The sequence below is a fragment of the Taurulus bubalis genome, assembly GCF_910589615.1.
Source record: "Taurulus bubalis genome assembly, chromosome: 21".
NCBI classification, from domain to species: Eukaryota; Metazoa; Chordata; class Actinopteri; order Perciformes; family Cottidae; genus Taurulus; species Taurulus bubalis.
In genome coordinates, this window is record NC_136609.1 from 2795109 (window position 1) to 2938105 (window position 142997).

Genomic DNA, 142997 nt, shown 5'->3' on the forward strand with positions numbered 1-142997 from the left:
CACACACACACACACACACACACACACACACACACACACACACACACACACACACACACACACACACACACACACGTGACCTCTTGACCTCAGGAGATATTTGGGAGGATAAATTGTTCCGCTTCTGGATTTGTTTTAAACCGGAGGATCTTCCTCAAGCAGAAAGCTGATGAGGATGCTCACACTTTGTTGGATAATGGTTCCTGGGTGTCAAGGGTAGATTGTGTGAGAAGTTGATAGGCAGACCATAATCACTGGCGGAGAGCCAGCGCAGAGCTTTGCTAGAGCCGGAGTGAGGACAGGTCATTACACATTCTTTCACATTGTTATTGAATAATAGAATCTCACAAAAAGGGCATTCATTTATAGCAAAAACTAAATACAATAAAATAAACTACAGAACTGAATTTAAAGGTGAAAAGGTGAAGTTTATTTCCATGCAGCAATAAGGTGCCACTGATTTGAGTTTACACAACAATAACTGATTGCAACAATACCTCTTCATAAAACTATATTTATGTTTTGATATAGCAATACTACGATACCCATAAGCCTCAGCTGCCATTGTTATGAAGATCAAGACATGTCAAATCCAGAATGCTTTGCTCGAGCGCTCGAGCTGCCAGTCTCTTTATTTGTTCTCTGCAGAAAATTAACCAGAATGCCTGAAATACCTCCCTGGCCATCACAAGTCTCCTGGAGCCGGTGATTTATTTAATAGCGAGCTGTGACTGTGACATACAGCTTCCCAATGACGTGAGAGGATGACAGTATATAATCATGGAAATCTGCTGCTTTTAAGAAATACGTATCCACCCTTTGCTGTTGCCTATTCTTCTTCTCACACAAAGCAAATTAAAATGAAAGTAAATGAAGAGGCAAAACCACTGTGCATCAGTCCATTTACCTCCAATACCGGTCCAACGGACTGAGCTCACCCCTGAACGCCCCTGCGTTGGCTGGGCATCAACGTTGGAGTGGGTCCATGCCATCACTCAGCAATGCTGTAAGCTACTTACAGACAACCTTCTCTATAATGCAAAAGACTGATGTCAAAGCAATGAGGGAGACGAAGTGCATGTCAAAAAGTGTGATGACATCCGCGGCCTTTTTTTCTTCTTCCTGCGAGTGCCGAGCAATTCCGAGCAGAGCGAGCAATGCAATGTCAGATAGTCTCTGCAGCGGGGGAAGCGTTATCAAATGTAACGAAGAGGTCAATATATACTGTAGGGCAGCGCAGTGCTGCTCAGTCTCCTCACAATGTCACCCGTAACGAAGCAGGCTCGGCACAGAGGAAGTCTGCTGTTAAATAAAATAGGCCTCAAGAATTATGACGGTCCATAATGCTTATCCGACAAAGGTTCCCTAAGTTGGCTCAGCTCCATCATGCTGGGGAGGAGCAGGGATTTATCCAAAGGGTCAGGAAGTCTGCCAGGAGTCCGACAAAGATCAGTGAGGTTGTTAAACAAATGGCTTGGCAAGTCTCAAGCTTCTTAAACATCGGAGGGTATGAAGCAGCTCAGGGACAGGAACAGGTTTCCCAGCGTGCTTTGGGATTCTAGACGCTGTCACAATAGAGCGCGTACGCTGAAACGCTTCAGCAGTCAATGCAATCAATGATTCTGCCTTTCAGCAGAAAGGACGGGGCTGAACTCTGCACCTTTAATCATGCGGGTGCTTTGCAGAGCGCCGGCTGCATTCAGGCGACCTTTGTGTCACTGCGATACAGCTGGGAGAACCTTCAACAGCACTACCTTCCTCCATCAGGCAGGACAATTGTAATCAATGCTGAGGAAGAATGAGAGGAGGGGTGCATGAGGAGGCGGGGCTTGGTCACCAAAATGGGGTTATAGTAAACAAGCTTTAATGCCACTTGTATTAGGGTCTGACCGACTGACGTAGAACCCTATTGATATTGTTAGGATTCTTTTTATTTTTGTACATTGGCCGCAATTTTGGGGTATTTGCCATACTCAAAAGCTCACCAAATTTGGCATACTTGTCAGGCTTGGTGAAAATACCCATCTGATATAGGTGTCATATTTGTGTTTTAATTAATGGCTCTCTAGCGCCCCCTAGAAGTTGGACCGGCGACGCCCTTCACCCAGAATGTCCGATTGACTTGAACATATTCCCACATGTCCGTTTTTTGCTCTACAAAAAAGCCTTTCACACCCCAAAGCTCCGCCTACTTCCGCCATTTTGAATTTTGTGAAAAACCCATTCTTGCGAACTAGCCCTACACGCTGGGTTCGATTCATACCAAACTTGCTGTGGTTCATTATTGGAGCTCTATCATCAAAGGTTATCGAAAGCTTTTTGATATCTCATTGCGTTTAGGAGATAACGACCAATTCATTTGATTTTAATTACTGATCACTGATAACAGCCTTCATTCTAAACGTCTGTTTTGTACCTCAATTACATGACATTATAGTGACTGCTGCATCTTTGTGCCTGCATGAACTACATGCAGGCACAAAGAGGTTATTTGCAACATGTTGCCTTTTTAATGTTCATTTGTGTGCACATTTAAATGCAATGTGCAAAGCAGGCAGAGGAGACCTCAAAACATAAAGACGAGGTTTAGATGTCATTCAGAAGCTGCAAGTGAGCATGAAATGTGGGTTTTGCAAATAGGTGACAGGGAACACTGCACAATAGGGCGGCAACAAATATTCATTTTCTATCCAATACGTTTTTCATTTAGTCCAGTGAACGCCAGAAATGATGCTCAGTGTTCAGAAGTTACTAAGGTTTTCTCACAAGTTTAATGTCAGCACAAGAAATATTTCATAGTTTTACTATATATTTCTGATATGGACAAAGTTTGTAAATCTTTTACTTCTGCTTATTTATGTTCTGGTGTAGAATTAGATTAGTTAGCTTAGCATAAAACCTGAAACAGGGGGGAACTGCTAGCCTAGCTCTGTTTTAAAAGTTTTAATTTGACCGTTTATTCCTTCAGCAGGATTTCTGGATATGATGAGGTGGTGGAAACTACTCAAGTGATGCACTTCACTATGATTTTGAGTACTTGTACTTCACTTGAGTATTTAAATTGTCTGCTACTTTAAACTTGAGGCAAATATTATCCCTTTTTCTCTGCAGAATCAGATCGTTTAATTACTAATCGATGTATTACAGGTTTAATTAAACTGTCAGTCCACCTTTACCAGCTGCAATTTTAAAGTTTATTAATGAATGCATTAATAAATATATCAATATAATATGATACTGATTCTACATGATGCATTTTTTTACTTTTGGTATTTAAAAGGGTATTTTGGTTCTCATACTTTCATATTTAAGTAACATTTCTGAAAGCAGGAGTTTTATTTCTGAGTACTTATGCACTGCAGTACTTTTTTCCGGTAATATTGACTTGTGACTAACAGACTGGATGAGGAAACGATGAAGTTTGAGTCCCTGTTCGTGAGGCGCAGGTTCACATCCCGCTTAACGGAGTGAGAGGAGGACGAAACGGGAGCGGGCGCTGCGCCTCTGCGCATACCCACACGCACGCACACACACACACACGCACACACCGAAGGACACGCGGCTGCTGCTGCAAACCTGCACTGACACGAGGTTGCAAACTGCCTTCAAACAGTTGGGTCCGGACTCCTGAACTGGCTGCAATCTGTGGGACTAGAGCCGCAAACCTTTGCAAAGGATGATTTTGCGGGTTTATTTGATTATTCCTGGATATTTAAAGATAAGAAGCCCCGTGAATGCACGGAGAGGAGCAGCGGACAGAGTGGAGCCATCAGGTAGGTGTCGATTAAAATAACAGTATGAAATCACTTTTTATTGCTGCTGAAGACTTTAATCTATCAAGTTAATTGTCTTCATCAGTGAGACAGGAAACAGCCCAAATTAGCAAATTGTTCCAGCGCTGGTTGTTCATTTTAAGATGATTTGTCACCAACTGGGCGTCATAATTTATACCGTTATTGATTTAAAATAAAATAAAATGCTGTCTCAGATCTTTTAATATTCTTAAGTGAACATTAAGAGATTGACTGCAACTATTTATATTCATTTTCGATTAATCATCATTTTCGATTAATCAATTAGTTCCTAGATTGATTAATCAGTCCGGTCCATGACATTTTAGGTTAATCAGAGTCCAGAGTGACATCTTCAAATGTCCACAACACACACACACACACACACACACACACACACACACACACACACACACACACACACACACACACACACACACACACAAATATTAATATAATTAACATAAAGGATACATCTAATATTGTTATAGTTTCATGCTGCCTGGATCTTGATTTTCTGTATTTTGCACCTCAAAATATATTTCTGTAGTATTCCTTTGTCTTTTACAGCAACATTTAGCTTATTATTATTATTATTTTATGACTCCTGGAGAAATCAGAAACTATTTCTGAGCGACTGACATTCATCATCAAACAGCTTATCAGATGCACTTTGTGTCGTTATCTTCCATTGTCATAGTAATTTGGATTCTGACCTTTACTACTCCGACATGCTTCTCTATTAATCTCAAAGAGTACAGACAGTTTTTATTTAATTACAAATCACTGTTTGAAAGTTCATCTGCTGCATATTGATGAACCCCCAGCTTGTTTAAGGGCATCTTCCGCTACTATAGAAACATGCTATTATTATGATAATGCTGAACTTTGCTCACTTTTCCTCAGAGGAGGAAGGTGACTGAAAAGGGGAGAGGGTGTAGAAAGCTCACTGAATATGATACGGCCAGAAAATAAACATGAAAACTATCAAAAGCATATTTGAAGATAAGAGTTGTCTGCATGCATTTTGACCTTTTAAGACTTGACTGGTAGCTAAACATACAAAACAAATTGATTCCTGACAAGCTTTGACATTTTCTCACCCTTTGTCTCCCCATCTTTTCATCTCCCTCTCTTTCCATCACAGGTTTCTTCCAATCAGCCAGGAACACAGGCCCCTCCCACCCACCTCTGACATCTCATGCAGCTATTATGCAAACCTTTGGACATCTGCTGCTTTTTGACTTGCACCAGGGTTGCTTTCCCATAGCTGTTGGGATAAACAATGAGCGATAATGTCAGAGTGAATGTCGGAAAGACCAGAGGATGCAACTTGAGCCATCGATGCCGAGACGAAGGCCGTGTTTGGACCGACTTGACCTCTGCGTGAAGAACCGTTGAGCCCGGTGCCGCGATGCCAGCGCAGAGGCCTCCAGCTCAAAACCACAGGGTCGTCTGGCAGGAGAGTTGCAACGCGTCATAAACCACTTTAAAGCCAACTGGACTTTCCTGGATAGTATTTCATGTCTCGCCGGTACCCAAAGCATCGCACCCGGCCAACCTGTGTCGTTGTAGCGCGGGGCTGATTGCAGTCCGCTCATGGGGGCCTCTCACAGGGGCCGGTCATCTATAAAACCTCCTCGTTCGCTCGTGGGAACACTGTGGCTTCTGTCTGCGATCATGACGGCGTACGCCTGCCCAAGCAACTGCCACTGCACGGACAGGAACGGCGTGGTGGTGCAGTGCACCTCGCGCAACCTGGAGCGCGTTCCTCCCAACTTGCCCAAGGACACGGTCGTCCTCCTGCTCTCGTCCAACCGGATCAGAAGCATCCCGAAAGAGACCTTCGCCGACCTCCACCGCCTCAGAGAACTGGACTTATCGCACAACGCCATCGAGAGCGTGGAGGTCGGCGCCTTTCAAGGAATTTCCGAGAGCCTGCGGACTTTGGATCTTTCAAACAACCACCTCAGCGGCCTCCCCAAGGACACCTTCGCCAAGCTCTCGGCCCGCGTCCGGTTGGCCCACAACCCCTGGCACTGCGAGTGCGCTTTGCAGGAGGTGCTGAGGGAGCTGAGGCTCGACCCCGAGACGGCCAACGACGTCAGCTGCTCCACGTCGGTGCAGGAGGAGTACGTGGGCCAAGCGGTGATCCAGGTCCTGGACTCGGGGATCAACTTTTGCAATTTCCACCACAAGACGACAGACGTGGCCATGTTCGTGGCCATGTTCTGCTGGTTCTCCATGGTGACGGCTTACATCATTTACTACATCAATCACAACCAGGAGGACGCCAGGAGGCACATGGAGTACCTCAAGTCGCTGCCCGGGACCTCCCACGTGAGCAAGGACTACGACACGGCCAGCAGTGTGTTCTAGTGATGAAGACGTGCTGGAAATATTTTAATGTACTTCAGCCACTAAAAAAGGCAAAAACATCAAGTTATCATAATGATCAATTTACTACCTTTACTGTAAAACTGTTACACTGACTATGATTTACAGTATAACTGCTGTATGTGGTTTACAGTACGATACTGTTAGTTAGAAGATTTTGGAGTAAGACACTAATTGTGTTTTATAGTACAATACTGTAAACTTCTATATATTAAATATTGTCTACTATAAACTATTCACTGATAAGTATTAGTGCAAATTCAAACACTGGTTTACTGTATTTATTAGAAGAATATTTGACTATGAACAATAAAACAGTTCTTGTCAACAAATGTGTTCAAATAATGACAAAACTCATTTAAGACGTGTGCCAACATGAGCGCATCATTTAAGTGACAGCCATGAACTATAGGAAACACCTGTGCAGGTGGACACAACAAATCACCCAGTGAGGTATGTTTTCTGTCCTTTGAAAGAGAAAATGTACTGGTTCTATGTAAGATACCATCTTGTAAGGGTACTCGTGAATTAAAATGGGCAGAGGTTGAACAAATCACAAGCCGCTGGTGTCCATGTTCAAGAAACCTCCCCGAGGAAACACTGAAGCCACAACCCCACAAGTAGAATGTAAAACTCAAGCCACGGAAATAATTTGGGTGCAACTTAAAAGTCACAGATGATGAAGTACTGAGGCGGCAGTACATTACATCAAGAGCCGACCACCGGTGAGAGAGAAATACATGGAGACAATAGGCAAAGAAACACAGAGGGAAGGATGCAGGGTTAAAGGATGCAAGGGGGAAAGGATGAAGGGTTAAAGGATGCAAGGGGGAAAGGATGCATGAAAGGATGCATGGAGAAAGGATGCAGGGAGTACAGGTGAGGTGACTGTGTGAGAGCGCAGGGTCGTGGTCAGCGGTGGACAAAGATGATGGCGGTGGGAAACCACACAACATGGAAGAGACACAACGTGCACTCACATCCGTCACTCTGGGTCCAACTGAGCGTCAGGCAGTGAAGTGAAGAGCATGCAAACTGCACAAAAAGGATAATAAAACGTCCAGCCAGATATGAGGATTAACTGAAAAGCACTGAAAAAACACTGTATGCAGCTGTGTTCAGGATGTATAGTCCTCCTGTTTCTCAGGTTTTACTGAGACTTTCTGAAAAAAAAGATAATAGGGACAGAAAAATAAACTGTAAGTGGAGTTGATCGTTTGTTCTTGTTTATTCTAAAGTCCCCATGATGTGTATCTAGATGCATACGTGTATATTATACACATATATTTAATAGAAGGCGGATGTAATAATATCGTGGATAATTAAACATGCAAACACCCCATCAGCTGTTAAAGAAAGAAGACGGGAGAGTAGAAACGGTGAAATGTTGAAATGATGCATCTGTGTTAGCGTGATGGAGAAATACATTTCTGATTTTTTGTATTTCTTATAACGAATGAGCCGCACAACTGTTAAACCTTCATCAGCACAATGGGATCCTATCATTTATCCCTCACTATGAAAAATAGCCACAGCTCCAAATATGGAAGCCGTTCATCTTCATCTGCATAGATCTGGACGAGGCAGAATATTAATGGGTGTCTCGAAACCCAAAAATAGTTTTATTCCACTAACAGTTCAAATCCATATATCTGATGAGCATTTATGGAAGCATGTCTGGGGGCGGCTCCCTCAGGATGTCACCATTTATATCAGATGTCCAACCTGTTTTTAAAGGGGGAGGGGAGGCTTTTGGATTGAACAGGTCACTGCAAAACAGCTCTAAACTAAAGTTAAACACACACACATATATATATATATATATATATATATATATATATATATATATATATATATATATATATATATATATATATATATATATAAGGCACATGCATGGAGTAGCCACATAAATGCATTATTGAAGGGGCCTCCCAGGCAGAGGGGTCAAAGGGATACGTACCAACCAGGGGACTCAAAATGACCACAAAAAAAACACAAAAACTAGCAGAAAGAGACACGAAAAGACAACAAATATATTCAAAACAGCTGTAAAGAGACTCAGAAACCTGCAATGATTATAAAAAGTGGCAAAACAACTACAAAGATACAGCTGTTATCTTTGCAAACAAAAATAAAGCAGTATTCATATCTTGAAATGGGGTTGTTGTATTTTAAACCCATCGAGGTCATCATGGGTGCAGGATCAGTTTAAGTCTAAGTTCATAGAACATCTGCTCAATAAGTGGAGTCAAACAAGCTCAGCATTTTCTTTGCAAACTTGAGCATTTCTGGGAAAGCGCCTTCATCCCGCTGGTAAAAAGTTCACAAGCGAGCTGCTGATGTCGGCGGCAACGACCCGCGCTGCAGCTCAATGAGCTCCAGCTGCACGATGCTGGACATCAGCGGGGTCAGCGGGAGGATGAACGCACATCCTGTTGGTTTACTGAGTGAATACTGTTGGAAACCGCTCATGACTTCATGCACCCGGAGGGGAAAACACCAGAGCAACCCGGAAGCAAACCCAGAAGCTAGGTGAGCCATGTCTTGTATATTATAGGCATATAATTCAGTTTTAGAGCGCTGTTGGGCCATAAATTATGCTTGATTTATATATGTCATGGATATGAATGTGAGGCCCGTCTTCTAGTTTCTTCTACCTTCCACTTAATATATTTTTTCTCAACATCTAATGGCGACCTTTAAGCTTCGACCACCATCTCTCCTGTCAAACGGTCACATTTTAATTACAGTCCAGATGGCTTTGTTTCTACGAGTCCCGAGGGCACATCCTAATCAACCCAATGATATGAATTAGCTGAGGTCACGGCGTCTCTCTGCGTTCAAGCTCAGAGGAACGAGTGGCACTCCATTAGCGGTGCAGAAAATGGCTCGCGTCTATGTTCTTCATCGTATTTTAAGATTGGGGAAGTAAAACGTAGCGATCCGACTGTTATTCCATTCCAACAGAGCCGCATAGAGCCTCTAACTTTAGCATGCAGACAGTGGCATCCAGGACCAGCTCCCTGTGGGAAAACACTGCACTGAAACATTGTTTTTTTTTTAAAAGTTAAGTCCTCGCTCCCCTATAGTGCTCCTCTATTCTCTGCTTGCTTTTAAAGACTAAAAAAAACAACCTCTCCATGTTTTCTCTGCGCTCCAGTTGTTTACGGGTGAATTATCCCTCAGTCTTATACTTCATGGTGATGCAGAGTAAAAAGCTCCTTAAATTGACCACAGATTATATTCCCCCAGGGCGGTTGAACAATCAGGTGGCTTTATTGCTGACGGAGCAAAAACCCAGAATAAGAACAAAAAGTGCACTCATAATAGTTTGCTGTGAAGCCACAATAACAAGAATCCTCCCTTCTTCTTCTGTATCCCTGCAAGTCAGCCGAGTGTTTTATTAATGTCGGATTCTTCAGGGTATTAACTCAAACCCTACGCAGTGTCATTGATTTACGGTCGGAGACCTTTATGGAGATTTCGCCCAATGTTTGCAGATTATCTGAAGGCCATCCTGCGTCTCCACACATTAAACAAGGACCTTGAGTAGAAAACACCAAGAGGCAAATGAGGAGAGTAGTTCGGTGTCTGACGAGCTCCTTTCAAGGTCCAGTCATTATTTAGTGTGTAATAGCTCACGGCACTTCTGAATTGTAAAAGTCAAATTGTGTGAGACAAAGAGGCCAAACGGACAAATGTCTGACTTCATGTTTCTATGTAATTATTATTATTATTATCATCTATTGATCTTTTGCACAAGTATAGCTATGACATCCCAGCTCAATCGGTTTAACGAAGGACGCAAAGGACAGCGAGAGCCAACAACTTCATGGAAAGTTCCCTCCGGGGCCATTTGGACATCTGAAGCAGCGGTCACTTCCTCCCAACTTCATTTTCAGGAGCACAGACGTCACCGTGAAGTCGAGGGTGACTTTAATACATTAACACACTCAAAAGTACGAGTTTTTTGATTTCTATTCGTTTGAAAAATCTTCCCCCCGGCATCCAGTTTGTAGAAAACACAAAAGTGTCTCACACACACACACACACACACACACACACACACACACACAGGTCAGAGCTGATGCGTGACGCAGCACCTTCACGGATCACTGTTCAAGGGTCAACCGTCTGCAGAGGAGACAGCGAGGATATTATACCGAGGTGCCCTCCGTCCTGACCGCCTGTCTCCTCCTTTCAGCGCTGTTTCATTTAGGGAGAAATTGCTGTTGAGTTTGTATTTAATCTATTAGTCTAGATTGGTAAACAGCACGACATAAAAGGATAAAAAGTGTACGCTTTGAATGTTAATTTCCCCCAATTCCTCGATGACCGGAAAAATAGAAAACAAACTCACCATCAACAGCAAGTTTCAAACTTCAATCAGTTTTCATTTCTGTCTTTAAATTAAAGTGTCAAAGCCAACAATTCATGCAGAAATCACAACATGTTCTCTGGTGTTTCTCAAGGTCTTGGTGTCTTAATGAGGATGGACGTTTAACATTTTCATCAATTCTTGAGTGACATAAAATGGTTACATTTAAATCAACAGACGAATCGCTGCAACAACTTAAGAGACAAGCGGATGTGCGCTTCTATAATAATGCAAACAGCTTTTCTAATAAGCTCAAATGAAACTTCAGGTTGTTCACAGCTGTCAGAAGATGTCCCCCCTCCCTCCCCCCCCATAAGGGTCTCTGGGGGCAAATCCACCACTTTCATTTGGCTTTCAATCCATTTTTCTTTTGCATTTTATGTGTCTTCTTACAAAGATTGAAAAAGAAAAGTTGGGAGGTTGGGACCTACTTTTCTTTCAAACATTTGACAATCTCGTCACACACACACACTCATTTTAACTGGAATTGTTTTTGAAGACGGGCTGAACACGCGCGTCACACAAGTGGAGGAAACGCACCATGCGATGAATACAAGCTCCCGCTGTAAAGATATTCATAAGGAGCACATGGAGCCTCTTGCTGCACAGGGAGCGCACGCTAATGAGACCCAGGAAGCGTCCTCCAAGACGTCGGTGTCGCCTGCCGTCACGTTTCCTCTCCGTGTATCTTTCCTTTCTCGTTTCAGTGTTTCTACCACGAGGAAGAAAAGACAATGGAGGTGCAGAAAGAGACAGAAACCAAGTCGAGCCGTCACACTGCGACACAGAGAGGTGGGCGAGGGTCACGAGGGTCAAGATGAATTCTCAAAAAGATATGAAAGCATTTGAAGTGTGTGTTGTTTGTGTGAGAGCTGAGGCGGAGCCGGTTAAAAAAGAAAATAATGTCTTTTGGTTTTGTGAGGAGGAAACGAGAATGATGGGAGACCAATATTTGATTTATCAACAAGACATAAAGTTAATTTGGCAATCATCCACTATGGCTAATGGATTAGCCACTGGCCTCCTAGGGGGTTGTGGGTTAAAGTCCCATCTGGGCTGATTAACAGTGACATAGTTACGTTAATCATTTATCAACAGATAGTGTTCAATCCCCTCCATCTTTGCTTCGGTGCTCAAGGTTGAAAATCATTAAACTGGAGCATGAGTAGTTTTTGTTTATTCTTGTAAAAAGCAGTACAATTTGCACCAAAACATTTGTTTGTTCGGTTCCTAGTGTTCACGTGAAATACACAATTTCTAGCAAACCTTTAAACCCAGTTTTGTTTCTTTATATATATATATATATATATATATATATATATATATATATATATATATATATATATATATATATATATATATATATATAAATACTTTGTTTCCTCCTGTTTTGGTTTTTGAAGCGAGGCTCCGTTAACATTTATCTTTAAGAAGATGCAGCGGCAGAGAGATGGGAGCAGTCAGCGCCCTCAGCAGCCCATTAAAACCAGTAAGGATGGGGAGGTCGTTTATCAGCTGCTGCAACACAACAAAGAGCTCCTTTATATCTGTGAAAGTTAAAAACAATGTTATCAGTGCTGAAAGTAAAATATCTCATCCCTCTGGGCTTTTGCAAATACACTTAATCTCTCCTTGCTTTGCAAAATCGGCGAAAAAAAATCTCCAGTCAGGGGGTTGGAGCTCCCTGCAGTGTGTCATGTGTGCAGATGTTTAAATGAAGTGACATCACTGTGCCACGGAGCCTTTTCCCAGTCTATAAATCAGGAGATGCAGCCCTCCTGCGGCGCACTTCAAGAAGAGACTTCTTATCACGTGTGTCCTCAGGAAAAGCACTCCTGCCTCGAGTGCATGTAATTGGACGTCCTGAGCGCTCCGATGGATGGAAGCTCGACTCGACCCTCTTGGACTCGTCTGGCTGTCGAAGGATTTGCATCCTCGCGCTGTCAAGGACACGGACCGCCACGCTTCTGACAAATGTGTGTTTCCTCCCTCTCTTCGATGTGCTCACAACCAAATAAATAAATAAATGAGGCCAACACCTTTCTCGTCGTCTTGTCAGAGGGCGTTTTTTTCCTCCCGAATGTCTGCTGACCATCGGACTGTGTCCGGGGCTCAATTACAGATGCACAGCTGAGCCAGCGAAGGGTCTCCCCAGGGTGCTGTGCCCCCATGTAACACGGCTGTAAAACACATTTTGACACCCTATTAAGCTCAAGTCGTGTTTGCACGGATACACACAAGACAGAGAGATAGACGACTGCAATCAATGCTCTCTGCAGATTAGATTAAAGGTTCACCGGCAGTGGAATCTGTCCCTTCAGAATAACATACATTGTGGAGGAAAATCCACATGAATCGAATAAAACAAAAAGCAGAAACAGAGCAACAGATTTTCAGTGGATTTCTACAAGTGCTAAATCAGGGACAGGATTTGCTGGAGCAAAACAATATCTAGTCCCCGACCCCACATCGCCGTAAAGCTCTTAAACTTGTCAAAGGTTTTGTGGAAACAGCAACAAGAAGCAGAAAAAAACACCACAGAAGAAAAGAACAGATATTCAATCTGTGACTCTGCATTCCTGCGTTTCTTCAAACCTAGAAACACAGAACTATATATATATAGACATATATATAGACAGAGTACAACACAAAAGGGCTACAGGCGCCATCGGTACGGTTCAAACAAAGTGCTTTCAGATCTCAAACCCCCGTCTTCTTCTGAAACTGACAATCATGTCCACTCCAGCGCTTTCCTCTGAGGTGTGAAGGTAGGACTGATTTTAACTTCTCCCTTTAATCTCTCTCTCTTTTTGACGCACAAAGGAGTGCAACTCCGTGAAAGGTCCTCTGAGGACTCGGCGCCACTATCCCCCGCCATCTGAACGATTATCACATCTCGTGAGGCTCGAGCAGCCGGGCCTTTATCGACCGTGTGATGAGCAGTTTGACACCCGTTCACACCTGTACGCTCGTGGGAGAGAAACCCTACGAGAGGTCAAGCGCCCTGGATTCCCCTCCAGTCAGCCGGAGTCTCTAATGCGTTTCTAATGTCTACAGTCAGTATCACAGGGGAGTTATGAGCGGACATTTTGGCCGGGCTCTGCAGGTATAATTAATAACGTTAACACATTACTGTTATTAATCGCCGCTTTTCGCATGTCTATAAAGGTCTTTTATATGAGCTGGGAGCAAGACAGAAGTCATATTTTTATCCGTAAAACCTATATATCTATTGTGAAACCGTTCTTTCCGGTGCATGAATCATTTGATTAATCCACTCCATTAATTATCCGTGGCCCAGCTCAAAATACATTGGCGACAAATGTCCAGAAAGTCTGCCCTCCACTCCTTCTTCTTCTTCACTTCTATGAATAACAGCAGCACATGTATGGCTTTTAAGAATAAGAATGTAAAAACACAGCAACATGAGGGAATATTTTTACAATTAAAGCACAGAATCCGAGCGTGTGTCTCAGTCCTTCTTCCCTTTACAACACATTGAGGTCATCCCGGATGGAGTAGCGGTCCCGGCCCTGGACGCAGTTAACCGACGGCACCTGGACGGGCGGGACGGCGCCGCTTTGGCCCGGCTGCTCCCGGGCCCCGGAGGGGAGGGCGGGGCCGCGGCGCTGGGCGTCCAGACCCGGGTGCGTGCTGACCTGCGATGACCGGAGGCTCCTCATGTGGCCCAGCGCTCGCACCTCATACACCTCCACCGAGGTCTTCTTGTACCTGGGACGCAAAATATGGGTAATTCTACTATTCATAACAGGTAATGACGTATGTCCACAAACAGCACACTATCCATTCTCCTTCTGCTAACTCTCAGGTTCACAGGAACTCACATTTTCAGCATTAGAGACGACAGAACCACGGAGACGGACGAGGCAGCCATCGCGGCCGAGCCCATCCAGGGTTGGAGCACCAGGCCAATGGGCATGAACACACCTGCAGACAACAGAGAGGGCGGAGAGTTGCTTGGAATCAGATTTGGCTTTAAAAAAACCACAAGATGGCAGTATTACACTTTTTTTTTAATGTCTGTGAAATCATTGTCCTGCTTTTTAACTTTAAACTGGTTATGAAACAGTCTTAGTTTAATCCCAACGGCTCTATATGACCATCATAAGTGAACGAGACCATCAGCGTCATCTGGTCTGATTCCCTGATCAGAAACAGACTTTTTTTTGCAGTAAAATGAGAGGTTTTCTGAAGGGAGACTGGCGCTCGGGGAACACTTCCCCTTTTTTCCACAGGGGGCGCCAAAGGGAACACAAAATGAAAGTAACTTTAACTCTTGAAAAAATGAATCCTTCTTTGTGTTGTATTCGTGTGGTTGCGCTTATGAAATTTGGATGAATGTCCTCAGCCTGACCACCTTTTGCGTTTTATGTCCTTGCCATATCAATATTGTTTTTCTGCTTTTTGATTCTTCCTTATTATTATTATAGTGAGGATGCTGAGTCATATTTGCATCCTCCGTGCTCACCTGCAGCGATGGGTATTCCCACGAGGTTGTAGACGAGGGCGAAGACAAAGTTGGTCCTTATCCTGCGCACCGTCTTCTTGGACAGCTCGATGCTGGCCACCACGTCCAGCAGGTTGTTCTGCAGAGAGCGGGGAAAAGAAAAACCTTCAGTTGAAAACATCTCCTCCCAGACCGCCGGTCCGCGGCGCGGCGGCTTACTCGAATGAGGACGATGTCGGCCGCCTCGATGGCCACGTCGGTGCCGGTGCCGATGGCGATGCCGACGTCGGCCAGGGCGAGGGCCGGCGAGTCGTTGACGCCGTCCCCGACCATGGCCACCCGCCGGCCTTGGTCCTGCAGCTCCTGCACCTTCGCCACCTTGTGGGAAGGCAGCACCTCCGCGTACACCTTCCTGATCCCCACCTGTGATCAGACAGAACCTTTGAGTTCATATTTTACACTCTTATTTTAATCCTCAATGAGTTTCACCTGAGCAGCGATGGCCTTCCCAGTGCGCCTGTTGTCTCCCGTTATCATCACCACCTCGATGCCCATGCTGCTGAGCGTGTGCACCGCCAACGCTGACTCCGCCTTCACCGTGTCTGCGATGGCTAACATGGCACACAGCACGCCTACGGAGAACACACACACACACACACAGACACACACACATACATACATACAACGCATCAGGAGGTGCAAGATAAGAGATGAGAGTGAATGTCAGGGTTGTTTTTGTGGTTTTTATCCTCACCATCGATAGCGACCAGGATGGCGGTCTGTCCTTTGGTCTCGTGGCTCGACATGGCGGCGTCCACGTCCGCTCCGATGTGGTGGCCGTTCCTCCTCATCCACTCTCTGTTCCCGATCAGGACGGAGTAAGACGGAGGCTCTTCTGGAAGCAGAGGCGGGACAAGTCGGCGAGTTAACGGGGGAAATCGAAGCAAAGGAGACACAAAGTGTTTTTATGTGTCAAATAGCTCATTTAGTTCCTTTAAAGTTATGGTAGAGATGTTTATACCAAAAGCATCATTCGTTTATAAGCATGATTTATAGGTTTAACATCTAGTGATATTGGAGATGAAATTAAAGTATAATAATGTACGGTTAAGTGGATAATAATGGATTATTGTTAAGGTATTTTAACAGATTATCAGGAAGGTTTAAAACATTTCAGTTACGGTGTAAATTCAGAAATGATTTTCATGCTATTTGCTAAATCTAAGGAGGTTTAAATACTTAAAACACCCAAATCTAGGGTAACCCTATTAAATACATGAATACTGAATAATAATATCTTCAAATATCATTTATTTGTTAAGTGAAAGTATGTCAAAGCCTTGAAACCAAAACCTCCACCGTAGAAACGCCTTCAACGTTACACTATGTGTCCATTTTCTAAAATTAGTCTGAACTTTAAGGCTCAAAACACAAAGCACTTAAGATGCAATTAATTTGGGGATTATTTAGGCACAAATCCCTCCTACATGGGAATGCTCAGAACCGGCTGGTACCCGTGAACCCATGACGTTTGCATCATTAACACCTCGCTCTGAAGGGATTTATACTTGAATAACTTCAACTTAAAGGCCTTGCATGTATTGGTTTTTGCAAGCGGCACCAGTTTAAGCGTGCACCCAAGGTGAAGTCAGAGTGTGACCCTCAGACCCTGAACGCCACCGGACCTGTGGGCTCGGCCTCGGCAGCAGCCAGCAGGCTGCTCTCGTCGGTGGTGGCTCCCGGCAGCAGGAAGCTCTCCTCCGTCGGCGGCTGCAGCAGATGCTCCACGCTGGAGACCCGGCAGCTGATCCCACAGCCGGGCACGGCCTGGAAGTCCTGGCAGTAGCCCAGCAAGTCACTGGCCAGCTCCTGGTGCGAGCACACGGACCGATTACCGACCGCCAGACCGGTTATTAAAACACACAACACAAATACAAGCGTCCGTCACCTCTTTGCAGTGCTTGGTGACGGCCATGCCCAGCGGGTGCTCGCTGCTGGCCTCCGCCGTGCCGACCACCGCCAGGATCTTCCTCAGGGGCATGCGGGCCATTTCCCACAACACCAGCACACGGGTCACCCGAGGCACGCCGTTTGTTATCGTCCCGGTTTTGTCGAACATCACCACGTTGATCTGAGGGAGCAGCAAAGACACAGTCACGTAACTCCACTTATTCAGTCGTCATCCATCAGTTTACAAGTATGAAAATGTTCATGATAAAACCAGGATGTAGAGAGCATTGCCTTGTGGGCCATCTCCAGCGGCTCGCCTCCTTTGATGAGGATCCCGTTCTGGGCGCCGACCCCAGTGCCCACCATGACGGCTGTCGGGGTCGCCAGCCCCAGAGAGCAGGGGCAGGCGATGGACAGAACGGTGATGGAGGCCTGGAAGGCGAAGCGGACGATGACTTCCGCCTTGGAGATGTTCTGGTTGTAACCCTGTGAAGGGGAAGAATGCGTTATTGGAGCGATGCCACTTCTTTTGAATGAAAGCAGCCATTGTTTGCGTTGCGAAAACAAACAAGAGCGCACCTACCGGGAAGTTGTCCCTCACGATGTCGAAGTTGACAAACCCGATTGCCAGCCAGGCGAGCAGCGTCAGCAGGGAGACGATGACGATGAAGGGCACGAAGTAGCCGCTGAGCCGGTCTGCGAACTGCTGGATGGGCGCCTGAAAGAAACACCAGTACAGATCAAGATGTTTATGAGACGTTAAGGTTTTTAAAACAGCAGAAATATGAGGGTGAAGTTCCTCACCTTCGAGGTTTGGGCATCTTCCACCAGTTTCACGATCTGACACAGAGTTGTGTCGGCGCCGACGTGCGTGGCCTCCACCAGGAGAGCGCCGTGGGCGTTGATGGAGCCGGCGATCACCAAGCTGCCCACCTTCTTACTGACGGGCATCGGCTCCCCTTACCGCCACAGGAGAAGAGACGCATAAAGAGACATATAAATCAAAAAAGGAAGCGGTCTGGAGTCCCGTCCTCCTACCTGTGATCAAGGACTCGTCCGCCATGGAGCTTCCCTCGATCACTCGCCCGTCGACGGGGAACTTTCCTCCCGGAGCGACTTTTACGACGTCGCCCCGCTGGACCAGCTCCACCACCACCTGCTCCTCACTGAAGCGTCAACGCACCGGCGGTTAGAGATCTCGCATCTGCTGTTTTAACTTCTCAAAGCGATAAAGTTCATGTGCTCAGGTCTCACTCACCTGAGGATGGAGTGGTTTTGTCCCAAAGTGACCACGGTGGCATCAGTGGCTTGAAGTGACATTAATTTGGCCAACGCCTCGGAGGTTTTACTCTGAAACAAACATTTAAAAAAAAAAAAAACTGGATTATGGATTTTTTTAAAGGTGCAGGATGTAGTATTTCGGCATATTATAATAATAATAATAATAAATTAGGAATATTTTAAATCAGTGTAAACATAGGTACATAGGTAAACATAGCGGTTCTTCAGGGACAGAGCAAGGGTTTATGGGAAATGTGGTCCAATAAAACCAACAACTATCTTGTCCACAAACTAACAGGGTTATTCCAAGGTGTCATAAAAATATTGATATATTCAAAATAAAAGACCTTGCTTTCGATAAACCACACGAGCCAGCAGTTTTATCAATATGCATTTCAAAAATATTCTCACTTTTTGTTATTCTAATGACAAAAAGAAAGCACAACATTCATAAATTATTCTCGGTGCATATGCTCTTTTACTTTTGCAACGTGCTCCAGCCAGCGACCGAGCGCGATGAACACAAACAGCATGGGCGGAGTGTCGAAGAAGGTGACGGGGCTCTGGGCGGCGCGCTCGGTCATGGCGACGACGAGGACCACGCAGGAGTAGAGGTAGGCGATGGAGGTGGCGAGCACGATGAGCACGTCCATGTTGGCCGTGCGGTGTTTCAGCGCGCGGTACGCCTGGATGTAGAAGTATCGGCCTCCAAAGAACTGCAGGGAAGAAACGCACGTTTAAACGTTTCGGATTCAAGAGAACAAACATCGAGACGAACTCGAGCAAAGAAGGAATACAAGCTACGTTCATTCATGAGAAAACACTCCGAACACCTTTAGAAAACCACCGTATTTTAGGCATGTCATCCCCAAACTAAAAAGGGTGTATCTCTGCAACCACTAGGGCTATTTTGAATAATGTTGGTGTTATAATAAAAGGTACACTTGTGAGATGTTGTTCAGATGTGTAAATATCAGTCTATATGTTACTGGTTAAGACAGGGGTCAGAAACCTTTCCTATCCAAAGAGCCATTTTGCCCGATTTACCAAATAAAAATCGTCTGGAGCCACAAAAGCTATTTGATATCATAGCTTATAAAGTTTTATAAATAGTCATAATATATATATATAAAAACTATTGTTTGCTGTTTCAGAAAATGCTGTGTGCTTGTTCTAGAATCTTTCAACATCAAATATTTTGTTGTTTACTAATTTCTCGCCACATATCAAGCAGACAGGTCAGCAGCATCGTTGGCAGTGAAAGCAAATGAATACGTCCGCGCAGAATTAAACTCTGTATTTTTAGCCGTGACTTTTCTTTTTTTTTTATTATCTGTTGACAGTTTACTTAGGGTGGGGCTCTGCATATCACGAGTAGCCACCTGCAGGGAAAGACACACTTTTAGTTAAAAACTAAAGTGTCACAGTATCACCCCAAACTCCAAGATAAGAGGTGTTCCCTTTGGAAGATTGTCCACAGGGCAAAAAAATCTTTTTTTTTTTTTTTTTGTCAAAGCCTCAGGGAGCCGCACCAGAGGGGCTAAAGAGCCGCATGCGGCTGCGGCGCCGCGGGTTGCCGACCCCTGGGTTAAGAGTAAATGAAGATGACACACAGAAAAAAATGAAAAGGTTTCAGGTCCACCTATAAAAAAAAATCACTTTCAGGATGATTATTTCTTTGAAATGATGCAGCTGTAAGGTCCAACTCTAACCCAAATCATAGCTCAATATGTGAACATTCTCTAACCCAAATCATAGCTCAATATGTGAACATTCTCTAACCCAAATCATAGCTTAATATGTGAACATTCTCTAACCCAAATCATAGCTCAATATGTGAACATTCTCTAACCCAAATCATAGCTTAATATGTGAACATTCTCTATTTTCTCATGTACCAAACCATATATTTCACTTGTATATTACTTATGGTGTTCAATACATCCAAATACAGCAGTTTGGGGCTTTTTTTCATAAAACAAGCTATGATCTACAGTTTCATACAACAATCGCTCAGTTTGGTTTTGAATGTTAAGCTCTTAAAGGGTCCCGGGCCCAGACTCTCACCTGCACAGGTGTGCAGAGCAGGAAGAAGGCCAGGTTGAGGAGGGAGAGGCCGGGCAGCAGGTTCTGCTCCTCCGGCATCGAGCCCCCGTGCTCCGGGTGCTGACTGTCCATCACCATCATGTAGACCATGAGGCCCATGACGGGCAGGCCGAAAACCAGGCACAGCAGGAAGGAGTTCTTCCACCTGGAGGAAAACATTGTGGGTTTGAGTCCCATGAGAGGGGATTGGCAGCATTGTGTTATATGACTTCTATAGTTCTGGGTTTATATAATCTGCTTCATGTGGGACACTTTCAGTTTCAGTATAATATAGGTTTAAGTAACATTTAAAACACCCTTTTTGTGCCTGAAGGCCATAAACATGATATTTTAAGAGCGTACTTGTTTTTTTTCTAAAAATAAAGACATATTTAAACCAGATACTTGCTGTCGTATTTCTTCGGTGTGATCCAGGTTGTTTTTGAAGCTCGCCTTCAGCAGACTGGCCTCGAACCCAAGACTCTGGATAACGACACGAATAAACCGGGTCACACTGTGAGGTCACAGCTTCACGGGGGAGGAGGTGTAAAAAAGAAAAAGCAACGTGATCATCACCTGAATGATCTTGACGATATCTCGGCCTCCCAGCACCTCCGGGTCAAACTGGATCTGGGCTTTCTTGGTGGCCAGAGCGACGGCGGCCCCGAGGATCCCTTTGGTGGAGGTGAGCTTGGACTCGATGCTGTGCACGCAGGACGCGCACGTCATGCCCGCGATCTACGAGGGAGGAACGCTACTTTTAAGAAGATGACATGTGACAGAAGAACCAGCAAAGCGTGTTTCATTCGTCCCGGCCGACCCACAGTGAGCTCCAGCTTCCCGTGCGTGACGGCGTTGTCCTCCATCAGCGTGGCCCCGAAGCCCAAGTCTTCTATGAGCCGCGTCACGGCGGCGGCGTCCAGCACCTCCGGGTCGTACTTCACCTCCGCCTTCCCGGCCATGAGGGACACCAACACCGCCACGATTCCTGGAAAGTCAGAGCGGGGGAAACATCAGGCGCCTGAAGCGAAACGCACGCTTTACCGTACGCAGCGACCCCCCGAGCTCGCTCACCTCGGCGTTTCAGCAGGTTCCTCTCGATGTTGGCCACGCAGGAGGCGCAGGTCATCCCCGTCACGCGGACGAAGCATTTCTGAGCTTTAACCCGGCTCTCGGAGGTCGCCTGCGAGCCGCTGCCGTTGCTGACCGACGCCTTACAGGGCGGTCGCGAGTCGGAGAGGGCGGACGGCTTCGGGCCGACGGGCCCGGGGGGGTCACGAGGCCGGATGGTATTTGCAGACCCAGGTTCTGCAGGAGGGTCAGAGGCAGAGGGTCAGCATCCCGAAACATAACGGCAAACTGCAGTCGCTCACATTTCAATGGAGGAACGTAATGCACATTTACTCAAGTACAACTTTGAGGAACTTTTCATTTTGCGATGCTTTATATTTTTACTACGAAATTTCAGAGGAATACATAGTTCTTTTTTAACTTCTTTCCATGTACTAGTGGGGTAAGAAAACTAACCTCTTGAATAGTTTTACGTCCACCTTACAATACAACCTTTTTAACTCAGAGTTTATGCATATATTAGTGTTCTTTTTCTTAAAAATAGAATAAAGAAATCACAATATATCTCCTTGCCCTCACATTTATTCAACAGCTGTAGTTACTTTTCTGATAAAGATTGTGCATTAAAAAGCAATGAAATAATAATTTTCTGAGACTCTTTTACCTTGAAAAGTGTGAAATGTTCTAAATGTTAAGATCTTCAAGCTATCAGGACTTAACATCAATGCTCTTGGACATAACATTTATATATAGAGCTGGAACATGCAACCGGAACATGAAAGAATCGGCTCTCCGGCTGCTTTCTGAGCTGATTCCACGTCTTGGCAAGCTGTTTTGGTCCTTAAATCCAGCAATAAAGCGCTGGCCTCCGTGAGGGCCCTTCATGTCGCTCTCCAGCATACTTTGTCTGGTTGCCCGGGGAACCAGAGGAAACCGAGTGGAGGCGAGCAAAGAATTTAATCAAAAGGCTTTCTGCTCATAACGTACAGGGGTCAGCCAGGATTATAAGAATGACGTAGATTTCCTGCATGCACCTGAACACATCGTGCACAAGAGTTCCACACCGTTCGGCTTCTTCTCTAATTTAAGAGCCTGTCGGGTTATTACACAGCATATTAACGGCCTCATGGCTGCAGCTTCATATTTAACTGTGGCTTCAATCTTCTCATCTTACCGTCTGCAGAGAGCATTTACCGAAACGTCCAACTATTCCTTTACACACACACACAGGTGTTCCTTTTAAATAGCATGCACTTAATCCAACGGTGACACTGTGGAGATTTGATATCGGACCTGGGCCTCGAATGAGAGTAAGACCAACTATTTGATCATGTGTTATTAGTTTGAGCGCTTTTTTTAAAGAGAAACTCAAATAAATTGAACATTTCCAGCGTCTGAAATATTAAACAACGCTTGTTTTTGTCCTCTGCACTATTTCCTGTTTGATTTGGATGAATTCACAACGTAAAACAGGTCTGCCAACCTTCGAGCGACGCGTCGAAGCCCATGTCCTCGATCGCCGCCCTGAGCTGCTCCGGCTCCGTCAGACTGGGGTCAAAGGTCACCGTTCCCTTCGCCTCCTCCAGCGACACGGCGATGGACTGCACTCCGGCCGCCTGAGCGATCCTCCCCTCTATGGACCGCACGCAGGAGCTGCACGTCATGCCTCCGATCCACACGGTGACGTCGGCGGTCGGCGCGTCCCGCCGCCAGCAGCTGGCGCCCCACCCGGACGACTCATCGGCCGATAACGAGGCGGCGAACCCCATCTCCTCGATGCCGTCTCTCAGCTCCTGCTGGCTCACGAGGAGCGGCTGGTACACGACCAGCGCCGCGGCGTCCTGGAGAGACACCCGGATGCGCGACACCCCGGGCAGAGGCCCGATCCGTCCCTCGATGGCCTGCACACAGGACTGGCAGCGCATCCCGTCCACCGCGATCCGCGTCGCCGACTCCACGCCGAACCCCGACCCCTGGAGCTCCAGGGCGATCTCTCTGGCCGTGACCACCGAGGCGTCGTAGTCCACTTTGGCCAAGCCGCTGTGTAGCGACATGCTGGCGGCGAGAACTCCACTCAGGCGGCAGATCCTGCTCTCCACGGCCTGGGGCTGGTGCTCGGGGGTCAGGCCCAGGAGCCTAAAGGTGGCTCCGGAGGCCGTTTGGGGCCGAGGGCCGAGCTCCGTCTGACTCCCGTACTCGTAGGCCAAGTTGTCGAGGCCTCGCTTCTCCACGTCAAGGCCATTCTCCTGGAAAGACGAGAGCAATAAAGTCAGTTTCACTACTGTGCATTTTTTTTCTGTGTGAATGTCATATTTCTGTGTGTTTGCACAATATGATCTCCATCTTTGATTAAAAAGAATCAACGCAGCATCATACGTGTCAGCCTCCTTCCCATCGATGCTTTTTTAACGTGTGTCTACGACATGATATTAAGCTTCGTGGGTAAAACATCCGTTTGCCACATGAGGAGTTTTAACCTCCCTGAGAATAAACACAGTTTCTACAGAAAGAACTGCAGAAGTTTTACTGGGAAAGGATTAGGTGGTAAATTCAATTTAAATGGTTGAAATACCACTTGACGCCTGACAGCTGAAATGGGGGTCTAACAGAGGAAAACCAGTTCGCTGGCTTGGGGTCACATGACTGCCTTCACGTAATCCCCAACGTGACTCTGCTTAAAGAACTGAAGGATGGAGTCAAATACACGAAGAGCTCCACAAAAACATGAGAAATGCTTCTTTATCACATGTGTAAAAGACCCTTTAGAAGTTAATTCTTGATATTTTAGTGACATAGATAAGTCATTTAAAAGTTTAATTTAAAAATGCATTTTAAGAGCTAAAAAACGCAGTGACCCACATTCAAAACCTGGAAGTTGGAACTTAATCACGAGTAGATTCTCTCGTAGAGGATGTCTGCAGCGGGATGCGCACTCATGCTGCACCCCAGATGAGACTCAAACCCACAACCCCCCCGAGGAGGCCGGTGTCCTACGGGAGCTCAGAAGGACAAATCACTTTAATCTTCAATCTCAAAACATGAGGAACACCAGCAGCGGGGCTCCAATGACTCAGACAAACACTGACGTCTGGGCTCAGGAGGGCTTTCACCTGTTCAAAGTTCAATACGCACGCACACGCACACACACGCACACACACACGCACACGCACACACGCACACACGCACACGCACACGCACACACGCACACACACACACACGCACACACACACACACACACACACACACACACGCGCACACACGCGCACACGCACGTGGGATCCTGAACAAACATTTCCCAGAAACATCCTCCTGTATTGTTTTGTTTATCTTGTAGCCATGAGGGGAAATGGGACCTCATGAAGCTACCGGTCTCAGCGAGGCCCAACCTCAGGTTCGGGGGCCGTCAGGGGCCCTTGAAGGTGACCCAGGAGGTCCAACTCTTCCTGCAGCCTGCCGTTGGTTTGGTCGGTACTGCAATCATACGGCTCATAAAATATGATTAAAAAGGCAATTAAGGGACTGGGATCAAATTGCATTATTTCGTGTGTAAATAATCATAATTGTATTTAATAAACATGCATTTATTATTATTAATAATAGCAATAATAACGTTTAAATCAATAAAAGGTCACTCTTACACTTAAAACTCCTATTTAATGTTCCACACATCCCTTCAGTTTATCATACTTTTCAATATATATCTATAATATAATATATAATATCAAATATGTTCGCACATGTTTTTAATGAGGAAGAAAACAACCCCAGTTTATTAATGATTGGACAGCTGCTGCACCAATCAAATCCATCCACTGTAATAACCAACACTCAGCGCTATTTATATAAACCATCTTTAAATTCTGGAGGAGGAAGACAGGAAAACACTTCTAATATGATTGAAGTGACTTCCCATTGATTATAATAGACCTCATGTCCTTTATTAAGTTATATTTAATGATTATTGTGATGTATTTAGAGACATTTATGTATTGTTTATTTCACATTACATAATCTTGAGAGGATTCACCACCGTTTTGTTTCGTTCTTGGTCATAAAACAAATCCTAATTTGGACTAAAAGAAGGCAGTTGGTGTAAAAGTGGACTGAGTCTAAATAAAGTCATTTTCTTTTCTTCACCCACTCGTGTCGTCGTCTTCACGAGGTGGTGACACACAACTTGGATATTTGTGTCATTCACGCGACACTTTCCTTCTAAACCGGTCTGAGATTCAATGACTTGCCGGAGGCGCCTGGCCTCGCTCCAAAGCACAGACAATACGAGCATTGAACCTGCAGCCACACGAGCTGCAGTACAGGCGACACGCGAGGACATCACACACTTCCTTCACCTGCTGACAAGGAAACGTTTGTCTGCTGCAACACAAACCAAGTGATGCGACACATGCAGGAGTTCACAATAAGCAGACAAAACACAAAGCAATTATAGGAAATATGAGTTTGGTGAGTTAGTATTAGTAGTTTTTACAGTCGTGGCAAACAGACTTCCTCAAGAACTGAAATACAATGTGCAGGTACTTCACCTGAGTATTTACACTTTACACTACAAAATATTGTCCCTTTTGTTTCAAAAATTAACTTGCACTCAAAAGTAAAAGAAAAGGCTTGCACTCAAAATGTGCCAACACATATTGGCAAAATATACCATAAGTATCATAAGCACTAATGCATCATCAAGCAGGACTTGGTCCATGTGAGTATTGCACTAATGCTGCATTACTGGATTATTATTGATGCATTTAACTTGTTCAATCTACACAAAAATGCATTTTATAAATGAATGAAGCTTTTTTTCCCCAAGTAAAAACAACATTTTCAAAGTAGTTTCTAGCCAAAGCTGTGGGATACATATTTCCCTCTGATTGTACAGGAGTAAAAGCATAAATGTGCTTCTTTCCTCCACCTCTAATCCTGTTGCATGTATTCAGCTCCTCAGTGGAGCTGCTCTCTCCATTGGTGCCAAAGTGAGAGCGAACCCAAAACAGCCACAGGTGGATCTCCACCAACAACCAACACAGCCCAGCGGCTCCCCGGAGGCCTACCTTGATCTCGGGCGCGCAGGGTGTCCTGCCGCCGGCCGTGTGGACGCTGCAGGTGCAGTCCGGCCCGCAGCCGCACTCCTCCATGAGGATCTGCTCCCCTGCGCCGCGCGAGGACTTGGAGACATACTTGGACGGGTTTTTAGGCGACTTTGGTGAAAACATGCTCGCGCTGCTCCGACGCCGTCTGGCTTATCGTCACCTGTGAGAGTCGGAGGGCAAAAGTCCGCAGTGGGTAAGCGCTGCGTGCTGTTCCTGGAGGGAGAGGAGCGCAGCGCAGCGCCCGTGCGCACTCCGGGAACACGGATTTTATTTTTTAAGTTCAGCTTTAGAGTTGGATTTTTTTTTTTTATGGTTTATGACAAAGCCTCTCATCACATGACTTCTGCAGAAGGTGCAGGAAAGACTCCAAAACAACGCTTATCTGCACCGTTTTCGAGGATTATCTGCATTAAACTACAATTTGCGAGGACTTTTGTAGTTCTTAGAGGAAAGTTGGGTACGGAAATAAACCAAGGTATCTGTAGAAACATTATTTTATTCAAGTCCAAATTAATTTAAGTACAAGCTCTGCATAAAGGCAAAATAACCCCCGATTTATTATTGTAGCAGGATTAGGTTGTATTTTCAAATAAAATACATTTTATTGAGTGTCAAGGTGTGTCTGTGGGAGGAGGAGGAGGAGGAGGAGGGGTCATGAAGCAAACAAAGGAACAGAGGGGAAAAGGACACAACTCTTCATTTATTTTGTGTGAACTCAGGAATATAAAATGTGGCCCACTGCAAAGAAAACCCATCTTTGGTCACTTCATCTTAAAAGCTTATTTTCCCTAAAACAAATCTGCCGGTTGCTGGAGATGATTCCACTTGTCTCGGTGTTATCGATTCACTTTCAAAGGATGAGAGGCTGCATAGAGATCTAGAAGGCACGCGGGGCAAGAACCTCTGCTGGAGTGGACTATCCCACCAACAGGCTGTTACAGTTCCTGGACATTTAAACACATTTAAAATACTCTTCTGTGATTTGGAACAACGTCCATCTTTTTTTTGTTCTTTAGTGTTGTGGCTCAAAAATGATCACGTAAAAGGAATCAACTCCCAGATCACCACTGATGGTTCTTAAACGTCCTGCAACAAAACGAATGAAAACAAAAGGAATCACCTCATCTTGCATTGGCACCTTTTTCTCACTTTTTTTTTTAAGGAAATGCTGGATTGTTAGACCCCATGTAAGATTAAATGTTCAAACAGACATTTCTTGCAGCGTAAATCTGAACAACGGGGCGACGGGACCGAAAGGTCTTCGCGGTCGTCTCGGGGGCGGAGCCACTCAGCGCTGCCGGTCCCAGCGCCAGATGGAAGCGTCGTCACACACGGCGATCAGGATGCTGCTGTCGCGGCTGAAGCTGGTTTGCCGGATGGCCGACGTGCATTTGGGGAGCGTCAGCGTGGTGCACCTGCAGGCCAGAGGGAGACCGGGTCAGACCAAACGGCACGTGTGATGCTGATTTGGTGAAACTCAGGATGATGATTTGTAGTGTTTTTAAATCATTACAAGCATTTTATCGACGATGCAAAACACAAAATTAACAACATGCAACTATTTTTAAATACAGATTAATCAAAACATCCTCTGGTTCAAGCTTCAAACTATTTGCTGCTTTTCTCATTTTATATCATAAATCGATTATTTTTGGATTGTTGATCAGACTAAGGGAGAATAATTAGTCAAGAAAATGGATGGCAGGTTAATTGAAAATGGAAAAAACTATTGTTGCAGCCTGAAAACAGTCAGTTTACAACGCTGTAAAAGAGACATTGGAGAGATTTGAGGTGTGAAAGTATTCATGAATGCGTTTGTGACTTTTATTTAGACATTATTATGCAATTAATGTCTGTGCAAAGTGATGCAATGTGACGAGAATGTAGGAAAAGTTGAACATAAAGCGACTTCATAAAACTACTAACTTAACTTATCCTCATCTGACTGTGTCAATAAAAACTAAACATTACAAGCTTCAGCCGTCATTCCAGGTGCTTTACTTTGGCCGAGCTCCTGACATCGACTGAGGTGTCTTGTTATTTTTATCCCAGTGTCTCAAAACCAGTCTGGTATGACACATGAACGTCACATTCAGAGTTTTGGGGAGCGACTGAAGGCGTGTTCTGGCTGGTGTTCCAGCGAGGATTAAAACCATCTTCTATCCGTTATAAAAATGCTCACACTTACTTTGCTTTGTGCGGGTCTTCCACTTCAAGATCCCACACATAAAGCTTCCCCACCTGGTTCCCCAAAGCCAGCATCTGTAGAATCAGCATCACAGGAGACACAAGATGAGCGACAGCGCACCGACATCTAAGCTGATTGTGAAAATACTCCACTGGTGTAACGACTTTAGGGTCAAATCATGAATATCAAAAGGTCAAATACAAAGAAAAGACTTCACCTTCTGCCAGAAGTCCATGGAGAAGCGCATGTACCAGATGTCACACTGGCTGTAATCGAAGCGACCCAGAATCGTCACATTTGTTGACTCATTTGGTTTCATGTGATCGATGTCTTCCTCCATCTTTCCTGGTTTCCAGCACACAATGGCATTTTCACAGGACTGCAGTGAGACAGAAGGCAGGTAAGGAAAGTTGAATTTTACCAGAACAATATTCAAGATATTCACAGGACTTCTTGAATGCTGTATTGTGCAATATTCAATTTGAAACTGTTGCATTTTACACAATAACTTTTAACATCAAAGAACGATTTCAGTGCCATTTGTTGCCACCCAAAAAAAGTGTATTTAATCTATTAGAAGTCTTTTAAATATCTTTCCACTCTGTAATAACTTGCCTTGGAAAGAATAAGATCTCCGAGCCACCGCACACAGTCCACGTAGTTTCTATGGATGTCTCGTGTCGAGAAGTCGGGGAAGTGAATTTTCTGTGAGACGAAAGGCCTGAAGAAAACACACAAAACCAGAGAAGTGAAGATTTGATCGCGTCCACCGGTAAAAGCAGACGTGGCGGCGTCGTGTTCAGTTTACCGGTTGGTCTTCGAGGGATTGTACTCATAAGACCCGCGGATGGCTTTCTGCATTCTCTCTGAATTGATTCTCCAAAGCTTTAAGGAGTGGTCCATCCCACACGACATAATCTTTTCACCAAGAAGATCAAAATCCTGCAGCGGGATAATACAAATAAATAATAAATCCAGGTATATTTGAGGTTTGTTGTTATTCTGATTGAACTAAACACTCACAGCACTCAGGACTTCATCTCGATGACCTTCCACGCCGCCAAATATTGCCACTAAAGTGTCCGTATGTATGTTCCATAGACGAAGAGCGTGATCTGAGGAAACAAATCCATTAAAATCAATGCAATGAACACAGTATTTATCCAAAAGATCTGTTGATGCAGGTTTATAACCAGCTTCTTCATTTAGAAGTCAAATTATTCCCCCAAACTTTAATAACACATTAACCTGGATCACATGTGTAATTAGTGCCGTTACATAACGTCATCAAAAGTGAACTGTTCTGGCTCTTTCCATTTAATTTTTTTTTTACCTATTTGCACTTTATTAGTATTATCTATAATCACTTTATGTTGGACAGGAGTGGAACATATTTTCAAATCTTCTGTATGTTTGTACATGTGGAAGAATTGACATTAAAGCTGACTTTTAATGCATGACTTTTAACTTTTAAATGCATCCCTGTGAAACGCCTCATTTACACTGACCATCACGATGCCCTCTAAAACGTCGTGGGAACCTCTGTGGTGTGAATTTAACAACTTAAAAAAAGCAGGCTGAAGTGGAAAGTCATGAAATGTGCCCAGTCAACATCCACCTGATTAAATAAAAGATTAAACCTCACATGACCCTCATCCAGTCGGCCCCGCTGTCTGCTTTTAGAGGCTCGGATTAGAGGATCGCCTGACAGTCGCATGGTAATAAAAATAAAGAACTATCCCGCATAAATAAACTTTATGGACGTGTTTGTGACATGAAGAAGGTAACAAATCACGGCCGAGAGTCAATAAAGTCATAAAGCTGACATTGATTAAAAAAACGTTCTGTTTTCACATGACACACTGTCCTCTTGCGAGTTAAAGTACATTCATATAAATATTGTGGGTTTCTTACCTTTGCTGACAGACAGAAGGAGATTTGGATCCCTTGGATGAAACTTGAGCTCATTGATGGCGTTTCCATGACCTACGTAATGCTGGATTGAACAACAAAGAAGGTTTTAAGTGAAAAAACACTTCAAGGTGCCTACAAACTAAGTGTACTGGCTCTGAGAAGACATGATCTTTACCTTGATACATTGCATTGAGATGTGGTTGATCACCCGAATGATGCCACGGGATCCGGCGACCGCCAACAGAGGATGGCTCGTGTTGGTGTCGTAGGTCCAAGCACACGTGTAGAAGTTCTCCTCTGCCTTTACACACACCGAGTCAAGGAATATGAAACCAAAAAACTAAACTACAATTTACCTCCACGGTTTTGGATCGACACCAGTGAGTCTGCAGAGATGCACTCATTAAATCTGTGATAGAATCTCACATCAAAGGTTTGATTTAAAGCATTTTGGGATGAAACTAAAGCGTCTGTGCTCCTCTATAAACACTTCAATACTGGTTGGTCTGTGTGTAAATTTCCCATTTTATCTGCAGATAACTGTTTTTATCTTGTTCTTAGCACAGCTGACATGGAATTAAATATGTCTAGGTTAAATAATAGCTGCTCCAAACAAAACTAACTGCACCCGAAACTGTCAGAACGACTACGAGGAAGTTAGAAAAGCATCTCAAACAAGTGAAAGGATACGTCTGCATCGACATAAGACTGCAAGAGCCTGACTTCTCCCTGAGAGTGACATTCATACAGAGTTACCTGGTGAAGAAAAGACAAATTATTATTATTACAACAAATTATAATCAAAAGGATGACATCACATGGTGTCTACAATCATTTAAATCTACATACAAGCTAAAATATAAGTCCTACCAACCAATCAATGGTGTAGCCCAGGGGTCAGAAACCTTTCATATCCAAAGAGCCATTTTGCCCTATTTTCCACCAAATAAAAATCACCTGGAGTCACAAAAGCTATTTGATATCATAGCTTATAAAGTTTTATATATAGTCATAATATATATACAAAAACTATTGTTTGTTGTATTTATGAAATTATAGAACAAGAATAAAGACAATTCTTGACATTGTATTACTATTTTACCTGTTATAACTATCAAGAGGAAAGAAAAAAATAGTTGAAATGTCCTTTAGCAAGACACTGAACCCGCACTTGCTCCCCGTGACAGTTTACTTAGGGTGGGGCTCTGCATATCATGAGTAGCCACCTGCAGGGAAAGACGCTTGACAGCGACGTGACAGGATGTGCCGCACTTTTAGTTAAAAACTAAATCGAAACTCTTTTTTTTTCAGCGTCACAGTATCACCCCAAACTCCAAGATAAGAGGTGTTCCCTTTGGAAGATTGTCCACAGTGCAAAAAAAAAAAAAAGATATCTTTTGTCAAAGTCTCAGTGAGCCACACCAGAGGGGATAAAGAGCCGCATTCGGCTCCAGAGCCGCGGGTTGCCGACCCCTGGTGTAGCCCAACAGCAGAAGTTAGGAACATTGCATGTATCCCTCATTATCACTTACCCTGTTACTCCCGACTGTGGCAAACACCAGAGGGTCTCCCTCCTTGCTGTGCCAGTTAAACTGGACGCCAAACAGCGGCTGGCCGTGGTCCTCCTGTGGAAACCATTGCGTCCATATTAACCAAATTCACTCATGGAGCTGGATGCAAAAAGTTTAAACGCATGTTTGTGATGCAACCTGGGCTCAACAAACCGTTCACGTGGCATCTGTACTCACCCTCAGACTGTTGACACATTTAAAAGAATATTTGCACTTCTTGGACTTCCACTTGCCCTTGCCCCAGCTCTTTCTGCCCGGGGCGTTGGCGGTGTTGGTGGGTGTGTCTGGGCGCTCTGTGTTGGTGCCACTCTCAACACTGACAGCATCATCCTGCAGATGCAAACAAGACACAGGTTTTGTGTTGGCAAATTACAAATAACCAACATGTATCCTCCATTCTCTACTGGCTAACTATAACACTGTACTGACGCTGTTTTCACACTATTGTAGTGACATTAATAACAAGTGACAAGCAACAGTGCATGCTATGTTATAAATTACAGTGCACAATAATCTGCATTACACCCTTTTCAGCATATTGTTACTGTTCTAAGCTGCAAAGGAAGCAATTACATGAACATAAACACATTATGTTGTAGCTTAAATCTGATGACAGCAGCTAAATCATGATTGCAAGAGACCAATAAGGCTCTGATACTACCTGCCATCCACTCCTCGTGAAGTTAAGTGACTTTATATCCTCGTGCAGCCTTCAAATGAATGGCTATCTCGCGTCACATCGCACGTTTCAATCGCTCCTCTACCTGATTAACTAGTAGATGCTAGGTGCTAACGTTGGGTTGCACGTGAATGCCCGCAGCCTGAGGGTAAAAACAACATGTTCAAGTACACAGTAATGAAGATGACTGTGTATTCAGTCGTCTGGACAGTTTTAAACGGCCACCAGCTGACGTCATAAGAGCTTAATTGCATGTAGCCGGTACCGATGAACAAAGATGCTAGCTAACCACTTTAGCCGGTTACTTTAGCACGATGCTAAAAGTCGCCATTTGTCGCCGAATAAACATATTTTAACTTCTTACATTCTCGTCTCCTGATAAATCTGGGTTACTGTTCTCGTCACTGCTTAGTTTTTGTTTTTTCGCCGGTATTTCTTTTCCCGCTTGAGAAGGGGACTCGGACATGTTCTTATTTTCCCTCATTTTGACTCAAACGCCGCCTTTTCCGCTCTGTTGGCGCAAGGGCTGCTGGGTAATGTAGTTTGACTCGGGCTCGGATTGTAGTCTGTGCGAAAAACTACGCCCTCTTTAATTAAATTTAAGAATTAGAAATGGGAGATGAAATCAAAGTAAATAACTAAAGGTTTATGAAATAAGTCTCCTGAAATAATGAACATGCATGAACAAATAAATATGTGAAATAAAACTCTGCATAAATAAATAAATATTAAATTAAGTCTTCTAAATAAATACTTTGGAATTATGAAATAAAAATCCCCTGAAATAAATAAATATGCCAGTAAGAAATACAAGTATCTTGAAATAATTAAATGTGAAATAAAAGACTGCATAAATAAATAAATAAAATAAAAATAAAAAAAGTAATTATGAAATCAAGTTTTCTTAAATAAATGTGTGAGCAGGACATTTCACCAAACTAAATGCAGGCCAAAGAAAAACATAAAATCATGTCATGTATATATATCATGTATTTAATAAAAAAAAACAGTTTAAGACAGAAATTTGATTGCAATTGAAGTAATTCATTATTGTCCTCTATTTGCAGTGATATATGCCATGTTGTTGGAATAAGGAGGGTTGGCTTCAGGCCTACAGTATTAAGTCTGCATCCTCCAAAGAGGCCACGCTCATCTCTTCTGACATCTCTTCATCTTCCTCCTCTTCTTCAACGGCCTCCTCGGCTTCTCTCTTTACGCCCCTCTGCTTCGACAGTGCCGTTGCATAGCGAATGTTATACATATTAAAGTCACACCTGTGCAAAGAAAATACTCTGGTTTCAGGGTTCACTGGTACTATAACATGAAGTATAATATTAATAATCATATGTTGAGACTTACAGTTTGGACAGATTGTCAAAGTGTCTCTGGATGCTCTTCTGCAGAGCCTGGATCGTGGGCAGAATGGCGGCCGACCTGCACACCAGAGGAATATAATCAGTCACTCACAAGTATATGGAGACAGTAGTGTAACTAAACAATTAAATTAATATATAAAAGGGAACGGGAGCCGACCTGTTCTTGAGTTTCTGTCCGTGCAGCATGAGCAGGCTCTGGGCCCAGGTCATGTAGAACTGCAGGTGCCCAGACTTCTCCAAACTCGCCGCCACGAAGCCCAGAAGCTTCTCAACGTAAATGTCAGGAAGCGACCCGCAGACTACCGGGACTGGAACACAAAAACAATCCAAACCATTCGGATACCGTCAGCTTTCGAGGGAGTAAATCCACAGCCGACCATTTAAAAAAAAAAAAAACACGGGACGGTTTCACTCACTCTGCACGTGGGGAATCGTTTCCAGCACTTCCTGCTTGAGGGCTTTTTCGTTCAGTCTGAACGCCAGGACGATGGCCGACGCCCACTCCTGAAGACGCAGCTGCTTGCGTACGCTGGCCGGCGTCACGTCCAGGTCGAGGTCGTAGGGGTCAAACACCAGAGACCCATCAAGGGAGTAGACCAGCAGGCCCTCGGTGGTGGTGGCCGCCCAGCTACGACCTGAGAACAGAAGGAACCGTCTTATGAGTTGCATCTTTAAGTACGATAACAGACTGAAAGACCACAACATAAGCAACGCTTTAATCTCTTTTGTTAGACTCCGAAAAATTGGATAAAGCCGACCTACCGGTAGGGGAGAACCGCAGAGCGCTCACTCTGATCTCCGGCTTGAAGTGTCGAGAACTCATATCACCTGCAAAGACGCACACAAATATTTAGATATGTGGAAATTAAAGTGAAAACGGCACGCAAAAACACGAGGGAATACATGAGCAGACAGAACGTCATCAAGCAACAACATGAAGTGACTTCAGAGGAACGAGGAACATTTATTTAATGAAAACGTCTTCATGTCCTGGAGGTGAGTCGTCTCTGCACCAGCGGGAACCCGTTCTCCAGGTTAACAGCCGGTCTGAGGGATGAAGCGATGAAGTGAGCGTCCTACCTCTCCGCACTCCGGGGAGGCTGATGCTGACTCCGTCCCCGTCTCCGGCTCCCTCGTCCACCAGAGCCAGGCTGCCGAACTCCGTCATCTTCCGCCGGTCCAGGAACTCCTGAAGGACGACGACACAGAGTGAAGCCCAGGGACCAAGTGAGCCCGTTTGTATTGAGCCAGTACACACATTAAGGTTAAGTTACAGTACCTCCATGGCATCGAAGGACAGGTTGCAGGAGATCTCAAACTTCTTCATGAGCATCTGCTCCTTGATGTTGTAGATGCAGACGAACTTGGACTGACCTCCCGCCAGGACCGACTCCCCGTCCGCCGAGTAGCACAGCGTCGTGAAGGACCTGAGCGCACAAGGAGCAGGAAGCACAGCTTGAACCGTAGAATCCACAAAAAGAAACCATCAAATGTGACTTTTCCGCTGTGGTTTTGGAAAATAACTAAGTTTTCACTCACTTGCCCTTCGCGGACTGCTTGGCCGTGATTTTATCCGTCTCTTTGCGGCCCGTCTCCAGGTCGTGGCGCCCGACCACCGAGCCGGTTTGCGTGGCTGTTTCTGGGTCCCAGAAAGAGATCTCCCCGTTCAGAGTGGCCACAGCCAGCTCCTGGCCGTCAGGGCGGTAAGCCACTGACAAACCTGAGGGGGGAAAGTTAGTTACTCCAAATTGTTCGTGACTTAAAGCACAGTTCACACACATTCTGACCAATGGATTTCCATGACTTGACTCGCAAGGACCCTGATTCCCACTGTGGCTGTGTTTACCGTCGGAGGTGAGGGGAAGCGTCTCTTTGACCTGCCAGCTGTCCAACATGTCCCACAGCCGGATGGTGCGATCCCACGAGGCGCTGGCCAGGATGGAGCGGACCGGACTGAAGCACAGGCAGCTGACCGGACCCTCGTGGCCCCCGAGGACCTGGTGAGTCACAGGGAGGAGGAAGAGGGAGGTGAGGAAGAGCATCTTCACACATCAGCCACATTTATATTGATGGGTGTTGCTACGCGCTCACCTCCAGCAGTCTGCCCGTCTGCATGGACCACAGGAAGATCTCAAAGGAATCCTGGGCTCCTGCGCTCACCAGCTCTCCGCTGACATCTACTGCGAGGGAGGAGAACTGCGCCGGCCGAGGCGACGTGAACGTCCTGAAGTTTCGGTACCTGGAACCCACACACACACACACACACGTTGAATTAAAAAGTAATTTCTCTTCAGATACAAAGACCCAGTCGCCCGTCAAATGCTGGAAGTCAACCAGCTTCCCCTGAAAGTCACCTGTGCAGGTCGAACGCTCGGACCGTCCCGTCCAGAGAAGCGCTGACGATGACGAAGCCGCTGGAGGTGAAGGTGACTTTGGTGACGCTGCTGGTGTGCTCCGTGAAGGTGACGAAGCAAAGGCCGCTGTTGGTGTTCCACACTTTGACCTGCGGAGAAGGAAACCACGGTCTCTCACACACGATTCTGCCGGAAATTGTTTTATTATTTTTGTCTACACGCGATGGAGTCGCTGACTTTGCCGTCGTCGCCTCCCGTGACGACGTACTGTCCGTCTGGAGAGTACGCCAGCGACGCCATGTTGTTGAAGTGTCCCTGCTGCTTGAAGACGTACGACTCGCTCTGCCACTCCCACACCAGCAGCTGACCCATCCCTGACACATGTACATTTAAAACAAATATAAATCAGGTACTTATTGAGTAAAGAAAATATAAGCAAGACTCAACAAAAGAGGAAAAGACTTCTTACCCGAGCACCCGAAGCTGATCCAGTCTCCAGAACTGTTTATAGCCACTGAAGAGATTCTCTGGTCGGAAATACTGGAAGAAACAGCATTATATGTATTGAGTAATTCAAAACAAATGCAAATGTAAACGACCCAGTCAGAAAGTCCTGTCTTTTTTTTTTACTTTTGTGCAATGTACAAAAAACATGCAACATATATTCCAGTCCCCTTTTTAGATTTCTCTCCTGAATTCCCAAACCTTTCTCTCACCTGAGGGAGTGAATGAGGTTAAACTCCGGCAGCTCGTGCAGGTGGAAGATTCCCGAGGCGAAGCCGGTGACCAGGATGTGAGTCTGCTTGTGGTAGGCGGCGGCTGTCAGGTTGTTAAAATCCCCCTGCTTGTTGAAGAAGTGTCTTAAAGAGCAGAGGCAAGAAGAACAGAAAGACATGTTTTAATCATCTGATATTCATCCTCCCTTTGTTCCTGCGGCTTTAAATCGGAAAAAAAATAAATGACGACAAGACGTGGATGCAAAGCTTTATTGTGACAAATGCTGATACTTCTATGAGCGTTTTGAAGCAGCCATACCTGCACTATGTGACGAGCCAGAAGCATAACAGAGAGCGGGATAATTGCCACTCAAAGTATGAACACGAGAGCAACTGTTGTGACTGAAAAAATGTTTTTTGAGAAGTGTCTTACTTGCTCTTCTGCTTGTATCGAACGTTTTTGGTCTCGCCTTTGTATTTGGGAGCGTCGGCTTTCCCTCGGATGACCTCTCCCTCCGCTTTGTCCTCCTCCTCTTCCTCCTCCTCCTCCTCGTCGTCGTCGCCCCCCTTCCTCGGGGGCTTGGGTTTCTGGCTCTTCCTCAGGACGAGGCCGTCCAGCTCGGTGTCGCTCTCCCACACGCACAGCGCCCCGTCCTGGCTCACCGTGTACAGCTGACGACAACATGGTGGAAACACCATTTTCAAACACTGATGTTCTCTTCTTATTCTCATGCAAAGCCACACATTAGTCCTTTTTTCAGACTCACATCCAGGCTGTTCTTCTCGAAGAAACAGCCCACGATGAGGTCCTTGTGTCCGCCCAGCGAGTAGTAGATGAGGTTGGCCCAGCGCTCCGCACCGAACACCCACGTCGACATGTCTTTGCTGCCCACCGCAAAACACCTGAAGGGGGAAAAAAACATCAAAAACGGGTCTTTTTTTGTGCGCTTCGATGTCGAGTAAACTTGGACTCACTTGGAGTCGTCCGTCCAGTCGATGCAGGTGGTCTCGTCGTAGGGGCCGTAGTAGCTCTTGTCCAACACGAAGGCGTTGTACTCGCGCTGCTTTCCAGGAGCGTGGTACATCAGAGCCACGCTCTCCTTCGTCACAACAAACTTCCTGAGAGGGAACAAGCACATCAACGCTCAGCAACAACGTTGTTTCGCTGCAGTAAAGCGACAAAGAATTGTACGTTTTAGGTAATTTAGGAACTTTATAGTCTGTCATTAAAGAACTGGTAATTGTGTTGACAATAAGAAATGAGATATCTTGAAATATCTTTTGGTTTTAACTGATGGTCGGACAGAATAAGTTAAATGAAGATATCACCTTCGGGTTGTCGGAAATACATTTGTTTAATAATCCAGTCCATCAGACGTCCTTACCTGCCATCAGGGGAGAAGCGGATGCTGCTGACGGGCTTGTGGAAGTGGAAGTGATGAAGGACGGCTCGGGTGATGAGACTGACCAACACCGCTGCGCCGTCTGTGCGACGCAAACGCAAAGACGCATTTGGATTATTGTCTTATTATTCGTATAAGTTAATACATAAGAAAGAGACACAACGTTTTATCTTACCTTCGTCCACCACGACGGCTAAGTTCCCGTCAGGAGAGAGACCCACACATGTTATGTTTTTGGTGGTGGAGACGGGTAACGTCTCAGATGTGTTGCTGCAGGACAGAGGAGGAAAAACATTCAGTCTTACAATGACCAAGAATGTGATTATTTTGTCTTTTTCCTGCATAGTTTACTTTTGTTTTGCAGGCAGGGCTTCTGCACAACCTCCAGGTGTCATACACCTTAAATATGCGTGAACAATTCCCCATATTCTCTATGCATTTCATCACGACTTACTTTTTCAGGTCGAAGACAGAGACTCGGTTTCCAACCGGACTGATAACAGCGTTGCCATCTTTAGAGAAACTCAAATTCCCCTGCCGATAGACGGCTCCGAGCAGATTGGAGAACTGCAATGAAGAAACAACACGTTTTTCTTTTTATAAATCACTTATAAACTCATTTTAATAAGTTATTCAAGTAACTAGGTGACGGTTAGACACATGTTAAACCGATTAAATGATATAATTAAATACAGCCGAAGGAAAGTGTGAATACTAACACGCAACAATATAAACTCTTAAACGCTAAACACGATGTTTACGTTCACTGGTATGAAATGACACATTAAATGGATCAGTTGTTGAATGAAGTGTGGTGTGACGTACAGTAACGGTAGATACCAAGATGCGCGAGAGGTTTAGCTAGCAGTGACGTACTTACCTTATAAGCAAACTTCATTGTACTGAATGTCCCTTAAACGTAACGCATGTATCTACTTTTTAATTACTTATATTTCTCCTCAGAAGTACAAATATGCGGTTAATAGTACACATGCTTCTTCTTCCACTACTCCACACGTGTTAGCATTTTGTTGACACTTGGCACGTCCGGGTTGAGGTGAGCTCATTAGCGCCCTCTAGCGGCAGGGAGGGGGACGACTGGAGAGGAAAAACATATTAGAATAATATCTGTTAGGTTATTTAAAGTGATTTATTGTGTAAAGCATACAATATTTAATTTTTAGATAGTATATTGTTTGTTTTATTTACACCTCACACACTTAATACACACATACATACTTTGCATTTTTGCACTTCTACTGTTTAATTTCTCCTTGGGGATTAATAAAGTATATATTCATTCATTCATTCTTAGTATTATGGTTTATTTAGGCTCCTCTGGTGGAGTATTTCTATATTGTAGGAATATATATATAATATATCTTTCACCAGGATGTTTAAAATATACAAATCTTTTTGGGACATAAGATTTGAAGGGGAAGCAGCGAAAAAAGGACACATTGTCAGTAATGTCAACTATTTTATGCATTTAAGGCAACTCTGCTTGTCTTAAGTATTAAACATGAAAAAACATTTTAAAAAAGTAATTTTAAAAGCAACCTCAGTAAAACAAAGCAACAATTACAAATTAGTGCAACTGTGAATTTTGAAGATAAAAAAAGACACAACCTTTATTTTTTTTGAATAAAAACCCACACGTTTCTTTCAAAGTGAATGTAAGAGGAAATAACCATTAGTTCTGATAGGCTGTAATATACACACACTGGACACAGTGAAAGCAAAACGTGGTGCTGAAAATAAACGACACACTTGGAACATAACAAAAGCAGACCGACGCCGGCCTTCACACGATCCCTCCCATTCATTTACACACAACACCCCGCTGAATAATTCAGCAGCTGGCAGCTACACTGGTGGAAGTGAGTCGGTGCCAAAGGTACTGAAAGCGATCCTGCACATCTTCTACTGCAAAGTGAGAGATAATACAGAGTTTGTATTCATACGACTTTTACTGTTGCTGAAGTCTCGGCTCACGGTGCGACAAAGTCCAGTCCGAGTGCAGTTTTCATGACTTTTATTTGAAAGATTGCAAGAACAAACATCTCAAAAAACATCTTGGTAAACAGTTGCACTTATTTTGCACCGCTAGGACATGAACAACTTTGCTCTTCTTCACCTCAGCGTTTTGTGCCAGAGGTCGAAACAGGGCACGACGTGCAGCCGGACGTACTTCTGGCCCCCGCTCGTGCACTCCAGGCAGCCGTAAACGGTCTCCCGCCTCTGGCTGCCCATGCCGCACAGCGCGCAGGGCCCCTTGGGGATGTTGTGCTTGAGCATGTTGACCCGCGTGTGGGAGCTGTCTCTCAGGTAGGCGGTGGACACGTCCGTCATGCTGGCGGCCTTCTCGTAGTAGTCGTCCATGTATGTGTCGGAGTGGGTGAGCTCCTCGAATGTTTGGTTTTCTGCAACCAAAAAAAAAAGGCAAACATGTAGTGGAAGTAATGGATTTATTTTGTATCGTGCAGTCGAGGTCTTTACGCTACCGGCTCTGAAGGGGTTTCCGTAGATGATTCCAGACAGGAACCGGCGCAGGCGCCCCATGGAGAAGTGGCCGATGTAGCCGCCGAGCTGCTCCCGGATCTGCTCCCGCTCAAACCCGCCTTGAGACTCCGGAGCGACGCAGAGATCTGACACCAAGAGAGAAGATGTCAACGTTGGAGCGATTATTTTCTGCCGTGAATCTATAATGTTGGCAGCAATGCAGCTGTATTATCATCCAGGGGTCAAATGAAGCCTGCAAATTAAAGTCATTTTAAAAACCAACCTATTTTTAGGCCCTTTCCTCAAAAATGCCATACCCAATGCCATATTTGAATAATTCTGGTGTTTTATTAAAAGGTACACATGTGAGATTTTGTTCAGTTGTGTAAATATCAGTATATATGTTACTGGTTAAGAGTAAATGAAGATGACACACAGAAAAAGAAAAAAAAGGTTCCAGGTCCGCCTATAAAGAAATCACTTTCAGGATGATTATTTCTTTGAAATGATGCAGCTGTAAGGTCCAACTCTAACCCAAATCATATCTCAATATGTAAACATTCTCTAACCCAAATCATAGCTCAATATGTGAACATTCTCTAACCCAAATCATAGCTCAATATGTGAACATTCTCTAACCCAAATCATAATCAATATGTGAACATTCTCTAACCCAAATCATAGCTCAATATGTGAACATTCTCTCTGTAAAGGTTTGCTTCAGCTTTGATAAAGTGAAGCAGAACAAAGTTAGAGAGGGTTTAGAACAGAGAACATTCAGATGACGACTCAACATTTGCATTGCACTGTGACATTTTAATTTTTTCCACGTACCAAACCATATATTTCACTTGTATTTTACTTATGGTGTTCAATACATCCAAATACAGCAGTTTGGGCCTCTTTTTTTCATAAAACAAGCTATGATTTACAGTTTTATATAACATACACTCAGTCTTCGCCCCCTAGGAATGGAATGTATTTTAAAAGGCTAATGAATAAGAGAGTTTATGTAATTAATCATTCGGTCTATAATGGTTAAAGGTGGAGAAGTTGTTCTAGTGAGAATGTGTGGCATGAAGAGTCCTCAGGTGTTAACCACAAGTGGTGCCGCCGCAGCTCCTCACAATCTCAAGCCTTTAATTTCTCCTCATCCTTTGAGTGCTCTGTTGACTTTCATCTCAGTGGATTAAAGTCGGAGTCGGCAAAACAGCGGAAAGCTGAAGGTGCAGTTTCTAGTTGCAGCTCTTTAAGCTTGTGTTCAGATCATTGGAATGCAGCGTACACCACGTGTGTGTGTGTGTGTGTGTGTGTGTGTGTGTGTGTGTGTGTGTGACGTCGTACCGAGTCGGCCGTCCAGTCGGACGAACAGCTGGCAGACGCTGAAGGCGATGGTGGTGTGAGCCGGGATGACGATGGCCTTGTCCCGGCCTTTGGGATTCCTGCCGTCGTCGATCTGAAACTGCAGCACAGCAGAGAGCCGAGTGACACACCTGATTATTTTTGTCTTTATATATATATTTGAGATATTTGACGATGCAGCTTTTGCATACATCCACCATTGGTACCTTGGTTTTAAACCAGTTCATTTGGCCCATCTTGGGATGAATTAGAACTATATTTGATGGAGTAATGCTGTATTTCTGAGTGAGTGTTTACCCTCATGGTGGTGCCTCTCATCCCGGCGTGGACGGTCAGGGAGCACTGCCGCGTGGTGCGGATGCTCTCCACGACCACGCAGAGGACCGTGCGGCCGCTCTCCTTGGACTGGCGGACCAGGCAGTGGTCCAGGTCCACTTTCCTAAACGACAGAAAGAAGGACGCTAAAAAAAACAATATTTCCAGCATAATAAACCTCAAACAAGACTGTCTAAGTTCCCACATTGTGCGTAGACGCCGTCCTGTGGAGGATAACACGATCATTTATTCATCCTCACAAGGAGACCCGCCGTCTCACGTTCCCTCTGTCACAAGGAGGTCAAAGGTCAGGTATCAACTTATAGCCAGTGTCAGAATCCAGATATCTAACATGCAAAGATAACATCTCTCTTTCCAAAAAGATAAATAATTAATGAAAAGTTGAGAATCTCATCAGTCCGAAGTGATACTATGATGATGGTGATGATGATGATGATGATGATGATGTGCCGTGTCACCTGGAGTTGAGCTCTCGCAGCAAGGTGGGCACCTCCAGCTCGTGCTTGGTCACGATGCCGAAGGAGGCCTTGACGGCCACGGAGTCCGAGCCGCTGATGTTGAAGCCCACGTCGTTGATCATGTGGTTCCCCAAGCGGCCGGTGAGGGCGACGTCGGACTTGTCCTCGTAGTTGAGGAGCTGATAGGAAGACACTCCTGTTGCGCAATAAAAGAAAAGGGAAGACGTGTTTTCTGCGCTTTGTTCTTCTATTCCACTAGAATTTAGAAGGAAATATTGTATATTTTACCCCACAGCAATAACAAAATTTACATTTTGTTTCCAAAACATGATGAGCTTATAGATATGAAGAAGTAAGAATGAAGTAAAAAGCACAACTTTAACTTGTACTTGTACTAAAATACGTCCTTCACGAGTGGAAATATTCCACAATGTTCTCTCACTATTAATTAAAGGAGAATGAAATGAGAACACAAACCTCATGGCTATCTCTTGGCAAGAAAGCTAACAAGCTAACGTGCTAACTGTGTTACGATGTGACTCATTGTCTCAAACACAGACGACAAAATTAGAGTTCATGCACAAAGATTTTACTGTATTTATTTATCCTTTAACACAATCAAAGAATATTGAATTCAGACCAATAATATTCATTCAAAATTCCTGCAGGGATCCCAACATTTCCGAAGATAACAAATATATCAGATTGAATTTTGAGGAAATGTGTATAAAATGATGCAGAAGACATCTGGAATATTTCCAATTGATACAAAATGTCCCTTTAAAATCATATATGTTCAATGTAGAGCTGGAATAATACAAATTAAATATGATCCGTTTTCATTGTGTTCTCCTTTCTCTACCTGCTGTGATCTCCTTCTCCCCGACCAGGACGTCCTTCAGGGAGAAGGCGGTCGAGGCGTACTTGTTCTTCTTCCAGAAGTGCCTCTTCCTCTTCCTCGTGACCAGGCTGAGCGGCTGGTAGCGGTCGGCCTCGCTCAGGCTCGGGACGGGGATCAACCGCCCGGTGTCCCCGACCTGCTTCACAAAGTTCTTCGTGGCTGAAGCGAACATGTCGGGCGGTTAAGAACAGTCACACACACGGCCGGGTCCAGGGTGTTCTTTCAGGCTCGTGAATAATAAATAATGCAGGGCGTGTGTGTAAGGGAATATGGGACAAGGTGTGTGTGAGCGTGATGGGTCACGGTGGGCCTGCAGCTTCCTGTCACATGACAGAACTAATGGTTGGAGTTTCTTTTAAAGTTTTTACCCGCACATTATCTCAAACTGCTGATCTGCCAAAACTTCATTTTTTTCACTTCTTTTCACAGATAAACATAGAATGAATGAACACGTTTTCTCATTATTTTTACACAGGAGAGAAAACAATTTAGATGAGATAATTAGGGGATGTTTTCTTACATACATTTCTTTAAAAGCTCTAAAAAAAAGCTATTTTTTGTGAGATATCTGTGTTTTTTTTGTAAGCTCTAAAGTTCTTTCTTTGCAGTTCTTTTTGTTCAGTTTGGATAATGTCCACTCAGTGTGTGTGTGTGTGTGTGTGTGTGTGTGTGTGCATGAACATGGGCTGATCTCTGCTGTGGTTGCACTGCTGTCTCGTCTGTACCTCCAGAAATAGCCCGTATGTTTTTAGGCTTTAAACGCCACATGTAAGAAGCGTTCTCTCACCACACGGAGCGGAGCTCAGTATTAGTTTTCTGTGCGTTACGCTCCCTGTAATTCTTCCTCGCGTCTCGGCCAACAGAGGTCCTGTACTTTCTTGGAAGCTATAAAAGAAATCATGTAAAAGATGAAGAAATGCAGACAGAGTTCTGTACAATACCTTGTGGTACTACAGTCCTGTGAAAGAAGCTATAATCACTACATGACATCTCCTGATGCTTTAAAATAAACTGACACTTAAGTGATAAATGACTGCATACAAAAGTGTGCAATAGCTGAGGTCTCATCTGATGGAGGAACTGTCTTCCCATCTGCTTCACCTTGGGTCCCCAGTGGCTCTCCGGCTCTTTAATAGAAAAACCAGCGTGCTCTCATCTCACTTCCTGCCCCAAGATGTCGCAGCAAGAGGAAACAAGTGAAATCCACTCTTCCCCCCTGACAGACGTGCGCCTTCAGGAAGGCTTTGATAGCTCGACGCCTCTTGTTAGGAACACAGTATTCTAGTGGAGACGACACAAAGCAGACATGATGTTTGTTTTGTTCCCTTCCTCCGGGACGTCACCTCGGGGCCGGTCTGCTGGCAGAGCGACTTGGAGGAGCGCTGCGCTGGAAAACACATCAGATGAACAGAACATGCACGTTGTAAAGCGCTCAAGCGGCAGAGCACGGATTAAGGTGGACAAGAATGTCAGGGAGATGGCAAAACAAACCTGTATTTTTGTTTTAAGGCTGCTTTATATGAAACAGATTAGTTCCTTTTATATGAGTTCCTTCCGCTTTGGTTCTGTGCTTTATGCTTCACATGGGACCTTAATTCTTCCCTCTGGCAGCTCAAATTGCGTGGGTTTACAAATCTTCTCGGGATTAAACCTGCAGTAGTTTATTTATTGGCCACTAGAGGGCATCACAACAAATTGCAAACACAATACTGACATATTATACATTTTATAAAGTTGCTACATAACATGTTAGCAAGCGATTCTCATCTATTTGAACACAAACACACAGAAGATGCAATAAAAATCTGCAGAGTCGTTGATAATTCTCACTATGAGTGACACAATATTGATTAGAGAGGCTTTAATTAAAGCAGATAGACAAACCTAAAATGAGAGGATGATAATTACTTTAATTTTATAAAGCGCTTTTCTAAGTACTCAAAGACGCTTAAATGATGAAAATGGTCCTTTTTTCAGCAGCAGACAACAGAGGATCGGAGCTTATTATCTTATCTATTTACTTCCTTTTTCATATAAGTTGCTGATATTAAAACCTGAACCCGCAAAACATGAAACATTTTGGTGGTTTAAGTCGAGCAAACTTTATTCTTCAACCCCTAAGCCGTCAAAGGTTGTGCAGCAAACTATAAATGTGGATTTTGTGCCTTTTTTTTTTACCGGTCCTGAAAAGAAACGCTCAACATAAGCTTTCAAAAGTCTTTTTTGTTTTTTCACCACCATCATCTTCTTTCATTATGGACAAATTTCATCCGAGCCTTTAATTAGCTGCATCTTTTCAAGGCGACTCGTAAGGAGGAGGAGGAGGAGGAAGAAGAGGAGGAGGAGGAGGAGGAGGCTGGCGCTGAAACAGAACAAGGGAAGATGAAGAGAGAAGAGGAGGAGAGTCGGAGAAGGAGGGAGGAGGCGAGGGGAGTAAAGAGGGAGCCTGTTTCACTTTGCAGTAATCGCTCATCCAGGAGAACTGCTCCACTCAGGGATATTTGGATTATTTCGATCTGGATGCTGTAGCTCGGGGTTGGACTCTGTCTCTGTCTCTGTCTCTCTCTCTCTCTCTGACCTCCTCTCCCGTGTGAGAGGACGCTGCATGTCTGTGCAGACATGGGTCCCTCGTTACGCTCTGGGATTACCGTCGGCCTGCTCATCGCCTTGGCTCAGGTGATCGCCGTGACCTGCCAAGAAGACGCCAAGAAAGGTGAGCGACGGCCGACTTGAGTTCATGTGCTGCAGTTGCTGACAGATTCATGCAAAAAAAGAAAATAATGGACATCTGTCCCCTGAAAATATATAAACTTTAAAGTTACTTTTGGGCCATCTCACCTATGAGGCTCTCGCTCAACGCCACAAGCGCAGAATAGATAATGTTTCCTCCTGATTTCCTGTCCTCTAATGATTCATGACTGACCCCTGTGAAAACATTTACCTCTGTGTCTTTTTTTAAATTTATGAACGTGACAGTTGTGGTTGTCTTTCCCATTATGCTTTTGTTTTACAAGGAAGTGGTTTGGGAGGTTTCCCATCTCGTGCATATTTGTGTATTATACTTCCTGAGGTAAACTGCAGCAACCGGCCCACACTGGCCCTGTGGTTTTGGGAACTAAAGGTTCAAATCACACCCACAAGCCCGGCCCAGAAAGGCCTAATTAGAAGTGATGACTAAGGCAGAACATCATCTTATGTAAACTGCAAAGAAAAGTGACATTGACGGACGATATTGAAGCTGAATCGGCCTCACGCTGCCGACGCAACATCCCCAAATGAAAGTCTCGAAGATGGACATGTGACAAAAAGAAATGTCTAAAATAAAATGTCCCAGTGATGTGTTCTTGGGTCAAAAATATCTCCCCCCTCCTACAGGCTGCAGGACTATTTCTGTGCGAGGCCGAGGCTGAATGATGGGGTTCTGAGTGCCACGGCTATAATGATGTGGCCTTGCAGATGGGACGGACAAAAGCAGGCCACTAATTTTGGTCAGAGTTCGGGCCAAAGGCAGACAAGACACACCCAGAGAGAGAGAGAGGGTGATGGAGATGAAATACGCCTCGCTTGCTTGCATCCAAGTTCACCTCCACTGAAGCTGAAAGAGGAGGAAGAACTTTACTTCTAGATGTTTATTCTGACAGGTCATGACGTGCAGAAGCTTTTTCTGGCCCTAAAACCTGAGGAAGGGTCGATTCTAGCAGGAAAAAGTCGTAAGGTTTCTGTGCTTTATTGGAGTTGAAGGTTTGCAATAACTCTTCCAGTCTCCATGGTCTCTCTATGGCCTTTATGCTAAGCTAACCAGCTGCTACGGACATGACAGCGGCATCGACTTCTTATCTAAATGTTTCCCATAACTATTCCTTTAATGTCACTATACTAGCTTCCAAGGTGTGTCTTTATGGGCTTGTTGCCCTTTAAAGTGAAGCTATATCTGCACATGCCAGCTGTCTTTTATTGGTCGTAACCACTTGATCAATCCAAAGATTAGAGGAACGGATGAAAAATAAATATTTGTCGGTTAAGAGCCAATAAGCAGCACGATGAGGATTGGAACAAAGAGCTTTTCAACTTAAAAATCATTTACATCTTCAAGAACTCAGAACTCAAACATTTCATACAGGTTTTAAGGCTGATTTTAAGACTCAATACTGGTTTCAAAGGGCTATTAATTTGGGAAATTACAGCAGTGGAATCTGACTTCTCAGTTGTGGTCTTAGTGTGGACATAATGAATGTAACCTGTATGTGTGTGACTGAATGTTCCTTCTTAAATAGTCTCAGTTTCTTGATGATTTAATGTTGATTTTAACGTGTGTGCGACTTTCTTAGTTACCTGGCTGCAAAACGTGAAGGAACAATTAAGATGAAGAAGATGAAAATAGCATATTTATCATCTTGTGGACTGACTTGAGGAGAACCACTGGCCCAAGGTGCAGTTTATGTGGGCTGAATATTGTTTAATAATAAGTTGAGGAGGTCTGAAAACCACAACGTCAGAGAGTTTCCACTTCAAAAGAAGCCCACAGTTAGTCAGGATAATTGTTGTCTCGCTGTATATCTGAGCCGTAATCACATTTAAACGCCTAAAAAGTATAGTGTTCGATCCCAGGAGTTGCTTTCTGAACATTCAGCACAATCTGCAGCCTGAATGAACCTTCAGCTCGCTGCTTCCCTGAGTTGCTGCCTTCGTGCTGCAGCCTGCAAGTCGCTGCTCGGGGCACAGCAGGTTTCCCTAGCAGGAGTTCTCCGGGTGTGGCCCCTCTGTGCCGACCCAAATAGAGACCAAGCCACAAGTTCTACCCAAGCCAAACGTATAATACAGCCACGGTGGTTTCCTCTGAAATAACTCCTGCTTTGGGGAGAGGCTCCACCACATAATCAGTATTTAGGATTAAAATACGCTCTCAGCGCTCGTAGCAGGTGGCCATGTTTGCTTTTTTTTTGCCTTCTTTTTTTCAGTTTGGCACTTTTTCCTGTTACTTTTCTTTCGTTCTTTTCCTGCATTGCTAAAACAAATACACACATAATTTGTTTTAATTGCCTTTAGTGCTGCAACTAACACTTATTTTCATTCCTTAAGAAACAACATCACAATAAGGAATCTTGCATATTTCACCCCAGGTCTGAAACATTATGTTGATAAAGTGTCAGTAGAGTAAAAAAGTAAAATGTTGTGTATCTTTTCTTACTATAATTTAATTTGCAAAAGGACTGTATACACATTTGTCTTCTTCCCCTCGTGATGAGACGACATGCAGACAGAGTTTATGAACCATGATGTGCAAACGTGTCCACAGGTGGAGACATTATGATGATTACACAGCAGCACACAGACACATTCACAGACACATTTACAGCCCGGAGCTGCCGGGTCCCACCACAGTCTAGTCACAGTGCCTTGCTCAAGGACAGCTCAGTGGCAATTTGCCTGAAAGCGTCTGTCATATAATTCTTACAGTAATACATAGTTTGGAACTACATCTTTGGTTTTCTACAAGCGGTAAATTGACCTAAAATACATAATCTCATTCTTTTTTCCACTCTACTTATGACAACTTGTGGTAATCATTGTTCTGCGCATATAAGCCGTTTAAAGTCTTGTTTTTAAAGTATTTTCTCTGGTATTTTGAGTTCTAGAGGCGAGCATGGCCGACTAGCTCAGGCTATAAATGCATATACATATAACTATATATATATATATATATATATATATATATATATATATATATATATATATATATATATATATATATATATATATATATGTATATATATATATATATATATATACATATATATATATATATATATATATATATATATATATATATATATATATATATATATATATATATATATATATATATATGAGGCATTGGTTCATGCTGTTTGATATTAATATCATACATTAAATACATATAACACAGTTTGGGAGAGACAGATAAGAGAAGAAGAAGATCACATTGAAGCAGCACACATTTCCCATAATGCAACTCTATGACATCCTTTCATTATACATTCCATAATGTCAGTTTCCAGACATTATACAGCAGTTCCAGGCTGAGTGGAGCTGTTCGTGGTGTTAAACTTCCTCTGATGAGTAGAATCTGTGGAATCTCCCTTTAAGACTGCCGGGTCATAATTATGTGGCCTTCAGGGAACTTGTGTCTTTTTTTCTCTCTGCTTTTTATTGCATTGCTTAGTAATGGTGCAGCCTACTGGCCAGATGGGGGAAGTGCAGTTATGGTATTTAGGTATGTCCTTAAAGATGTGTATGTTTAATCGTATGTTATTAAATCAAACAATGGCACAAAATACTATGTTTAGGTTGAGATAGCCTTGCAAAAAATATATCCTACTGCTGTGGTGTTCTGAAAAAAAAAAATCTGGTATTTGTTTCCATTTTCAATATTTTAATAAGACGTATTAATGTCTACACACAGGAACAGTCCAGTAACCATTAGTCTGTTTTGGTTAGTGAGTGCATTATATTAGTTCAACCTGGGATCTAATTAGCCAGAATAACTGAAAACACCAGAGTTCACCTGCACTAACAGACATTTAGACATTTTAAAGGAGAGTTTTTTTCTTCTTCTGGTGACAGAAATAATCAGAAATAATAAACAAGGGTTAGAAATATCTCTTCTGCTTTCAGAGAGCTTCATATAACTTAACACTTATAACACTGGTCTTCTGTGGTCCCAGTGCTACTTCTGCTGCTCGCCTTCACCGCAGACAACACAAGTCAAGCTTTTATGAACAATTACAGACCCACAAAAATCACGATGGGTTCAAACCTCTGGAGCAGAAGTTTGGATAATCTCTGAGCTAAAATAGAGCAGCTGTTATTGTGACTGTCCATAGATTCCAGTGAGGAAAGATGAAAGTGGATATATGCATGTGTCAGAGATTGGCCAAATATGTAAAGCAATTAGAGTGAACGTTTTTTCTTGGCGGGTTAGATGCAATATGCAGTGCACTATAGTTAAAGAAAATTGCACGTGTTTATTTTGCCCCATGATGATGTTCACCATCAGAGCCAACTGAAAGGGCATCACCCACAGATCGCTGGTTTTACATATTTAAGAGCAGATTTAAATGTGGGTCTGCATGGTGCACACATATCCACATTTACAAATCCATCTTTACTATATTCATGTGGATTTTTTCTGTGGTTTTAAAATAGAGGAGACTTGTTTATCCTCTGGAAAGATCACTTTGCACTGTGCATTTTAAAGCGGATGCTTATCTTTTGGAGACTGACCACCTATAAATAGCATGCTTATGGAAGTTTTAAACCAACTATCAGCTGAGAGAGAGCGGCCTCACACACAGCGGCCTGTCACTGACACACACACACACACACACTGGAAACTGTGGATGCATCCTGGTTGTTTCTTTGCGTTTGATTTGCTCGCCTCCAGCAGTCGGACGATCCTCCCGTCTGTCAGGACTGCTGGTGCTCTTCTTCAGGCTCCATCCTGTGCACACAACCTCGATACGATTCATTTTTAATACTACAATATCGTGTTCGGAGCTTCCCTTTGAATATACTGTGTGTTTGCAAAAGGAACGTTTTTCTCAACCTACTTTTTTTGCAATTTTCCGCAACGTATTGACCAAATAAGGTGTGTTCCTTTGGGGAATTCTTACCTCCTTCGCCGGGTTCAATGCCGTGTTGTTCATTGCACTTTTAATGCACTTTTGATGACAGTAATTGACACATTCTTGATCTTTACAAGTTGATTTCAATTTCAGAAGCAAACATATTGACAGTGTTTCTTTCTTGACAAAGATGCACTTTTTATAGCCTCATCGCTTTTTTTTCTACAGACAAAAACAAAAGCTTAAATCACAAAAATATCTATTCATTGGTGCTGTAATATACATGACTTATTCTTGGTTGGCATGAACATGTAGCATGTTAGAATATGTTATTGGTTTGTTTTCTTGCTTTTCTTGCCAAGTTAGATTTCAAGTTGAATACCTCTCTAACTAGACATGCACATGGTGTCAATCTTCTCATAACTCTTAAGCATAAAATGTTAAACTTGACTGTTGAAATTCAAAACCACTTCCGGATGCTAATTATGTGTCTCTGTGTTCTCTGTTGTCATGAAGACACCTGCACAGAAAATGGACAAGTCTACGCCCACAACGACATGTGGAACCCGGAGCCGTGTCGGATCTGTGTGTGCGTTACGGGGACCGCTGTGTGCGAGGACGTGGTTTGCGAGGACCTCGGCGACTGTCAGAAAACTGTGACCCCCGAGGGCGAGTGTTGCCCCGTGTGCTTGACTGCAGGTCCATCATCAGCCCCCAGTTCGGACCCCACAGCAGGTAAAGCTGTTCATAATCCCGTCGTTGTCGGGTGTTTAGTGTGTGCTTCCTTTAAAACGTCCGTCTCTCTGTTCCAGCTGCAGATGAGGAGACAAAGGCAAACTGCACGGTCGACGGGGAGGTCCACCAGCACGACCACATCTGGAAACCGGAGCCTTGTCGTGTGTGCGTTTGTGACAACGGCGTCGCCGTCTGCGACGAGGTGCAGTGTGAACTGCTGGCCGGCTGCGAGAAGGCGATCACGCCCGAGGGGGAGTGCTGCCCCGTGTGCGACAGCTTCGCCAGCGCCAGCCGGACGATAGGTGAGACCAGTCAGAGTCAACGGTTTACTGTCAAGAATACATTACAAGATGTCAATAAAGTGTAAAAGTGTGCAGGAATGTAAAAGTGCATGCCTTTTAGAGGGTGTTAAATTCTCTCAATTATTGATTTAATCAATCAATATCAGTAGCATCAATAGCAGTTTGTTTATCTATTGTGCTAAATGCAAAATTGTGTAAAAATCTACTAAAATACATAAATCATTTAGCCAAAGAAGAGTATCTCTCTTTGCAGACAAAGTTAATGAATACAAATGTTTCTTTTTTATGTGTTTTTCCCAAGAAATGATGAGCTTCAAGGTAAGTCATGGTTCATTCTGACATTTACCAATATTTAAAATCAAATGTATTGTTGTTCTAGTTTTAAACATGTTTAATTCATATAGGGACAGAAAGGTGAACCAGGTGATATCCCACAAGTAAGTAAATCGCACAATCATGTGTAAACATGCAATCAATTTTCACATATATATGTATATGTATATATACATATATGTATATATATACATATATGTATATATATACATATATATATATATGTATATATATATATACATATATATATTCTAATAAATTAAAGTTAAAATGTAGTTTCGCTACAAACGCTGTTCTTTCTTGTTACTCAGGTTGTGGGGCTCCCTGGACCTACAGGACCCCCGGTGGGTTTTTATTTTACTCACTCTATTGTTTTTGTTTTTAACTGATAATATGTATAACACATAAAGTTATAGAAATTAATCAGAATGTATTGTTTTTGAACGACCTCCTCTATCATAATCTCTTTTCACTGAGTTTGACACTAGAGGGCACCAGAGTGTCACTATAGCCATTATGATTGACACTTATAATAATATTATTAAGTATTATCTGCAGTGAGGTTTGTCAACCTGCTTTCTAGGAAAGCCAAATAAAAGTGCAAAGATGAATGGGCCTATTTTATAATGATTTACATCTACCAGCAGTCTGCTATTACAGCATATCTCATGTATAGAATATGTATCTCATACTTGTGTTTCTGGTGCAGGGGCGTCCAGGAGCTAATGGAAACACTGGAAAGAGAGGATTCAAAGGCAGACGGGTCAGTTCAGATCAATACTTTAAACGCTGTGAAGCTACAAGTTAATCTGCTCATTCTGTGACCGGGCAAAATATCAGTATGTAATAAGTCTTTCTTAAAGGGGAACGATTTGTCTCTAATTAAAGATGTTTAATTATTTAACAATGCAGGGATTGACGGGGCCTCAAGGATTTGACGGAGAGCCCGGTGTGCCAGGAAATCCAGGAGAGCCGGGACACCCAGGCCACCCTACCCACCCTGGGGTGAGTTTGCCTCAAAGTTTCATCGATTATTTGTGTGAACATTCCTTTCCTGAACATTTCTCTTGAATCCTCTTCCTCCCAAAAAGGGAAACCTGGTGTCACAGATGGCGGCAGGTTTCGGGGAGAAGTCCAGTGTGGCTGGGATGGTGTCGGGAACGAGGGTGAGTAAAGTATTCCAAAGTATTTTGGAGATGATGTTCAATTTAACCCACAGTGTGTGCAATGTGTGTATTTCAGGGTGAATCGGGACCACGAGGACCTCCAGGGACGCCCGGGCATCAAGTACGTTTTTATCCTGCAAGCAAAGATTTAATGACCTCATTTCTGCCTGTTGTCATAAGACTTTAAGTATAAGTTACTGTCTTCATCCCCTCGGTTTAGGGTCCACCAGGGGCTCAGGGATATCCAGGAGAGCCTGGAGACACTGGACCGATGGTAGGAACATGTCTGCCTCTTCAAATGATATTTCATATTTGATGCTCATCTTCACATCGAGTATCTATGAGGAGCAAATCTAAACTTGTCTCTGAACCGGCAGTAATCCTGAGTCCTTGTGCTTGTTCACAGGGGGAGCCGGGTCACCGAGGACCAGACGGGCCTATTGGGAAAACTGGACCTGATGTGAGTCGAACATACATGCATTCTCGTGAAAATGCAGAATATACTGTTATTATTCGTCAGTAATGATCTTTGTTAATAACTTTTCCTTTTCCTGCTCAGGGAGAAGCTGGAGCTGCAGGTTCTACAGGAGAAGCAGGATTGCCAGGATCTTTGGTAAGTCTCTAAATCCTCCATCATACACAAACACAATACACTTTATTCATAATATCACCAAACATACAAGCAATCCACACTGATTATGATCGAAAGACAGAGACTTGTGTCTTTGCAAAGAGTGTGTGTTGATTATTTATTTCAATTCAGGGAGCAAGAGGATTCCCAGGACTTCCGGGTCATCCAGGACTGAAAGGTCCCAAGGTAGTCACACAAGAAATATCATCAAAACTTCTACCAAGCCTCACTTTTCATGCTTGTTTTTCATGCTTTAATGAAAGAAACATCACAGACTTATTACATCATTGTTAATTTAAATCTCTGCAACAGGGAATTGGAGGTCTTTTGGGGCCAAAAGGAGAGTCTGGAGCGCTCGGAAATAAGGTATGAATTCCTCGTCTAATGTTCTCAAAGTGGACAATTCAGCACCTTCTACGTGGAAGCCCAATCAGTGTTGGTGAATCGATTAAAGCAGTAACTTCCTACATGTACCAGGATGCATTGCGTTTCACATAGAGCCGAATGAAATAAGTCCTTCAACCCTGCCTTGTGTCTTGCAGGGTAAATCCGGTACTCCGGGTGTGATGGGTGCTGCAGGCCCCCTGGTAGGCAACATGTGCAGAGAAAATATCACAGAGCATCTCATACAGCTGTCAGTCACACAGATGCTGAGTCAGTGTTTTGTTTTCAGGGACCAGCGGGCATGCAGGGAGAACGAGGCCGCGCCGGAGCCACCGGTCCTCCGGTGAGAAACACAAAACTATTTGTATTCAGGAAAAGTGCAAAACTGTCAAATGGAGGTGGAGGTTAAGGAATTTTCTTTCTCTTTTAGGGAAAACGTGGTGAAAACGGCCATGTTGGCAAACCCGGTCCTCTGGTAAGGAATTATATCTACTAATTTTATTAATGTACTTAAAAGCAATAATCTGATATTTTAGGGAAAAAGGGTTTTTGACAACTGCAAGAAAATGAACCTCCCGAGGTGTTGAATTACTGCTTTACAATACTTCTATGCTTCACTGGTTTTTGGACATTATTTCACCAGATAATGTACATTGTGAAGAAAAAAACCCGGAAATAAAAATGATTTAGTTGATATATTTACAACATTTCCTCTCACTACAGGGTGCAATAGGAATCCTCGGAGTTCACGGATTTCCCGGTAACGCAGGAATGAAGGTGAGATGCTCTTTTCTAAAAGTTTTCTATGACATGAATCCTTTTTTATCTGCATGTTATTTAGCTGTTATTTAGTAAATTGCATTGTGTGGCCGAACCACTAATGTGACTGTTATGCTCAATGCACATTGAACACAACTTTAACACTCTTTAGTATTATAACTTTAAAGCTAAAGAATGAACTCTCAATCTGGAATTTTTGCAGGGTGAAGCAGGACCAACAGGGGTCCGAGGAGGTGCAGGCCAGCAGGGTCCCAGAGGGGACGGGGGTCTCGTGGGACCAGTTGGGCCGTCAGGACAGCAGGTGTGTTACAATTTCATTGCTGCCGTTTCATTTTTAAAGTTAACACACGTTGTTGGACTGTATTTGGCTTCAGGTGAATGATTATGAGTTAATATTTTTTAACAGGGTGCCTCAGGACCTGACGGAGCTCCAGGTGGCCGTGGATCTGGAGTAAGTATATAGCGCCATAAGTTATAGTGCACATCTTCGTCTGTAAATCTGTCTTTATCTCAAATCTGCCTCTTCTCCTCAGGGTCTCTCAGGTGTCCAGGGTCCAACAGGGATGTTGGGGCAACCCGGCCCCCCCGGCCCCCAGGGAACTACAGGAACAGAAGGACCAAAAGGCCAATTGGTACAAGCCCCCGATGCATCCAACTGTCTTTGATGAATCCCCAAAGTCTTCCTCCGTCGTTCATGTTTTTATCTGATCCTCCTTTACAGGGCGAAGCTGGACTGTTTGGATTCAAAGGAGAAGCTGGATTCAAGGGAGAAAGAGTAAGCTGAGACACGTTCATTTTCAATGTTATCTTGGCAGAGTGAGTCCGATGATTGATTGGCTGATTATTGATTTCTGGTTTAGGGCGACCACGGCGTTCCAGGCCCATTGGGCCCGATGGGAGACGACGGGAAACGTGGACTCCGAGGTGACGCCGGATCCAGCGGGCCTTCAGGAGCTCAAGGAGAGACAGTCAGTCGACTTCTACTTTTGTTTAAGAAAACTACATTTAAAATCCGTTCAGCAGAGGCGGTTTCATGACTGACATGGAAACTGTTCTTTTGTTCCAGGGAGCTCCAGGAAATAGAGGTTTCCCAGGTGGAGATGGTTTACCAGGACAAAAGGTGAGGGCACCTAAAATGCACATCATTTAATAACGTGTTAATTATGATTATTCCAGACCATGACGTGTGTTTCTGTGCTTCTGAACCAAACAGGGAGCCCTGGGTGAGAGAGGACTGTCGGGCGCGACCGGCACCAAAGGTTTATCTGGAGATCTAGGACGTAATGGAGAGTCCGGTCTAACAGGAGCTCGGGTACGGCAGACATATCATATATTGTGCAAAACAAAATATTATGTGTGTAGACAGGGAGTCAGAGCAACTTCACAACGGGAAAAAATCTTGTATTTGCTGACATCGAGTGGTTTAACCTTTGACCTCGCTGCAGTGATGTAGAAGTGTACCCCTGCAGCTTCAGAGACGTGTGTCTGATTTCACAGGGTCTGTCAGGACTTCTTGGTGCCCAGGGATCAGAGGGAAAGCAAGGACCAATGGTACAATACACATGCAGACCAACATAGTAAAATGAGAACTCATCCTTCCCCGGACTGAGAGCACACTGCGCTAACGCGTGCTAACGTTAGCACAGAGTGCTAACGTGCTAAAGTGTGCTACGGTGTGTCAACGGTTCCTTTGGTCTATCCAGGGCTCAGCCGGAGACGATGGTAAACAGGGACCAGCCGGTTCTAACGGGGGCCGAGGATTAGCGGGATCGATGGGCCTGCCGGGACCGAAAGGCTTCGCTGTCAGTACATGTTGTATATATAATATATGTCGTCAGGTATTTTGTGCAGCAACAGATGAAAGTGACTTCTGTGGCTTCTGATTTTCAGGGTGATGCTGGGAAGATTGGAGAGGCTGGCAGCGCCGGGGTTCCAGGTCAAAGGGCAAGTTACTTTCACTCTTGATATATTAAACTGTGTTTATGCTTCTTACTAAATCATGAATACATCGGTAATATCCTGATAGCGTCTGTGTCTCTCTTCTAGGGGGTGAATGGAAAAGATGGAGAGGAAGGCGCTGCTGGTCCAGCTGGTCCAGCTGTAAGCATCCAACTGTCGAGACATCCTCATCATCAATAATGTAATAACTTGATGTTTAGTTGATTTATATTCTTTTTGCTTTTCTTCAGGGCGTTGCTGGAACGAGGGGAGAGCATGGACAACAGGGACTACATGGTTTCCAGGTACACTGCATCCCAAAATTATTTTAAAAAATACTTTATTTCAGCATATTGAGTATGCAATCATTATTTTTAAAATATTGTTATTAGCATTAAATCAAAAATGTTTGGTGTTTTTTAGGGTTTGCCAGGATCATCAGGACCACCCGGGGAGTCAGGAAAACCAGGTGTTGAGGTAAGACAAAAGAAAAAGATAACAAGATTATAGTTAAATACATTTTTATTTAGAAGTCCTTCTTTTAATATTGTACTATGCATAATGTCTTTGTTCCAAGGGTCTTGCTGGAGAAGCTGGCATTAGCGGAGGTACTGGTCTAAGGGTGAGTCCATTACTGTTCTCTCACCTGATTTAAAGGTGTCTCACAGTAAGTTATTTCAAGAAATGAGGAATTGTTGCCTGACTTTATCCCTCGGGTTGTTCTCACAGGGAGAAAGAGGACCTCCAGGAGAGAGAGGGGGAATCGGGTCCAATGGGCTGCAGGGAGCCAAAGGTGGTCCAGGTGGACCAGGACTGGATGGGTCAAAGGTATCGTGACCTTACGACACTGACACATGCGGAACGTTGCTGCTTGTAAGTCCTGTTGTTAATGAGCTCAACCTGATATATGTTTCGTCCATTTCAGGGTAACATCGGTCCAAAGGGTGCTGGTGGAGAGGGGGGAAGTCCAGGACTTCAGGGGATGTCCGGAGAGAGAGGCATATCCGGACCTTCAGGCCCAAAGGGAGACGCAGTAAGTAAAATATTAGAAATACTATCTAACATGACCCCCAGTGGAGGAAGAACCTGAGGGACTGATGAGGCTGATTTCTTGTAACAGGGCTCAGCTGGGGCAATTGGACTGGAGGGGAACTCCGGAGCCGACGGTGCACGGGTGAGTCGATGGACTGAAAACAAACCCATTCATAGATGACAATCTTACACTTGAGTTTTCTGATGAGTAATGTGATATTCTAATGCACTTTTTCATTGGATTAAAAGGGGGTTCCTGGTTCTGTGGGACCTGCTGGTTCTAGTGGACCCAATGGAGAGAAGGTGAGCTCAAAAGCACATGTTTAATATGTGTTAAACCTGGAAATGGTCGTGTAATTAGCCAAAGACAAAATCGACAATATTTGACAAAAAAAGAGTAGACACTAAAGAACGCTCTAAACGAGGGAAACAGCAAATAATAATGAGATTCTTGATGCAAAACAACAGGCCAGAGCTATTTAAGAACTCAAATCAGTAAAATTACTTATAAAATAAAATCCTTTAATTAACCTGTTCCTCTATTTCAGGGTGAAACTGGCCCATCAGGACCTGCAGGACGCCGGGGAACAAGAGGAATCGCTGTCAGTACCTCTTTTTATTTTACAATTGACATCAAACGGAAGAAAAATCTCCTTTCCATTTCCTTTTGATAAAGTGTGTCTTTGTGTGATGATATTAACAGGGTTCCACTGGTGAAACTGGTCCTACTGGTGCCGTTGGCTTCCCTGGATCTGCTGTAAGTGGCAGGGCAGTCGTGTCCGAAATATACAGACGAATAAACCAATCAAAATGCTGGATTTTAATTTCCTGTTTCTGTTGAAGGGAATTGATGGTCAACCTGGGGTCAAAGGTGACGAAGGTGGGGCAGGTCTGAAGGGAGAGGGAGGAGCTCCTGGACCACAGGGCATGGCTGGGAAATCAGGAGGACAGGTAAACACATTGAACTCTAAACTGGGGGGGGGGGGAATGGTCCAACCATAAGTCTACATGCTAATAATGTGTGTGTATGTGTGTGTGTGTGTCTAGGGGCCTGTTGGTGTGACGGGACTGAAGGGTGGCAGAGGAACACAGGGGGCAACGGTGAGTTAGGCTCCATCTTTCATTTCTTTGTTTCTATAACTTTAGCTTAGTCAACAGTCTTTATGATATTATCATTAAAGTGAATCTTACTGGGAGTGTGTTCTTCCCACAGGGCTCTAATGGTTTTCCTGGACTGCCTGGAGGAGTTGGACCTACTGGCTCTAATGTGAGTTCATTGGTTATCATATGTGGATTCCTTAAGTCACAGTTTTTTTTCCTGAACTGTGGACTGAGGGCAGATCGTTTGTGTGTGTGTGTGTGTGTGTGTGTGTGTGTGTGTGTGTGTGTGTGTGTGTGTGTGTGTGTATGGGTGTGTGTGGGTGTGTGTGTGTGTTTCAGGGTGCTGTCGGAGCAGACGGGCCAATAGGAGCTCCAGGAAAGTCGGGAACTGCCGGGATCATCGGGGAGAACGGATCTCCGGGACGTCAAGGAGAGAGCGGAGCTTCAGGTGCACCGGGCAGCCCCGGAGAGGCGGGAGACTCTGGAGAGGACGGCCCCGGGGTAAAACGATCACCTTTAATGTACAATCTAGCAGCGGCCGTACACAAAAAAACACATACTGAGAAGTGTCTTGTGTTCTTGTGTTTCTCTACTAGGGGCCTGATGGGCCTACGGGACCTAATGGCGCCGCAGGACAGCGAGGCATTGTGGGTCAGCCTGGACTGAGAGGAGAGGCGGGCTTGCTGGGACTGCCAGGTCCTGCTGTGAGTATTCACTGCTCTTTGTTTTAGCCGCACAAAGCCACACTGCGTCTTGCGTTGATTGATTTATTGATTGATTGATTCCTCAGGGTCCACCTGGAAAAACCGGAGCGTCTGGAGTTCAGGGTGGCACAGGGCCTGCCGGTGGAATCGGTTTATCGGGAGCCAAAGGGCCGAGAGGAGACGCCGGCCCTGAGGTTTGTCGAGTCATCAGCGGTGTGTTTTTGACCTCAGAATCACTGCTGCTTATCTCTTGAAAACATGAACCGCTGTACGACAGTGGAACATGTCGCTACAGGTTAGATAATATAGTGGTTTCTTAGCTTTCAAGCCACTCTTCTGTACTTTATCATGTCACTATCTGTGTTTTCTCAGGGTATCAGTGGAGCAGAGGGGCCTCCTGGGAAGGACGGTCTCGTAGGGGCCAGGGTAAGATTTTTACTGGACAGGATGTGCTAATGCTACCATGCGTACGGCTGTGTGTACTAACCGCCGGCGTGTCTTTCCAGGGAGACCGGGGTAATGCTGGTCTAGAGGGTCTGGCTGGTGCTTCAGGGTCTCCAGGAACTGAGGGTTCTGTTGGGATGACTGGTGGTCCAGGGCAAAGAGGCGAGAGCGTGAGTTTCACAAATAATAATATGCTACACCTGTCAATCACACATCAATAGCTCTGTTGATTGATTGTTTGTTTTGAGTTCAGGGTGCCGTAGGACCCGCTGGACCCGAAGGAGCAACCGGAGTTCGGGGGAAAGTGGTAAGTGTGACACGAGTGTTTGACCTTGTTGATACCCCAAAACATCAACTTATGACTTGAAGAGTAAAACACTGTTTTCTCATCCTGCGTCTAACTTTAGGGCCCTCAAGGACCACAGGGCGAGAAAGGAGCAACTGGAGAAACAGGAGAGAGGGGACAGAAAGGACACCGAGGTTTCACCGGGCTCGACGGTTTGCCAGGAACAACTGTAAGCAAAGTGTTTAAAATACTTCTAGTCCTTTGGATACTTCACATACTACTGTTAGCTGATACTGAAACACAGTACACAGAGGATAATATGTTATTCTTCTGTATTTCAGGGCGCCACAGGGGATGCAGGGGCGACAGGTATTGTTGGACCAGCTGGACCGAGGGTGAGTGTAACACAGCACCATGCAGTCACATATGAATCTCTGTCTCATTAAACAGGGTAAATGACTCACTCTTGCACCATACAGGGTCCTCCAGGGGTGGCCGGTCCTCCAGGAAAGGAAGGAAACATCGGTCATCCCGGACCAATGGGTGCTCCTGGAAGCAGAGGATCCGGTGGGGACATCGGGGCACAGGTGACACAAGATGGCGTCCACTGTTTTATATGAGTTCAGTTCAGTTCAGTGACTGCAATGACTGCTAGAACGCCAAATCATCTTTATCCTTTTCCTGGTCAGGGTCCACCTGGTGATGCGGGACCGACCGGCGCTCCAGGCCCCCCTGGACCCGCCACCATGGGTCTGGAGGACCTCTTCGCTCCCTCTTACGATTACGACGGGAACGCCCGCGGGCCAGAAGCCGTGGAGTTCTTAGAGGACGACATGGCTGCCGTGGCTCCTCCTCTTCCAGAGATGAATCAAGACGAAGCCCTCCCCAATAAGAAGGCGGCCGTCCTGCGCGCAGACTCCGGAGTCCACGCCTCGCTGAAGACCCTCAGCGGACATCTGCAAAACCTCCGCAGTCCTGATGGCAGCAAGCTGAACCCTGGGAAAACCTGCCAGGACATCAAGCAGTGCTACCCCCAGAAGAAGAGCGGTGAGGGTCCCGTTTTCCTCTATCTATGTTTAGACTAGCACCACATATGCACTTTAACTCATGAACTAATGAAAACATTTGATACAGGTGACTACTGGATTGATCCAAATCAAGGAAGCACAAAAGATGCCATCAAGGTCTTCTGTAATATGGAAAATGGTGAAACCTGCATCTCCGCCAACCCGGCCAACATTCCCCGCAAAGCCTGGTGGACCAAATCCAGTCCCAGCGCCAACAAACCCGTCTGGTTCGAAGCCGACATGAACGGTGGAACCAAAGTAAGCATCTTTATGACTTTGAAATCTTTAATTAATAGGTAGAGAATCCATTATTCATGTCAAACTGTCATCCAATTTCAGTTCCACTATGGAAACACCGAGGAGCAGCCCAACGTGGTGGCGGTTCAGATGAAGCTTTTGCAGCTTTTGTCCAGAGAGTCGCACCAGAACATCACGTACCACTGCAGGAACAGCGTGGCGTACAAAGACGAGAGGAACACCAACCTGAAGAAAGCTCTGGTCCTCAAAGGCTCCAACGGCCAGGAGCTGAGAGCGCAAGGGAACGTGCGCCTCCGGTACGCCGTCATCGAGGACGGCTGCACGGTGAGTCATCTCCTAAATGTGACCCGGTGATATTTAACGCACGAGACCCAGAATAAACCGGAGTCAGAGGATACTATACCGACAGGGAGATGCTTTTGCTGATTCGTACGTCTTTCTCGTCCCTCAGAAATCAAACGGCGAGTGGGGCAGAACGGTGATCGAGTTCAGGACTCAAACTTCCGCCCGGCTGCCCGTCGTGGACGTGGCCCCCATGGACGTCGGGAAACCGGATCAGGAGTTCGGCCTGGACATCGGCCCTGTGTGCTTCTCATAAAAAAACAACACAAGATGGACAGAAACAGCCCTTTTTTAGAGAAGCGACATCATCACCGGTAAATTAGAGTGTGTGGACTCGTCTTTCTGTGAGCGTACAAGTCGATGGAGGTTCTTTCTCACGTGGCTGCGTTTCCCAAAAAGCTGTTGAAGTACAGCGTGCTTGCTGCGTGACCGGCAGGACGCTGACGTAATTTATTCACCTTGTCAATAAATGTATCTACGGGGAAATGCATGTGGGTGGAAACAATAAAGTCTGAGGTGCGAACATGAAACGCAAGAAGAGTTTAGATGGATTGTGTAAAGTTGCATAAACTGGGGGGAAAAAGCCAATAATATTAAAGCTGAAAGAGATGCAGATTATATTAGAACTGTTGTAGCGAATAAAAGCAATGAAACCTTTTTATTTGGCTTTTTTTTCCTCCAGTGAATGCACATCCAGAGGCCTGGATAGGGCAAGAGTTAATACAGCAATGACTTTTAAAGGAATAAAAAGATTGAAATCATGCTTAAACCTAAATTATTAAGTTCTGTGCAGGAACTAATTTACTTTTTCAACAGAAAACCTTTATCTGCTTTTAAAACCCCCAACTGTAAATGCAACATATGACTGTAAATTGCAAATTATTTGTTTGTTGTTGATTATGGATGTGGAATAAATGTCTTTATCTGGAATGACCAAAGCCTAGAAAGCTGAATAAATCAGTTCCCCCTTGAGGAAATGAGTTTGAATAAGATCAGCAGTGGCACCATCTTACCACTAGAGGGAGACCAAGACTTTTCTACACAGTCTTATAATCAGATTTAACCACTTTCACTGGACGTCCCGGTGAAAAGGTTATTTCATTAGATGGGCTTTGAGGTGAACAACCAGCATGGCTCTAGTGGTTATAAACCAATACATATGTCTATAAATACAAACAGACGTGGATTCATGCTGCAGACACTTATTTCTTAAACTATAACGACACACTGGCTGCCTGCATGTGGGTGTATGATCAAAAGAGAGAGAGGGAGGGAGGGAGAAGGCGTCCTTACAGGAAGAAAAAGAGTCAAAGTTCAGGCAGCACATGTTTCTGTGTCGACCTCTCTCCTCTGCGCTCGGTGAAAGACGTGACACTCTCTCCGTTTCCTGCAGCCCGGCCTCTCCACATCTGTCGAGGTGGTCATTTTTAGCCAGGGCTGCTATTTTCATGTCTCGAGCACGGAACATTTGAAGCAGAGCAGGTATGGAAGTGTACCTTCTTTTTTTTCTTCCTGGAAGTCAAACCCATTAAAAATGAGATCAATACTATGTTCAATAAAGTTCAATAAAGAATAAAAGCATAAGATGCACCACAGAACGTCACAAGAGAGAGAAACCACACTATTGTTATTACATGTTCATATTTATTCTCAAACATTCGTTCATGTCACTTTCATTGCTCTCCCTACACTGAACATCCTCATGTACATTATTCTACTCAATATAGTGTTAAACCGGTTTAAACCTTGTTTTATTGTGGATTTATCTAGCTTTTGCCCTATAGAACACTTCTGTGTAAATCAGTCATTTAATTTTTGTTTAGTAGAAGTATAGTTTGGAATGTTTTTAATAAATAAGTATGGCATTCAAATAAAATAAATAAATATCATTTAAAGATATATTATTATTATGTATATTTCATAATATATTTCATATGCATTTTTTGTTTCTTTTATTCATATTGTTCTTTTTTTAAATGTTGACTTAATTGTCATTCGGAGCCCAATGGTCAGGCGGGGTTACCAAAGTTATTATTGTATACATGAGCCACATCATCCTCTCTCTCTCTTTCATCTCCTCCTCTTGCTCGCACGTACACTTCAAAGTCTTTCTGCGTCAAATTCAGTAAAAAAACCCGAACGAGGACCGCTGGAGTCTGCGACCCTGAGATGACTTGGCAGCGACGCCCAGATCCTGAATGGGGTGTCTCTGGTTCGCCGAAGGAGCCTCCATGAGATTTCCCAGCTACACCTTTTCCTTCCTGTTCTCCCTCTAACCCCTCCTCACGACGCCCCTCCAGAGAATTAGAGAACAGGAGAACAGGAGAACAGTGGGAAAGGGTCCTGAGAAGGGAGCAAACTGTTGACCTAAATCATCCTTCGGTTGCATGAAAACTTTAGATTCGTCAAAGTGATAAAGTCTGCTGGTTATAGTGGGACATAGAACACACATTAGCCTCTAATGCATGTTACTTAGTTACTTAATTGTACAAAGGGTTTGTTCCCCCCCGGCATTTTGTTCTTAAGATTATACACCTTTCTATTCATTAACCTTATGGCATCAAGCCTTGTTTTCAGAAAAATCCAAATGGTTTATATACCCATAATAAATTCAGATTATCTCCTCAACCATGAGGCCTATTTGAATAATTTAAAAGGGTATAATGTACAGAAAACCCGTGGGAACATAGATACTAACTTCATAGATGTGCTACTGGTATACTGGTGTATGATAATGCACAGAAAAGGAACATATATATATATATATATATATATATATATATATATATATATATATATATATATATATATTGAGTAAAAAAATAATAATTAAAAGTTGTATTTTCTTATCGTTGGCTTTGATTGAGTGAAGTTAAGTATTTTGAATAATTAATGAATATAAAAGCTCAGGGGTTTAAAATATCTCCGATATGGTACGTCAGCTTGGTTGTCAATGGGACAATTATTTAAAAGACACGTAAACGTCTAAAAAACCATTCCTTTTCTTTGAAAAATAAGATTACAGTTTGCTTCCCTGTGGGTCTCTGGGGTGTTGAATACACTTCTACATGATTTTAATGTTGATTTTTATGGTTTCTCCCACATGAAAAGAAGAATAAAAGTGAAATTGTGTGAAAATTCACACACCAAAGAAACTCTCACTTTAAACGTTTGTACAGTTGCTGTCTCTCTATTCACACACACACACACACACACACACACACACACACACACACACACACACACACACACACACACACACACACACATACACGCCCCTCCTCCACCCAGCTGAGGTCGAAGCCGATCGAAAAGGGAAATGGGCCGCTTTAACATCCCACCTTTTCCCAGATCCTGGGCGGAGCGTGTGCCCGGTGGCAGGGGGGAGGGGAGGGGAGGAACAATGGCAGGAAACTGGGAGAGGAGTGAGGGAGTTCCTGTTGGCAGCACGATGCCGAAGACGAGAGCGGCGACGCGCCTCGTTACAAGTGGATCCTGGCCCGCCGCCCTGGGCCGGAGGAATCGGGCTCTTTAAAACTGCAATGCGCTTATTGTTTGAGATGTTTGGCGAGCGTTTGATTCCAAACGTCTGACGCTTGAAGGGCGGGATGCCTGCTCTCATGTTCTGCTGCGAAAGAAGAGGACAAATGGAAATGAAAACAAAATCGCTCGCGAAGCAAATTGTACCCTTTAGTCTCCCACCCATCAGGAAGGTCACCTTCACGCCTGCATTGTGGACTTTTAGCCCCGCCTCCTCAGGCGGTCTTGGTCCGGCTCATTGGTCCCCACCAGGGTTCAGATCAATGGAAACACCAGAGCTCCTCTGACATGCACCAGATGCAAGGACTAATGCTAATTATTTAATATGTTCACATGTTTTTACCAACGTTTCATCGGTACCATGGTAATAATATCATACTCAACCATTTAATTGCTGATATCTAAAGGGGTGCAACACCAGAAAGGGCTATTACATGAGACATTTTAAAAACCTCTGACATAATAGATATCAGGCAAAGTTTGTGTCCATTTCGATGCAGCTTGGGTGAAAGGTCACGCCACCTATTGAGGTGTCTCTCTGCGTCGCGACCAGGCAACCGAGCGTCTACTTCCCTCCGCGATGAGCCGCTCGGATCAGTCCTGACCCCGCGGCGGCAGCGGCCTGAACGCAGGCAGACTTCCTGCAGGCCCCACCCAGACGCGGGTCACATCCACGCAGCCGGGCCACATTGCTCACCCCAACCCCCAAAAGCACCGCACGCCCTCCACACCCTCGAGCGCAGCCAAGAACTCATTCCATTGTTCTCCAGAGTGAGACATCCCCGGCGTGCACAAGTGGTCAGATCACGCTATACGAGCCAGATGTGTGTGTGTGGTATGTGTGTGTGTGCGTGCACAGCGTTTGCGTTACTCTGCATACGCCGCGGGTTTCTAATGAAGAGTTATTGGAAACAGCAGCGGCTAATTGTTTCAAGTTCGGATCATTCCGCCTGTTGTTTTCCGCTTGTGTTTCTGATCAGTTTGTTTTGCTGCACTTCCCAGAAATCACCAACATATAACCACGATGTTTCAACATCTTCTGCTGTTTTGCTCTACCTTTTTCTACTCTTTGCATTCCTAACATACCAATGTCGCTGTTGCATGGGAAGCTAGCGCGTCATTTATTGTGCATCAAAGGCTTTTTTCCGACACTCACACGCCTGATGAATGGAAAATGCCCCTCTTTAGGGAAGGAGAAATCCACTTGGAAGTCTCACTTTTTTCAGGAGACTTCCATGGTAATGATACAGGCAGGTCCCTCTTCATTGAAGGACGTATAGCTCTGTGTCTCTACCTGTCTCTCTCCAGAGTACCTGTGGTTGAAGTATTTCTCTGGTCTGTTTCTCATTCAGGGTAATTTACTCCAGAATAGTGCGTCAGCCAAATTAAAGCTAAATGTGGAGCAGATTTCCAGCTCCATGTGCCGGACTGTGACCGTGCAGGAGAGAGCGCACGAGGAAACTTTGTCTCCATTCAGTCATGTCCTGGGGAAATGTCCCTGACAAATACCCAGAATGCCTCACACTGGAGAATTCAAAACATTGGCTAAATGCTTCAAGCTTCAGTCGAAGCGTACGGAAGTTGAAGGCAGTAAACAAGTGTTAGTCATGAAGCCGAGGAAGTGTTTGCTACCAGGACACAAGAGCCGACGGATCAAGAGTTCAATGGCGATGTATTCTTAGAAACAGGAAGCCTGCGATACATCCACTGGTCTGATTTCCACTGAGGTAAATAAAGGGAGGTGGGATCAATGTTTTAACAGGTAAACATTAAAGGAAGCCTGTGCCATCAGAACCCACACAGGATGCTCTGTCTCTCTTGTTGGTGCAACAGGATGCAAGTCGTGTCAGATGTTCGGTGTTACATCGATGCGCCGCACAAACCAGCACAATCCTTCACGGATCGAGGTCCTCGCGGCGGGAGGCGTGCAAGTAGCTCGTATATCACGTGCAACGATGAACACATGCTTCTGATGCGCGTGTGTTTGCAGACGGGTGAATCTCGGTTCATTTGATTTCACTGGAAGAATAGATATAGGCCTTTTCCTTTGGGACTTCCTAATTACACCTCCTCCCATATATACATTTATGTTGGATGAGGAACAGACAGCACGCCCTGCTTTGTCTGGAAACAATATCCATTTCAGAGGAAAGCGCTTTCTACAGTCAGACGAGGAAATTCCACCCTTAATTAAATATGTGGGGCGGAAAAAAACATATTTTCTTTCTTTCTTTTTGTCTTTGAGGAGAACAATAGAAGAGACATTAAGGAAATAGGCACAAATACAGTAACTCTTTTTCCTCCTGAATCTCAGTATAAAACAGCTTGCCTTTATTTACAACATTTTTATTTCAGTGTAAACAAGCATTTATTGACAAAACTATGGAAAGAATTAGAAAAAAGAGATTCAGACTGTGACTAAAAAAATCTATATTTTTGTCTTCTAACACAAGAAATCTGCTCGGAAATCGCCGTAGAAATCCTGTGTTTACGTAAATTATTATAGTACACATACAGTATTATGAATATCAGAAATATTATGTGATTCCAATAGAAAGAAATAGTTATAAGCATTTTAGCAAGTTTTCATTCAGAGTTCAGTGCTGCGCATTTAAAGAAATAGTTCGGCATTTTGGAAGATCACGCTGGCAGAGAGTTAGCAGGCTAGCAGTTTCCCCCTGTTCCCAGTCTTAATGCTAAGCGAAGCTAACCATCTCTTGGCTGTAGATTCATACTTTAACAGACAGACACAAGAGAGGTTTCATTCTTCTCATCTAACTCATCATTTTTAAATCTATGTCCTGTTTGTGAAGGCTGAAACCAGCAGCTCTTCACTTCTCCTTCACTTTTATCTCTTCAAACTTCATTTTATCAGAGAATCAACACAAGTCAGTTCCTGCTGAACTCTTTTCCTGGACACCTAAAATGTTAACCTTAAACAGCATTATACCAACAACTAACCAGCTGCAGTTTGTGGATTTTTTTAAACAAAAGTAATATACAATGATGTGTTAGCGGACTGGACAGATATGCAAAGTACACTAAAGGCTTCATAATTTGTGCCCTGAAATATGCACAAATATACGCACAGAAACATGCACTTTTCAGTCGTATTTCCACTGTGATCATCTCCCGATCATCTCCACAGCATTTTGGAAAAATCAGTTTTGAGGAAAGTGGAGCATTGACTCAAAATGCCCAGAAAACAAGCCTCTCTCTCTTTGCAAGTCAGTTAGCTTCTTGTTCTCGAGGGCTCTTCAAGTTTATTCCACGAGATGCAAAAAGCTTTTAATCCTTGTGTGGAATCACAACGTCTTCTCCGTGTCTCCTCTGCGTCCTGTGTGGGAATAATGATGAAGAAGCCGTGTCTTTGGTCTGGAGCACCTTATGTCGCGGTAATACTCGTGAGAAGAAGTCAAAAGATATGTGAGTTTGTGTGAAAGTGAAACGTCTGTACTCAGCAGTAAAACTCCCAGAAGACATCACTCCTCACACAGCATCTTGGGGAAAGTCAGAGAGGCCGCGAGCCTGAAGCCCCGCCTTCACACGAACGGGCTGTCCGATCTGAAGATGTCCGAGTAGCTCTTGCCGTTCATGTGCTCGGTGTGGCTTTCGATGCTGTAGCAGCGGTGCACTTCTGTGAGCGACGACGCCACGTAGGAGGCCGAGCGGAAGAAGTCGGCGCTGGCGAACGTGCCGGCGAACTGCATCCGCTGCTGCTTCCAGTGTCTCCGCATGACGCTCTGGACCTGCAGGAGGAGACACAAAGAGGACGTGTGGACGACGGAGAAGTGGATTCTCACGCTTCATCTTCTCTTTGGGAAAACAGCAACCGAACAGCATCTTTAATGCATTCACTGTAGCGGAAAAAAAAGGCTTTGGATTGTATCCGTTACTCACCTCGCCGTTGAAGAAGCAGAATATTGTAGAAACCAAGAGACCCTGCATGAGGAAAAAAAGCTTCTTGAGAAAATACACACGATAGGAAATCCCCTAAGCTCCAACAGCTGCTTTCTGTGCCACATGGTCATGCTCTTATTCTTAAAATATTTGTAATTTTAAACCACAAAACGAGTGAGGATATTGCCATTTCACAGTCTGTTCTCAGCAGTGCTTTAACCAGCATGCACTTTGCTTTTACACTGTGGAGCAATTCTTTATTGCCAGTGTTGGAGCGCACTGTGTGCACGGACCTGGTAGTGTATGAGGATTTCCATGATGTACAGGTAGATCTCAAAGGCCCATTGGTTCTGGGGCTTGTAGGGGAGCAGGACAAACTGGATGCCGAGCAAGGGGATGAGGATGAGCGTGGCTCTCACGCCCCTCATGTAGAGGCTGGACTCGGCCTGGTGCGTCACCCTCAGCTTGGTGATGAGAACCCGCACGATGTTCAGCAGGAAGAAAAGATTCACCTGGAATCCAAAAAGGATCGCCGTGTACATTTTAACACGGGGGATGCAAGAAGCAAAGAAATCTGGATTCCCCAAAAGCAGAGATGGGCAGTATTTCTATTATGTGTATTTGAAATACGAATTCAAAATGAATTTTGAGTGTTTTGTAAGTTGTATTTGACAAGGCCAAAAATAGGGCCAAAAATATCTAATGTCATTTGTAACAAATTATATTAGAGTGGAGTCATTTTGTATTTAAAATACTTTCTCCACGAATCCAAAAATAGTTCACGAGTTCAGTCTTCAGATCTTCAACTTCAACGGATTGTCTGAGTGTGACAGATGTCAACTAGCTTGATGTATAATTTATGTCTGGGTCTGGCTACATAGCCTATTGTATATACATGGTGATGGTTATAATATCAAGCTAGCAATCGATACTCACATGCTAATGATGCTAGCATGCTGTCTAGGCTAGTGCATAGCCACTGTTTAGCAAGTCAATATCAAGCTAGCAATCGATACTTACATGCTATTGACGCTAGCATGCTGTCTAGACTAGTGCATAGCCAGTGTTTAGCAAGTTAACTTATCAGTCAAGCAGCTAGCTATAGGAAGATGTATTGTATTTTGTCACATTTTCTGGCACCAGTATTTAGTATTTTATTTTAATACATTTATTCGAGAAGTATTTTGTATCAAATACATTTTGATGTATATTTGCCCATCTCTTCCCACAAAAGGGCTCTGTGCTTACCACCAATGCGGCGCAGATGGGTCCGTGGATGATGTACAGCAAGGCCGTGTCTGAGCTGACCCAACATCTGTGAACGCATGAATCAGATCATCGTGTTATTCAGCGTGCAGACACGCGATCGAGGTGCATATCTTTAGCTCAAGGAGACTCACTTGTCGTTGTAGTAGCAGTGACGTGCTATCGAATGTATCACCGCCGGCACCAGCGGGAAACCTGCAAAAAAAACAATGAGAACTGTGGTGACATTTCAGTGTGAGAGAGTGAAACGTGCGAGGTGAAGATATTGCCGTTGCTTACCCCAGCCCAGCAGATAATACCACATGAGATGTTGCTTTTCTGCAAACACCGCCACCACGATCAGAGTGTGCAGGTAGATGCCCTCGCACAGCATCCAGAAGTAGTTGCAGCTCAATAGGTACAGGTGGATGAACATGAGCAGCTTGCAGCTGGCCTGGAAGAGAAAAACGAGCCCCGGTGACTTTACTGACGCCGAAACACGCAGAGAGGCGTTCGGGTTCGACGCGTCGAGTCCAATCACTCACCGAGTCGTTGTATGTGTGTCCCACTTTCTTCACCACGGTGGTAAGCCAGACAACGGTGATGATGGAGTTCAGCACGAAGGAGAGGAAGAGGTTTTTGTGGAGCGTTATCCTCTGACAGCTCAGGCTCCTGGAGGGCAGGAGGAGACATTTCAGAAACTTTATTTATGTGCATCACTCAGACATGAGAGGAAGCTGCCACACTTACTTAAAATAGAAGAATATCCCCAATGATACGAGCAGGGACACCAGCGACAGGCCGTGACCGATCATGACCAAGTAGAAGTGAGTCATGGCCGCCTGCAGGAAAACAAAATGAGTACAATTCCGCAGTCAAAGGTGCTTCATGTGTTTCTAGTGTCTTTATTCCTGCTTACTTTCCCATGATGCGTTGGGTTGGCTTTGCAGTTTCTGAAGTCCGTCCACGTCCGGTTGCTCTCGGGGTGGCGACCCCACTCGCCGGTCTCGGTGCACACTTTGGACGCCATCGCTGTGGACACATTTGCAGCCACAAATTTCACATTTTAGATTCACGGACAAAAAAAATTAGCCGCAGCATGCACGTTGACTGTTCACCGATCTCCAGTTTTTATGCTAAGCTAACCTAGCGACATCAAAGTGATGTCAAACATCACATCAAGACTAGAAATGAACGTATTCACTGCAGATATATAGTCTTTTCATGCAGCTAGTCAATGTCAACGCGACATTACACACAAATATTAATATATTAATATTAAAGGTACCTTGAGGGTCAAAATCTTTAAAGTAGTTCGGGCAGCTTTGCTCCGTGTGTCCGGCTTCCGTCTCCTCCCAGCACAGCCACCCGTCCCACGTGACGTTGCACACCGGCCCTGCAGACACGGTGGAATGTTACACGATGACTTCGTATGACATCATCATGACATCAGCGTGACATCAGCGTGACATCACAGGAGACGGGTCCTCTCACCGATTCCTTTCGTTTTGCGCTGTGACTCTTTCAGAATCTTCTGGAAGCATTCGTACTGGGCCGTGGCGATTTCGTGCCGCGTCGACGGGTATTCGCCCCGATGGTTGAGATGCTCCTGGTACTGGTCTTCATGGCTCGCCACCACCACCAGCTTCAGAGGGACGATTGAAATTCAGCACGCAATACACACACAGATACACAAATATGCAAAAACCAGAGTGCAACTGTCAAGCAAGCGTTAATAAATAAGAAATTAAGTTGATGAAACACATGAGAAAGATCATTTTAAAGCAGTATGATGCCTTGAAGAGGCTCTACAATTGGTTTCATGTTGCATTATGGGTAGTGTAGGATTAAGTTTGACCATATCAGGACCAAAACAGTCAAATATCTCAGCCTCTGCTGCTGCAATTTTGTCCATTCTTTTTTTAATCTGTCTCTCAACTTTATAGAGGCGCAATATTAAATCCCTGGAGTTTCCCTTTAAGGAAGATTTAAGTGTTAAGTCAATCAAATAAAGAGAAATAACAAGAAGGCACTGAGTGCTGCTTTTTTAGAAGCAAACAACTTTAGTTATGGTGATAAATATTGTAAAAACAGGAGATATAGTACTGGGATCATATTGCTTTAATGTCACAAATGCATGGCCAAAGTATATGTAATAGATAGATAAATAGATAGATAGATAGATAGATAGATAGATAGATAGATAGATAGATAGATAGATAGATAGATAGATAGATAAATAGATAGATAGATAGATAGATAGATAGATAGATAGAACGATAGATAGATACTTTATTCATCCCAAGGGGAAACTAGTTTGTCACAGTAGCAAGTAAAGTTACATAGAAGACTCAAAAAAATATCAGAAATGAAAAATACTCAATATATACAGCAAAACAGCAGAGCGTATTAATTTAGGAAATTAAACAATAACGAAAGTGCAAACATGCAAAGTATGTGCAGTGTATAGGAAGAGTTTAAGTATGGATAGTAATACAGAAACTACTTATGAAATGATGATGATGATCATTTGACGTGAAGGTGACATATTTAGCTAAAAACAGCCTAACAGGTGAAGCGGTGCACAGATCAGACCCAGCAGCTACCTTATCCAGGAAGCACAGGACCAGCAGATACGTGAAGCAGTTCAGATCCATCGGTGCTCGGATCCCCGTTGGTATTCTGAGGAGCGTTTGTACCTGAGAAGAGGAATTAAGACACTTGAATGTGACCTTTCCCTCGATCGAAAGGCATGTAAACAAAACTGGCAGCACAAGTTTGTCTGCAAAGCTGTGTTTTTAATTTGTAAAGGCCGGTCTCCCTTTTTGGACGTTGGGGTTAAAGAAGTGTCCTTTTGCTTCCTCCTGCCCTCCACAGCTTCCTTCCTGCAGCCTTTTTTTGCACGTTGAGCAAGTTTCACTAAGGTTTAGCCAAGAGACACGAATGTGGAAGAGCGTGCGCTGCAAAGACACTGCAGACGCTCTCATCAGCAAACTAAACGTTGAGCAATGTGTGTCTACAACATGCGTGACAGTGGAAATGATGACAGGTCTGATGGCGCTAAAAACAAGAAATGCATAACAGGCAAAACATCTTTGTCATTATTTATCTCGTGTAGTAATAAAATAATTATGAATAGTTTGTGAGAACGATTCATGATCGATCATGATGCTGTTAAGAGTGAGTACATAGAGGCTGGATGTTTTGTGTTATGAAAGGCTGATTGCTACTAAAAGATTATATTTATTTTATGTATTTATTTATTTATATATCATGGGTTTATGACCACAGCATTTATAGCCCAAATCTATATAACTATCCGTCCCTATAGAGCTCTATACAACTAAACACACCAGTAGAATACTGTGAAACTTTAAATAAAAAGTTGTATTACACTCATTTGGAATAAAGAACAGTTCATAAACAAAACGCAACACACTTATAAATGTTCAACTCCCCCGACTGCTTATGCAGGAAATCAGTTTGTAGGATTAATATCTTCTTGAACCCCCATAAGACACACAGTATATCTTTCTAATTGTAGACAAATACTTTTAATAACTCAAAGGGAAGTCTCTCCCTCTTTGTGCCGCCCATCTGTCCCCAAAATGTCTTCACTTTCCCGTGTGACGTATCATTTATTAGGACTATAAATCACATTTGATGATTATATGTGTGCAACATTCAAAGAGGGTTGACTCGTCTGCTACACTACATAACCTTCTCCAAACATGTGTTTTGGGATGTTTTCTACTTTATACTCATATCTAGTAAATAAACAGATTTTACTTTAAGAGACAAGTTTTTGCCGGATTTGTTTCTCTAACTTTTATGTTTATGTTTTCCATGTGGCTTACAACAAGTACAACACTTCACAGTCCAATGTGACATCCGAAAATACACATTTAACCACAAAATGCACATGCTGAAAAATATTCAAGAAACCTACCTTCACAGGAGAAGATAATAATCAAACTACACAGTGTTTGCCTTGAAGAGTATTCCTTCAGTCGGAGAGGTTCAGGGTAGGGTTGCAGGAAAATAAAAACATCTGTTTTAAAGATTTCTTCTGGAGTATTCCTTCAGCGTGTGTTTCTCAGCAGAGTCAGAGGGACACTGAGCTGAGCTGAGGATGACATCACACACTGGCTTCTTCTGGAGGCAGATCCAGGGACATCCCTTCAGTCAGCTTGAAGGGTGTTAAAAACCCATTGGTGCATCGATGACCATTACACTGTCTCATTTATATGAAGTATCATTGTATTAATATAATGACTGTTGAGCTTTAGAATCTCTAAATAATGAACTTAATTAATGATTTAACTGTATTGCATATGGTGCATTAATGAGCCTGCATGGGTCTTGTAGTTTCTTTGTGATCTGTGGCTGTTCTGGTCATGAGCACTATTGCTATAAAAGGGGGATATGCATTAATAAAAGTATATTTACACGGGAGGAAAACATAACCTCAGCGTCTCAGACCTAACACATTGAATACTGGCTGATAAATGCTTTAGAAATATGTATATATTATAATTTTTCGCTACAATCTGGAAGCATAAACCAGGAAGAGGGTTTCTCTTACTGAGCAACAGCTTCCCCTGCTGGGCAAACGCGCCATTGCAGCCCGCTGGTTACCATGGCAACAGCGGTAACTGCAGGTCGGTGAGCTGCAGCTGGACTTCCGGCTTTTATCGACGAAGAAAGGCACGTTTATAGAGGTAAGTTTACATTTACAGGTAATACAGTGCGCAGGTGCAATGAGTCTAATAAGATAAAGGAGCCCTGGGTGAAGAATACATATGCTAAGTATATGTAATCTTAGCATACTTGTGTATATTTGAAGCCCTACTAATCATAATACTTAAAGAGTGCTATTTTGGAACAACTTATGTTCTACTTAGTATATTTTAATTATGATTAGTATTAAGCACAACTTGAAGTGTATTTAGTATATTTTGTTGTGCTAAATTGGAACAACTTAAGGTATACTTAGTAGAATTTAAGTATATGCCTGTGTATGTGCTAATATACACATGTTTTAAGTACATATGTTTGTATTTTATTTGTATAGATTGTATTCTGCAAATATGTAAACATTACAATATTTATATTGTGGTAATAGTATACCAAAAGTTATAATTTTGGCATACTATTATACTTTTACAAATATAATAATATTGTGATTATAGTTACTTGGAAGTACTATAGTCCAAAAGTATAACCACAATCTAAATATATTAATATTGTAATGTTTACATATTTGTAAAATACTAATAATATATTTAAAATATACTTGAAACACAAAAAAGTATAATTTAAGTGAGCTATCGGCATTTATATTAACACAGACACAGTCATATACTTAGTATACTTTAAGTTGTTCCAATTTAGCACAAAAAATATACTAAATACACTTGAAGTTGTGCTTACATTCTATTTAAGCACTTAAATATATTACAGTACAAAATAAGATAATATATTAAGTTGCAATAAGTAGGGCTTCACGTATTCTCAAATATGCTAAGATTAAATATACTATTTATTTTTCACCTGGTAACTTTACAGCCATAAGCTGTTAAGTATTTAGCTATTTCAACAGCATGTTTACCTCTGTAATGATGCATACAGATCTTTATTCTGTGGCAGGATGTTCAGGAAAACGAGCTGCAGGATCACAGCCAGCGCTGCAGTGAGTCTGCACCAGGACCAGGCTCTCCACACGACCCTGTTCCTGCTCAAGTCCTTCGGCCCGACGGGCTTTCTCCTGCGAGAGGAGGGCGAGGTCAACGTCAAGGTCAGGGTGACCCTGTGGGCCTCAGGATGCACATTGTTCAGACGCCACAGAGCCGAGGGTTTGATTCCTTCCTCTGCTTTTGTTGGTGTGGCTCAGGTGTTTTTGGGCGACCCGCATACCTGCACCTGCCCCGTGTTCACCAAGGAGCAGGAGCCATGCAAACACATCTGCTGGTATCAATACACACACATTAACACGTTTACACCTATTGTAGTTGTCTTTTTTCATTGTATTTTATTTTACTTTGTTTTTAATTTAGTATCTTGTAAATCACAAATATATTGTATAATTCTCATGCTACTCAGACCTACTAATAACTGAATGTATGTGTGTATATCAGTTATATTCACGACTGACTATAATGAACATGTAATATTTATCACAACAGGGTTTTACTGCGGAAATTCAGATTACCCAGAGAACATGAATGTAAGTTATTTGAATAAATTGCAATTTTTTGTAATACTGATTGCATACTGTACCTTTCAATTAAATACATGTATTATTTATTACATTATTTAATAAATTATACTCAATAAATAACTTTATTTAGATCACTGCTAAATAAATAAATACTATTTCATGCTGTGTGCTACTTCCCCCCTTGTACATGTGCTCTTGTTGACATGCAATGTTAAAAATAACTGCTCCAGATTCGTTTCAGCATGGACTCGTGGAGAGACAGATCCTGGAGGTGCTCCACGGTTTGCACCAAACCAAAGACCACCGGACGGGAAGCGATCCCCCGGCTGCTTCTGGGGCCGCGAGCCAACCGGCCGCGAGCCAACCGCCCGCCGGCCGGGAGGCTGGAAGCGTCTGCCGGAAAGCAATCCAAGCCCAGGATGTGTGTCCTATCTGTCAAGAAGGGCTGCTGGAGAAAAAACAGCCCGTGTCTCACTGCAGGTATGTGGGCGGCCGGTCTGGGGTCACGGGGTCACGCCGTTATTGTTTCAGTACAGTCATGTTTCAGGATGATGTTAGATGTTCTACTCAACTTCTGATGCACTGCTGGCCAGAACACGACCCCATAAATCTGCTGTGGACAACATTTTTGGAGAGGACGCTTGAAAGTGATGTGGAAAATAATTATTTTCAGCATTTTTCTGCACTCTCGCCACGCCGCGCTTGTCTTTTAAAGGTTCGGCTGTGGCAACAACGTCCACGTCACCTGCATGAAGGTGTGGGCGGAGCACCAGAGGCTGTCGGACCGGGGAGAAGCGGTGAAGTGCCCTCTGTGCAGGGAGGACTTCAGCTCCTGGAAGCTGCTCCAAGAGCAGGTGAGGAACGCAGCAACGCTCTTCACCGCCTCCGAGAGGGAGAAGCCGGACCGGCACCTGGGAGTCCTGTGTCACAGCTGCCGGCTCGGCCCGGTCACCGGCACCTGCTTCAAGTGAGCAAACGGCCGTCCAACGTGTGCAAATGTTTTTATAATGCAAACTGACATTTTTTGTCGTGCTCTCACGTCTTCTTTAATCTGCCGTCGTCCTTTCAGATGCACGGTCTGCAGGCATTTCTATCTGTGTGAGGACTGCTCAAAGAAGGGCCGCCACCTACACCATCCTCTTGCTTCACGGACAGTAAGATCATTTGATTCAGCTTTGAAATAACCAAGAAAAAACAATGATTCAAATAAGTAAACTTTAGAGTGGTCTTAATGTCACACATTGCAGTCATTTCCTGTAAAAATATTGTATCTCTATTGGTTGTGAGCAGTTTTACAAACAAGCATTTCTGATTGCTGCCACAATAAGTTCCTAAATACTTACCCACCTGCAAAAAATACAATACAATGTCTAAACCTCAAACAGAAAAGAAGAGAAAAGTGGCGTCTTGTGGCCGAAGACCTGAATGAACCCAGAGGGGCGACTTCTCAGTCAGCTAATGACAGGTAAGTTATTAAATACATCCAGAAGATGTATTTTACCTTCGGTTGTTAAAATTGGACCCATCCATTTAGAACACGCATGGTTTTGTCCAGTTTTGGTTAGACATGTAACTGTTCCTATTTCCTGACTACTATGAACTTTGTTGCTCACTCTTCCCCATCCTGCTGCTCAGCATCCTCCCTGTAGCCGCAGACCGTCTCCCAGGAAACGTGTTGGGCTGTCTGCACACGGGCCGAGTGAGACCGGGGTCTCGGCTCCTGGACGCGGGACAGCAGTGCCGGCTCTGTCTGCAGGACTTTAGCCTGGGCCAGCGTGTCCGAACTCTGCCCTGCCACCACAAGGTAAAGCGCTTCCTTCAGCGTGTGCTATCACTATTCAAACGACATATGCATTCTCAGCTGACGGTGACTTTATGTCCTCACACTTCAGTTCCACTCCGACTGCGTGGACGGGATCCTGCGGGAGTCGAACTCCTGCCCCTTGGATGGATACGTTGTTTACAGCCCCTCGACCAGTGAACGAAAGACCTCCCCGAAGTTGTTCTCCTCTGCCACACGGCCAGATAATGACCTAACAGACCTGTTTATTCCAGGAGTGGCTCTGCGGGACAGGAGAACCAAAGCTCCCTCACACGGTTCTCTTCATTTAGAAGTGCTGACGGGCTCTTCGGTGACTTTAAACACCTCACAACAGTTCCTGACCGACAGGTTTCAGGGCTTGTGCTTCGCTCCAGAAGAGGGGAAACAAACTCTTCTTCATCCTGGAAGCAGCTCTGACTTACGTGCACGTTCCTCCAAAAAGACACATGCAAAAAGCTCGTTGCCTAGCAAGTGTGCCGTGGGGACAACGACCAGAGAGCAGCCACACCGGAGCCTCTTTGTGGGTTTTAGTCGACCCGGGTCGGACCACACTGTGGCCTTCCCCGCCAGGCGGGCGAGGCCGCAGCCCAAAAGGTCACACGGCACGTCGGCCATTAAAGTCACGAACAACGGACTCATGCCAGAGCTGAGGATGACGGGAGTCCTGATAAACACTCAGCAACAGAGGAAGACTGACACTTAGTGAGGTGGAAGAAATCCATAAATGTGCATTTAATCAGAAAGATGGATATCTGTTATCGTGTGACTTTGCTGAGATTAAAAAAAGAATGACAAAAGCTGCTGAACAATACTTTGGTATCAAGTAAGTTTATTAATTTAGTGCACAAAAAAAGGCAAGACTAATAACACTACCACCGTTACAGAGGTCAACACAAGAGGCGTCCACTTAGGACGGAAACAAAAAGTCCATGAGTTTCAATGTCCAGACACGAGGAGCACACTGGAGAACACGTTAAAATCAATACGCATACATTCAGCGAGATCGAGTGAAAACGGGCGTGGCAGTAGGTTTTGATTTGTGGGTTCAAGCTGATGGCGAGCGGGAGAAAGTATGGTCATAGGTCAGCGTTCTGGCAACTTGTTGCTACGTGTGAAACTACGAAGCTCAGGCTCGTTCTCTCCTTTAAAAAAAGACTTATTCTTCTCACCTTTAGTAAGAATGAACTCATTCAACCAGCCGCCGCACCTCTCACACGATCGCTTTTAGATGAAATAAATAAGTTCGATCACAGTCACGTAAATACATAAAATGTCGCTTTTGCTATATACAAACAAAATAACTCATGGATGTGTAGCCGGAGGGAATGTACAATATGATGGAAGACTAAAACTGTTGCTGCAAAAGCTCCATTTTCATTTATGGTAAATATTGCTCGTAAAAACCGCTTGTGGTATTCGTGGTGAATGTCGGTATTTACACTCTGAACATGTAATAAGCGTGTAATAGATGCTGTGTGCCAGCGTGACACATGAGCACATATTAAAGTGGAGTGTGCTTTATTTGACAAAAGCTGCCATGTCAATTAGTAGAGGACCTGGGACTTTGCTCTTAAAGTTAAATACTTTGAACATAAGTATTGAAATGTGGACCTGATGAAGTTATTACATTTCATTCTGAGTTGTTAAAACATCTGAGCCTTCACTGGGATTCCAGAAGGTCTTCCATTGTGATAATAATGATCATTTATTGTTCTTTTCATTAGTTAAAGTTGGCAGCACAACACGGTCTCCTTCCAAGAATACAGACGATGAAATAAACCATTCAGTCCCCAAATAATCGGAACAGCTATGAAGACGTAAAGTTAGCTCTACAGTAAAAAAAGAAACAAATATGTTCATACTCGCAACGAAACATTCATTTTCATGCATTCTAAAAACAATTATAGGCTTAACCTTGAATATCAGGTGCGATAACTTTTGAAATGGCAGCTTAGCTTTTTCAACGAACAACGGCGTTTCGCTCCAAAAATCCATCGGAAAAGGCGTAAAGTCGACAAATCCAATTTCAACGTCGTACGAGATGATTCCAATGATGACATATTTAAATTTCCATGAACCCCAGAGTGTCTGTTTTTTAAGTAAAATGAGGCAGAGCGATCAAAACTAAAGATGTCAGTTCTGCAAACCGGGAAAAAGCTCCTAAATATCCTATTTAATTTACGGCAGGCATTAGTGGTGAGGATAAGTGCACTACACATAGACCTGCATCTGTGTCCATCCTGCACCAGATTACACTAAATAGAGACAAATACCTCGTGTGATCGAGGCGTCCTCTACAATGCCGGTGCTGGGGGGGCTTCGGGGGCCTCGTGTCCTCGTGGGACATTTTTTCCTGTGATGAATCTCGCTGGTGATCTTCAGATTCGTGACGATGAGAGAGCAGAGACGCGGTGCTTCAACGTGACACAGATGCTGCGATGACACACGGATTCTTTGGCAAAGTTGTACAATCACACGACTCGACGACAACGATGCCTGCGTGAGCGTGATTCTGGACGACTCGGCACTGACGACGCAGCTCAATGCGTGTTGAAATGGTGATTTTAAACGGAGCTCTGATGGAGAAACGCTGGTCTCCGCCGCGCTTTAACTCCTCTTGGTCAGAGGCCTCCCCTCGCGGACGTGCCTGGCACTCCTCTTTTCCGTCTTCCCCTTCTCCCTCACTTTCCTCAGGCGGCGTGGAGGCGGCGTCGCCCTGGACTCGCTGTCCTCCTGAGCGCTGGACGTGTCCATCCCGTCTCGCTCCTCGGGAATGTTGGGAATGGCCCCGCTGCTCCCGTCTAAAATGTTCCTCAGGGAGGCGTCCTCCGGCGTGCAGGTGGCCGTGGTGCCGCTCTCGCTGCTGCTCAGGTCCTGGTCTTCGGCGTAGCGCCCGGCTCGGCCCGGGTGCGGCAGCGAGGAGGCCCTGATGGAGCGTCGGTCGCGCTCCGCCTCGCGGACGCTCTGCTGGAGCTCGTTCATGTCCACCCCGGAGTCCAGGCTGGTGTCGTTGCTGCTCGGCGGGCGGTGGCGGCGCCGACTCGGTAGCTCGATGATGGAGTGGCGAACCTGGGCGGCCGGCCTCCCGTCCAGGGTGACGAACCACGCCCTGCTGTGGGACTTGCCCCGGGTGATCCCCTGCAGCTCGCCGGGCCCGCCGTGCCCGCCGCTGAAGGCCTGCATGCCCGCCGCCTCGTTGAGCGTCCCGGGCACGGAGACGGAGGACTCCAGGAGGTTACCTTGGGAGTGGTGGTGAGGGACTTTGGGCAGTGTCTGGGTGTAGCCGTCTTTATCCGCAGGCTCCGAGTTCATGTTGGCCCGGTTCTGCTCCGACCTCTCCCGAAGCCGAGCGACCTCTTCGCTGTTGATGTAGTGAGACGGCGGTTGGGAGCCTTTGATCCGATCCAGAGCAATGTTCTCATAAAGAGGAGCCGCCGGGCGACTCCCTGGATCCTCCACGTAGATGTTGTAGTTGGCTTTGTGCCTCGGCGTGGACGAGGGCTCACACTGGACGCTGCAGGAAGCCAGGCTGCTGTCGCCAGAACGGAACAACAAACCCTCTTCCATGTGGGTGGAGGTGGTCTGGTCTTTTTTCACCACCGTGAGTTTGGAAAAGCGTGCTCTCCTCCTCCTGGGCTCTCGATAAGAACTTCTCCTGAATGGAAGAAAGGGAATTGAATCAGGATGGTCCTTTCATTGGGTTGTGTGAGGCCATTTCTTTCATTTAAAGCTTCTATTTTGACCTACAAGAAATGTATTTATATCAAGTTTCTTACATTGTAGTTGTTAAATGCACAGTTGGCATCTATTTGGAATATTAGCAGAGTGGACTCTCTTTTTTATCTTGTTTTCAGACCCTAAAAACATGTCCTCAAATATTAAGATTTCTCTATAACTTCTATAACATACATAATTAAAAACAATTGATGTCTCAATAAGGGTCAACTGTAAATGAGGGTTTTTATATTCAGTACATAGAAAGTAGATTGATCAAAATAGCTTTTAAAAGTGTTTTTTTTGCAGATATACATTTTTTTCACAAGACTTTGCTGAACAAATACATACAATGAACACAAGTATTGGAATTAATTTGGGATTCCTACGACGATTCAAACACAGGGAAAAAGAAAAAAAGTCTAGAGCCAAAATTGGTTCCGAGGTGTTTAAAGGTTTTAATGGGATTTAATAAATGTACAATGTGTTTCTGAGCAGCTTTCTGACCTGCAGTGACACAGAAGCAAGGAAAGGAACCCGATCACGACAGCCAGCGTTGCTCCCAGTACTCCCATCAGCATGTAGGTGTGGTATGACATGAAATCAACGGAGCCTCCATATCCCAGGTAATCTGAACGGTCAAACGTATGGAAGGACATGAAACATTTGCCCCGACACATTTCGTATGAACGCGAGTAGATGAGTTGTGTACCGTTTGATGAGGGGAGGCGGGCGGCGACCCAGTAGCCCAGATGGGACGCGGTGTAGGTCCAAACCAGCTCATCACCAACGGATTTCACTATTCCCAGTCCCTGATTCTCCCAGGCCCCTGTTGTACAGAGCAGTAAACACAATAATACATCACATCTCTGTGCTGACCTCCCTCTGCATGCTTACATCAGCCTCACGTCGCACTGTACCTGTCTTCAGGTTGAAGGCCCAGGCCGGCACCGTGTCCGAGGCCCTCAGGTGCGCGCCGGGTCCCAGCGGCAGGCTGATCTGAATGGGCCCACGCACCTGCAGCTGCTCAGCGCCCGAGTACAGCAGCACGCTGACGGCCGCCACGGCCTTCAGCTCGATGCTCCTGAACACTGCGGACAGAAGGTAGAGAAGCATCACCAATCAATGAAGCGAAGATCTTTAAGTCAAATCAGTGCATTTTGATCAAATAAGGCGGGCTTTTTTAAAGCTTACGGGATTGTTGGCCGATGATGCCCGGGGTGCAGTTGCCACAGTCTTTCTCCAGGTGGTGCTGTGGCACGGTCAGGTACGCCGTCACGGAGGAGACGTTGCTCTTATCAGACAACGTGAGGAGGTTCTTGGGGAACTTGACCTTGGGTTGGGTCGAGTGGTCTGCAAAAACAAGATAGCACTTAAGCTTATGACTCATGATTACACTGATATCATGAGATACTTTGTCCTGTTCATATTACAAATACAGCAGATGTGTGTGCAGTTACTCTGTTTACTTATTCTCTACTTTAATCTGTGCTACAGTGATTCTCCTTCAAATTAAAGATCTGCTTTGCTCGTTGGCATGAAGGTGCATTGTGTGTGTGTGTGTGTGTGTGTGTGTGTGTGTGTGTGTGTGTGAACCCACCAGGTAACTTCCCGGTGATGAGCACCGAGTCTTCAAACAGCCAGATGTTCCCCTGAGTGTGAGGCAGCAGCAGCAACGTCACAGCGGAGAAAACTGCAGGAAGACAAGCAAAACACAAATACTTTGATAAAGAGTGTACTTTAAATATGAGAAATCATTTGAGAAATGACCACTTTGTAGTTTTAAACTATGACACTTTCAAAGCGATGTCACTCTTTGGACATAAACACACGCTGTTGTTGGTGACTTGCAGGCCTGGCGCACCACCAGCAGGGGGCGGTACCGCCTCAATCCTCTTTATAGGGTTCAGTTGCGTTGCTCGGCAGCACAAAAGGGAGGCGCCTCCGACATCAGAGCCAAGCGGGCCTCGACAGATGACGCTCTTTCATCATCCGCCTGTTTTTTTTTTTTCACATCCCTCCTGACACCTGCTCCATCTTTGTTTCTGTTCCGTCTGACACAGACCAAAGAGAGAGAGAGGACGTGTGAACACAAACAATGGAGGGAGACCCCAGGGCCCCTTTTCTCTCCACCCCCTCCTCTCTCTCTCTCTGCCTTTGATTGGGTGCAGGACAAAGACACTTTGCTGAGGCAGGGATACGTTCCCCGTGCTGCTGGAGACACGGTCAATACGATGACGGGTCCGGTTACGCTCGACTGTACTCGGACATGAAGTGCTTCATCAGGAACACAACCTCAGTGACACGTTGTGTGTTGTCGCAGACGCTTCATTAATGAATAATGCAGCAGTGTGAATATTGCGCTTACAAATGGTTGCACGAGCCTGCTTACTTTTCCCTCAGTTTGATAATGTTCAACGTTTTAATAGACTCCCACGGCATATGGTCAAAATAGTACACGTGGAAAAGAAATAGGGCAAAGAGCTTTAAATGGAGTGAGACTATCTGCTAAATTGCCTTTTTTCCCTTCTCCTACGTGCTCCGATCGATCCGCGTTGGATAATCCTCTTTAATGCATTCCTTTGAGAGGTCGAGGAGAGGTCAGGGTCAGCCTGGACGTGATGCAGCGTGCATGTTAACCACCGCAAGGGCTTTAAGTCGGTGACTCTGGGAGAGCGTCATCGTGCGGGCGTAAAGACACGACGTCGTATCTGTGGGTGTTACTCACGGGGTCTCTTGGCCGTGCTCCAGGGCAGCGGGCTGGGGACGTAGCCCTCCATGTTGCCCAGCAGGGTCAGGCTGAGGCCCGGAGTGTACGCGACCCAGAGCAGGACCTCGCCTCTCAACCCCGTCCGGGTCGAGCTCCTCAGGGTGTGGTTCACGTAAACGTCCACTGAAGCGCCCGGGAGCGGCCGGCGGGTCACCAGGTCCCTCACGAGGACCTTCAGGGCAAACTGGGGCTCTGGGGAGAAAAAACGTGCTTTGATTTAGACTTTTATGACGTCATTTATGTGGCTTTTACGTTCAAAATCCCACAAGGAAATCCAGCTCACTGCATTTATAGGTTTTGGCATGGCAGCAGTGTTAGTAGTAGCAAGTATTTGCTTGTGCTAGTACATGTGTCTCTGCATGTGTTCTGTCTGTATGCACACCAGCCTCAGCCACTCCCTCTCAGCAGTACTCGCTAACCTTTCTCTCACCATGAAAAAGTGATGAGGCAGGCACAGCCGAGCCGGTGGGAGAATGAAAAATGCATCATAACCAAGTGCCAACACACACATATGTGCTCAGCATGGAGCGTATATTGATATTTACGTTTTGATGCATATTCAGCAAGTTTCTCATTTTCAGTATCAACGCAAACGTTTCACCCTTTTTTTAAAATCTTAATAAAAAAAGCATTTTTCTCTCTACAATCTGGTGGAGATGAAGAGGAGAGGACTTTGACTAGAAGGTTCATTTTAAAGTTATTTGTACTGTAATGCACAGTCATCTTTAGCAGCATATATGGTGGATGTATTGAGCGTATACAGGATGTAGCGGCCTGTAATTCTGCCTCTAATGTGGCCGCCGTAGAGGCATTAAAGTGTACTTTGTTGTTGTTGTTTTTACAGTGTGTAAAGCCTCCATCCTGCCCAGACCAGCTGTAAACAGAGGCCTCAATGAGCTCAGGTACTGAATCAGGATTACTGCTCTGAATTAATGCATCACCTGCTCCATCCGACACGATAAAAGCCCTAATCCCTCTCACCTCCACATTATACCACTTAATCCTATCAGCCTGCTGGTTCCTCTGCCTCTGAATTACAGCCAATAGCTTATCAATAGTAACAGCTGATCATTCTTCAGACAAATGGTGTCACAGGTTAGTGGTAATGCAGACAGTCTTAATCACATAGAATTTAGGAGCCATGTGGTTTTCTCCAGTTGAGAATATGGCTGTATAAACAATCAGATAAATGTGTCTGCATAAAACGGTTTATATTTGAGGAACTTTTCCTTTCATATCTTCAAGTATTTACATTATTCCGCCACTCAAATACACGAAAAGTGCGCGATTGCAGGAAATGTTGTATTCATGCACAATTTAACATGTTTACTTTGTCTCACACAAATCACAGAAAGCTGCAGCAGAGCTCATTTTCAACGTGCACATCCTAAACAACAACAAGGCAGTGCAATGTAATCTAAATAAATCACAAATTGATGATTTTGAGCACAAAAACACACGTTTTAAGAGATGCACTGAGATTCAGTAATGAGTCACACTGCTTCCTGTTGCAGCTCATTTCCATTTTCTCTAACAATGACCGTCTGATGGAGAGCCCCCTTTTTTTGTATCTGTTGTTGTTGTTGTTGTTGTTGTTGTTGTTGTTGTTGTTGTTGTTTACCTTCTGTCGGAGCGGAGTGGCCGAGGAGTCGCCCCGGGGTGCTCGGTGCGGCTGCAAACGGGTCTCCGGCCGGGACTGCGGGGCCATTGTCCCCGGGCAGGCCGCCGCCCTCCTCCGCTGCTCTCACCGCCACATGCAGGCACGAAATCAGAAGCAACGACGGCAGGAAGCGCAGCAGCGGCAGCGGGGAGCGTTCAGCAGCGGGCATGGCGAGGCGGGGCGCAGACCCAAAGACATAACGAACCGCGAGGGACGAGCTCGAGACCAGAAGAACGAGGTCCAGCAGGGCTCGTGCTCACCGCCAAGGCCTCATCCCTCTCATGGTGTCTTGTAATGTTGGAGGAGGAAGAGGAGGAGGAGGAGGAGGAGGGAAAAGCCCCGTGGAGAAAAGATGCGCTGGTGCTGAGGCTGGGCGTGTGTGTCCGGAGATCGTCGATCACGCGAGGATGTGTGACGTGGTGGATAATATAAGACATGGCAGAGCACATTTCAACAACAACGCAATTCAAAGTGCATCACATAAAAACATTAAAAGCATCAAAACATAATGCAGAAGAAAACAGGATTTAAAAACATATAAGAGCATTCATTAAAACTGAAAAAAACATTAAAAGAACAGTAAAAAACAAATATAAAACATATACACACAGTGCTGCAAACTGAATATCTCTGTTCAGCATTTCATATTTAATTAATAGTTTGACGGAGGATGTGAAGACATTGATTGACGAAGGAAAATGGACGAAGTGAGAGGTCTATCTTCCGTGACTATCTTTGGTGAGACTGGAGAGGCTGTTACGTCATTGGGGTCTGTGGTCCTCTGTCGGTAACCTGAGATCCCTGGTTGCCTATTTTTATCTCTCCTGCTTGGAATCCTATATAAACGATGCTTGATAAATAAAATGAACTGTGCAATATGTTTATTGACATACATTTCTAAATATACACATGCACATGCAACTACTATTTTGGATCATGACCTTTGACGCTCTCTAATAATCACCTCCATTCTGAGTAGAGGAAACGTTTTGAAACACACAAAGGGTTGCAGCAATAAGTAAAATGAACCAAGACAGTTTATAAGGTGTCAGGTCAGATGGTGGGTTTGATCCTTATGAGATGCTCTGACTTTTGAGGTCCAACTTCCAAAGAAGTCAAATACACATTGCACATGTTTCGCCATGCTATACTATGATTTTTAGACAAAATAGTTTGCCATCATTTTTCATGACTTTTTTTTTATTGCATATTATACTACAACGGTGTAACGGGTGAGGTATTGACCCAGAAGCAGTACAACGGACAGTGTATGAGAGAGACTTTATTCCCAGGCAGAAGACACACAAGCTAACATTCTCTGATTTACCGAGGCAGAGGCAAGCATCTCGTGGTCGGGGGCAGAAGGCTGAGTTCACCGGGGGGAGTGAGAGATGGAGTGGCATGACAAAAAGAAAAAAAACTGAATTACAAATATAAAGCAATGACTAATAATAAAAGAGCAAGAGTCCCCACAACTCAACAACGAAAAAAATAACTTTAGCATTTTGTGTCCAGCATTGGTTCAGAGGCACATTTATCATCACCATCAGCCTCTCTGGCTCCCTCTGCTGGTGGTGGTGCTTCCTGGGACTTCACCTTGAACACATCCCACCTCTCAGGAAGGATCCCCTTGTTAAACAGGAGTGAGGCCACATATGAAACCAGCAGGATGGAGGCCAGACCAGACAGCATGCAGAAGGTCTTGACAGGAAAGCGCTGAACGTAAACACCGTCCTCTAAAGTGCATCCTGGGAAATGTAGGATTACAGGGAGGCCAAACAACGGCTCTCCGCACAACACTCTGATCATAAAAGTAACAACATAGCCTGCAGAAGCCCCATAACCATTAGAAACCCTGATGAAGAGGATGCAGATGAGCTGGGGGAGCATTATGGTGTAAGTCAGGTCTGAGCCCAGGATCCAGAACATCATGACGCTGTTTTCCAGGTAGGTGAGGAATGTTCCCACAAGTCCTACAGCCACTATGGAGAGACGGATCACCCACTGCAGCTCTTTATCGGATGCCTAAAAACAAAACCATGTGAACTTTGAACATTTAATCTTGAGGAAGTAAATAAATGCAAAACAGTACCTGCACCTGACTCCTGACGGTCTGGTAGATGTTGGTGGTGAAGATGGTGGTTGCAGACAAAAGTAAAGAGTCAGCCGATGACATCACTGCAGCAGCAATAGCTCCGATGCCAAAGGCAGAAATGTAGATTGGGGTTAAATTCTGAAGGGTGATGGGCAACACCATGGCCGCCTGCCCTCGCTCGTATGGAGAAGGAGATCCATATGAGGTGGAGTTCCAGTCTGAAACACAGGAGGCAGAACAGACAACAATGAATGCTGATTCACCGCCCTGACATGACAAAGAGTACCAACAGGTAAAGAGGAGAGATTACCTGTTGAAGCTGCTACGGCTCCAATCAGCACAGACGGGATTCCTACAATGATGACGGCTCCTGCTGCTATGAAACAGATGATCCTGGCTGTGGACGTTGAGGATGAGGACAGTGTCCTCTGATGGAAATCCTGAATGGCCAAATTGCCCAAAGTCTAAAAATTATTAAAAAAAAGAATGTGTGAAAAACCAAGTCTGACTTCATGTTGCTGATACTGACGGAAATTCTGAAAAAAATTTAGGTAAATAGTGATGTTCAACATAATGTTTACCTTCAGATATCTGATATTTAATTACATTTTAAGATGGATTTTGAAACCTTAATATGTGTTTACTTTGAGCTTCACTTGAAGATGGAATTTCAAATAACAGTTTTATACCTTCGCCTTTAGAAAGATGTTTGAAAACAACATACTAATGTTATTCATATTACCATCACTAGAAAATTATCAATCCATCTCCAGACTTCATCAGACTCAAGCTGGCCAAGCCAGGAGCCCTGGTGTGTGTGGTTGAATGCTGTTTCAGTGATGTCAGTATAAACGTCACTGGTCAGAACAAAAGGGACACACAGCCACTGTGGAAAGAGGAAATCACTCAGGAGGGTCTAAATGAAAGAAGAACACATCATCTTGAACGTTCACTAAGTAAAAACGCACCAAGCCCAGAAACACCATAGAGATCTGGATGACGTCAGTGTAAGCCACTGAGTAGAGACCTCCAAGAACAGTGTAGATGATCGCCACCACAGCAGAGATCCAGACACAAACACTGAAGGGCAGATCTATAACTACACTCATGGTGGCTCCTGTAGTATGCACACACAATGGAGGAAAAGCATGATGAGGGAAATGGATGGGTCAGAAAGGGAACGTTACTTTGAGTGGACTTGTACATGTTTACCCAAGGAAATCAGACACGTAGGAATCCAGACAACGTCAGTTATGAGAGGAATGATGGAAAGAACCGCAGTCAGTTTGTTTCCATACTTCCTCTGAAAGGGATCCATCATACTGATGTAATGGTTCTCCCTCATTGGCTTTGCAAAGAAAAGTCCACCTTTGAAGGAAAAAGAAGAACATCATTGTCAGTATTTGTTACTGATGCAGGGTCTCAGGGTCTCAAAGTACTAACACAATGTTGTGTTGAGGTAAAAACACTCAGATTGATGTTGAAGAGTGACTCACCGATGATGAAGGAAATGGACAATTGGAGAGGAACGAGGGCCCAGATTAGACCCCTTGTGGGGTCATAAACTGATTCTGCAATACCAACGATGAAGCCACCCCCAACCCAAGTAGCTGCAGTGTAAAAAATACGTACACACAGATGCAGAATCAGAATCAAAGTCAGCATCATTGGCCATGTATGCGTAGGCATACAAGGAATTCTGCTTTTTTTGTTTTCATTGTTCATCAGAGTGAGGCTAGTGGAAAGAAGCTGTTCTTGGCGTCTGGTGGTTTTGGCCTACAGAGCTCTGCAGCGCCTACTAGAGCAGAAGAGTTGGAACTAGTTGTGTCCAGGGTGTGGTGGGTCTGTAGTTATGTTTCCTGCCTGTTTCCTGACTCTGGAGATGTACAAGACCTGGATGGAGGGCATGCTGGCAGCAATGATCTTCTCTGCCGTTGTAGTCTGTTCCATTTCCTGTTTGGAGGCCGATCCAAACCAGACAGTGATGGACATGCAGAGAACAGACTGGATGATAGCGGAGTAGAAGTTAATCGGCAGCCCCTGAGGCAGGTTGAACTTCCTGAGCTGGCGCAAGAAGTACATCATCTGCTGCTACCATTTTCAAGATGGTGTCGATGTTGAAGGCCCACTTTAGGTCCTGAGAGATTGTGGATCCCAGAAACCTGAAGGTCTCCACAGCAGACACAGTGCTGTTCTTATGTATGTACCTTGAGAGTGAAGGTGTTTCAGCATGGAGTGCATGTTTGGGTCAAGGACACTTGACAATGTTTGGGAGGTGCAAGGGCAGTTGACCATGTTTGGGAGGTGCAAGGGCACTTGACTATGTTTGGGAGGTGTAAGGGCAATTGACAATGTTTGGGAGGTGTAAGGGCACTTGACAATGTTTGGGAGATGTGCCAGGGCAGTTGGCCCTTTTCCACCCTTATTTTTTTGTAATTTGACAAAATGTCAAAGGTCCTTGATTGTATGACTGTTGGTTGTAATTTGTTTAGTAAAAAATGCTGAATTGTATTAGTAATAATAATTTGAAATAAACTAAGCTAATATGCAAATGAAGATTGTAAATATGGATACGATGCAATTCACTGTTTAGAATGATGAGAACCGATAATAAAAAAATAAGTACCATGAAACATTTTACCGAGGCTGCCATCTTAATCTTATTTTTCTTAATTAGGGTTGTATCATTTATTTACAGTACATTCATTTAAAGGCTTGTGATTCAATAAATGTCCCAATAGTGTTTCAGGAAATACACATTATTGTTGTTTAAACACAAATGTGTATCTGATTATTGTACTGAAACCTAACAATAGAAAAAAAAGACTAGAGATCATACAGGTGCATTAAAATAATAACTAAAACCACTCAGAGATGATCAATACTGTATATTTGAAATGATCAAAACTCACCTGTCATCGTGAAGACTCCCACTACCAAGGTGACACTCCGGTTAGCCAAAAAAGAAACCTCCACCTGTCCGCCTTGTGAGTTTTTCTCCATCTTCTTAGACTTTACAGAGGCCCAGATGCCGATTCCCAACACAAGCAGGTAGAATATTATCATCATGATCAGACCTGGTATATTAAGAGCCATCGTTGATTTAACCTATAGCAGAGACAGCTGGTCTACTTCTCCTGCGAGGTGCTTCAGTTGCAGATCCCCTGTTAGCGGGAAAGACATAACATTTTAGTTATCTAGTCACACTGGTTTAAAACGACCACAGGCCCACGGCTCCTAGGACACACACACACAATGTAAATATATTCCAAACATGCAGAGGAGGGGGGAAGGCCAAACAGTTCAATAATAATTGTAGATGTATAAAACTCATTTTTTTCTTTTTTCTGTCTGACCTCCGAACCGCCTGTGGTGAAGAGCGCTGCCCATTCAATTGAATTATTCCAAGTTTCTTTGAAATAAATGCTTAAAAACATTTAAGTGTTTCACATCACATTTGTTTTCTCGAAAGGAGATCGATAAGGTTAGATAGATAGATAGATAGATAGATAGTTAGTTAAATAGATAGATAGATAGATCTCTGCTAAATCGGTGGCTTGAGCCCCGGCTCTGCTACTCTATGTCGATGTGTCCTTGAGCATGACACTTAATCCCAAATTGCTCCCCGTTGCAGTTAGATCCTAACAATGTGAGGTGTTGTGTCTCCTCCACCTGCACTGGAAAGGGTCTCCTGCTGCTGCTGCGACGAGTGCGAACCGAGCAGCGGGCCTCGCGAGCAACGGTGAAAATAAAAATAGCTTTCGAATACAATAATGAGGGGGTGGGCATATGCAGAACAGCTACAGGCTTCATGAGAACAGACTGCTACTGACACATCCTGCAGTTCCTCATTGAATAGTACAAAAATGCTTTTATACTTCATTTACTATGTGTCAGCAATACTGGTAGTAAATATGAATAGTATGTCTATAAGTTTGCAAGACTATAAGCCTGTTTAATAGGTATATAGCAGTGGCGGCTGGTGGATTTTTTTTTGGATAGGACCAGCCAATCAATTTCAGCAAGAAATGTGTGTCCATATTGGACAACCCGGACCACCTCTCCACCACCTACTGCAGGGTCAGCGGAGCACTTTCTCCAAGAGATTCATCGCGCTCCGCTGTCACAACATTCCTGCCTACGGCATTACGACTTTATAATAAGTCACCACTTGCCAGATCCTCTGACTGATTAATTACTGTACATGTTTATGTTTATCTACACTTCACGCTTCACATATTACATACATAATTTGCGTTTTTGCACTCTCCTATTGTTTGTTATTGTTTGTTTATTTACACCTCACACACTTAATATACACATACATACTTGCACTTTTGCACTTCTACTGTTTAAGTTTAATTTATTTCCTAAATTAATACTCTGTTCTTTTTTCTTTCATCCCAGCTAGTTTTATTTTATTTTTTTGTCTCTAAATTGCTGCTACTCGACACCAAATTTCCCCTTGGGGATTAATAAAGTATATATTCATTCAAACATCCTAGTATGATTCAATGCAAAAAAAAGAATCAAAAACGCATTACTACTTTGCAGTTACACCCCACCTCACTCGCTCTGCCAAGCACAGGCCGCTCATAGGTACGATGAGTGACAAGCTACACAGCTACACAGCTCATGAGACATTCACTGACCTCCTGAACCCAGTAATTACAATAACCAGTCTTCTTATCTAGAACAACTTCTTCCTGTAAACACAATAACACTTTAAACATAACAGGTTAACATTACATGTCACTCAGTCCGTTACAATATAGTTATTTACCTGCTTTTTTAATGCTGTCCGTGAACCTCTGGACACGTCCTTTAATGAAGACAGGGTCGATGTTCCTCTTCTGCAGCTGTTTGAATAGCACGTCCACATTTGGCATGATCTTGCCCCGTCTGTAGCTAAACATTGTATTGGTGAAAGGAATGTGGTGGCATGTTTTTCATTGTTGTTTTTCAATAAAGGGCAGGAATTACCCTTTATTCATGTGTCCATCTTTAATGTACCCATCCCACATAGCTTTAGGTTTTTTTCCACCTCAAACACACATCTGTAAAATGATGTAACTCTACAATGTCTCATACTTATGGAAATAACTATGTAGTCATCTGGTCAGATATGGGCAATAGGCTATACATAGCCGTGTGTAATCAATGCTATGATGGCACCATGTAGTTTTCATTAATATCTTTGCTGTAGACTAATACTAATATTAATGCCATTTGTTAAGAGTTCAAAAAGCTGGGCAGAAACGAGCTGGTAAAAAAGGGAACCATACAGACGTTTTATTTATTACTATTATAGATAAATATACCAGTATTGTATCGTATTCTGGTATCGTATCGAAAGTATCGAGTATTGTGATATTTATGGCAGGTATCATATCAAAGATATAATTTTGGTATCGTGACAACCCTACTGCTATATAGTATATACATCATGAATACTCTGGGTTTTGTGCAGTCTCAAAATGGCAAAACACCTAGACATAACATTATAAAAACTAGTAAAGTAATAATTTTCTGTGGGATTGTTATCTGCTTTTTACTTAGACTACTTCACACTATGACTTACACTACTTTATGCTATGACTGACACTAATAATAATAATAATACATTTTATTTGGAGGCGCCTTTCAAGGCACCCAAGGTCGCCTTTCTTCATGCTACGACTTACACTACTTCATGCTATGGTCCCATTGTGTTTTCCAGTTCATAAGTCCCATGTATACTCATCTGCAGGCATCTATTTGCAAAGAAATGTTCAGGCGGAAATAAAAACCTTATACTTTAGTATGTTCAAACATATATAACTCAGTGTCAGCAGCCCTTAAAGTGATTCTGAGTATTGAAGGGAAAAAGCGACCAAGACCATGAATTTACTCCAAATAGTTCAAGTACATTACTTTGGGTTAGTACTGGATAGGCCTTTTAGGCACATTTTACAGGAACTCTAAGAGTTAATCGGCGCAACTTTTCCAGCCTTTGCGGCACTCATTCAGCGGTCCAGGAAACACACTGACAGTGAAACCAGTCTTGAGCAAGACTCTTCTGTGTTCATTCTTCTTAAAGGCAATTCAAAACTTGTATGCCTCATGTGTTCAGACGATTATTAAAAGCGGCAATGTGAAGCTTTGCTACGAGACAAAGCACAACTGTTTTGAGCAAACGTACCGACTCGCATCCGAAATGAAGGAACAGATTGCGAGCAGGAGCCGCTGCTCTTCACAGAAAACCAAACGCTAACTCTGTATAATCTCTCGTCCAACACCCGTTTGAGAGAAGAACTTTGGTGGAGAAACTACAGGTAAAACACCTGGTCCCAGATCAGCCGGACCTCACCATAAGACAACAGACTGGCGTGAAAGGGAAGCAGCTTCTGTGCAGACCTAATCTACACCAGGACGGTTTAGCTAAGCTAGCTCCTGGATGCAGTCGTGCTAACGCCGTATTTTACTTTCCATGCTTGGTATTAGCACTCCACGGAAGAGGCACAAGGTTAGTTAAAGTTGTAATAACTGTGTATGTTTTAAGGAAATTGGCGTGAGTGTTGTCTCTGTCTGTCTGTGTGTGTGTGTGTGTGTGTGTGCGTGTGTGTGTGTGTGTGTGTGTGTAAGATGTCCTTATTATGTCTAAGTGTTGGAATAAATGTTAAATATTTAACTGCAAAGTAATGCGTGATACCTTTTTTTGCATTGAATCATACTGGGATTAGATGGCCCTATTAAAAAAGAATTGCCACCAGCCGCCACTGATATATATACACACAGACAGTGCTGCAAACTGAATATCTCTGTTCAGCATTTCACATTTAATTAATAGTTTGACGGAGGATGTGAAGACATTGATTGACTAAGGAAAATGGACGGAGTGAGAGGTCTATCTTCCGTGACTATCTTTGGTGAGACTGGAGAGGCTGTTACGTCATTGGGGTCTGTGGTCCTCTGACGGTAACCTGAGATCCCTGGTTGCCTATTTTTATCTCTCCTGCTTGGAATCCTATATAAACGATGCTTGATAAATAAAATGAATTGTGCAATATGTTTATTGACATACATTTCTAAATATACACATGCACATGCAACTACTATTTTGGATCATGACCTTTGACGCTCTCAAATAATCACCTCCATTCTGAGTAGAGGAAACGTTTTGAAACACACAAAGGGTTGCAGCAATAAGTAAAATGAGCCAAGACAGTTTATAAGGTGTCAGGTCAGATGGTGGGTTTGATCCTTATGAGATGCTCTGACTTTTGAGGTCCAACTTCCAAAGAAGTCAAATACACATTGCAGATGTTTCGCCATGCTATACTATGATTTTTAGACAAAATAGTTTGCCATCATTTTTCATGACTTTTTTTTATTGCATATTATACTACAACGGTGTAACGGGTGAGGTATGGACCCAGAAGCAGTACAACAGACAGTGTATGAGAGAGACTTTATTCCCAGGCAGAAGACACACAAGCTAGCATTCTCGGATTTACCGAGGCAGAGGCAAGCATCTCGTGGTCGGGGGCAGAAGGCTGAGTTTACCGGGGGGAGTGAGAGATGGAGTGGCATGACAAAAAGAAAAAAAACTGAATTACAAATATAAAGCAATGACTAATAATAAAAGAGCAAGAGTCCCCACAACTCAACAACGAAAAAAATAACTTTAGCATTTTGTGTCCAGCATTGGTTCAGAGGCACATTTATCATCACCATCAGCCTCTCTGGCTCCCTCTGCTGGTGGTGGTGCTTCCTGGGACTTCACCTTGAACACATCCCACCTCTCAGGAAGGATCCCCTTGTTAAACAGGAGTGAAGCCACATATGAAACCAGCAGGATGGAGGCCAGACCAGACAGCATGCAGAAGGTCTTGACAGGAAAGCGCTGAACGTAAACACCGTCCTCTAAAGTGCATCCTGGGAAATGTAGGATTACAGGGAGGCCAAACAACGGCTCTCCGCACAACACTCTGATCATAAAAGTAACAACATAGCCTGCAGAAGCCCCATAACCATTAGAAACCCTGATGAAGAGGACGCAGATGAGCTGGGGGAGCATTATGGTGTAAGTCAGGTCTGAGCCCAGGATCCAGAAAATCGTGATGCTGTTGTCCAGGTAGGTGAGGAATGTTCCCACAAGTCCTACAGCCACTATGGAGAGACGGATCACCCACTGCAGCTCTTTATCGGATGCCTAAAAAACCAAACCATGGAAAACTTGAATATTTATTCTTGAAGAAGTGAATAAATGCAAAGGAGTAAAACAGTAAACACAGACCCAGTGAAGAGGTGAAGCAAACACATAAAGAACATGCTCCTGTTCCCTACTGCACCTGACTCCTGACGGTCTGGTAGATGTTGGTGGTGAAGATGGTGCTTGCAGACAAAAGAAAAGAGTCAGCCGATGACATCACTGCAGCAGCAATAGCTCCAATGCCAAAGGCAAAAATGTAGATTGGGGTTAAATTCTGAAGGGTGATGGGCAACACCATGGCCGCCTGCCCTCGCTCGTATGGAGAAGGAGATCCATATGAGGTGGAGTTCCAGTCTGAAACACAGGAGGCAGAACAGACAACAATGAATGCTGATTCACCGCCCTGACATGACAAAGAGTACCAACAGGTAAAGAGGAGAGATTACCTGTTGAAGCTGCTACGGCTCCAATCAGCACAGACGGGATTCCTACAATGATGACGGCTCCTGCTGCTATGAAACAGATGATCCTGGCTGTGGACGTTGAGGATGAGGACAGTGTCCTCTGATGGAAATCCTGAATGGCCAAATTTCCCAAAGTCTAGAAAATATTTAAAAGCAATGTGGGACAAAGCAAGTCTTACTTTATGTTGCTGATACTGACAGAAATGATTAAATAAAGTTCATTTAAAAAAATGCACTCAACTATGGCAAATAGTGATGTACATCATAATGTTTAGCTTCAGATAACTGAAATGTAATTACATTTAAAGCTGGGTTATGAAACAATAATATATGTTTTCATTATATATTTTTACTGCCTCATGTGAAGTAGGAATTTCCAATAACAGTTATACCTTTGCCTATATATCTTAAAAATACATTTTAAACCATCATACTGTCATGTTATTTATCTTACCATCAGTAAGAAATAATCAATCCACCTCCAGACTTCATCCGACTCAAGCTGGCCAAGCCAGGAGCCCTGGTGTGTGTGGTTGAAGGCTGTTTCACTGATGTCAGTATAAACGTTACTGGTCAGAACAAAAGGGACACACAGCCACTGAGGAAAGAGGAAATCACTCAGGAGGGTCTAGATAAAAGAACACATCATCTTTCTTGAACGTTCATTGAGTAAAAACGCACCAAGCTCAGAAACACCAGAGAGATCTGGATGACGTCAGTGTAAGCCACTGAGTAGAGACCTCCAAGAACAGTGTAGATGATCGCCACCACAGCAGAGATCCAGACGCAAACACTGAAGGGCAGATCTATAACTACACTCATGGTGGCTCCTGTAGCACGCAAACACAGACAGCACACACAATGGAGGAAAAGAATGATGCGGAAAATGGATGTGGGGGTCAGAAAGGGAACGTTACTTTGAGTGGACTTGTACATGTTTACCCAACGCAATCAGACAGGCAGGAATCCAGACAACTTCAGTTATGAGAGGAATGATGGAAAGAACCGCAGTCAGTTTGTTTCCATACTTCCTCTGAAAGGGATCCATCATACTGATGTAATGGTTCTCCCTCATTGGCTTTGCAAAGAACATCCCACCTTTAAAGGAAAAAGAAGGAAATATTTTTCATTAGTTGGCTTTGTGGCCACGCCCGGGCTCCGTAGTGTTGTTTCTGATATAGGGTGTGTCTCAAAATGCTAACAGAAGTTTGTGTTGATGTAAAAACACTCAGACTCATGTTGACTCACCGATGATAAAGGAAATGGACATTTGCAGAGGAAAAAGGGCCCAGATTAGACCTCTGGTGGGGTCAAACACTGATTCTGCAATACCAATGATGAAGGCTCCTCCAACCCAAGTAGCTGCAGTGGAAAAAATACATACAAATATATGCATTATTAGAATCAGCTTTATTGGCCATGTATGCCTTGCGTATGTCCCTGGGGAGTGGAGGTGTTGCAACATGTAGTCCCATGTTGACCGCATCATCCACCGATCTGTTTACCCAGTAGGCGAACTGCAGATAGTTGCCCCTGCTTCAAAGAGGTGCAACGGTAGTTGCCCCTGCTTCAAAGAGGTGCAACAGTAGTTGCCTCTGCTTCAAAGAGGTGCAACAGTAGTTGCCCCTGCTTCAAAGAGGTGCAACAGTAGTTGCCTCTGCTTCAAAGAGGTGCAACAGTAGTTGCCTCTGCTTCAAAAAGGTGCAACGGTAGTTGCCCCTGCTTCAAAGAGGTGCAACAGTAGTTGCCTCTGCTTCAAAGAGGTGCAACAGTAGTTGCCCCTGCTTCAAAGAGGTGCAACAGTAGTTGCCTCTGCTTCAAAGAGGTGCAACAGTAGTTGCCTCTGCTTCAAAGAGGTGCAACGGTAGTTGCCCCTGCTTCAAAGAGGTGCAACAGTAGTTGCCTCTGCTTCAAAGAGGTGCAACAGTAGTTGCCCCTGCTTCAAACTGCCAGGGCAGTTGACAATGTTTGGGAGGTGCCAGGGCAGTTGACAATGTTTGGGAGGTGCCAGGGCAGTGCAGGCCTCTAAGCTGCATTGTACCTCTGCTAGCGCTCTGCCTCCGTTAGCACCCCTCATCCCCGCTGTCCTCCTCCGGGCGCCAGGAGTGAAGCTCGCCCAGAGCGCCACATGAGCTTGGGCCGGCGCTGTTTAGGTTCCTCTTGGCCCTGCTCCAGCAGCTATAGGCTACCATGGCGAAAAGAAAGGCAGAGCAGGCGCCCCAGAAAAAGGTCTGCCTAACATTCAAACATGAGTGGCTAGATGAAATAGTCCAAACTGACACAGGTAGGATGAAACTTTCATACATATTTAAATATGAAGAATAAGTTATTAAATTGTTTATATAGGCTACCTTTAGGAAAAATGACACCATGCCAATTTAATAGGCCTATAATTATTGCTAAGCACTGCATTAGCATTTTTCTTTCAATGAAGTTCCACTTAAATGTTGTACCTGCTGAGAAATGACTAAACACCTTTGATACTTTTTTTTTTATATATATCATTATCAGTCATAACCAGTGAACCAGTCATAACCTCCCCTTATTGAAGTTCAACAAATATCCTTTAAGTTCAACTAAACTGACTGGTAAAACACCATCATTAAAATGTTCCCAAAGTCCAGCCATTATAAAGGATATTGAATAAATATCAACCTTGTATACATATTGATGCATTTGCTGTCATCTCTTTGAATCCCCTCTGGCTAACGCAGGCTTGTGGTCATTTTCGGCAGGTCGTGTGGTTGCGAATTGCTCACAGTGATGAAATGTGCGCTCAGAAAAAAAAAAATTTGCTCAGTGCTAAAAAAATTTAGAGGGAACATTGGTGCCAGGGCACTTGACAATATTTGGGAGGTGCCAGGGCAGTTGGCATTTTTAAGCCCTTATTTTTCATAATCTGACAAAATGTCAAAGGTCCTTGAGAGTAGACTGTTGGTAGTTGTAATTGGTTTAGTTAAAAATGTCGAATTGTAGTATTTAATTATTATTATTAATCCTATTCTAAATATAGATTAGATGCACTGTTTAGAAAGATGAGAACCCATAATAAGCCAAAATTCGAAAAACTACCAGGGAGTGTTTCACAAAGGCTGCATATTTATCTTATTTTTCACAATTTGGGTTGTATCATTAATTTACAGTATATTAATGTACAGGGTTGTGATTAAATAAATGCCCCCCTAGTGTTTCAGGAAATAAACATTACTGTTGTGTGACATGAAGATATGAAAACTCAAATTTGTATTGTATTTGTAGTAATTTACTGAAACCTCTGAATATAAACAAAAACACTAGAGATCATATATTCAAATAATAATAACCAAAACTCGCCTGTCATTGTGAAGACTCCCACTACCAAGCTGACACTCCGGTTAGCCAAAAAAGAAACCTCCACCTGTCCGCCTTGTGTGTTTTTCTCCATCTTCTTAGACTTTACAGAGGCCCAGATGCCGATTCCCAACACAAGCAGGTAGAATGCTATCATCATTATCAGACCTGGTATATTAAGAGCCATCGTTGATTTAACCTATAGCAGAGACAGCCGGTCTACTTCTCCTGCGAGGAGTGTGAAAGTCATCCAATTTTACTTATCTAGTCAAACTGGTTTAATCCGTTTTAAGCCTCGCCGTCCTGCGCCTATTATTAGACACGAAAATTTCAACTTTTTTTTTTTTTACGTTTCCTTAATTATCTCCGGAACCACAGCGTTGTTTAACTTCATTTAAATTGCTTAAAATACCGCAACCCTTGTGAGAAGATAAATATGTTGTAGAAAATAATTAAAGTAACCGTTAAATTGGAGTATTTACGTAATCTCCAACGACCCTATGTCACATGCTGCGGTGGCCAAAACGGTTTCACAAGATCCTTCATAAGTAGGATTGGGTACCGAGAACCGGTGCCAGTATGGCAGTATGACTCGCCGATTTTTGTCATTTTGCCAAAAGCCGATCTTTATGAGATCTCGGTGAGGTCGGATTTCTGCTGTTGTGTCTCTCATCATTGAGCATGAATTGAGAGCCGTATCAAATCTACAACCCCGCTTTAAAAAGATGTGTTGAGGAAAGCAGCTCACTGCAGCCACTAATACTGATACAACGTGATGGCTAACATATCTGCACTCATGTTTTGCAAAAATAGCTTATTGTTTTCCACAATAAGCTATTTAGTAGTAACTAAATATTAGTTATTTTTTACATAACTTTATTTTCATTTTTCTAACAAACACTTTTTTCTTTTTTTGCCTGATGGAGCGATCTGGTTTTCTTGAAACACTGATTACTCTTCCATGCCAGTAGGTAGCGCAATAACTACCTACCATATATGTATCTGTAGCTGTATTATGTTACAATGCAGTGAGCTGCTTTCCTCTACACATCTTTTTAAAACGGGGTTGTAGATTTGAAATACATGAACTGTTGGGCTTTTAAAGTGAGAGCTCATAGCTTAAAATAGTGATAACTTCAACAGCAAATCCCATTGTGCTCTCTGTCCACTGTGTGCAGCGCATCGGGGCAGAGCTCCGCCGTACACGATACACAGAGCAGAGTGAGAGTTGTAGACGCGACCCAGAAATGACATACTGTCTTGTAGAAAAGATCAATAACATACGGCCGTTTAGTTTGTTTAATAGCAGAACAAGGTGTAGACCTGTTCTATATCACTCTACCAGCCACTATATTGCAGGCTCAGACACTCAACAATGGAAAATCATTTGCGGCAACTGAATAATATTTTTTTTGTACCAATTTAGTGAAATTGGACGGCACACCTGACGATCTCTCACACTGGTTGACAATCACTGGCCTAAAGGAAGCATATATAATGAATAAAATTGGTCCAAGCACAGAACCTTGTGGAACTCCATAACGAAGTCCGGTGGTCACCACCCTGACATGACAAAGAGTACCAACAGGTAAAGAGGAGAGATTACCTGTACCGGCTCCAATCAGCACAGATGGGATTCCTACAATGATGACGGCTCCTGCTGCTATGAAACAGATGATCCTGGATGTGGACGTGGAGCTGGAAGACAGTGTCCTCTGATAGAAATCCTGCACTGCCAAATTGCCCAAAGTCTATAAATTGTAAAAGAAATGTCTGAAAAACCAAGTCTCACTTTATGTTGCTGATACTGACAGAAATTATGAAAAAAAGTCATTTCATTTCAAAATTGCACTCAACTTTTGGTAAATAGTCATCATAATGTTAAGCTTCAGATAACTGCGATTTAAAAGAAATTAAAGCTTGGTTATGAAACCTTAATACATGTTTACTTTAAGCTTCATGTGAAGATGACATTTTATTAATAACAGTTTTATATACCTTCGCCTTTAAAAAGATATTTGAAAACAACATACTAATGTTATTCATATTACCATCAGTAGAAACTGATCAATCCCTCTCCAGACTTCATCAGACTCAACCTGACCAAGCCAGGAGCCCTGGTGTGTGTGGTCGAATGCTGTTTCAGTGATGTCAGTATAAACGTCACAGGTCAGAACAAAAGGGACACTGTGGAAAGAGGAAAATCACTCAGGAGGGTCTAAATCAGGGATTCCCAAAGTGTGGTGCGCGCACCCCCAGGGGTGCGCGAGCTGCCTCTAAGGGGGGAAAATGTAATGGTGTAATAATTAATATTAAACATAATTTAAAAAAGATTAAGTCGGATTTTTTAATTATAAAAAATCCCTTTGTAAGATTTACATTTAATTACAATTAAAAACGTACAATTTAATAAATATATGCACTTCCAGTCCGGCCGCCAGACTGTCTTTTACGTACACACTAGCTAGCCTAGCTTGTGCACCTAACGTCATTTCATTCATTCAGCAACATCCATGAAAATATGTTAAACTGGCTGAAATCGGGGAAGCTGTCAGGTGGGACATCTGAAGCTATCAGTAATAAAAGAGGAGAGGGACAGAGAGAGAGGGAGGAACCGGAGGCGAGAGAAATGGAGAGGTGCGTTGGGGAGAGACCGGGAGAAGAAATCGACCGGGAGTCGGAGAAAGAGGAGACGGAGCGGGAGCACAGAGGCCCATCGCGGAGTCAAGGTGAAAAAAGAGGAAACGAGAGTGAGCATCAGACTGGGAAAAAAAAGAGGAAATATGATGACAATTATTTGGGTCTGGGCTTCACTTGGATTGGCAATGCAGATTGCCCGAAGCCACAGTGCGTGTTGTGCAGTGAGGTTCTGGCTAACAGCTGTCTGAAGCCTCTTATTTGCGCCGCCACCTGAACACCAAGCATGCCAGTGCAAGTCAGAAGCCCCTTACATTTTTTAGATCAAAATTGGAAGAGTTACAAAACAGCCAAAAACAATTGCAGTCTCATTCATGTGTTGGATCTACACCAGGGATGTGCCACTTTTTGTTCTTTACGTGGCTTACTGTGTTTAAATAAATAAATGTGAAATGCAATCTGCCTCTCTGAGCCTGTGCGTGTGTCCTCGCCATCCTTATTGCTCTTTAAAAGTGACGCCTTGTGTAACTGAAATGTATACAGCGGACTAAATCTTGTAACAAACGCCACGCGCGAGCAAACAGCTCTCGCATTGGTCCGATTTTATGCGGCTATAAATAGGCTCTGTTGCGTTTTTTTTTAAGGTGTGGGGGTTAGGGGGTGCGTGAACCCGGTCAGGATGAAGAAGGGGGTGCGTGGCCTAAAAAGTTTGGGAACCGCTGCTCTAAATGAAAGAAGAACACATCATCTTGAACATTCATTGAGTAAAAACGCACCAAGCTCAGAAACACCAGAGATCTGGATGACGTCAGTGTAAACCACTGAGTAGAGACCTCCAAGAACAGTGTAGATGATCGCCACCACAGCAGAGATCCAGACGCAAACACTGAAGGGCAGATCTATAACTACACTCATGGTGGCTCCTGTAGCACGCAAACACAGACAGCACACAATGGAGGAAAAGAATGATGCGGAAAATGGATGTGGGGGTCAGAAAGGGAACTTTACTTTAAGTGGACTTGTACATGTTTACCCAACGCAATCAGACAGGTAGGAATCCAGACAACTTCAGTTATGAGAGGAATGATGGAAAGAACCGCAGTCAGTTTGTTTCCATACTTCCTCTGAAAGGTATCCGTCATACTAATGTAATGGTTCTCCCTCATTGGCTTTGCAAAGAACAGCCCACCTTTAAAGAAGGACACACTTTTTATTATTTGTTGCTGATACTGGGTGTGTCTCAAAGTGCAAACATAACATTGTGTTGAGGTAAAAACACTCAGATTGATGTTCACTCACCCATGATGAAGGCAATGGACGTTTGCAGAGGAACAAGGGCCCAGATTAGTTGGCTTTGTGGCTACGCCCGGGCTCCGTAGTGTTGTTTCTGATATAGGGTGTGTCTCAAAATGCTAACAGAAGTTTGTGTTGATGTAAAAACACTCAGACTCATGTTGACTCACCAATGATGAAGGAAATGCAAGTTTGCAGAGGAAAAAGGGCCCAGATTAGACCTCTGGTGGGGTCAAACACTGATTCTGCAATACCAATGATGAAGACTCCTCCAAACCAAGTAGCTGCAGTGGAAAAAATACATACAAATATATGCATTATTAGAATCAGCTTTATTGGCCATGTATGCCTTGCGTATGTCCCTGGGGAGTGGAGGTGTTGCAACATGTAGTCCCATGTTGACCGCATCATCCACCGATCTGTTTACCCAGTAGGCGGACTGCAGATGGGTCCAGCAGGGGGTCTGTGATGTCCTTCAGGTGGGTCAACACCAGTCTTCCCCCCCCCCCTCAATTTCATGACCACAGATGTCAGGCCGGCGGTCAGCTGCTCAGCACAGACTTTCAGCTTTACGGCAAAAGGGTGATACACCGTCTGAGTCTGATGCCTCCCTGATCTTCAGTCTGTGAGCAGATTCGCATCTCTCCGCAGATCCTGTTGCCACTAATTGGAAGAGTTGCAATGGTAGTTCCTCTGTTTGGAAGAATTGCCACAGTAGTTGCCTCTGTTTCTTGCAATGGTAGTTGCCCCTGTTTAAAAGAGGTGCAATGGTAGTTGCCCCTGTTTGGAAGAGGTGCAATGGTAGTTGCCCCTGCTTGGAAGAGGTGCAACGGTAGTTGCCCCTGCTTGGAAGAGGTGCAACGGTAGATGCCCCTGCTTCAAAGAGGTGCAACGGTAGATGCCCCTGCTTCAAAGAGGTGCAACAGTAGTTGCCTCTGCTTCAAAGAGGTGCAACAGTAGTTGCCTCTGCTTCAAAGAGGTGCAACGGCAGTTGTCTGTCAAAGGTCCTAGGACTGTTGGTAGTTTAGTTGGTTTAGTTAACAATGTCAAATTGTAATGTTATTAATCATTTTTTTCTGTGAGGAACATATATCAGAACACATTTTTAATGACCACATACCACAATCCCTGTACATCCCCCCTACACATTTGCATTGCAAACAGGGGTCCAGTGGACACGGGGCCAACAAAAGAATGGATATTGTCTGTCCTATGTACCTTCACTCTGTCCTCCTCCGGTCTGGGCCTGCTGTTAGAGAGAGAGAGAGAGTGTGTGTGTGTGTGTGTGTGTGTGTGTGTGTGTGTGTGTGTGTGTGTGTGTGTGTGTGTGTCTGCACATTCCCTCACAATTACACTCTGCCTTGCAGGAATCAATCTATATTTGCTCATGCAAAGGTAAAGGGCAAATATTCACCATATATGTTGTTTATATTGCTTTTAATTGGGATGAGGTAAACATATGTTGAGTATTTGAACTTTAAAATGTTTGTGTTGAATTAAAACCCCCAAAATGGTTTAGAATGATGAGCATAAATTATTATTTATAAGCATAAAAACACAAAAACCGAACAAATACCAGCAGGGGGTGCATGTTTGGGAGAGGTACCAGGGCAGTTGACAATGTTTGGGAGGTGCAAGGGCAGTTGACAATGTTTGGGAGAGGTGCCAGGCAGTGTTCCCTCTAAGCTGCGCTGTACCTCTGCTAGCGCTCTGCCTCCATTAGCACCCCCACCCCCGCTGTCCTCCTCTGGGCGCCAGGAGGCTATCATGGCGAAAAGAAAGGCAGAGCAGGCGCCCCAGAAAAAGGTCTGCCTAACGTTCAAACATGAGTGGCTAGATGAAATAGTCCAAACTGACACAGGTAGGATGAAACTTTCAGACATTTTTAAATATGAAGAATAAGTTATTAAATTGTTTATTTAGGCTACCTTTAGGAAAAATGACACCATGCCAATTTAATAGGCCTATAATTATTGTTAAGCACTGCATTAGCATTTTTCTTTCAATGAAGTTCCACTTAAATGTTGTACCTGCTGAGAAATGACTAAACACCTTTGATACTTTTTTTGTATATACATATATGCAGCATTGGAGCCGGTGACACCAACAGACTTAACAAGCTAGTTAAGAAGGCCGGCTCCATCATCGGCTGCAAGCAGGAGTTTCTGGAGCAGGTGGTGGAGAGGAGGATGCTGAAGAAACTTTTGTCCATATTGGACAACTTGGACCACCCTCTCTACCACCTGCTGCAGGGCCAGAGGAGCACTTTCTCTAACAGATTCCTCACGCTCCGCTGCAATAAGGACCGTTACAGGAGAACATTCCTGCCGACAGCTATACGGCTTTACAACAAGTCACCGCTTGCTAGTTCCTCCGTGGATTAATTCATCACTGTAGAACATTCCTGCCGACAGCTATACGGCTTTACAACAAGTCACCGCTTGCTAGTTCTTCCGTGGATTAGTTCATCACTGTACCATACTTGCTTTGGATTTTGCACTATCCGTTTATCTAATTTACTTATTTACTTAATTAATGAATACACTCTTCAGCTGTAAATATAAATATTTCATTCCAGTTAGTCGGTATTCTATTCTATTTTATTGTGTATATTTAAATATATATTATATATATATAGAATATATATTTAAATATATATTCTATATATATATATATATATATATATTATATATATATATATATATATATATATATATATATATATATATATATATATATATATATATATATATACATACATTACTTTATTTTAATTTGTATATGTCTCTCATCCCTGTTGCTTCTTTATATATTTGATCTTTTATCTTGTGTGTTTGTATTTCAAGTGGTAAGGCTCTACTGATGACGACAAAAAAAATTCCCCTTGGGGATTAATAAAGTATATATTCATTCATTCATTCATTCATATCATTATCAGTCATAACCAGTGAACCAGTCATAACCTCCCCTTATTGAAGTTCAACAAATATCCTTTAAGTTCAACTAAACTGACTGTTCCCAAAGTCCAGCCATTATAAAGGATATTGAATAAATATCAACCTTGTTTACATATTGATGCATTTGCTCGAATTGCTCACAGTGCTGAAATGTGCGCTCAGAAAAAAAAAATTTGCTCAGTGCTAAAAAAAATTAGAGGGAACATTGGTGCCAGGGCACTTGACAATATTTGGGAGGTGCCAGGGCAGTTGGCATTTTTAAGCCCTTATTTTTCGTAATCTGACAAAATGTCAAAGGTCCTTGAGAGTAGACTGTTGGTAGTTGTAATTGGTTTAGTTAATTTACTGAAACCTCTGAATATGAACAAAAACACTCGAGATCATACATTCAAATAATAACAACCAAAACTCACCTGTCATCGTGAAGACTCCCACTACCAAGTTGACACTAGGGGCAATTGTTTTGAGACATCTTTGCCTTGAATTATCTGCGGTCGCAAGTTCGACTCCCACATTGGGCAATTGAGCTGGCCTGTTTAGTCAAAAGAAAAGGCCAATCGGACAACTTTGCCCTTATTGATGAAAAGAACCTCTAGCTTTCAACCGTGAACGTGGACTGAACTTCGTGCCTCGTTGGCGCAGTAGGCAGCGCGTCAGTCTCATAATCTGAAGGTCGTGAGTTCGACCCTCACACGGGGCAATCGTTTTGAGACATCTTTGCCTTGAATCATCTGCGGTCGCAAGTTTGACTCCCACATTGAGCTGGCCTGTTTTGTCAAAAAAAAGGCTCATCGGTCAATTTTGCTCATATTGATGAAAGAACCTCTAGCTATCAACCATGGACGTAGACTGAACTTTGTGCCTCGCAGTAGGCAGCGCGTCAGTCTCATAATCTGAAGGTCGTGAGTTCGACCCTCACACGGGGCAATTGTTTTGAGACATATTTGCCTTGAATTATCTGCGGTCGCAAGTTCGACTCCCACATTGGGCAATTGAGCTGGCCTGTTTAGTCAAAAGAAAAGGCCAATCGGACAACTTTGCCCATATTGATGAAAAGAACCTCTAGCTTTCAACCGTGAACGTAGACTGAACTTTGTGCCTCGTTGGCGCAGTAGGCAGCGCGTCAGTCTCATAATCTGAAGGTCGTGAGTTCGACCCTCACACGGGGCAATTGTTTTGAGACATATTTGCCTTGAATCATCTGCGGTCATCCACAAATATTTGCCACGGTTGCTTCAGACTGCCAATGCACCAATATCATGAAAAAAACTGTTGCAAGTTCGACTCCCACATTGAGCTGGCCTGTTTTGTCAAAAAAAAGGCTAATCGGTCACCTTTGCCCATATTGATGAAAAGAACCTCTAGCTTTCAACCGTGAACATAGACTGAACTTTTTGCCTCGTTGGCGCAGTAGGCAGTCTCATAATCTGAAGGTCGTGAGTTCTGTTTTGTCAAAAAAAAGGCTAATCGGTCAACTTTGCCCATATTGATGAAAAGAACCTCTAGCTTTCAACCGTGAACGTAGACTGAACTTTGTGCCTCGTTGGCGCAGTAGGCAGCGCGTCAGTCTCATAATCTGAAGGTCGTGAGTTCGACCCTCACACGGGGCAATCGTTTTGAGACATCTTTGCCTTGAATCATCTGCGGTCGCAAGTTTGACTCCCACATTGAGCTGGCCTGTTTTGTCAAAAAAAAAGGCTAATATTTGCCACCCTCACACGGGGCAATTGTTTTGAGACATATTTGCCTTGAATCATCTGCGGTCATCCACAAATATTTGCCACGGTTGCTTCAGACTGCCAATGCACCAATATCATGAAAAAAACTGTTGCAAGTTCGACTCCCACATTGAGCTGGCCTGTTTTGTCAAAAAAAAGGCTAATCGGTCACCTTTGCCCATATTGATGAAAAGAACCTCTAGCTTTCAACCGTGAACGTAGACTGAACTTTTTGCCTCGTTGGCGCAGTATGCAGTCTCATAATCTGAAGGTCGTGAGTTCGACCCTCACACGGGGCAATTGTTTTGAGACATCTTTGCCTTGAATCATCTGCGGTCGCAAGTTTGACTCCCACATTGAGCTGGCCTGTTTAGTCAAAAAAAAGGCTAATCGGTCACCTTTGCCCATATTGATGAAAAGAACCTCTAGCTTTCAACCGTGAACATAGACTGAACTTTTTGCCTCGTTGGCGCAGTAGGCAGTCTCATAATCTGAAGGTCGTGAGTTCGACCCTCACACGGGGCAATTGTTTTGAGACATTCTTTGAAAAAAACTGTTGCAAGTTCGACTCCCACATTGAGCTGGCCTGTTTTGTCAAAAAAAAGGCTAATCGGTCACCTTTGCCCATATTGATGAAAAGAACCTCTAGCTTTCAACCGTGAACATAGACTGAACTTTTTGCCTCGTTGGCGCAGTAGGCAGTCTCATAATCTGAAGGTCGTGAGTTCGACCCTCACACGGGGCAATTGTTTTGAGACATTCTTTGAAAAAAACTGTTGCAAGTTCGACTCCCACATTGAGCTGGCCTGTTTTGTCAAAAAAAAGGCTAATCGGTCAACTTTGCCCATATTGATGAAAAGAACCTCTAGCTTTCAACCGTGAACGTAGACTGAACTTTTTGCCTCGTTGGCGCAGTAGGCAGTCTCATAATCTGAAGGTCGTGAGTTCGACCCTCACACGGGGCAATTGTTTTGAGACATTCTTTGAAAAAAACTGTTGCAAGTTCGACTCCCACATTGAGCTGGCCTGTTTTGTCAAAAAAAAGGCTAATCGGTCAACTTTGCCCATATTGATGAAAAGAACCTCTAGCTTTCAACCGTGAACGTAGACTGATCTTTGTGCCTCGTTGGCGCAGTAGGCAGCGTGTCAGTCTCATAATCTGAAGGTCGTGAGTTCGATCCTCACACTGGGCAATTGTTTTGAGACATATTTGCCTTGAATCATCTACGGTCATCCACAAATATTTGCCACGGTTGCCTCAGACTGCCAATGCACCAATATCATGTAAAAAACTGTTGCAAGTTCGACTCCCACATTGAGCTGGCCTGTTTTGTCCAAAAAAAGGCTAATCGGTCAACTTTGCCCATATTGATGAAAAGAACCTCTAGCTTTCAACCGTGAACGTAGACTGAACTTCGTGCCTCGTTGGCGCAGTAGGCAGCGCGTCAGTCTCATAATCTGAAGGTCGTGAGTTTGACCCTCACACCGGGCAAGTGTTTTGAGACATCTTTGCCTTGAATTATCTGCGGTCGCAAGTTCGACTCCCACATTGGGCAATTGAGCTGGCCTGTTTAGTCAAAAGAAAAGGCCAATCGGACAACTTTGCCCTTATTGATGAAAAGAACCTCTAGCTTTCAACCGTGAACGTGGACTGAACTTCGTGCCTCGTTGGCGCAGTAGGCAGCGCGTCAGTCTCATAATCTGAAGGTCGTGAGTTCGACCCTCACACGGGGCAATCGCTTTGAGACATCTTTGCCTTGAATCATCTGCGGTCGCAAGTTTGACTCCCACATTGAGCTGGCCTGTTATGTCAAAAAAAAGGCTAATCGGTCAACTTTGCCCATATTGATGAAAAGAACCTCTAGCTTTCAACCGTGAACGTAGACTGAACTTTGTGCCTCGTTGGCGCAGTAGGCAGCGCGTCAGTCTCATAATCTGAAGGTCGTGAGTTCGACCCTCACACGGGGCAATTGTTTTGAGACATATTTGCCTCGAATCATCTGTGGTCATCCATAAATATTTGCCACGGTTGCTTCAGACTGCCAATGCACCAACATCATGAAAAAAACTGTTGCAAGTTCGACTCCCACATTGAGCTGGCCTGTTTTGTCAAAAAAAAGGCTAATCGGTCACCTTTGCCCATATTGATGAAAAGAACCTCTAGCTTTCAACCGTGAACGTAGACTGAACTTTTTGCCTCGTTGGCGCAGTAGGCAGTCTCATAATCTGAAGGTCGTGAGTTTGACCCTCACACGGGGCAAGTGTTTTGAGACATCTTTGCCTTGAATCATCTGCGGTCGCAAGTTTGACTCCCACATTGAGCTGGCCTGTTTTGTCAAAAAAAAGGCTAATCGGTCAACTTTGCCCATATTGATGAAAAGAACCTCTAGCTTTCAACCGTGAACGTAGACTGAACTTTGTGCCTCGTTGGCGCAGTAGGCAGCGCGTCAGTCTCATAATCTGAAGGTCGTGAGTTCGACCCTCACACGGGGCAATTGTTTTGAGACATATTTGCCTCGAATCATCTGTGGTCATCCATAAATATTTGCCACGGTTGCTTCAGACTGCCAATGCACCAACATCATGAAAAAAACTGTTGCAAGTTTGACTCCCACATTGAGCTGGCCTGTTTTGTCAAAAAAAAAGGCTAATCGGTCAACTTTGCCCATATTGATGAAAAGAACCTCTAGCTTTCAACCGTGAACGTAGACTGAACTTTGTGCCTCGTTGGCGCAGTAGGCAGCGCGTCAGTCTCATAATCTGAAGGTCGTGAGTTCGACCCTCACACGGGGCAATTGTTTTGAGACATCTTTGCCTTGAATTATCTGCGGTCGCAAGTTCGACTCCCACATTGGGCAATTGAGCTGGCCTGTTTAGTCAAAAGAAAAGGCCAATCGGACAACTTTGCCCATATTGATGAAAAGAACCTCTAGCTTTCAACCGTGAACGTAGACTGAACTTTGTGCCTCGTTGGCGCAGTAGGCAGCGCGTCAGTCTCATAATCTGAAGGTCGTGAGTTCGACCCTCACACGGGGCAATTGTTTTGAGACATATTTGCCTTGAATCATCTGCGGTCATCCACAAATATTTGCCACGGTTGCTTCAGACGGCCAATGCACCAATATCATGAAAAAAACTGTTGCAAGTTCGACTCCCACATTGAGCTGGCCTGTTTTGTCAAAAAAAAGGCTAATCGGTCACCTTTGCCCATATTGATGAAAAGAACCTCTAGCTTTCAACCGTGAACGTAGACTGAACTTTTTGCCTCGTTGGCGCAGTAGGCAGTCTCATAATCTGAAGGTCGTGAGTTTGACCCTCACACGGGGCAAGTGTTTTGAGACATCTTTGCCTTGAATCATCTGCGGTCGCAAGTTTGACTCCCACATTGAGCTGGCCTGTTTTGTCAAAAAAAAGGCTCATCGGTCAATTTTGCTCATATTGATGAAAGAACCTCTAGCTATCAACCATGGACGTAGACTGAACTTTGTGCCTCGCAGTAGGCAGCGCGTCAGTCTCATAATCTGAAGGTCGTGAGTTCGACCCTCACACGGGGCAATTGTTTTGAGACATATTTGCCTTGAATTATCTGCGGTCGCAAGTTCGACTCCCACATTGGGCAATTGAGCTGGCCTGTTTAGTCAAAAGAAAAGGCCAATCGGACAACTTTGCCCATATTGATGAAAAGAACCTCTAGCTTTCAACCGTGAACGTAGACTGAACTTTGTGCCTCGTTGGCGCAGTAGGCAGCGCGTCAGTCTCATAATCTGAAGGTCGTGAGTTTGATCCTCACACGGGGCAATCGTTTTGAGACATCTTTGCCTTGAATCATCTGCGGTCGCAAGTTTGACTCCCACATTGAGCTGGCCTGTTTTGTCAAAAAAAAGGCTAATCGGTCAACTTTGCCCATATTGATGAAAAGAACCTCTAGCTTTCAACCGTGAACGTGGTAGAACTTCGTGCCTTGTTGGCGCAGTAGGCAGCGCGTCAGTCTCATAATCTGAAGGTCGTGAGTTCGACCCTCACACGGGGCAATTGTTTTGAGACATCTTTGCCTTGAATCATCTGCGGTCGCAAGTTTAACTCCAACATTGAGCTGGCCTGTTTAGTCAAAAAAAAGGCTAATCGGTCACCTTTGCCCATATTGATGAAAAGAACCTCTAGCTTTCAACCGTGAACATAGACTGAACTTTTTGCCTCGTTGGCGCAGTAGGCAGTCTCATAATCTGAAGGTCGTGAGTTCTGTTTTGTCAAAAAAAAGGCTAATCGGTCAACTTTGCCCATATTGATGAAAAGAACCTCTAGCTTTCAACCGTGAACGTAGACTGAACTTTGTGCCTCGTTGGCGCAGTAGGCAGCGCGTCAGTCTCATAATCTGAAGGTCGTGAGTTCGACCCTCACACGGGGCAATCGTTTTGAGACATCTTTGCCTTGAATCATCTGCGGTCGCAAGTTTGACTCCCACATTGAGCTGGCCTGTTTTGTCAAAAAAAAAGGCTAATATTTGCCACCCTCACACGGGGCAATTGTTTTGAGACATATTTGCCTTGAATCATCTGCGGTCATCCACAAATATTTGCCACGGTTGCTTCAGACTGCCAATGCACCAATATCATGAAAAAAACTGTTGCAAGTTCGACTCCCACATTGAGCTGGCCTGTTTTGTCAAAAAAAAGGCTAATCGGTCACCTTTGCCCATATTGATGAAAAGAACCTCTAGCTTTCAACCGTGAACGTAGACTGAACTTTTTGCCTCGTTGGCGCAGTATGCAGTCTCATAATCTGAAGGTCGTGAGTTCGACCCTCACACGGGGCAATTGTTTTGAGACATCTTTGCCTTGAATCATCTGCGGTCGCAAGTTTGACTCCCACATTGAGCTGGCCTGTTTAGTCAAAAAAAAGGCTAATCGGTCACCTTTGCCCATATTGATGAAAAGAACCTCTAGCTTTCAACCGTGAACATAGACTGAACTTTTTGCCTCGTTGGCGCAGTAGGCAGTCTCATAATCTGAAGGTCGTGAGTTCGACCCTCACACGGGGCAATTGTTTTGAGACATTCTTTGAAAAAAACTGTTGCAAGTTCGACTCCCACATTGAGCTGGCCTGTTTTGTCAAAAAAAAGGCTAATCGGTCACCTTTGCCCATATTGATGAAAAGAACCTCTAGCTTTCAACCGTGAACATAGACTGAACTTTTTGCCTCGTTGGCGCAGTAGGCAGTCTCATAATCTGAAGGTCGTGAGTTCGACCCTCACACGGGGCAATTGTTTTGAGACATTCTTTGAAAAAAACTGTTGCAAGTTCGACTCCCACATTGAGCTGGCCTGTTTTGTCAAAAAAAAGGCTAATCGGTCAACTTTGCCCATATTGATGAAAAGAACCTCTAGCTTTCAACCGTGAACGTAGACTGAACTTTTTGCCTCGTTGGCGCAGTAGGCAGTCTCATAATCTGAAGGTCGTGAGTTCGACCCTCACACGGGGCAATTGTTTTGAGACATTCTTTGAAAAAAACTGTTGCAAGTTCGACTCCCACATTGAGCTGGCCTGTTTTGTCAAAAAAAAGGCTAATCGGTCAACTTTGCCCATATTGATGAAAAGAACCTCTAGCTTTCAACCGTGAACGTAGACTGATCTTTGTGCCTCGTTGGCGCAGTAGGCAGCGTGTCAGTCTCATAATCTGAAGGTCGTGAGTTCGATCCTCACACTGGGCAATTGTTTTGAGACATATTTGCCTTGAATCATCTACGGTCATCCACAAATATTTGCCACGGTTGCCTCAGACTGCCAATGCACCAATATCATGTAAAAAACTGTTGCAAGTTCGACTCCCACATTGAGCTGGCCTGTTTTGTCCAAAAAAAGGCTAATCGGTCAACTTTGCCCATATTGATGAAAAGAACCTCTAGCTTTCAACCGTGAACGTAGACTGAACTTTGTGCCTCGTTGGCGCAGTAGGCAGCGCGTCAGTCTCATAATCTGAAGGTCGTGAGTTTGACCCTCACACCGGGCAAGTGTTTTGAGACATCTTTGCCTTGAATTATCTGCGGTCGCAAGTTCGACTCCCACATTGGGCAATTGAGCTGGCCTGTTTAGTCAAAAGAAAAGGCCAATCGGACAACTTTGCCCTTATTGATGAAAAGAACCTCTAGCTTTCAACCGTGAACGTGGACTGAACTTCGTGCCTCGTTGGCGCAGTAGGCAGCGCGTCAGTCTCATAATCTGAAGGTCGTGAGTTCGACCCTCACACGGGGCAATCGCTTTGAGACATCTTTGCCTTGAATCATCTGCGGTCGCAAGTTTGACTCCCACATTGAGCTGGCCTGTTTTGTCAAAAAAAAGGCTAATCGGTCAACTTTGCCCATATTGATGAAAAGAACCTCTAGCTTTCAACCGTGAACGTAGACTGAACTTTGTGCCTCGTTGGCGCAGTAGGCAGCGCGTCAGTCTCATAATCTGAAGGTCGTGAGTTCGACCCTCACACGGGGCAATTGTTTTGAGACATATTTGCCTCGAATCATCTGTGGTCATCCATAAATATTTGCCACGGTTGCTTCAGACTGCCAATGCACCAACATCATGAAAAAAACTGTTGCAAGTTCGACTCCCACATTGAGCTGGCCTGTTTTGTCAAAAAAAAGGCTAATCGGTCACCTTTGCCCATATTGATGAAAAGAACCTCTAGCTTTCAACCGTGAACGTAGACTGAACTTTTTGCCTCGTTGGCGCAGTAGGCAGTCTCATAATCTGAAGGTCGTGAGTTTGACCCTCACACGGGGCAAGTGTTTTGAGACATCTTTGCCTTGAATCATCTGCGGTCGCAAGTTTGACTCCCACATTGAGCTGGCCTGTTTTGTCAAAAAAAAGGCTAATCGGTCAACTTTGCCCATATTGATGAAAAGAACCTCTAGCTTTCAACCGTGAACGTAGACTGAACTTTGTGCCTCGTTGGCGCAGTAGGCAGCGCGTCAGTCTCATAATCTGAAGGTCGTGAGTTCGACCCTCACACGGGGCAATTGTTTTGAGACATATTTGCCTCGAATCATCTGTGGTCATCCATAAATATTTGCCACGGTTGCTTCAGACTGCCAATGCACCAACATCATGAAAAAAACTGTTGCAAGTTTGACTCCCACATTGAGCTGGCCTGTTTTGTCAAAAAAAAAGGCTAATCGGTCAACTTTGCCCATATTGATGAAAAGAACCTCTAGCTTTCAACCGTGAACGTAGACTGAACTTTGTGCCTCGTTGGCGCAGTAGGCAGCGCGTCAGTCTCATAATCTGAAGGTCGTGAGTTCGACCCTCACACGGGGCAATTGTTTTGAGACATCTTTGCCTTGAATTATCTGCGGTCGCAAGTTCGACTCCCACATTGGGCAATTGAGCTGGCCTGTTTAGTCAAAAGAAAAGGCCAATCGGACAACTTTGCCCATATTGATGAAAAGAACCTCTAGCTTTCAACCGTGAACGTAGACTGAACTTTGTGCCTCGTTGGCGCAGTAGGCAGCGCGTCAGTCTCATAATCTGAAGGTCGTGAGTTCGACCCTCACACGGGGCAATTGTTTTGAGACATATTTGCCTTGAATCATCTGCGGTCATCCACAAATATTTGCCACGGTTGCTTCAGACGGCCAATGCATCAATATCATGAAAAAAACTGTTGCAAGTTCGACTCCCACATTGAGCTGGCCTGTTTTGTCAAAAAAAAGGCTAATCGGTCACCTTTGCCCATATTGATGAAAAGAACCTCTAGCTTTCAACCGTGAACGTAGACTGAACTTTTTGCCTCGTTGGCGCAGTAGGCAGTCTCATAATCTGAAGGTCGTGAGTTTGACCCTCACACGGGGCAAGTGTTTTGAGACATCTTTGCCTTGAATCATCTGCGGTCGCAAGTTTGACTCCCACATTGAGCTGGCCTGTTTTGTCAAAAAAAAGGCTCATCGGTCAATTTTGCTCATATTGATGAAAGAACCTCTAGCTATCAACCATGGACGTAGACTGAACTTTGTGCCTCGCAGTAGGCAGCGCGTCAGTCTCATAATCTGAAGGTCGTGAGTTCGACCCTCACACGGGGCAATTGTTTTGAGACATATTTGCCTTGAATTATCTGCGGTCGCAAGTTCGACTCCCACATTGGGCAATTGAGCTGGCCTGTTTAGTCAAAAGAAAAGGCCAATCGGACAACTTTGCCCATATTGATGAAAAGAACCTCTAGCTTTCAACCGTGAACGTAGACTGAACTTTGTGCCTCGTTGGCGCAGTAGGCAGCGCGTCAGTCTCATAATCTGAAGGTCGTGAGTTTGATCCTCACACGGGGCAATCGTTTTGAGACATCTTTGCCTTGAATCATCTGCGGTCGCAAGTTTGACTCCCACATTGAGCTGGCCTGTTTTGTCAAAAAAAAGGCTAATCGGTCAACTTTGCCCATATTGATGAAAAGAACCTCTAGCTTTCAACCGTGAACGTGGTAGAACTTCGTGCCTTGTTGGCGCAGTAGGCAGCGCGTCAGTCTCATAATCTGAAGGTCGTGAGTTCGACCCTCACACGGGGCAATTGTTTTGAGACATCTTTGCCTTGAATCATCTGCGGTCGCAAGTTTAACTCCAACATTGAGCTGGCCTGTTTAGTCAAAAAAAAGGCTCATCGGTCAATTTTGCTCATATTGATGAAAGAACCTCTAGCTATCAACCATGGACGTAGACTGAACTTTGTGCCTCGCAGTAGGCAGCGCGTCAGTCTCATAATCTGAAGGTCGTGAGTTCGACCCTCACACGGGGCAATTGTTTAGAGACATATTTGCCTTGAATCATCTGCGGTCATCCACAAATATTTGCCACGGTTGCTTCAGACTGCCAATGCACCAATATCATGAAAAAAACTGTTGCAAGTTCGACTCCCACATTGAGCTGGCCTGTTTTGTCAAAAAAAAGGCTAATCGGTCAACTTTGCCCATATTGATGAAAAGAACCTCTAGCTTTCAACCGTGAACGTAGACTGAACTTTGTGCCTCGTTGGGCAGTAGGCAGCGCGTCAGTCTCATAATCTGAAGGTCGTGAGTTCGACCCTCACACGGGGCAATTGTTTTGAGACATCTTTGCCTTGAATCATCTGCGGTCGCAAGTTTGACTCCCACATTGAGCTGGCCTGTTTTGTCAAAAAAAAGGCTCATCGGTCAATTTTGCTCATATTGATGAAAGAACCTCTAGCTATCAACCATGGACGTAGACTGAACTTTGTGCCTCGCAGTAGGCAGCGCGTCAGTCTCATAATCTGAAGGTCGTGAGTTCGACCCTCACACGGGGCAATTGTTTTGAGACATATTTGCCTTGAATTATCTGCGGTCGCAAGTTCGACTCCCACATTGGGCAATTGAGCTGGCCTGTTTAGTCAAAAGAAAAGGCCAATCGGACAACTTTGCCCATATTGATGAAAAGAACCTCTAGCTTTCAACCGTGAACGTAGACTGAACTTTGTGCCTCGTTGGCGCAGTAGGCAGCGCGTCAGTCTCATAATCTGAAGGTCGTGAGTTCGACCCTCACACGGGGCAATTGTTTTGAGACATATTTGCCTTGAATCATCTGCGGTCATCCACAAATATTTGCCACGGTTGCTTCAGACTGCCAATGCACCAATATCATGAAAAAAACTGTTGCAAGTTCGACTCCCACATTGAGCTGGCCTGTTTTGTCAAAAAAAAGGCTAATCGGTCACCTTTGCCCATATTGATGAAAAGAACCTCTAGCTTTCAACCGTGAACGTAGACTGAACTTTTTGCCTCGTTGGCGCAGTATGCAGTCTCATAATCTGAAGGTCGTGAGTTCGACCCTCACACGGGGCAATTGTTTTGAGACATCTTTGCCTTGAATCATCTGCGGTCGCAAGTTTGACTCCCACATTGAGCTGGCCTGTTTAGTCAAAAAAAAGGCTCATCGGTCAATTTTGCTCATATTAATGAAAGAACCTCTAGCTGTCAACCATGGACGTAGACTGAACTTTGTGCCTCGCAGTAGGCAGCGCGTCAGTCTCATAATCTGAAGGTCGTGAGTTTGACCCTCACACGGGGCAATCGTTTTGAGACATCTTTGCCTTGAATCATCTGCGGTCGCAAGTTTGACTCCCACATTGAGCTGGCCTGTTTTGTCAAAAAAAAGGCTAATCGGTCAACTTTGCCCATATTGATGAAAAGAACCTCTAGCTTTCAACCGTGAACGTAGACTGAACTTTGTGCCTCGTTGGCGCAGTAGGCAGCGCGTCAGTCTCATAATCTGAAGGTCGTGAGTTCGACCCTCACACGGGGCAATTGTTTTGAGACATATTTGCCTTGAATCATCTGCGGTCATCCACAAATATTTGCCACGGTTGCTTCAGACGGCCAATGCATCAATATCATGAAAAAAACTGTTGCAAGTTTGACTCCCACATTGAGCTGGCCTGTTTTGTCAAAAAAAAAGGCTAATCGGTCAACTTTGCCCATATTGATGAAAAGAACCTCTAGCTTTCAACCGTGAACGTAGACTGAACTTTGTGCCTCGTTGGCGCAGTAGGCAGCGCGTCAGTCTCATAATCTGAAGGTCGTGAGTTCGACCCTCACACGGGGCAATTGTTTTGAGACATCTTTGCCTTGAATTATCTGCGGTCGCAAGTTCGACTCCCACATTGGGCAATTGAGCTGGCCTGTTTAGTCAAAAGAAAAGGCCAATCGGACAACTTTGCCCATATTGATGAAAAGAACCTCTAGCTTTCAACCGTGAACGTAGACTGAACTTTGTGCCTCGTTGGCGCAGTAGGCAGCGCGTCAGTCTCATAATCTGAAGGTCGTGAGTTCGACCCTCACACGGGGCAATTGTTTTGAGACATATTTGCCTCGAATCATCTGTGGTCATCCATAAATATTTGCCACGGTTGCTTCAGACTGCCAATGCACCAACATCATGAAAAAAACTGTTGCAAGTTTGACTCCCACATTGAGCTGGCCTGTTTTGTCAAAAAAAAAGGCTAATCGGTCAACTTTGCCCATATTGATGAAAAGAACCTCTAGCTTTCAACCGTGAACGTAGACTGAACTTTGTGCCTCGTTGGCGCAGTAGGCAGCGCGTCAGTCTCATAATCTGAAGGTCGTGAGTTCGACCCTCACACGGGGCAATTGTTTTGAGACATCTTTGCCTTGAATTATCTGCGGTCGCAAGTTCGACTCCCACATTGGGCAATTGAGCTGGCCTGTTTAGTCAAAAGAAAAGGCCAATCGGACAACTTTGCCCATATTGATGAAAAGAACCTCTAGCTTTCAACCGTGAACGTAGACTGAACTTTGTGCCTCGTTGGCGCAGTAGGCAGCGCGTCAGTCTCATAATCTGAAGGTCGTGAGTTCGACCCTCACACGGGGCAATTGTTTTGAGACATATTTGCCTTGAATCATCTGCGGTCATCCACAAATATTTGCCACGGTTGCTTCAGACGGCCAATGCATCAATATCATGAAAAAAACTGTTGCAAGTTCGACTCCCACATTGAGCTGGCCTGTTTTGTCAAAAAAAAGGCTAATCGGTCACCTTTGCCCATATTGATGAAAAGAACCTCTAGCTTTCAACCGTGAACGTAGACTGAACTTTTTGCCTCGTTGGCGCAGTAGGCAGTCTCATAATCTGAAGGTCGTGAGTTTGACCCTCACACGGGGCAAGTGTTTTGAGACATCTTTGCCTTGAATCATCTGCGGTCGCAAGTTTGACTCCCACATTGAGCTGGCCTGTTTTGTCAAAAAAAAGGCTCATCGGTCAATTTTGCTCATATTGATGAAAGAACCTCTAGCTATCAACCATGGACGTAGACTGAACTTTGTGCCTCGCAGTAGGCAGCGCGTCAGTCTCATAATCTGAAGGTCGTGAGTTCGACCCTCACACGGGGCAATTGTTTTGAGACATATTTGCCTTGAATTATCTGCGGTCGCAAGTTCGACTCCCACATTGGGCAATTGAGCTGGCCTGTTTAGTCAAAAGAAAAGGCCAATCGGACAACTTTGCCCATATTGATGAAAAGAACCTCTAGCTTTCAACCGTGAACGTAGACTGAACTTTGTGCCTCGTTGGCGCAGTAGGCAGCGCGTCAGTCTCATAATCTGAAGGTCGTGAGTTTGATCCTCACACGGGGCAATCGTTTTGAGACATCTTTGCCTTGAATCATCTGCGGTCGCAAGTTTGACTCCCACATTGAGCTGGCCTGTTTTGTCAAAAAAAAGGCTAATCGGTCAACTTTGCCCATATTGATGAAAAGAACCTCTAGCTTTCAACCGTGAACGTGGTAGAACTTCGTGCCTTGTTGGCGCAGTAGGCAGCGCGTCAGTCTCATAATCTGAAGGTCGTGAGTTCGACCCTCACACGGGGCAATTGTTTTGAGACATCTTTGCCTTGAATCATCTGCGGTCGCAAGTTTAACTCCAACATTGAGCTGGCCTGTTTAGTCAAAAAAAAGGCTCATCGGTCAATTTTGCTCATATTGATGAAAGAACCTCTAGCTATCAACCATGGACGTAGACTGAACTTTGTGCCTCGCAGTAGGCAGCGCGTCAGTCTCATAATCTGAAGGTCGTGAGTTCGACCCTCACACGGGGCAATTGTTTAGAGACATATTTGCCTTGAATCATCTGCGGTCATCCACAAATATTTGCCACGGTTGCTTCAGACTGCCAATGCACCAATATCATGAAAAAAACTGTTGCAAGTTCGACTCCCACATTGAGCTGGCCTGTTTTGTCAAAAAAAAGGCTAATCGGTCAACTTTGCCCATATTGATGAAAAGAACCTCTAGCTTTCAACCGTGAACGTAGACTGAACTTTGTGCCTCGTTGGGCAGTAGGCAGCGCGTCAGTCTCATAATCTGAAGGTCGTGAGTTCGACCCTCACACGGGGCAATTGTTTTGAGACATCTTTGCCTTGAATCATCTGCGGTCGCAAGTTTGACTCCCACATTGAGCTGGCCTGTTTTGTCAAAAAAAAGGCTCATCGGTCAATTTTGCTCATATTGATGAAAGAACCTCTAGCTATCAACCATGGACGTAGACTGAACTTTGTGCCTCGCAGTAGGCAGCGCGTCAGTCTCATAATCTGAAGGTCGTGAGTTCGACCCTCACACGGGGCAATTGTTTTGAGACATATTTGCCTTGAATTATCTGCGGTCGCAAGTTCGACTCCCACATTGGGCAATTGAGCTGGCCTGTTTAGTCAAAAGAAAAGGCCAATCGGACAACTTTGCCCATATTGATGAAAAGAACCTCTAGCTTTCAACCGTGAACGTAGACTGAACTTTGTGCCTCGTTGGCGCAGTAGGCAGCGCGTCAGTCTCATAATCTGAAGGTCGTGAGTTCGACCCTCACACGGGGCAATTGTTTTGAGACATATTTGCCTTGAATCATCTGCGGTCATCCACAAATATTTGCCACGGTTGCTTCAGACTGCCAATGCACCAATATCATGAAAAAAACTGTTGCAAGTTCGACTCCCACATTGAGCTGGCCTGTTTTGTCAAAAAAAAGGCTAATCGGTCACCTTTGCCCATATTGATGAAAAGAACCTCTAGCTTTCAACCGTGAACGTAGACTGAACTTTTTGCCTCGTTGGCGCAGTATGCAGTCTCATAATCTGAAGGTCGTGAGTTCGACCCTCACACGGGGCAATTGTTTTGAGACATCTTTGCCTTGAATCATCTGCGGTCGCAAGTTTGACTCCCACATTGAGCTGGCCTGTTTAGTCAAAAAAAAGGCTCATCGGTCAATTTTGCTCATATTAATGAAAGAACCTCTAGCTATCAACCATGGACGTAGACTGAACTTTGTGCCTCGCAGTAGGCAGCGCGTCAGTCTCATAATCTGAAGGTCGTGAGTTTGACCCTCACACGGGGCAATCGTTTTGAGACATCTTTGCCTTGAATCATCTGCGGTCGCAAGTTTGACTCCCACATTGAGCTGGCCTGTTTTGTCAAAAAAAAGGCTAATCGGTCAACTTTGCCCATATTGATGAAAAGAACCTCTAGCTTTCAACCGTGAACGTAGACTGAACTTTGTGCCTCGTTGGCGCAGTAGGCAGCGCGTCAGTCTCATAATCTGAAGGTCGTGAGTTTGATCCTCACACGGGGCAATCGTTTTGAGACATCTTTGCCTTGAATCATCTGCGGTCGCAAGTTTGACTCCCACATTGAGCTGGCCTGTTTTGTCAAAAAAAAGGCTAATCGGTCACCTTTGCCCATATTGATGAAAAGAACCTCTAGCTTTCAACCGTGAACATAGACTGAACTTTTTGCCTCGTTGGCGCAGTAGGCAGTCTCATAATCTGAAGGTCGTGAGTTCGACCCTCACACGGGGCAATTGTTTTGAGACATTCTTTGAAAAAAACTGTTGCAAGTTCGACTCCCACATTGAGCTGGCCTGTTTTGTCAAAAAAAAGGCTAATCGGTCACCTTTGCCCATATTGATGAAAAGAACCTCTAGCTTTCAACCGTGAACATAGACTGAACTTTTTGCCTCGTTGGCGCAGTAGGCAGTCTCATAATCTGAAGGTCGTGAGTTCGACCCTCACACGGGGCAATTGTTTTGAGACATTCTTTGAAAAAAACTGTTGCAAGTTCGACTCCCACATTGAGCTGGCCTGTTTTGTCAAAAAAAAGGCTAATCGGTCAACTTTGCCCATATTGATGAAAAGAACCTCTAGCTTTCAACCGTGAACGTAGACTGAACTTTTTGCCTCGTTGGCGCAGTAGGCAGTCTCATAATCTGAAGGTCGTGAGTTCGACCCTCACACGGGGCAATTGTTTTGAGACATTCTTTGAAAAAAACTGTTGCAAGTTCGACTCCCACATTGAGCTGGCCTGTTTTGTCAAAAAAAAGGCTAATCGGTCAACTTTGCCCATATTGATGAAAAGAACCTCTAGCTTTCAACCGTGAACGTAGACTGATCTTTGTGCCTCGTTGGCGCAGTAGGCAGCGTGTCAGTCTCATAATCTGAAGGTCGTGAGTTCGACCCTCACACGGGGCAATTGTTTTGAGACATATTTGCCTCGAATCATCTGTGGTCATCCATAAATATTTGCCACGGTTGCTTCAGACTGCCAATGCACCAACATCATGAAAAAAACTGTTGCAAGTTTGACTCCCACATTGAGCTGGCCTGTTTTGTCAAAAAAAAGGCTAATCGGTCAACTTTGCCCATATTGATGAAAAGAACCTCTAGCTTTCAACCGTGAACGTAGACTGAACTTTGTGCCTCGTTGGCGCAGTAGGCAGCGCGTCAGTCTCATAATCTGAAGGTCGTGAGTTCGACCCTCACACGGGGCAATTGTTTTGAGACATCTTTGCCTTGAATCATCTGCGGTCGCAAGTTTAACTCCCACATTGAGCTGGCCTGTTTAGTCAAAAAAAAGGCTCATCGGTCAATTTTGCTCATATTGATGAAAGAACCTCTAGCTATCAACCATGGACGTAGACTGAACTTTGTGCCTCGCAGTAGGCAGCGCGTCAGTCTCATAATCTGAAGGTCGTGAGTTCGACCCTCACACGGGGCAATTGTTTAGAGACATATTTGCCTTGAATTATCTGCGGTCGCAAGTTCGACTCCCACATTGGGCAATTGAGCTGGCCTGTTTAGTCAAAAGAAAAGGCCAATCGGACAACTTTGCCCATATTGATGAAAAGAACCTCTAGCTTTCAACCGTGAACGTAGACTGAACTTTGTGCCTCGTTGGCGCAGTAGGCAGCGCGTCAGTCTCATAATCTGAAGGTCGTGAGTTCGACCCTCACACGGGGCAATTGTTTTGAGACATATTTGCCTTGAATCATCTGCGGTCATCCACAAATATTTGCCACGGTTGCTTCAGACTGCCAATGCACCAATATCATGAAAAAAACTGTTGCAAGTTCGACTCCCACATTGAGCTGGCCTGTTTTGTCAAAAAAAAGGCTAATCGGTCACCTTTGCCCATATTGATGAAAAGAACCTCTAGCTTTCAACCGTGAACATAGACTGAACTTTTTGCCTCGTTGGCGCAGTAGGCAGTCTCATAATCTGAAGGTCGTGAGTTCTGTTTTGTCAAAAAAAAGGCTAATCGGTCAACTTTGCCCATATTGATGAAAAGAACCTCTAGCTTTCAACCGTGAACGTAGACTGAACTTTGTGCCTCGTTGGCGCAGTAGGCAGCGCGTCAGTCTCATAATCTGAAGGTCGTGAGTTCGACCCTCACACGGGGCAATCGTTTTGAGACATCTTTGCCTTGAATCATCTGCGGTCGCAAGTTTGACTCCCACATTGAGCTGGCCTGTTTTGTCAAAAAAAAAGGCTAATATTTGCCACCCTCACACGGGGCAATTGTTTTGAGACATATTTGCCTTGAATCATCTGCGGTCATCCACAAATATTTGCCACGGTTGCTTCAGACTGCCAATGCACCAATATCATGAAAAAAACTGTTGCAAGTTCGACTCCCACATTGAGCTGGCCTGTTTTGTCAAAAAAAAGGCTAATCGGTCACCTTTGCCCATATTGATGAAAAGAACCTCTAGCTTTCAACCGTGAACGTAGACTGAACTTTTTGCCTCGTTGGCGCAGTATGCAGTCTCATAATCTGAAGGTCGTGAGTTCGACCCTCACACGGGGCAATTGTTTTGAGACATCTTTGCCTTGAATCATCTGCGGTCGCAAGTTTGACTCCCACATTGAGCTGGCCTGTTTAGTCAAAAAAAAGGCTAATCGGTCACCTTTGCCCATATTGATGAAAAGAACCTCTAGCTTTCAACCGTGAACATAGACTGAACTTTTTGCCTCGTTGGCGCAGTAGGCAGTCTCATAATCTGAAGGTCGTGAGTTCGACCCTCACACGGGGCAATTGTTTTGAGACATTCTTTGAAAAAAACTGTTGCAAGTTCGACTCCCACATTGAGCTGGCCTGTTTTGTCAAAAAAAAGGCTAATCGGTCACCTTTGCCCATATTGATGAAAAGAACCTCTAGCTTTCAACCGTGAACATAGACTGAACTTTTTGCCTCGTTGGCGCAGTAGGCAGTCTCATAATCTGAAGGTCGTGAGTTCGACCCTCACACGGGGCAATTGTTTTGAGACATTCTTTGAAAAAAACTGTTGCAAGTTCGACTCCCACATTGAGCTGGCCTGTTTTGTCAAAAAAAAGGCTAATCGGTCAACTTTGCCCATATTGATGAAAAGAACCTCTAGCTTTCAACCGTGAACGTAGACTGAACTTTTTGCCTCGTTGGCGCAGTAGGCAGTCTCATAATCTGAAGGTCGTGAGTTCGACCCTCACACGGGGCAATTGTTTTGAGACATTCTTTGAAAAAAACTGTTGCAAGTTCGACTCCCACATTGAGCTGGCCTGTTTTGTCAAAAAAAAGGCTAATCGGTCAACTTTGCCCATATTGATGAAAAGAACCTCTAGCTTTCAACCGTGAACGTAGACTGATCTTTGTGCCTCGTTGGCGCAGTAGGCAGCGTGTCAGTCTCATAATCTGAAGGTCGTGAGTTCGATCCTCACACTGGGCAATTGTTTTGAGACATATTTGCCTTGAATCATCTACGGTCATCCACAAATATTTGCCACGGTTGCCTCAGACTGCCAATGCACCAATATCATGTAAAAAACTGTTGCAAGTTCGACTCCCACATTGAGCTGGCCTGTTTTGTCCAAAAAAAGGCTAATCGGTCAACTTTGCCCATATTGATGAAAAGAACCTCTAGCTTTCAACCGTGAACGTGGACTGAACTTCGTGCCTCGTTGGCGCAGTAGGCAGCGCGTCAGTCTCATAATCTGAAGGTCGTGAGTTTGACCCTCACACCGGGCAAGTGTTTTGAGACATCTTTGCCTTGAATTATCTGCGGTCGCAAGTTCGACTCCCACATTGGGCAATTGAGCTGGCCTGTTTAGTCAAAAGAAAAGGCCAATCGGACAACTTTGCCCTTATTGATGAAAAGAACCTCTAGCTTTCAACCGTGAACGTGGACTGAACTTCGTGCCTCGTTGGCGCAGTAGGCAGCGCGTCAGTCTCATAATCTGAAGGTCGTGAGTTCGACCCTCACACGGGGCAATCGCTTTGAGACATCTTTGCCTTGAATCATCTGCGGTCGCAAGTTTGACTCCCACATTGAGCTGGCCTGTTTTGTCAAAAAAAAGGCTAATCGGTCAACTTTGCCCATATTGATGAAAAGAACCTCTAGCTTTCAACCGTGAACGTAGACTGAACTTTGTGCCTCGTTGGCGCAGTAGGCAGCGCGTCAGTCTCATAATCTGAAGGTCGTGAGTTTGATCCTCACACGGGGCAATCGTTTTGAGACATCTTTGCCTTGAATCATCTGCGGTCGCAAGTTTGACTCCCACATTGAGCTGGCCTGTTTTGTCAAAAAAAAGGCTAATCGGTCACCTTTGCCCATATTGATGAAAAGAACCTCTAGCTTTCAACCGTGAACATAGACTGAACTTTTTGCCTCGTTGGCGCAGTAGGCAGTCTCATAATCTGAAGGTCGTGAGTTCGACCCTCACACGGGGCAATTGTTTTGAGACATTCTTTGAAAAAAACTGTTGCAAGTTCGACTCCCACATTGAGCTGGCCTGTTTTGTCAAAAAAAAGGCTAATCGGTCACCTTTGCCCATATTGATGAAAAGAACCTCTAGCTTTCAACCGTGAACATAGACTGAACTTTTTGCCTCGTTGGCGCAGTAGGCAGTCTCATAATCTGAAGGTCGTGAGTTCGACCCTCACACGGGGCAATTGTTTTGAGACATTCTTTGAAAAAAACTGTTGCAAGTTCGACTCCCACATTGAGCTGGCCTGTTTTGTCAAAAAAAAGGCTAATCGGTCAACTTTGCCCATATTGATGAAAAGAACCTCTAGCTTTCAACCGTGAACGTAGACTGAACTTTTTGCCTCGTTGGCGCAGTAGGCAGTCTCATAATCTGAAGGTCGTGAGTTCGACCCTCACACGGGGCAATTGTTTTGAGACATTCTTTGAAAAAAACTGTTGCAAGTTCGACTCCCACATTGAGCTGGCCTGTTTTGTCAAAAAAAAGGCTAATCGGTCAACTTTGCCCATATTGATGAAAAGAACCTCTAGCTTTCAACCGTGAACGTAGACTGATCTTTGTGCCTCGTTGGTGCAGTAGGCAGCGTGTCAGTCTCATAATCTGAAGGTCGTGAGTTCGATCCTCACACTGGGCAATTGTTTTGAGACATATTTGCCTTGAATCATCTACGGTCATCCACAAATATTTGCCACGGTTGCCTCAGACTGCCAATGCACCAATATCATGTAAAAAACTGTTGCAAGTTCGACTCCCACATTGAGCTGGCCTGTTTTGTCCAAAAAAAGGCTAATCGGTCAACTTTGCCCATATTGATGAAAAGAACCTCTAGCTTTCAACCGTGAACGTGGACTGAACTTCGTGCCTCGTTGGCGCAGTAGGCAGCGCGTCAGTCTCATAATCTGAAGGTCGTGAGTTTGACCCTCACACCGGGCAAGTGTTTTGAGACATCTTTGCCTTGAATTATCTGCGGTCGCAAGTTCGACTCCCACATTGGGCAATTGAGCTGGCCTGTTTAGTCAAAATAAAAAGGCCAATCGGACAACTTTGCCCTTATTGATGAAAAGAACCTCTAGCTTTCAACCGTGAACGTGGACTGAACTTCGTGCCTCGTTGGCGCAGTAGGCAGCGCGTCAGTCTCATAATCTGAAGGTCGTGAGTTCGACCCTCACACGGGGCAATCGCTTTGAGACATCTTTGCCTTGAATCATCTGCGGTCGCAAGTTTGACTCCCACATTGAGCTGGCCTGTTTTGTCAAAAAAAAGGCTAATCGGTCAACTTTGCCCATATTGATGAAAAGAACCTCTAGCTTTCAACCGTGAACGTAGACTGAACTTTGTGCCTCGTTGGCGCAGTAGGCAGCGCGTCAGTCTCATAATCTGAAGGTCGTGAGTTCGACCCTCACACGGGGCAATTGTTTTGAGACATATTTGCCTCGAATCATCTGTGGTCATCCATAAATATTTGCCACGGTTGCTTCAGACTGCCAATGCACCAACATCATGAAAAAAACTGTTGCAAGTTCGACTCCCACATTGAGCTGGCCTGTTTTGTCAAAAAAAAGGCTAATCGGTCACCTTTGCCCATATTGATGAAAAGAACCTCTAGCTTTCAACCGTGAACGTAGACTGAACTTTTTGCCTCGTTGGCGCAGTAGGCAGTCTCATAATCTGAAGGTCGTGAGTTTGACCCTCACACGGGGCAAGTGTTTTGAGACATCTTTGCCTTGAATCATCTGCGGTCGCAAGTTTGACTCCCACATTGAGCTGGCCTGTTTTGTCAAAAAAAAGGCTAATCGGTCAACTTTGCCCATATTGATGAAAAGAACCTCTAGCTTTCAACCGTGAACGTAGACTGAACTTTGTGCCTCGTTGGCGCAGTAGGCAGCGCGTCAGTCTCATAATCTGAAGGTCGTGAGTTCGACCCTCACACGGGGCAATTGTTTTGAGACATATTTGCCTCGAATCATCTGTGGTCATCCATAAATATTTGCCACGGTTGCTTCAGACTGCCAATGCACCAACATCATGAAAAAAACTGTTGCAAGTTTGACTCCCACATTGAGCTGGCCTGTTTTGTCAAAAAAAAAGGCTAATCGGTCAACTTTGCCCATATTGATGAAAAGAACCTCTAGCTTTCAACCGTGAACGTAGACTGAACTTTGTGCCTCGTTGGCGCAGTATGCAGTCTCATAATCTGAAGGTCGTGAGTTCGACCCTCACACGGGGCAATTGTTTTGAGACATCTTTGCCTTGAATCATCTGCGGTCGCAAGTTTGACTCCCACATTGAGCTGGCCTGTTTAGTCAAAAAAAAGGCTCATCGGTCAATTTTGCTCATATTAATGAAAGAACCTCTAGCTATCAACCATGGACGTAGACTGAACTTTGTGCCTCGCAGTAGGCAGCGCGTCAGTCTCATAATCTGAAGGTCGTGAGTTTGACCCTCACACGGGGCAATCGTTTTGAGACATCTTTGCCTTGAATCATCTGCGGTCGCAAGTTTGACTCCCACATTGAGCTGGCCTGTTTTGTCAAAAAAAAGGCTAATCGGTCAACTTTGCCCATATTGATGAAAAGAACCTCTAGCTTTCAACCGTGAACGTGGTAGAACTTCGTGCCTCGTTGGCGCAGTAGGCAGCGCGTCAGTCTCATAATCTGAAGGTCGTGAGTTCGACCCTCACACGGGGCAATTGTTTTGAGACATCTTTGCCTTGAATCATCTGCGGTCGCAAGTTTAACTCCCACATTGAGCTGGCCTGTTTAGTCAAAAAAAAGGCTCATCGGTCAATTTTGCTCATATTGATGAAAGAACCTCTAGCTATCAACCATGGACGTAGACTGAACTTTGTGCCTCGCAGTAGGCAGCGCGTCAGTCTCATAATCTGAAGGTCGTGAGTTCGACCCTCACACGGGGCAATTGTTTAGAGACATATTTGCCTTGAATCATCTGCGGTCATCCACAAATATTTGCCACGGTTGCTTCAGACTGCCAATGCACCAATATCATGAAAAAAACTGTTGCAAGTTCGACTCCCACATTGAGCTGGCCTGTTTTGTCAAAAAAAAGGCTAATCGGTCACCTTTGCCCATATTGATGAAAAGAACCTCTAGCTTTCAACCGTGAACGTAGACTGAACTTTTTGCCTCGTTGGCGCAGTAGGCAGCGCGTCAGTCTCATAATCTGAAGGTCGTGAGTTCGACCCTCACACGGGGCAATTGTTTTGAGACATCTTTGCCTTGAATCATCTGCGGTCGCAAGTTTGACTCCCACATTGAGCTGGGCTGTTTTGTCAAAAAAAAGGCTCATCGGTCAACTTTGCCCATATTGATGAAAAGAACCTCTAGCTTTCAACCGTGAACGTAGACTGAACTTTGTGCCTCGTTGGCGCAGTAGGCAGCGCGTCAGTCTCATAATCTGAAGGTCGTGAGTTCGACCCTCACACGGGGCAATTGTTTTGAGACATATTTGCCTCGAATCATCTGTGGTCATCCATAAATATTTGCCATGGTTGCTTCAGACTGCCAATGCACCAACATCATGAAAAAAACTGTTGCAAGTTTGACTCCCACATTGAGCTGGCCTGTTTTGTCAAAAAAAAAGGCTAATCGGTCAACTTTGCCCATATTGATGAAAAGAACCTCTAGCTTTCAACCGTGAACGTAGACTGAACTTTGTGCCTCGTTGGCGCAGTAGGCAGCGCGTCAGTCTCATAATCTGAAGGTCGTGAGTTCGACCCTCACACGGGGCAATTGTTTTGAGACATCTTTGCCTTGAATCATCTGCGGTCGCAAGTTTGACTCCCACATTGAGCTGGCCTGTTTTGTCCAAAAAAAGGCTCATCGGTCAATTTTGCTCATATTGATGAAAGAACCTCTAGCTATCAACCATGGACGTAGACTGAACTTTGTGCCTCGCAGTAGGCAGCGCGTCAGTCTCATAATCTGAAGGTCGTGAGTTCGACCCTCACACGGGGCAATTGTTTTGAGACATATTTGCCTTGAATTATCTGCGGTCGCAAGTTCGACTCCCACATTGGGCAATTGAGCTGGCCTGTTTAGTCAAAAGAAAAGGCCAATCGGACAACTTTGCCCATATTGATGAAAAGAACCTCTAGCTTTCAACCGTGAACGTAGACTGAACTTTGTGCCTCGTTGGCGCAGTAGGCAGCGCGTCAGTCTCATAATCTGAAGGTCGTGAGTTCGACCCTCACACGGGGCAATTGTTTTGAGACATCTTTGCCTTGAATCATCTGCGGTCGCAAGTTTGACTCCCACATTGAGCTGGCCTGTTTTGTCCAAAAAAAGGCTCATCGGTCAATTTTGCTCATATTGATGAAAGAACCTCTAGCTATCAACCATGGACGTAGACTGAACTTTGTGCCTCGCAGTAGGCAGCGCGTCAGTCTCATAATCTGAAGGTCGTGAGTTCGACCCTCACACGGGGCAATTGTTTTGAGACATATTTGCCTTGAATCATCTGCGGTCGCAAGTTCGACTCCCACATTGGGCAATTGAGCTGGCCTGTTTAGTCAAAAGAAAAGGCCAATCGGACAACTTTGCCCATATTGATGAAAAGAACCTCTAGCTTTCAACCGTGAACGTAGACTGAACTTTGTGCCTCGTTGGCGCAGTAGGCAGCGCGTCAGTCTCATAATCTGAAGGTTGTGAGTTCGACCCTCACACGGGGCAATTGTTTTGAGACATATTTGCCTTGAATCATCTGCGGTCATCCACAAATATTTGCCACGGTTGCTTCAGACGGCCAATGCACCAATATCATGAAAAAAACTGTTGCAAGTTCGACTCCCACATTGAGCTGGCCTGTTTTGTCAAAAAAAAGGCTAATCGGTCACCTTTGCCCATATTGATGAAAAGAACCTCTAGCTTTCAACCGTGAACGTAGACTGAACTTTTTGCCTCGTTGGCGCAGTAGGCAGTCTCATAATCTGAAGGTCGTGAGTTTGACCCTCACACGGGGCAAGTGTTTTGAGACATCTTTGCCTTGAATCATCTGCGGTCGCAAGTTTGACTCCCACATTGAGCTGGCCTGTTTTGTCCAAAAAAAGGCTCATCGGTCAATTTTGCTCATATTGATGAAAGAACCTCTAGCTATCAACCATGGACGTAGACTGAACTTTGTGCCTCGCAGTAGGCAGCGCGTCAGTCTCATAATCTGAAGGTCGTGAGTTCGACCCTCACACGGGGCAATTGTTTTGAGACATATTTGCCTTGAATTATCTGCGGTCGCAAGTTCGACTCCCACATTGGGCAATTGAGCTGGCCTGTTTAGTCAAAAGAAAAGGCCAATCGGACAACTTTGCCCATATTGATGAAAAGAACCTCTAGCTTTCAACCGTGAACGTAGACTGAACTTTGTGCCTCGTTGGCGCAGTAGGCAGCGCGTCAGTCTCATAATCTGAAGGTCGTGAGTTCGACCCTCACACGGGGCAATTGTTTTGAGACATATTTGCCTTGAATCATCTGCGGTCATCCACAAATATTTGCCACGGTTGCTTCAGACGGCCAATGCACCAATATCATGAAAAAAACTGTTGCAAGTTCAACTCCCACATTGAGCTGGCCTGCTTTGTCAAAAAAAAGGCTAATCGGTCACCTTTGCCCATATTGATGAAAAGAACCTCTAGCTTTCAACCGTGAACGTAGACTGAACTTTGTGCCTCGTTGGCGCAGTAGGCAGCGCGTCAGTCTCATAATCTGAAGGTCGTGAGTTCGACCCTCACACGGGGCAATTGTTTTGAGACATCTTTGCCTTGAATCATCTGCGGTCGCAAGTTTGACTCCCACATTGAGCTGGCCTGTTTTGTCAAAAAAAAGGCTAATCGGTCAACTTTGCCCATATTGATGAAAAGAACCTCTAGCTTTCAACCGTGAACGTAGACTGATCTTTGTGCCTCGTTGGCGCAGTAGGCAGCGTGTCAGTCTCATAATCTGAAGGTCGTGAGTTCGATCCTCACACTGGGCAATTGTTTTGAGACATATTTGCCTTGAATCATCTACGGTCATCCACAAATATTTGCCACGGTTGCCTCAGACTGCCAATGCACCAATATCATGTAAAAAACTGTTGCAAGTTCGACTCCCACATTGAGCTGGCCTGTTTTGTCCAAAAAAAGGCTAATCGGTCAACTTTGCCCATATTGATGAAAAGAACCTCTAGCTTTCAACCGTGAACGTGGACTGAACTTCGTGCCTCGTTGGCGCAGTAGGCAGCGCGTCAGTCTCATAATCTGAAGGTCGTGAGTTTGACCCTCACACCGGGCAAGTGTTTTGAGACATCTTTGCCTTGAATTATCTGCGGTCGCAAGTTCGACTCCCACATTGGGCAATTGAGCTGGCCTGTTTAGTCAAAAGAAAAGGCCAATCGGACAACTTTGCCCTTATTGATGAAAAGAACCTCTAGCTTTCAACCGTGAACGTGGACTGAACTTCGTGCCTCGTTGGCGCAGTAGGCAGCGCGTCAGTCTCATAATCTGAAGGTCGTGAGTTCGACCCTCACACGGGGCAATCGCTTTGAGACATCTTTGCCTTGAATCATCTGCGGTCGCAAGTTTGACTCCCACATTGAGCTGGCCTGTTTTGTCAAAAAAAAGGCTAATCGGTCAACTTTGCCCATATTGATGAAAAGAACCTCTAGCTTTCAACCGTGAACGTAGACTGAACTTTGTGCCTCGTTGGCGCAGTAGGCAGCGCGTCAGTCTCATAATCTGAAGGTCGTGAGTTCGACCCTCACACGGGGCAATTGTTTTGAGACATATTTGCCTCGAATCATCTGTGGTCATCCATAAATATTTGCCACGGTTGCTTCAGACTGCCAATGCACCAACATCATGAAAAAAACTGTTGCAAGTTCGACTCCCACATTGAGCTGGCCTGTTTTGTCAAAAAAAAGGCTAATCGGTCACCTTTGCCCATATTGATGAAAAGAACCTCTAGCTTTCAACCGTGAACGTAGACTGAACTTTTTGCCTCGTTGGCGCAGTAGGCAGTCTCATAATCTGAAGGTCGTGAGTTTGACCCTCACACGGGGCAAGTGTTTTGAGACATCTTTGCCTTGAATCATCTGCGGTCGCAAGTTTGACTCCCACATTGAGCTGGCCTGTTTTGTCAAAAAAAAGGCTAATCGGTCAACTTTGCCCATATTGATGAAAAGAACCTCTAGCTTTCAACCGTGAACGTAGACTGAACTTTGTGCCTCGTTGGCGCAGTAGGCAGCGCGTCAGTCTCATAATCTGAAGGTCGTGAGTTCGACCCTCACACGGGGCAATTGTTTTGAGACATATTTGCCTCGAATCATCTGTGGTCATCCATAAATATTTGCCACGGTTGCTTCAGACTGCCAATGCACCAACATCATGAAAAAAACTGTTGCAAGTTTGACTCCCACATTGAGCTGGCCTGTTTTGTCAAAAAAAAAGGCTAATCGGTCAACTTTGCCCATATTGATGAAAAGAACCTCTAGCTTTCAACCGTGAACGTAGACTGAACTTTGTGCCTCGTTGGCGCAGTAGGCAGCGCGTCAGTCTCATAATCTGAAGGTCGTGAGTTCGACCCTCACACGGGGCAATTGTTTTGAGACATCTTTGCCTTGAATTATCTGCGGTCGCAAGTTCGACTCCCACATTGGGCAATTGAGCTGGCCTGTTTAGTCAAAAGAAAAGGCCAATCGGACAACTTTGCCCTTATTGATGAAAAGAACCTCTAGCTTTCAACCGTGAACGTAGACTGAACTTTGTGCCTCGTTGGCGCAGTAGGCAGCGCGTCAGTCTCATAATCTGAAGGTCGTGAGTTCGACCCTCACACGGGGCAATTGTTTTGAGACATATTTGCCTCGAATCATCTGTGGTCATCCATAAATATTTGCCACGGTTGCTTCAGACTGCCAATGCACCAACATCATGAAAAAAACTGTTGCAAGTTTGACTCCCACATTGAGCTGGCCTGTTTTGTCAAAAAAAAAGGCTAATCGGTCAACTTTGCCCATATTGATGAAAAGAACCTCTAGCTTTCAACCGTGAACGTAGACTGAACTTTGTGCCTCGTTGGCGCAGTAGGCAGCGCGTCAGTCTCATAATCTGAAGGTCGTGAGTTCGACCCTCACACGGGGCAATTGTTTTGAGACATCTTTGCCTTGAATTATCTGCGGTCGCAAGTTCGACTCCCACATTGGGCAATTGAGCTGGCCTGTTTAGTCAAAAGAAAAGGCCAATCGGACAACTTTGCCCATATTGATGAAAAGAACCTCTAGCTTTCAACCGTGAACGTAGACTGAACTTTGTGCCTCGTTGGCGCAGTAGGCAGCGCGTCAGTCTCATAATCTGAAGGTCGTGAGTTCGACCCTCACACGGGGCAATTGTTTTGAGACATATTTGCCTTGAATCATCTGCGGTCATCCACAAATATTTGCCACGGTTGCTTCAGACGGCCAATGCACCAATATCATGAAAAAAACTGTTGCAAGTTCGACTCCCACATTGAGCTGGCCTGTTTTGTCAAAAAAAAGGCTAATCGGTCACCTTTGCCCATATTGATGAAAAGAACCTCTAGCTTTCAACCGTGAACGTAGACTGAACTTTTTGCCTCGTTGGCGCAGTAGGCAGTCTCATAATCTGAAGGTCGTGAGTTTGACCCTCACACGGGGCAAGTGTTTTGAGACATCTTTGCCTTGAATCATCTGCGGTCGCAAGTTTGACTCCCACATTGAGCTGGCCTGTTTTGTCAAAAAAAAGGCTCATCGGTCAATTTTGCTCATATTGATGAAAGAACCTCTAGCTATCAACCATGGACGTAGACTGAACTTTGTGCCTCGCAGTAGGCAGCGCGTCAGTCTCATAATCTGAAGGTCGTGAGTTCGACCCTCACACGGGGCAATTGTTTTGAGACATATTTGCCTTGAATTATCTGCGGTCGCAAGTTCGACTCCCACATAGGGCAATTGAGCTGGCCTGTTTAGTCAAAAGAAAAGGCCAATCGGACAACTTTGCCCATATTGATGAAAAGAACCTCTAGCTTTCAACCGTGAACGTAGACTGAACTTTGTGCCTCGTTGGCGCAGTAGGCAGCGCGTCAGTCTCATAATCTGAAGGTCGTGAGTTTGATCCTCACACGGGGCAATCGTTTTGAGACATCTTTGCCTTGAATCATCTGCGGTCGCAAGTTTGACTCCCACATTGAGCTGGCCTGTTTTGTCAAAAAAAAGGCTAATCGGTCAACTTTGCCCATATTGATGAAAAGAACCTCTAGCTTTCAACCGTGAACGTGGTAGAACTTCGTGCCTTGTTGGCGCAGTAGGCAGCGCGTCAGTCTCATAATCTGAAGGTCGTGAGTTCGACCCTCACACGGGGCAATTGTTTTGAGACATCTTTGCCTTGAATCATCTGCGGTCGCAAGTTTAACTCCCACATTGAGCTGGCCTGTTTAGTCAAAAAAAAGGCTCATCGGTCAATTTTGCTCATATTGATGAAAGAACCTCTAGCTATCAACCATGGACGTAGACTGAACTTTGTGCCTCGCAGTAGGCAGCGCGTCAGTCTCATAATCTGAAGGTCGTGAGTTCGACCCTCACACGGGGCAATTGTTTAGAGACATATTTGCCTTGAATCATCTGCGGTCATCCACAAATATTTGCCACGGTTGCTTCAGACTGCCAATGCACCAATATCATGAAAAAAACTGTTGCAAGTTCGACTCCCACATTGAGCTGGCCTGTTTTGTCAAAAAAAAGGCTAATCGGTCACCTTTGCCCATATTGATGAAAAGAACCTCTAGCTTTCAACCGTGAACGTAGACTGAACTTTTTGCCTCGTTGGCGCAGTAGGCAGCGCGTCAGTCTCATAATCTGAAGGTCGTGAGTTCGACCCTCACACGGGGCAATTGTTTTGAGACATCTTTGCCTTGAATCATCTGCGGTCGCAAGTTTGACTCCCACATTGAGCTGGCCTGTTTTGTCAAAAAAAAGGCTCATCGGTCAATTTTGCTCATATTGATGAAAGAACCTCTAGCTATCAACCATGGACGTAGACTGAACTTTGTGCCTCGCTGTAGGCAGCGCGTCAGTCTCATAATCTGAAGGTCGTGAGTTCGACCCTCACACGGGGCAATTGTTTTGAGACATATTTGCCTTGAATTATCTGCGGTCGCAAGTTCGACTCCCACATTGGGCAATTGAGCTGGCCTGTTTAGTCAAAAGAAAAGGCCAATCGGACAACTTTGCCCATATTGATGAAAAGAACCTCTAGCTTTCAACCGTGAACGTAGACTGAACTTTGTGCCTCGTTGGCGCAGTAGGCAGCGCGTCAGTCTCATAATCTGAAGGTCGTGAGTTCGACCCTCACACGGGGCAATTGTTTTGAGACATATTTGCCTCGAATCATCTGTGGTCATCCATAAATATTTGCCACGGTTGCTTCAGACTGCCAATGCACCAACATCATGAAAAAAACTGTTGCAAGTTTGACTCCCACATTGAGCTGGCCTGTTTTGTCCAAAAAAAGGCTAATCGGTCAACTTTGCCCATATTGATGAAAAGAACCTCTAGCTTTCAACCGTGAACGTGGACTGAACTTCGTGCCTCGTTGGCGCAGTAGGCAGCGCGTCAGTCTCATAATCTGAAGGTCGTGAGTTTGACCCTCACACCGGGCAAGTGTTTTGAGACATCTTTGCCTTGAATTATCTGCGGTCGCAAGTTCGACTCCCACATTGGGCAATTGAGCTGGCCTGTTTAGTCAAAAGAAAAGGCCAATCGGACAACTTTGCCCTTATTGATGAAAAGAACCTCTAGCTTTCAACCGTGAACGTGGACTGAACTTCGTGCCTCGTTGGCGCAGTAGGCAGCGCGTCAGTCTCATAATCTGAAGGTCGTGAGTTCGACCCTCACACGGGGCAATCGTTTTGAGACATCTTTGCCTTGAATCATCTGCGGTCGCAAGTTTGACTCCCACATTGAGCTGGCCTGTTTTGTCAAAAAAAAGGCTAATCGGTCAACTTTGCCCATATTGATGAAAAGAACCTCTAGCTTTCAACCGTGAACGTAGACTGAACTTTGTGCCTCGCAGTAGGCAGCGCGTCAGTCTCATAATCTGAAGGTCGTGAGTTCGACCCTCACACGGGGCAATTGTTTTGAGACATATTTGCCTTGAATTATCTGCGGTCGCAAGTTCGACTCCCACATTGGGCAATTGAGCTGGCCTGTTTAGTCAAAAGAAAAGGCCAATCGGACAACTTTGCCCATATTGATGAAAAGAACCTCTAGCTTTCAACCGTGAACGTAGACTGAACTTTGTGCCTCGTTGGCGCAGTAGGCAGCGCGTCAGTCTCATAATCTGAAGGTCGTGAGTTCGACCCTCACACGGGGCAATTGTTTTGAGACATATTTGCCTTGAATCATCTGCGGTCATCCACAAATATTTGCCACGGTTGCTTCAGACGGCCAATGCACCAATATCATGAAAAAAACTGTTGCAAGTTCGACTCCCACATTGAGCTGGCCTGTTTTGTCAAAAAAAAGGCTAATCGGTCACCTTTGCCCATATTGATGAAAAGAACCTCTAGCTTTCAACCGTGAACGTAGACTGAACTTTTTGCCTCGTTGGCGCAGTAGGCAGTCTCATAATCTGAAGGTCGTGAGTTTGACCCTCACACGGGGCAAGTGTTTTGAGACATCTTTGCCTTGAATCATCTGCGGTCGCAAGTTTGACTCCCACATTGAGCTGGCCTGTTTTGTCCAAAAAAAGGCTCATCGGTCAATTTTGCTCATATTGATGAAAGAACCTCTAGCTATCAACCATGGACGTAGACTGAACTTTGTGCCTCGCAGTAGGCAGCGCGTCAGTCTCATAATCTGAAGGTCGTGAGTTCGACCCTCACACGGGGCAATTGTTTTGAGACATATTTGCCTTGAATTATCTGCGGTCGCAAGTTCGACTCCCACATTGGGCAATTGAGCTGGCCTGTTTAGTCAAAAGAAAAGGCCAATCGGACAACTTTGCCCATATTGATGAAAAGAACCTCTAGCTTTCAACCGTGAACGTAGACTGAACTTTGTGCCTCGTTGGCGCAGTAGGCAGCGCGTCAGTCTCATAATCTGAAGGTCGTGAGTTCGACCCTCACACGGGGCAATTGTTTTGAGACATATTTGCCTCGAATCATCTGTGGTCATCCATAAATATTTGCCACGGTTGCTTCAGACTGCCAATGCACCAACATCATGAAAAAAACTGTTGCAAGTTTGACTCCCACATTGAGCTGGCCTGTTTTGTCAAAAAAAAAGGCTAATCGGTCAACTTTGCCCATATTGATGAAAAGAACCTCTAGCTTTCAACCGTGAACGTAGACTGAACTTTGTGCCTTGTTGGCGCAGTAGGCAGCGCGTCAGTCTCATAATCTGAAGGTCGTGAGTTCGACCCTCACACGGGGCAATTGTTTTGAGACATCTTTGCCTTGAATCATCTGCGGTCGCAAGTTTAACTCCCACATTGAGCTGGCCTGTTTAGTCAAAAAAAAGGCTCATCGGTCAATTTTGCTCATATTGATGAAAGAACCTCTAGCTATCAACCATGGACGTAGACTGAACTTTGTGCCTCGCAGTAGGCAGCGCGTCAGTCTCATAATCTGAAGGTCGTGAGTTCGACCCTCACACGGGGCAATTGTTTAGAGACATATTTGCCTTGAATCATCTGCGGTCATCCACAAATATTTGCCACGGTTGCTTCAGACTGCCAATGCACCAATATCATGAAAAAAACTGTTGCAAGTTCGACTCCCACATTGAGCTGGCCTGTTTTGTCAAAAAAAAGGCTAATCGGTCACCTTTGCCCATATTGATGAAAAGAACCTCTAGCTTTCAACCGTGAACGTAGACTGAACTTTTTGCCTCGTTGGCGCAGTAGGCAGCGCGTCAGTCTCATAATCTGAAGGTCGTGAGTTCGACCCTCACACGGGGCAATTGTTTTGAGACATCTTTGCCTTGAATCATCTGCGGTCGCAAGTTTGACTCCCACATTGAGCTGGGCTGTTTTGTCAAAAAAAAGGCTCATCGGTCAACTTTGCCCATATTGATGAAAAGAACCTCTAGCTTTCAACCGTGAACGTAGACTGAACTTTGTGCCTCGCAGTAGGCAGCGAGTCAGTCTCATAATCTGAAGGTCGTGAGTTCGACCCTCACACGGGGCAATTGTTTTGAGACATATTTGCCTTGAATTATCTGCGGTCGCAAGTTCGACTCCCACATTGGGCAATTGAGCTGGCCTGTTTAGTCAAAAGAAAAGGCCAATCGGACAACTTTGCCCATATTGATGAAAAGAACCTCTAGCTTTCAACCGTGAACGTAGACTGAACTTTGTGCCTCGTTGGCGCAGTAGGCAGCGCGTCAGTCTCATAATCTGAAGGTCGTGAGTTCGACCCTCACACGGGGCAATTGTTTTGAGACATATTTGCCTCGAATCATCTGTGGTCATCCATAAATATTTGCCACG

General features: G+C 44.4%; 11 protein-coding genes across 11 annotated transcripts; 3 read left to right on the top strand and 8 right to left on the bottom strand.

Annotated features, from left to right (window-relative positions):
- Window positions 1-5390: 5390 nt before the first annotated feature.
- On the top strand, window positions 5391-6170 carry LOC306753095 (leucine-rich repeat-containing protein 3-like; the record flags this gene model as incomplete). Its single annotated transcript, XM_079236932.1, has 1 exon — window positions 5391-6170. The coding sequence occupies one exon, from the start codon at window positions 5391-5393 to the stop codon at window positions 6168-6170; it is 780 nt and encodes a 259-aa protein (XP_079093058.1).
- Window positions 6171-14004: 7834 nt separating this feature from the next.
- On the bottom strand, window positions 14005-26646 carry atp7b (ATPase copper transporting beta; the record flags this gene model as incomplete). The annotated part of the gene is made up of 21 exons (XM_079236802.1): window positions 14005-14301; window positions 14415-14517; window positions 15059-15176; window positions 15257-15460; window positions 15527-15669; window positions 15792-15932; window positions 16723-16906; window positions 16986-17168; window positions 17279-17473; window positions 17571-17705; window positions 17792-17946; window positions 18026-18153; window positions 18246-18337; window positions 18751-18984; window positions 20336-20519; window positions 20742-20836; window positions 20930-21091; window positions 21178-21341; window positions 21428-21661; window positions 22908-23670; window positions 26485-26646. 21 exons carry the CDS (start codon window positions 26644-26646, stop codon window positions 14058-14060), a joined length of 4023 nt encoding a protein of 1340 aa, XP_079092928.1. The 3' UTR covers window positions 14005-14057.
- A 355-nt stretch (window positions 26647-27001) lies between these two features.
- On the bottom strand, window positions 27002-33359 carry eed (embryonic ectoderm development; the record flags this gene model as incomplete). The annotated part of the gene is made up of 12 exons (XM_079236584.1): window positions 27002-27938; window positions 28712-28785; window positions 28929-29090; window positions 29327-29432; window positions 29520-29653; window positions 29735-29826; window positions 30626-30707; window positions 30801-30926; window positions 31316-31381; window positions 32158-32250; window positions 32374-32526; window positions 33240-33359. 12 exons carry the CDS (start codon window positions 33357-33359, stop codon window positions 27812-27814), a joined length of 1335 nt encoding a protein of 444 aa, XP_079092710.1. The 3' UTR covers window positions 27002-27811.
- A 488-nt stretch (window positions 33360-33847) lies between these two features.
- pwp2h (PWP2 small subunit processome component) lies at window positions 33848-39732 on the bottom strand. Its single transcript, XM_079236581.1, has 21 exons — window positions 39605-39732; window positions 39179-39291; window positions 38900-38994; window positions 38707-38806; window positions 38297-38440; window positions 38089-38224; window positions 37755-37993; window positions 37322-37465; window positions 37075-37145; window positions 36843-36979; window positions 36606-36754; window positions 36343-36490; window positions 36098-36248; window positions 35791-35971; window positions 35531-35678; window positions 35332-35440; window positions 35014-35079; window positions 34668-34886; window positions 34409-34559; window positions 34235-34309; window positions 33848-34149 (listed from the first exon to the last, which is right to left on the bottom strand). Exons 1-21 carry the CDS (start codon window positions 39620-39622, stop codon window positions 33987-33989), a joined length of 2757 nt encoding a protein of 918 aa, XP_079092707.1. The 5' UTR covers window positions 39623-39732; the 3' UTR covers window positions 33848-33986.
- A 1125-nt stretch (window positions 39733-40857) lies between these two features.
- On the bottom strand, window positions 40858-44455 carry pjvk (pejvakin; the record flags this gene model as incomplete). The annotated part of the gene is made up of 6 exons (XM_079236525.1): window positions 40858-41147; window positions 41229-41372; window positions 42571-42688; window positions 42886-43027; window positions 43383-43578; window positions 44245-44455. 6 exons carry the CDS (start codon window positions 44453-44455, stop codon window positions 40858-40860), a joined length of 1101 nt encoding a protein of 366 aa, XP_079092651.1.
- Window positions 44456-46902: 2447 nt separating this feature from the next.
- Window positions 46903-65289, top strand: col5a2b (collagen, type V, alpha 2b; the record flags this gene model as incomplete). The annotated part of the gene is made up of 55 exons (XM_079236804.1): window positions 46903-46996; window positions 52404-52622; window positions 52700-52924; window positions 53226-53242; window positions 53329-53361; window positions 53569-53601; window positions 53967-54020; window positions 54170-54262; window positions 54349-54423; window positions 54500-54544; window positions 54644-54697; window positions 54830-54883; window positions 54983-55036; window positions 55187-55240; window positions 55367-55420; window positions 55597-55641; window positions 55728-55781; window positions 55869-55913; window positions 56162-56215; window positions 56421-56519; window positions 56625-56669; window positions 56752-56850; window positions 56940-56993; window positions 57079-57186; window positions 57285-57338; window positions 57432-57530; window positions 57716-57769; window positions 57922-58020; window positions 58109-58162; window positions 58265-58318; window positions 58408-58461; window positions 58580-58633; window positions 58734-58778; window positions 58886-58984; window positions 59082-59189; window positions 59277-59330; window positions 59438-59491; window positions 59737-59790; window positions 59892-59945; window positions 60032-60139; window positions 60236-60289; window positions 60402-60455; window positions 60629-60790; window positions 60886-60993; window positions 61080-61187; window positions 61366-61419; window positions 61500-61607; window positions 61691-61744; window positions 61845-61952; window positions 62065-62118; window positions 62203-62310; window positions 62413-62770; window positions 62858-63048; window positions 63130-63372; window positions 63500-65289. 55 exons carry the CDS (start codon window positions 46903-46905, stop codon window positions 63644-63646), a joined length of 4770 nt encoding a protein of 1589 aa, XP_079092930.1. The 3' UTR covers window positions 63647-65289.
- Window positions 65290-69238: 3949 nt separating this feature from the next.
- On the bottom strand, window positions 69239-74732 carry LOC306753115 (calcitonin gene-related peptide type 1 receptor-like; the record flags this gene model as incomplete). The annotated part of the gene is made up of 12 exons (XM_079236957.1): window positions 69239-70679; window positions 70831-70872; window positions 71124-71342; window positions 72079-72145; window positions 72231-72291; window positions 72376-72529; window positions 72621-72747; window positions 72826-72917; window positions 72995-73107; window positions 73364-73471; window positions 73570-73720; window positions 74682-74732. 12 exons carry the CDS (start codon window positions 74730-74732, stop codon window positions 70473-70475), a joined length of 1392 nt encoding a protein of 463 aa, XP_079093083.1. The 3' UTR covers window positions 69239-70472.
- Window positions 74733-77725: 2993 nt separating this feature from the next.
- zswim2 (zinc finger, SWIM-type containing 2) lies at window positions 77726-80820 on the top strand (the record flags this gene model as incomplete). The annotated part of the gene is made up of 9 exons (XM_079236805.1): window positions 77726-77878; window positions 77969-78045; window positions 78261-78301; window positions 78526-78775; window positions 79011-79262; window positions 79365-79449; window positions 79681-79760; window positions 79931-80099; window positions 80188-80820. 9 exons carry the CDS (start codon window positions 77726-77728, stop codon window positions 80818-80820), a joined length of 1740 nt encoding a protein of 579 aa, XP_079092931.1.
- Window positions 80821-82724: 1904 nt separating this feature from the next.
- On the bottom strand, window positions 82725-88430 carry fam171b (family with sequence similarity 171 member B; the record flags this gene model as incomplete). Its single annotated transcript, XM_079236806.1, has 8 exons — window positions 82725-83772; window positions 84339-84462; window positions 84544-84660; window positions 84752-84922; window positions 85026-85184; window positions 85432-85524; window positions 86560-86793; window positions 88223-88430. The coding sequence occupies 8 exons, from the start codon at window positions 88428-88430 to the stop codon at window positions 82725-82727; spliced, it is 2154 nt and encodes a 717-aa protein (XP_079092932.1).
- Window positions 88431-89758: 1328 nt separating this feature from the next.
- LOC306752974 (high-affinity choline transporter 1-like) lies at window positions 89759-93452 on the bottom strand (the record flags this gene model as incomplete). The annotated part of the gene is made up of 8 exons (XM_079236807.1): window positions 89759-90286; window positions 90360-90574; window positions 90667-90820; window positions 91099-91242; window positions 91325-91473; window positions 91569-91724; window positions 91853-91966; window positions 93269-93452. The coding sequence occupies 8 exons, from the start codon at window positions 93450-93452 to the stop codon at window positions 89759-89761; spliced, it is 1644 nt and encodes a 547-aa protein (XP_079092933.1).
- A 4570-nt stretch (window positions 93453-98022) lies between these two features.
- Window positions 98023-102531, bottom strand: LOC306752975 (high affinity choline transporter 1-like; the record flags this gene model as incomplete). The annotated part of the gene is made up of 8 exons (XM_079236808.1): window positions 98023-98550; window positions 98690-98904; window positions 98997-99150; window positions 99469-99612; window positions 99696-99844; window positions 99957-100112; window positions 100263-100376; window positions 102348-102531. The coding sequence occupies 8 exons, from the start codon at window positions 102529-102531 to the stop codon at window positions 98023-98025; spliced, it is 1644 nt and encodes a 547-aa protein (XP_079092934.1).
- Between the last annotated feature and the right edge of the window lie 40466 nt (window positions 102532-142997).

What these genes read in the sequence shown, in the direction of transcription:
- pwp2h (XM_079236581.1), bottom strand. An exon ending in AGCCGTCGTGGTGGACGAAG is followed by an intron (nt 38,807 to 38,899) that starts GTAAGATAAAAC and finishes TGCGTCGCACAG; the next exon opens with ACGGCGCAGCGGTGTTGGTC. An exon ending in GGACAGAAACTCAAGAACAG is followed by an intron (nt 34,310 to 34,408) that starts GTCGGCTCCCGT and finishes TCTGGTGTGCAG; the next exon opens with GTCGGCCGCCATTCTGCCCA.